The sequence below is a fragment of the Zea mays genome, chromosome 9 (genome assembly GCF_902167145.1).
Source record: "Zea mays cultivar B73 chromosome 9, Zm-B73-REFERENCE-NAM-5.0, whole genome shotgun sequence".
Lineage (NCBI taxonomy): Eukaryota > Viridiplantae > Streptophyta > Magnoliopsida > Poales > Poaceae > Zea > Zea mays.
The window spans coordinates 49,048,001-49,192,179 of record NC_050104.1 but is presented as its reverse complement, the minus strand read 5'-3'; the positions used below and the strand labels follow the sequence as shown (position 1 = coordinate 49,192,179).

The 144,179-nt window shown below is 46.4% G+C and overlaps 2 protein-coding genes and 1 pseudogene across 5 annotated transcripts; 1 reads left to right on the top strand and 2 right to left on the bottom strand.

The window, feature by feature from the left end:
- Positions 1–94,426: 94,426 nt before the first annotated feature.
- Positions 94,427–133,832, bottom strand: LOC101027252 (pyrophosphate--fructose 6-phosphate 1-phosphotransferase subunit alpha). 2 transcript variants are annotated; one of them, XM_020544100.2, is made up of 18 exons: positions 133,617–133,832; positions 131,034–131,206; positions 105,011–105,123; positions 104,145–104,333; positions 103,987–104,054; positions 103,805–103,888; positions 103,471–103,524; positions 102,922–103,002; positions 102,740–102,833; positions 102,572–102,645; positions 102,383–102,493; positions 102,256–102,300; positions 102,106–102,162; positions 95,661–95,765; positions 95,334–95,450; positions 95,135–95,238; positions 94,831–94,996; positions 94,427–94,722 (listed from the first exon to the last, which is right to left on the bottom strand). In XM_020544100.2, exons 1-18 carry the CDS (start codon positions 133,719–133,721, stop codon positions 94,594–94,596), a joined length of 1,869 nt encoding a protein of 622 aa, XP_020399689.1. In that variant the 5' UTR covers positions 133,722–133,832; the 3' UTR covers positions 94,427–94,593. The 2 variants fall into 2 exon arrangements, with proteins under 2 accessions (XP_020399689.1, XP_020399690.1); XM_020544101.2 differs by lacking the exon at positions 95,661–95,765.
- LOC103638350 (homeotic protein knotted-1-like) lies at positions 111,278–112,121 on the bottom strand (annotated as a pseudogene).
- Positions 124,784–128,692, top strand: LOC103638352 (golgin candidate 2). 3 transcript variants are annotated; one of them, XM_035962538.1, is made up of 8 exons: positions 124,784–124,887; positions 125,320–126,696; positions 126,801–126,879; positions 127,371–127,474; positions 127,551–127,610; positions 128,085–128,142; positions 128,356–128,411; positions 128,561–128,692. In XM_035962538.1, exons 4-8 carry the CDS (start codon positions 127,385–127,387, stop codon positions 128,675–128,677), a joined length of 381 nt encoding a protein of 126 aa, XP_035818431.1. In that variant the 5' UTR covers positions 124,784–124,887; positions 125,320–126,696; positions 126,801–126,879; positions 127,371–127,384; the 3' UTR covers positions 128,678–128,692. The 3 variants fall into 3 exon arrangements, with proteins under 3 accessions (XP_035818431.1, XP_008659505.3, XP_008659506.3); XM_008661283.3 differs by lacking the exons at positions 124,784–124,887; positions 125,320–126,696; positions 126,801–126,879 and having other exon boundaries at positions 127,350–127,474; XM_008661284.3 differs by lacking the exons at positions 124,784–124,887; positions 125,320–126,696; positions 126,801–126,879 and having other exon boundaries at positions 127,350–127,474; positions 128,565–128,683.
- Positions 133,833–144,179: the final 10,347 nt, after the last annotated feature.

The following is a 144,179-nucleotide window of genomic DNA, read 5'->3' as shown; positions in this document are numbered from 1 at the left end:
GGCGCGGGCCACGCGTCGCCCGCGGATTGCGCGACTGACCGTTGCGCTAGCGACCGTTGGCTCACGGACAGTCCGGTGCACCACCGGACAGTCCGGCGAATTATAGCCGTACGTCGCCAAAGTTTTCCCGAGAGTGGCCAGTTCGCCGGAGACCAGCCTAGCGCACCGGACAGTCCGGTGTGCCAGACTGTGCTGAGTCTTGGCTGCACACAGGAACTCTCTTCCAATCTTTTTCTTTTCCTGTTTCTAGCACTTAGGTAACTTCATTAGTATCCAAAACAAATGTACAAAGTCTAGAAACATACCTTCTTTGTTGATTTGTACTTCATTCATCATTTGGCATATAATAACCCACTTAATATGTGTTGGACACTTAATCACCAAAATATACTAGAAATGGCCCAAGGGTACATTTCCCTTTCAATCTCCCCCTTTTTGGTGATTTATGCCAACACATCAAAAAGCAACAAATAGAAGTGCAACATCAATGCAATTGAGAACAAAAATAGTCTTTGAGAAGATTTGACATATTTGGATCGTTCTTTGCCACCACTTGGTTTGTTTTTTGCAAATCAAGTTCATTTTCCTATCTCTAAGTCAAACACACTTGTTTGGGCACAAAAAGAGATAATTCAGGAGTAAAAATGATTAAGAGCCAAAAACTCCCCCCTTTTCGCATAATCAAACATTCTCCCCATAAGACACCAAATTTTGATAGTAAGAGTATTTTGACAAATCAAGAGTTCTACTCTACTCTTTTTTAAAATTTCACAAGTGGTAGCTGATCCATTTGTTTTGGCCTTATTTTCTCCCCCTTTGACATTAAGCACCAAAACGGGATCATTCTGGCCCTTTAACCCCATTGCCTCACCAAAAATGTCAATTAAGAGCAAAAAGGCAATAGGAGCTTAAGAATGAACTTGGAGGTTTGTACACTAATACCGGAGTGCAGTGGAAGTCTTTGCATGGTCTAAGTTCACCTTTCCCTTTCAATTCACCTTTGAGATTACATCAAGTAAACTCAAGCACAAATGTTAGTCTCAAAGGGTCAAGTTGTAGCACTTCTCCCCCAAAATATGTGCATCATTCACATATGGACTTGTGAGGTCCGGGGATCCTTTGCACAACTTGAGCACCATTAATAAACAATAAATCTCATAAATGCATAAAGTGACTTGATCAAAGGCATAAAACACATGTATGCTATAAATCAATCCAAGTTACGCGAATCTAAGACATTTAGCTCACTATGCAGCCTACAAAAGGTTTTCTCATCTAAAGGCTTGGTAAAGATATTGGCTAGCTGGTTCTCAGTGCTAATATAGAACACTTCGATATCTCCCTTTTGCTGGTGGTCTTTCAAAAAGTGATGCCGGATGTCTATGTGCTTAGTGCGGCTGTGTTCAACAGGATTATCCGCCATGCGGATTGCACTCTCATTGTCACATAGGAGTGGGACTTTGCTCAGATTGTAGCCAAAGTCTCGGAGGGTTTGCCTCATCCAAAGTAGTTGCACGCAACACTGTGTCTTCCGACAACGTACTCGGCCTTAGCGGTGGATAGGGCAACGGAGGTTTGTTTCTTAGAACTCCAAGACACCAGGGACCTTCCTAGGAATTGGCACGTCCCTGATGTACTCTTCCTATCAACCTTGCATCCAGCATAATCGGAGTCTGAGTATCCAATCAAGTCAAAGGTAGACCCCTTTGGATACCAGATCCCGAAGCAAGGCGTAGCAACTAAATACCTAAGAATTCGCTTAACAGCCACAAGGTGACACTCACTTGGATCGGATTGAAATCTAGCACACATGCAAACGCTTAGCATAATATCCGGTCTACTAGCACATAAATAAAGCAATGAACCTATCATGGACCGGTATGCCTTTTGATCAACGGACTTACCTCCTTTGTTGAGGTCGACGTGTCCGTCGGTTCCCATCGGCGTCTTTGCGGGCTTGGCGTCCTTCATCCCAAACCGCTTGAGAAGGTCTTGCGTGTACTTCATTTGTGAGATGAAGGTGCCATCCTTGAGTTGCTTCACTTGGAACCCAAGGAAGTAGTTCAACTCGCCCATCATCGACATCTCAAATTTCTGTGTCATCACCCTGCTAAACTCCTCACAAGACTTTTGGTTAGTAGAACCAAATATTATGTCATCGACATAAATTTGGCACACAAATAGGTCACCATCACAAGTCTTAGTGAAAAGAGTTGGATCGACTTTCCCAACCTTGAAAGCATTAGCAATTAGAAAATCTCTAAGGCATTCATACCATGCTCTTGGGGCTTGCTTAAGTCCATAGAGCGCCTTAGAGAGCTTACACACATGGTCGGGGTACCGTTCATCCTCAAAGCCAGGGGGTTGCTCCACATACACCTCCTCCTTGATTGGCCCATTGAGGAAATCGCTCTTCACATCCATTTGGAACAACCTAAAAGAGTGGTGAGCGGCATAGGCTAACAAAATGCGAATAGACTCTAGCCTAGTCACAGGAGCAAAAGTCTCCTCAAAATCCAAACCTCCGACTTGAGCATAACCTTTTGCCACAAGTCGAGCCTTGTTCCTTGTCACCACCCTGTGCTCGTCTTGCTTGTTGCGGAACACCCACTTGGTTCCCACAACGTTTTGCTTGGGACGTGGCACCAGGCTCCAAACTTCATTCCTCTTGAAGTTGTTGAGCTCTTCCTGCATGGCCAACACCCAGTCCGGATCTTGCAAGGCCTCTTCTACCCTAAAAGGCTCAATAGAAGAGACAAACGAGTAATGCTCACAAAAGTTAGCTAGTCTTGAGCGAGTAGTTACTCCCTTGATTATATCCCCCAAAATTTGGTCGACGGGATGATTCCTTTGAATCGTCGCTCGGACTTGAGTTGGAGGGGCCCGTGGTGCTTCTTCCTCCATAACTTGATCTTCTTGTGCTCCCCCTTGATCACACTCCTCCTCTTGAAGAACCTGCTCATCATCTTGAGTTGGGGGTGCACCATTGTTGAGGAGGAAGGTTGATCCTGCACTTGGTGTTCCTGTGGTCGCACATCTCCAATCGCCATGGTGCGAATTGCGTCCGTTGGAACATCATCTTCATCTACATCATCAAGATCAACTTGCTCTCTTGGAGAGCCATTAGTCTCATCAAATACAACGTCGCTAGAGACTTCAACCAAACCCGATGATTTGTTGAAGACTCTATACGCCTTTGTATTTGAGTCATAACCTAGTAAAAACCCTTCTACAGCTTTGGGAGCAAATTTGGAATTTCTACCTTTCTTCACCAAAATGTAACATTTGCTCCCAAATACACGAAAGTATGAGACGTTGGGTTTGTTACCAGTCAGAAGTTCATACGAGGTCTTCTTGAGGAGGCGATGAAGGCAGAGTCGGTTTATGGCGTGGCAAGATGTGTTCACAGCTTCTGACCAAAACCGCTTGGGCGTCTTGAATTCTCCAAGCATTGTCCTCGCCATGTCTATGAGCGTCCTGTTCTTCCTCTCTACCACACCATTTTGCTGTGGTGTGTAGGGAGCAGAGAACTCGTGCTTGATTCCTTCCTCCTCAAGGTACTCCTCCACTTGTAAGTTCTTGAACTCGGACCCGTTGTCGCTTCTTATCTTTTTCACCTTGAGCTCAAATTCATTTTGAGCTCTCCTTAGAAAGCGCTTTAGGGTCCCTTGGGTTTCTGATTTATCCTGCAAAAAGAATACCCAAGTGAAGCGGGAAAAATCATCAACAATAACAAGACCATACTTACTTCCCCTGATGCTGAGGTAGGCGACGGGTCCGAAGAGGTCCATATGAAGTAGCTCCAGAGGTCTTGATGTGGTCATCACATTCTTGCTGTGATGAGTACTTCCCACCTGTTTACCTGCTTGACAAGCTGCACAAGGTCTATCTTTTTCGAAACATACATTTGTTAGTCCTAACACATGCTCTCCCTTTAGAAGTTTGTGGAGGTTCTTCATCCCAACATGTGCTAGACGGCGATGCCACAGCCAGCCCATACTAGTCTTAGCGATTAAGAATGCATCTAGATTAGCCTCCTCTTTCGAAAAATCAACTAAGTAGAGTTTGCCATCTAGTACACCCTTAAACGCTAATGAACCATCACTCCTTCTAAAGACAGATACATCAACATTTGTAAACAAACAATTGTAGCCCATGTGGCACAATTGACTAACAGACAAGAGATTATAGCCTAGCGACTCTACTAAAAATACATTAGAAATAGAGTGCTCATTTGTGATGGCAATCTTGCCCAAGCCTTTGACCTTGCCTTGGTTCCCATCTCCAAAGATAATCGTGTCTTGGGAGTCCTTGTTCTTTACGTAGGAGGTGAACATCTTCTTCTCCCCCGTCATGTGGTTTGTGCATCCGCTGTCGATAATCCAGCTTGAGCCCCCAGATGCATAAACCTGCAAGACAATTTTGGCTTGGGTTTTAGGTACCCAACTCTTGTTGGGTCCTACAAGGTTAGTCACAATATCCTTAGGGACCCAAATGCAAGTCTTGTCACCCTTGCATTTGGCCCCCAACTTCCTAGCAACCACTTTCTTATTTTTACATGAAAGTACAAAATCAGTGTTGCAGGCATGAAAACAGTAGCAGATTCATTATGCATTTTCCTAGACACATGATGAATAACATTTCCCTTCCTAGGCCTACTTCTACCATGCACAAAAGTAGAACTTGTAGCAATCATAGCATGTGAATCATAAGCATCATAACTCCTATTATAATGAGCATTCCTAGAAAATTTTCTATCATAAATGTACGCATGATTCCTTTGAATGCTACTAGCCATAGGGGCCTTCCCTTTCTCCTTGTTAAGAATGGGAGCCCTTTGGCTTGTTAAGTTCTTGGCTTCCTTCCGAAAGCCAAGCCCATCCTTAATTGAGGGGTGTCTACCAACCGTGTAGGCATCCCTTGCAAATTTTAACTTATCAAAGTCAATTTTGCAAGTCTTAAGTTGAGCATTAAGACTTGCCACTTCATCATTCAATTTTGTAATAGCAATGAGATGTTCATTACAAGCATTAATATCAAAGTCCTTACATCTACTACAAATTACAACATGTTCTACACATGAACTAGATTTATTAGCTACTTCTAGCTTAGTATTTAAATCATCATTCAAAATCTTTAAACTAGAGATTGATTCATGGCACACAGATAATTCAGAGGATAACAATTCATTTCTTTTAGTTTCTAAAATAAGAGACTTTTGTGCACTAACAAGTTTATCATGCTCTTCATATAATATATCCTCTTGCTTTTCTAAAAGTCTATCCTTTTCGTTTAAAGCATCAATTAACTCAATAATTTTATCTACTTTTTATCTATCTAAACCCTTAAATAATTCAGTATAGTCTACTTCATCATCACTAGATTCATCATCGCTTGAAGTAGTATACTTAGGGGTTTCACGAACGCTTACCTTTCTCTCCTTTGCCATGAGGCAGGTGTGACGTTCGTTGGGGAAGAGAGAGGACCTGTTGAAAGCTGAGGCAGTGAGTCCTTCGTCGTCGGAATCGGAAGACAAGCAGTTCGAGTCCCACTCCTTTCCGATGTGTGCCTCGCCCTTTGCCTTCCTATAGCTCTTTTTCTTCTCTTTCTTCCCGCCCTTTCCTTGTTCCTGGTCACTAGAGTTATTGGGACAATTTGCTATAAAATGACCAGTCTTACTGCATTTGAAGCAGGAGCGCTTTCCCTTTGCTTTGTTCTTGTTAGGGTACTCCTTGCGTCCTTTCAATGCGGTCTTGAAGCGCTTTATGATTAGGGCCATCTCATCCTTGTTTAGCCCGACCGCCTCAACTTGTGCCACCTTGCTAGGTAGCGCCTCCCTGCTGCTTGTTGCTTTAAGAGCAACGATTTGAGGCTCGTAGACGGGTAGAGGGCCATTGAGAGCATCATCAACGTATCACGCTTCCTTCACCATCATCCACCCTCTTACAAACTTCCCAAGAATCTCCTCGGGAGTCATCTTTGTGTACCTAGGATTCTCACGGATTAAGTTCACAAGATGAGGGTCAATGACAGTAAAAGACCTGAGCATAAGTCGAACGACGTCGTGGTCTGTCCATCTCGTGCTTCCATAGCTCCTGATCTTGTTGACCAGGGTCTTGAGCCTGTTGTACGTTTGTGTTGGCTCCTCTCCCCTGATCATGGCAAACCTTCCTAGCTCGCCTTCCACCAACTCCATTTTGGTGATCATGGTGGTGTCGTTCCCCTCATGCGAGATCTTGAGGGTGTCCCATATTTGCTTGGCGTTGTCCAAGCCGCTCACCTTGTTATATTTATCCCTGCACAATGATGCTAACAAAACAGTGGTAGCTTGTGCATTTTTATGAATTTGTTCGTTAATGAATATAGGGGTATCCGTATTATCAAATTGCATTCCATTCTCAACTATCTCCCAAATACTAGGATGGAGAGAAAAAAGGTGACTACGCATTTTGTGACTCCAAAAAGCGTAGTCCTCTCCATCAAAGTGTGGACGTTTACCGAGAGGAATAGAAAGCAAATGGGCATTGGAATTATATGGGATACGAAAATAATCAAATGAAAAATTTGAGTTAACCGATTTCTTTTTCTCGTCGTAGTCGTCGTCTCTTGGGGAAGAAAAAGACTCGTCGCTGTCGTAGTAGACGATCTTCTTGATGCGCCTCTTCTTCTTCCTATCCTTCTTCTTATGACTTGAGCCAGAGTCAGTGGGCTTGTCGTCCCTCGGCTCGTTGAGGAAGGACTCCTTCTCCTTATCGTTGACCACCATCTCCTTTCCCTTAGGATCCATCTCTTTGGGCGATTAGTCCCTTTCGTAAAGAGAACGACTCTGATACCAATTGAGAGCACCTAGAGGGGGGGTGAATAGGTGATCCTATAAAATTCAACAACTAATAGCCACAAAACTTGGTTAAGTGTTAGAATGATAAAACCAAGGTGTTGTTTGGTTTATATGTTTGTAATGTAATCGATAACAAATAACGTTAAATCATGTTTGTTTAAGTCCAACCGTAATCGGATACCACACTATAAATTGATACCAACCCATTCAAACTTGTTACCGCTGGTAATCGAATGCAAACCATTACCATTACCATTTACGTTACATTTTGGGAACCAAACGGCACCCAAGTGGCTATAGAGAGAGCTCTTGCGAATCACAATAATCACACAGAAAAGCAATCACAAGAGACACGCGAGTTATCCCGTGGTTCGGCCAAGTATAATACTTGCCTACTTCCACGTTGTGGCATCCCAATGGACGAGGGTTGCACTCAACCCCTTTCAAGTGATCCAATGATCAACTTGAATACCACGGTGTTCTTCTTTCTTATACTTTCTCCCGTTTGCGAGGAATCTCCACAACTTGGAGCCTCTCACCCTTACAATTGATGATCACAAAGAAGCACAGAAGTAAGGGAGGGAAGAGCAACGCACACAAGACTCAACACGAGAGCACAATCACGCACACAAGTCACAACTTGAGCTCTAAGTTCAACACACGGAGTTCTCAACTCAAGAGGAGCTCAAATTGCTAGCACAGAGAATCAAATGCGTGGGAGTGGAGTCTGGATGCTTAGGAATGATCAAGGAATGCTTGGGTGCCTCCTCCATGCGCCTAGGGGTCCCTTTTATAGCCCCAAGGCAGCTAGGAGCCGTTGGAGGCATTCCTGGAAGGCTAATCTTGCCTTCTATCGGGTGGCGCACCGTACAGTCCGGTGTGCCACCGGACAGCCACTGTTCATGTCTGGTGCGTGATTTCCTTCCATTCCTGGCGCAGCCGACCGTTGCAGCTTCGGGCTGGTTGGCGCACCGGACACTGTTCGGTGCACACCGGACAGTCCGGTGCCCCCAGCCGACCGTTGGCGCGGGCCACGCGTCGCCCGCGGATTGCGCAGCCGACCGTTGCGCTGGCGACCGTTGGCTCACCGGACAGTCTGGTGCACCATCGTACAGTCCGGTGAACTATAGCTGTATACCGCCATAGTTTTCCCGAGAGTGGCCAGTTCGCCGGAGACCAGCCTGGCGCACCGGACACTGTCCGGTGCACCACCGGACAGTCCGGTGTGCTAGACTGTGCTGAGTCTTGGCTACACACAGGAACTCTCTTACAATCTTTTTCTTTTCCTGTTTCTAGCACTTAGGTTACTTCATTAGTATCCAAAACAAATGTACTAAGTCTAGAAACATACCTTCTTTGTTGATTTGTACTTCATTCATCATTTGGCATATAATAACCCACTTAATATGTGTTGGACACTTAATCACCAAAATATACTAGAAATGGCCCAAGGGCACATTTCCCTTTCACGAGCGCGCAAGGCGCATAGGTATTTTAACTGTTTCAAAGCTTTAGTGTTTTTTCTGGCTTCAGATTAACAGCTTATTACTTTTACTGTAGATGAACTTTCTCCACCACCTGAGCCCTATGATCCCGAAGTTGATCCAGCAATGAAAGCGACACTAGAAACTATAAGAATTGTTGAAGAAGTTGTTGATGAAGCCGTCAACAAACTTCTAAATGAAGCTGCCGAGAAAATTTTGAAGGAAGACTAGACTTTTGTGTAGCTAACAAATTCAACATTTGTGTGATGTAATATACGTAGAAGTTAAACATTGTATATCTATGTGTATTTTAATGTAATATATTTCTTTGCGATGCATGAAATTTGCGTACATACCATTTTTGAGCCTTCGGCGAAAAACACCTTCCTTTCTTTTCATGCTTCGTAAAAAAAGATCCCTTCTATAACTAAGTTGTTGTATGATATTGTTGTCGACAAAAATTTTCCTGATAAGATTGCAATTGCCGAAGGTTTGTTTCGTGCTCCGGCACATTTTCATTCATCATGTAACTGTTGAAGGTTTGCTTCGTGCTCGATTCTTGCTGTTGATGCGACATGATGTATGATGTAATGCTATGCGGGATGATGCGATGATATGATGCAGCATGATGTTTATGCCAAAGACACATATCCACACGGAAACACACTCAGACTCTGCATCCCCTTAGGAACGACTTTGGAACTTCTTCACCTTCTATTTTAGTGGCATTTAAGCTCTGCATTCCCTTAGGGACGACTTTGGAGCTTCTTCACCTTCTATTTCGGTGGTATTTTGGCTCTGCATTCCCTTAGGAATGACTTTTGAGCTTTGGAACTTACTCTACGCCCCCTTAGGAACGACTTTTGTAGCTTCAGAACTTACTCTGCGCTCCCTTAGGAACGAATTTTTTAGCTTTGGAACTTACTCCGCGCTCTCTTAGGAACGACTTTTGTAGCTTCGGAGTCTTGTTAAGAGGAAACATTCCACTCGATGATATGAGTACAATATTATTACATGAAACCAGAATTCAATCCTTCGTGAATTGTTTTTCGTACAAGAAAAATAAAACGGCAGGAAAGATAAAGATGCACTAGAGGTAGGATATTCTTTAGTAGATGTGCTTGGATTCAGGCACAGTGTTATTGACTGTGCGAGCTTCGGACTCCTCCCGAAAATCGCGCTGCTCTTGAGCGTGCTAGTGCCCTTCTGGCTGCTGGCTTTGGGCTAGAGTAGGTGCTAGCGGTGGTGGTGGTGGAAGCTGAGCCCAGGAAGCTTGAGAGTGGCTTGCCGAAGCGACAGAGGACGTAGGCTGTTGATTACCTACGTACACTAGAACATAAGGAGAATAGCATGAAGCAGTGTGTAGGACTTGCTTCGGCTGATTCTGCCGTGCTTCAACTTCGGCAATCTCCTTCTGCTTCTGAATCATGACTTGGCACGTTCTTGTGGTGTGGCCTTTGTCTTCACCACAGAACAAGCAAAAAAGTCTCCTAGGCTGATCTCCGTATCTTCCTCCGCAGCTTCTGCCCCCTCTACCTCTTGGAGCTGGTGGCCTGAAGGAGCTTTGTTGTGGCCCTGATGATTCGGAGCTGTGTTGTTGCCTTTGGGGTTGACTTCCTCTATCATCACTTGGGTTGGCATTATGGATTGACCTGACGTGCTTGGGGTGAATTTTTCCTCCGAAGCCCCTAGCCATCTCAGAAAACTTATATGCTTCCTCCCTTCTTGGCGGAAATCATTATCGGCCCGGATATACTCATCCATCTTCTGAAGGAGCTTCTCCAGGGTTTGTGGGGGCTTCCTGGCAAAATATTAGGTTGTAGGCCCTGGCCGAAGCCCCTTGATCGTGGCCTCAATGACAATTTCATTGGGCACTGTAGGCGCTTGTGCTCTTAGATGCAGGAACCTTCGGACATACGCCTGAAGGTACTCCTCATGGTCTTGTGTGCATTGAAACAAAGCCTGAGCAGTGACTGGCTTCGTCTAAAAGCCTTGGAAGCTAGTGACTAGCATATCCTTGAGCTTCTGCCATGATGTGATTGTCCCTGGCCGGAGAGAATAGTACCAAGTTTGTGCTACGCTTTTGACTGCCATGACGAAGGATTTCGCCATGACTGTAGTATTGCCCCCATATGAAGATATGGTTGCTTCGTAGCTCATCAGGAACTACTTCGGGTCTGAGTGCCTGAAAGTCGCCTAGAGGGGGGGTGAATAGGGAGAATCTGAAATTTATAAACTTAAGCACAACTACAAGCCGGGTTAGCGTTAGAAATATGAGAGAGAGGGCGAAAAACAAATCTCAAGCAAATAAAGAGTGAGACACAAGGATTTGTTTTACCGAGGTTCGGTTCTTGCAAACCTACTCCCCGTTGAGGTGGTCACAAAGACCGGGTCTCTTTCAACCCTTTCCCTCTCTCAAACTGTCACTTAGACCGAGTGAGCTTCTCTTCTCAATCAAACAGGACACAAAGTCCCCGCAAGGACCACCACACAATTGGTGTCTCTTGCCTCAGTTACAATTGAGTTGATCACAAGAAAGAATGAGAAAAAGAAGCAATCCAAGCGCAAGAGCTCAAATGAACACAAGTCACTCTCTCACTAGTCACTATTTGTTTGAGAATGATCTTTGGACTTGGGAGAGGATTTGATCTCTTTGGTGTGTCTTGTATTGAATGCTATAGCTCTTGTAAGGTGTAGGAAGTCTGAAAACTTGGATGCAATGAATGGTGGGTGGTTGGGGATATTTATAGCCCCAACCACCAAACTAGCCGTTTGGTGAAGGCTGCTGTCGCATGGCGCACCAGACAGTCCGGTGCGCCTGCCACGTCACCCAGCCGTTGGATTCTGACCGTTGGAGATTCTGTCTTCTGGGCCACCGGACAGTCCGGTGGTGCACCGGACAGGTCCTGTAGACTGTCCGGTGCGCCTTCTAGCGCGTGCCTGACTTCTGCGCTCACTGTAGCGCATTTAATGCGGTTGCAGGCGACCGTTGGCGCTGAAGTAGCCGTTGCTCCGCTGGCACATCGGACAGCCCGGTGCGCCACCGGACAGTCCGGTGAATATAGCGGAGTGGCTCCTAGAATTCCCGAAGGTGAGCAGTTCAGAGTTGGAGTCCCTGGTGCACTAGACACTGTCCGGTGGCGCACCGGACAGTCCGGTGCACCAGACCAGGGGACACTTCGGCTGACTTTGCTCTCTTATATTTGAATCCTTTTTCGGTCTTTTTATTGGTTTGTTGTGAACCTTTGGCACCCGTAGAACTCATAATCTAGAGCAAACTAGTTAGTCCAATTATTTGTGTTGGGCAATTCAACCAACAAAATTAATTATGAAAAAGGTGTAAGTCTATTTCCCTTTCAATCTCCCCCTTTTTGGTGATTGATGCCAACACAAAGCAAAGCAAATATAGAAGTGCATAATTGAACTAGTTTGCATAATGTAAGTGCAAAGGTTACTTAGAATTGAACCAATAAATTCTCATAAGATATGCATGGATTGATTTCTTCATTTTTAACATTTTGGACCACGCTTGCACCACATGTTTTGTTTTGCAAATTATTTTGTAAATTCGTTTCAAAGTCCTTTTGCAAATAGTCAAAGGTAAATGAATAAGATTTTGAGAAGCATTTTCGAGTTTTGAAATTTTCTCCCCCTATTTCAAATGCTTTTCCTTTGACTAAACAAAACTCCCCCTCAATAAAATCCTCCTCTTAGTGTTCAAGAGGGTTTTAGATATTAGTTTTGAAAGGGTTGTACCAATTTTGAAATTCTATCAAAAATAAGATACCAAATTGAAAAATCTTTTCTTAACTCAAAATTTTTGAAATTGGTGGTGGTGCGGTCCTTTTGCTTTGGGCTAATACTTTCTCCCCTTTTGGCATGAATCGCCAAAAACAGATACTTGAGTGAAATATAAGCCCTTAGTTATTTTCTCTCCCTATGGTAAATAACATATGAGTGAAGATTATACCAAAGTTAGAGAGCGGCGCGGAGCGACGGTGAAGGATGAGTAATTTGATGGAGTGGAGTGGAAGCCTTTGTCTTCACCGAAGACTCCAATTCCCTTTCAATCTATGGCTTAGTTTGAAATACACTTGAAAACACATTAGTCATAGCACATGAAAGAGATATGATCAAAGGTATATTTATGAGCTATGTGTGCAAAACATCAAAAGAAATTCCTAGAATCAAGAATATTTAGCTCGTGCCTAAGTTTGGTAAATGTTTGTTCATCTAGTGGCTTGGTAAAGATATCGACTAATTGTTATTTGGTGTTAATATATGCAATCTCGATATCCCCCTTTTGTTGGTGATCCCTTAAGAAATGATACCGAATGGCTATGTGTTTAGTGCGACTATGTTCAACGGGATTATCCGCCATGCGGATTGCACTCTCATTATCACATAGAAGAGGAACTTTGGTTAATTTGTAACCATAGTCCCTAAGGGTTTGCCTCATCCAAAGCAATTGCGCGCAACAATGGCCTATGGCAATATACTCGGCTTCGGCGGTAGAAAGAGCTACGAAATTTTGCTTCTTTGAAGCCCAAGACACCAGAGACCTTCCCAAGAACTGGCAAGTCCCCGATGTGCTCTTTCTATTAATTTTACACCCCGCCCAATCGGCATCTGAATACCCAATTAAATCAAATGTGGATCCCCTAGGGTACCAAAGGCCAAACTTAGGAGTATAAACTAAATATCTCAAGATTCGTTTTACAACCCTAAGGTGTGCTTCCTTAGGATCGGCTTGGAATCTTGCACACATGCATACGGAAAGCATAATATCCGGTCGAGATGCACATAAATAGAGTAAAGAACCTATCATCGACCGGTATACCTTTTGATCTACGGATTTACCTCCCGTGTCGAGGTCGAGATGCCCATTGGTTCTCATGGGTGTCTTGATGGGCTTGGCATCCTTCATCCCAAACTTGTTGAGTATATCTTGAATGTACTTTGTTTGGCTAATGAAGGTGCCCTCTTGGAGTTGCTTTACTTGAAATCCCAAGAAGTACTTCAACTCCCCCATCATAGACATCTCGATTTTTTGTGTCATGATCCTACTAAATTCCTCACATGTAGATTCGTTAGTAGATCCAAATATAATACCACAACAACAACAACAACAAAGCCTTTTTGTCCCAAGCACGTTGGGGTAGGCTAGAGATGAAACCCCATATGAAAACCTCAGAGCTCAACCCCCAAAGAAAAAAGGGGAAACAAAGGCAAAGGAGAACCGAAAAACGACGAAACAGGGAAACACATAAAAGAGATAAAACCCACAAGAACCAGCAAGATCTAAATGGGCACAAGAAAAGGTCAAACGATTAACGAGGAAAAGCGAAACTATAAATCAAGGTTCTGGCACGTGAATTGCACACTTCCACCCCTTCCTATCCACGGCGAGCTCTTTATCAATATTCCACTCCTTCAGGTCCCTCTTCACAGCCGCTGTCCACGTCAAGGTTGGTCGACCTCTACCTCTCTTCACATTCTCGGGACGTCTAATTATTCCGATATGCACTGGTGCCTCTTCAGATCTTCGTTGGATATGTCCAAACCATCTCAAATGATGTTGCATAAGCTTCTCCTCAATTGGCGCCACTCCTACTCTCTCTCGTATATCATCATTCCGGACTCGGTCTCTCCTTGTGTGGCCACATATCCAGCGCAACATACGCATCTCTGCCACACATAGTTGTTGGACATGTCGTCTTTTAGTGGGCCAACATTCTGCTCCATACAACATAGCCGGCCGAATTGCTGTCCTGTAGAATTTGCCTTTTAGTTTGTGTGGCACCCGGGGGTCGCATAAGACACCCGCCGCTTGCCGCCACTTCAACCATCCAGCTTTAATTCTATGACTGACATCCTCATCGATGTCTCCATCCTTCTGAAGCATTGATCCTAAGTAACGAAAAGTGTCTTTTTTGGGTACCACTTGCCCATCAAGACTAACATCGCCATCTTCATACCCCATGGCACTGAAATCACACTTCATATATTCCGTTTTAGACCTACTAAGCCTAAAACCTTTTGCTTCCAGCGTCTGCCTCAACAATTCCAACTTTTGCGAAACACCACTCCTACTCTCCTCAATAAGTACCACATCATCGGCAAAAAGCATACACCACGGTATATCTCCTTGTATGTCCCTTGTGACCTCATCTATCACCAAAGCGAAAAGATAAGGGCTCAAAGCCGACCCTTGATGTAGTCCTATGTTAATTGGAAAGTCATCGGTGTCCCCATCACTTGTTCGGACACTTGTCACAACATTAGTGTACATATCTTTAATAAGATTAATGTACTTTGTTGCTACTTTGTGTTTTTCCATGGCCCACCACATTACACTCCTAGGTACTTTGTCATAAGCCTTCTCCAAGTCTATAAAGACCATATGCAGGTCTTTCTTTTGTTCTCTGAATCTCTCCATAAGTTGTCTTAGTAAGAAAATGGCCTCCATAGTTGATCTCCCGGGCATGAAACCAAACTGATTTTGGGTCACGCTCGTCATCTTTTGCAGGCGGTGTTCAATGACTCTCTCCCATAGCTTCATTGTATGGCTCATGAGCTTAATTCCACGGTAATTAGTACAACTTTGAACATCTCCTTTGTTCTTGAAGATTGGTACTAATGTACTCCGCCGCCACTCGTCGGGCATTCTGTTTGTCCGAAAGATGGTGTTGAAAAGCTTAGTCAGCCATACTATCGCTATGTCTCCAAGGCATCTCCATACCTCGATAGGGACACCATCAGGGCCCATCGCCTTTCCTACCTTCATCCTTTTTAGCGCCTCCTTAACTTCATGTTCTTGTATCCTTCGTACAAAACCCCTGTTGTTGTCATCGAATGATTCGTCCAATTCTATTGTAGAACTCTCATTCCCTCCATTGAACAATTTGTTGAAGTACTCCTTCCATCTGTTCTTGATCTCTTCATTCTTCACTAATAGTTGGTTTGCTTCATCCTTGATGCATTTGACTTGGTTGACATCCCTTGTCTTCCTTTCACGAATCTTGGACATCCTATAGATATCCTTTTCTCCCTGCTTTGTGTCCAACCGTTGATAAAGGTTGTCAAAGGCTTGACCCCGGGCTCTACTAACCGCTCGCTTTGCAGACTTCTTCGCTATCCTATACTTCTCTATGTTTTCCGCACACTTGTCATGATGTAAGCGTTTGTAGCAATCTTTCTTCTCCTTGATAGCCTTTTGGACATCTTCATTCCACCACCAAGTGTCTTTAACTTCCCTTTTGTTTCCTTGACTCAACCCAAACTCTTCTGAAGCTATCTTTCGGATGCACACCGCCATCTTCCTCCACATGATATTTATGTCTCCCTCTTCTGCCCAAGGGCCCTCCTCGATAACTCTCTCCTTGAAAGTTTGGGCCACATCCCCTTTAAGCTTCCACCACTTTGTTCTAGTGACCTTGTTATGCTTATTCCGTTGTAAACGAATCTTAAAACGGAAGTCAGCTACGACAAGCTTATGTTGGGTTACCACACACTCTCCAGGTATAACCTTGCAATCTAAGCAGGCATGTCTATCCTCTTTTCTCAAGAGGACGAAATCAATCTGGCTAGTGTGTTGGCCACTACTGAAGGTCACCAGGTGGGATGTCCTCTTCCTAAAGAAAGTGTTTGCTATAAACATGTCATAGGCTAGGGCAAAGTTCAGGATTTCCTCTCCTTCTTGATTCCTAGTCCCAAAGCCGAAGCCTCCATGCACACCCTCAAAACTGGTGCTAGATGTACCCACATGGCCATTGAGATCTCCTCCTATGAAGAGCTTCTCGCCAACTGGCACACTACTAACCATGTCCTCCAGGCCTTCCCAGAATTCCATCTTTGAGTTCTCATTAAGGCCTACTTGAGGAGCATACGCGCTGATAACATTGAGAACCAAGTCCCCAATGACCAGCTTGACTAGGATGATTCTATCTCCTACCCTCTTAACATCTACTACCCCATCTTTAAGGCTCTTGTCGATCAAGACGCCTACTCCATTCTTGTTTGTTGCAGTCCCCGTGTACCACAACTTGAAGCCTGTACCTTCCACTTCCTTTGCCTTCTGTCCTTTCCACTTGGTCTCTTGAACGCATAAAATATTTACTCGTCTCCTCACCACAACGTCAACTATTTCTCGTAACTTACCTGTTAAGGAACCTACGTTCCAACTACCTACACGGACCCTAGTTGGCTCGACTAGCTTCCTTACCCTTCGCACCCACCGAGGAAGATGCAAAGACCCTTGCTCATTTTCCACTACACCCGGGCGCCGATGTAGCGCGCCACTAAGGATGCGACGACCCGATCCTTGCTCACTTATCACCGGCTCCAGATCAAGAGACGGCGCGTCACTTAAGGGGTGACGGCCCGGCCCTTGCTCATTTAACACCATACCCGGGTTCCGATATGGCGCGTCGCTAAGAGGGTTACGCCCCAACGATTTTCTTTGTGGTTTCATCTCCATAAGATTTGGCTGGTTTTTACGTTGGTTTGCCGGACCTAACACAACCCTCCTCCTTTACCGAGCTTGGGACCGGCTATGTTGAAACGACTCAAGGAAGTCTTCCAATCAACATAGGCGGAGTTAGATCCAAATATAATACCATCAACATAAATTTGGCATACAAATAAATCATTTGCAAGTGTTTTAGTAAATAGAGTAGGATCGGCCTTTCCGACTTTGAAGCCTTTAGTGATAAGAAAGTCTCTTAGGCATTCATACCATGCTCTTGGGGCTTGCTTGAGCCCATAAAGCGCCTTAGAGAGTCTATAAACATGATTAGGGTACTCACTATCTTCAAAGCCGGGAGGTTGCTCAACATAGACCTCCTCCTTGATTGGTCCATTGAGGAAGGCACTTTTCACGTCCATTTGATAAAGCTTAAAGCCATGGTAAGTAGCATAGGCAAGTAATATACGAATTGATTCTAGCCTAGCTATGGGTGCATAGATTTCACCGAAATCCAAACCTTTGACTTGTGAATATCCCTTGGCCACAAGTCGGGCTTTGTTCCTTGTCACCACACCATGCTCATCTTGCTTGTTGCGGAAAACCCACTTGGTTCCTACAACATTTTGGTTAGGACGTGGAACTAAATGCCATACCTCATTCCTAGTGAAGTTGTTGAGCTCCTCTTGCATCGCCACCACCCAATCCGAATCTTGAAGTGCTTCCTCTACCCTGTGTGGCTCAATAGAGGAAACAAAAGAGTAATGTTCACAAAAATGAGCAACACGAGATCTAGTAGTTACCCCCTTTTGAATATCGCCGAGGATGGTGTTCACGGGGTGATCTCGTAGGATTGCTTGGTGGACTCTTGGGTGTGGCGGTCGTGGAACTTGTTCATCTTCCTCATTTTGATCATGGGCATCTCCCCCTTGATCATTGCTCTCCTCTTGAGGTGGCTCATCTTCTTGATCTTCTCCTTCATCATTTTGAGCCTCATCCTCATCTTGAGTTGGTGGAGATGCTTGCATGGAGGAAGATGGTTGATCTTGTGCTTGTGGAGGCTCTTCGGATTCCTTAGGACACACATCCCCAATGGACATGTTCCTTAGCGCGACGCACGGAGCCTCTTCATCATCTAGCTCATCAAGATCAACTTGCTCTACTTGAGAGCCATTAGTCTCATCAAACACAATGTCACAAGAAACTTCAACTAGTCCAGAGGACTTGTTAAAGACTTTATATGCCCTTGTGTTTGAATCATATCCTAGTAAAAAGCCTTCTACAGCCTTAGGAGCAAATTTAGATTTTCTACCTCTCTTAACAAGAATAAAGCATTTGCTACCAAAGACTCTAAAATATGAAACATTGGGCTTTTTACCGGTTAGGAGTTCGTATGATGTCTTCTTGAGGATTCGGTGTAGATATAATCGGTTGATGGCGTAGCAGGCGGTGTTAACCGCCTCAGCCCAAAACCGATCCGAAGTCTTGTATTCATCAAGGATGGTCCTTGCCATGTCCAATAGAGTTCGATTCTTCCTCTCCACTACACCATTTTGTTGTGGCGTGTAGGGAGAAGAGAACTCATGCTTGATGCCCTCCTCCTCAAGGAAGCCTTCAATTTGAGAGTTCTTGAACTCCGTCTCGTTGTCGCTTCTTATCTTCTTGATCCTCAAGGCGAACTTATTTTGAGCCCGTCTCAAGAATCCTTTCAAAGTTTCTTGGGTGTGAGATTTTTCCTGCAAAAAAAATACCCAAGTGAAGCGAGAATAATCATCCACAATAACTAGACAGTACTTACTCCCGTCGATGCTTATGTAAGCTATCGGGCCGAATAGGTCCATGTGTAGGAGCTCGAGTGGCCTGTCAGTCGTCATGATGTTCTTGTGTGGATGATGAACACCAACTTGCTTCCCTGCCTGACATGCGCTACAAACCCTGTCTTTCTCAAAATGAACATTTGTTAGTCCCAAAATGTGTTCTCCCTTTAGAAGCTTGTGAAGATTCTTCATTCCAACATGTGCTAGTCGGCGATGCCAGAGCCAGCCCATGTTAGTCTTAGCAATTAAGCAAGTGTCGAGTTCAGCTCTATCAAAATCTACTAAGTATAGCTGACCCTCTAACACTCCCTTAAATGCTACTGAATCATCACTTCTTCTAAAGACAGTAACACCTATATTCGTAAAAAGACAGTTATAACCCATTTTACATAATTTTGAAACTGAAAGCAAGTTGTAATCTAAAGAATCTACAAGAAAGACATTGGAAATAGAGTGGTCAGGTGATATAGCAATTTTACCCAAGCCTTTGACCAACCCTTGATTTCCATCCCCGAATGTGAAAGCTCGTTAGGGATCTTGGTTTTTCTCGTAGGAGGAGAACACCTTCTTCTCCCCTGTCATATGGTTTGTGCACCCGCTGTCGATGATCCAACTTGAGCCCCCGGATGCATAAACCTACAAAACAAATTTAGTTCTTGATTTTAGGTACCCAAACGGTTTTGGGTCCTTTGACATTAGATACAAGAACTTTGGGTACCCAAACACAAGTCTTTGATCCCTTGTGTTTGTGAAAGGGAAATGTGCCCTTGGGCCATTTCTAAATATTTTGGTGATTGAGTGCCAACACAAGTGCTTTTGTGTTAATCTATGCAAAGTGGTGGACAAAGTGCAAATCATGTCAAAAGGTATGTTTCTAGACTTAGTACATTGTTTTATGGACTAATGTATTGTGTCTAAGTGCTGGAAATAGGAAAAATCGAGTTGGAGAAGAGATGGCTAAGTTCAGCCGAGGTCAGCGCAGTCTGGGTGCACCGGACTGTCCGGTGGTGCACCGGACAGTGTCCGGTGCGCCAGGCTGACTCTGGCGAACTTGCTGCTTTCGGGAGTTCGACGGCGGTGTACGGCTATAATTCACCAGACTGTTCGGTGTGCACCGGACTGTCCGGTGAGCCAACGGTCGACCGGGCCAACGGTCGGCCGTGCGATCTGCGTGGGACACATGGCCGAGCCAACGGCTAGAAGGAGGCACCGGACTGTCCGGTGTGCATCGGACACTGTCCGGTGCGCCAATGGCTCTCAAACCCCAACGGTCGGCTTCGCCAAATAAGGAAGGATATCCGCACCGGACAGTGTCCGGTGGTGCACCGGACTGTCCGGTGCGCCAGGCGACAGAAGGCAAGATCAGCCTTCCTAGAATGTTCTCAACGGCTCCTAGCTGCCTTGGGGCTATAAAAGGGACCCCTAGGCGCATGAAGGAGAACACCAAGTATACTCAAAGCATTCCTAAGCACCAAGACTTCGATTCCACGCATTTGGTTCTTCGTGATAGCATCTAGAGCTCTTGTTGAGTTGTGAACTCGTCGGGTTGTGTTGCGAGCTCTTGTTGCGACTTGTGTGCGTGTTGACATTCTGACTTCGTGTCTTGTGTGCGTTGCTCATCCCTCCCTTACTCCGTGCTTCTTTGTGAAATTCAAGTGTAAGGACGAGAGGCTCCAAATTGTGGAGATTCCTCGCGAACGGGATTAAGAAAAGCAAAGCAAAACACAGTGGTATTCAAGTGGGTCTTTGGACCGCTTGAGAGGGGTTGATTGCAACCCTCGTCCGTTGGGACGCCACAACGTGGAGTAGGCAAGCATTGGTCTTGGCCGAACCACGGGATAACCATCGTGCCATCTCTCTGATTGATCTCTTGTGGTTATTGTGTTTTGTTGAGACTCCTCTCTAGCCACTTGGCATTATTGTGCTAACGCCTAATCAAGTTTTTGTGGATTAAGTTTTCAAGTTTAACAGGATCACCTATTCACCCCCCTCTAGGTGCTCTCAATTGGTATCAGAGCCGTTCTCTTCACGAAGGGACTAATCGCCCGAAGAGATGGATCCTAAGGGGAAGGGAATCGTGATCAACGATAAGGAGAAGGAGTCCTTCGTCAACGAGCCAAAGGATGACAAGCCTACCGACTCGGGCTCGGGCCACAGACGCAAAGATGGAAAGAAGAAGAAGACGAGACGCATCAAGGAGATCGTCTACTACGACGACAGCGATGAGTCCACTTCTTCCCAAAAGGACAACGACGACAACGACTACGACAAACGAAAGACGGTTAACTCAAACTTTTCTTTCGATTATTCGCGTATCCCGCATAGCTCAAATGCACATTTGCTTTCCATCCCTCTTGGCAAACCTCCACACTTTGATGGGGAGGACTACGGATTTTGGAGTCACAAAATGCGTAGTCACTTGTTCTCTCTCCATCCAAGCATATGGGAGATTGTTGAGAATGGAATGAAATTTGATAGCTCGGATAGTCCTATATTTATTAATGAATAGATTCATAAAAATGCACAAGCTACTACTGTGTTGTTAGCCTCTTTGTGCAGGGACGAGTACCATAAGGTAAGCGGCTTGGACAATGCCAAGCAGATCTGGGACACCCTCAAGATCTCTCATGAGGGGAACGACGTCACCTTACTCACCAAGATGGATTTGGTGGAGGGCGAGCTAGGAAGATTTGCGATGATAAGGGGCGAGGAGCCAACCCAAACATACAATCGGCTCAAGACCCTCATCAACAAAATAAGGAGCTACGGAAGCACGCGATGGACGGACCACAACGTCGTCCGCCTAATGCTAAGGTCCTTTACTGTACTTGATCCACATTTGGTGAACAATATTCGTGAAAATCCTAGGTACACCAAGATGTCGCCCGAAGAAGTCCTTGGGAAGTTCGTAAGCGGGCAAATGATGATCAAGGAGGCGAGATACGTGGACGACGTGTTGAACGGTCCAATTCATGAGCCTCAACCCATTGCTCTCAAGGCAACGAGGAGCAAGGAGGCGCTACCTAGCAAGGTGGCACAAGTTGAGGCGGCCGAACTCAATGATGAAGAGATGGCCCTCATCATCAAACGCTTCAAGACGGCGCTAAAGGGTCGCAAGGGACATCCTAGCAAGACCAAGACAAAGGGGAAGCGTTCATGCTTCAAATGTGGTAAGATTGGTCATTTTATTGCTAACTGTCCCGATAATGATAGTGATCAGGAACAAGGGAGCAAGAGGGAGAAGAAGAAGGCATACAAGAAGGCTAAGGGCGAGGCACACCTTGGCAAGGAGTGGGACTCGGATTGTTCGTCATCCGACTCCGAAAATGAAGGACTCGCCGCCACCGCCTTCAACAAGTCATCCCTCTTCCCCAACGAGCGTCACACATGCCTCATGGCGAAGGAGAAGAAGGTATGTACTCGAGACAGTACTACTTATAATTCTTCTAGTGATGATGAGTCGAGTGATGAAGAAATAGATTACTCTAGTTTGTTCAAGGGATTGGATAGAGCTAAAATAGATAAGATTAATGAATTGATTGATGCCTTGAATGAAAAGGATAGACTTTTAGAGAAACAAGAGGACCTTTTATATGAAGAGCATGATAAATTTGTTAATGCACAAAATTCACTTGCTCTAGAAGTTAAAAGAAATGAAATTCTTTCTAGTGAAGTGTCTACATGTCATGACTCTATCTCTAGCTTAAAGAGAATTAACAATGATTTAAATGCTAAACTAGAAGTAGCAAATAAATCTAACTCTTGTGTAGAACATGTTATGATTTGCACTAGGTGTAAAGATTTTGACATTGATGCTTATAGTGAACACCTAGTTTGCATTTCTAAATTAAATGATGAAGTGGCTAGTCTCAATGCCCAACTTAAGACTAGCAAGAGTGAATTTGACAAGCTAAAATTTGCAAGGGATGCCTACACGATTGGTAGACACCCCTCAATTAAGGATGGTCTTGGCTTCAAGAGGGAAGTCAAGAACTTAACAAGCCATAAGGCTACCATCTCCACCAAGGAGAAAGGGAAGGCCCCTATGGCTAGTAGTGTGCAAAAGAACCATGCTTTTATGTACCATGATAGGAGACAGTCTAGAAATGCCTATAGGAGTTATAATGCTTATGATGCTTTTGATTCTCATGCCATGTTTGCTTCTAGTTCTTCCCATATGCATGGTAGAGATATGTCTAGAAAGAATATTGTTCATGCTCCTAGGAAAGTAATGAATGAACCTTCTACAATTTATTATGCTTGCAATGCTTCCTTTGCTATTTGTAGAAAGGATAAGAAGGTAATTGCTAGGAAGTTAGGGGCCAAATGTAAGGGAGACAAAACTTGCATTTGGGTCCCTAAGACCATTATCACTAACCTTGTAGGACCCAACAAGAGTTGGGTACCTAAGACCCAAGCCTAAATTTGCCTTACAGGTTTATGCATCTGGAGGTTCAAGCTGGATTATCGACAGTGGATGCACAAACCATATGACGGGGGAGAAGAAGATGTTCACCTCCTACGTCAAAAACAAGATTTCCCAAGATTCAATAATATTCGGTGATGGGAACCAAGGCAAGGTAAAAGGGTTAGGTAAAATTGCTATTTCATCTGAGCACTCTATATCTAACGTGTTTTTAGTTGAGTCTCTTGGATATAATTTGTTACCTGTTAGTCAATTATGCAATATGGGATATAATTGTCTATTCACAAATGTAGATGTGTCTGTCTTTAGAAGATGTGATGGTTCACTAGCTTTTAAGGGTGTACTAGACGGCAAACTTTATTTAGTTGATTTTGCAAAAGAAGAGGCTGGTCTAGATGCATGCTTAATTGCTAAGACTTGCATGGGCTGGCTGTGGCATCGCCGCTTGGCACATGTGGGGATGAAGAACCTTCACAAGCTTCTAAAGGGAGAACACATGATAGGTCTAACTAACGTGCATTTCGAAAAAGATAGACCTTGTGCAGCTTGTCAAGCAGGGAAACAGGTGGGAGGTTCTCATCACACCAAAAATGTGATGACCACATCAAGACCCTTGGAGATGCTTCATATGGACCTCTTCGGACCCGTCGCCTATCTAAGTATAGGAGGAAGTAAGTATGGTCTTGTTATAGTTGATGATTTTTCCCGCTTCACTTGGGTATTCTTTTTGCAGGATAAATCTGAAACCCAAGGGACCCTCAAGCGCTTCCTAAGGAGAGCTCAAAACGAGTTTGAGCTCAAGGTGAAAAAGATTAGGAGCGACAACGGGTCCGAATTCAAGAACCTTCAAGTGGAGGAGTACCTTGAGGAGGAAGGGATCAAGCACGAGTTCTCCGCTCCCTACACACCACAGCAAAATGGTGTGGTAGAGAGGAAGAACAGGACGCTTATAGACAAGACGAGCACGGGGTGGTGACAAGGAACAAGGCACGACTTGTGGCAAAAGGTTATGCCCAAGTCGCAGGTTTGGACTTTGAGGAGACTTTTGCTCCTGTGGCTAGGCTAGAATCTATTCGTATATTGCTAGCATATGCCGCTCACCATTCTTTCAGGTTGTACCAAATGGATGTGAAGAGCGCTTTCCTCAACGGGCCGATCAAGGAGGAGGTGTATGTGGAGCAACCCCCTGGCTTCGAGGATGAACGGTACCCCAACCACGTGTGTAAGCTCTCTAAGGCGCTCTATGGACTTAAGCAAGCCCCAAGAGCATGGTATGAATGCCTTAGAGACTTTTTAATTGCTAATGCTTTCAAGGTTGGGAAAGCCGATCCAACTCTTTTCACTAAGACTTGCGATGGTGATCTCTTTGTGTGCCAAATTTATGTCGATGACATAATATTTGGTTCTACTAACCAAAAGTCTTGTGAAGAGTTTAGCAGGGTGATGACGCAGAAATTCGAGATGTCAATGATGGGCGAGTTGAACTACTTCCTTGGGTTCCAAGTGAAGCAACTCAAGGATGGCACCTTCATCTCTCAAACAAAGTACACGCAAGACTTGCAAAAGCGGTTTGGGATGAAGGACGCCAAGCCCGCAAAGACACCGATGGGAACCAACGGACACACCGACCTCAACAAAGGAGGTAAGTCTGTTGATCAAAAAGCATACCGGTCAATGATAGGATCTTTGCTTTATTTATGTGCTAGTAGACCGGATATTATGCTTAGCGTATGCATGTGTGCTAGATTTCAATCCGATCCAAGGGAGTGTCACTTAGTGGCCGTGAAGCGAATTCTTAGATATTTAGTCGCTATGCCTTTCTTCGGGATCTGGTATCCAAAGGTGTCTAACTTTGACTTGATTGGATACTCAGATTCCGACTATGCTGGATGTAAGGTCGATAGGAAGAGTACATCGGGGACGTGCCAATTCTTAGGAAGGTCCCTGGTGTCATGGAATTCTAAGAAACAAACTTCCGTTGCCCTATCCACTGCTGAGGTCGAGTACGTTGCCGCAGGAAAGTGTTGCGCGCAACTACTTTGGATGAGGCAAACCCTCCGTGACTTTGGCTACAATCTGAGCAAAGTCCCACTCCTATGTGATAATGAGAGTGCTATCCGAATAGCGGAAAATCCTGTTGAGCACAGCCGCACAAAGCACATTGACATCCAGCATCACTTTTTGAGAGACCACCAGCAAAAGGGAGATATCGAAGTGTTTCATGTTAGCACCGAGAACCAGCTAGCCGATATCTTTACCAAGCCTTTAGATGAGAAGACCTTTTGCAGGCTGCGTAGTGAGCTAAATGTTCTAGATTCGCGGAACTTGGATTGATTTATAGCATACATGTGTTTATGCCTTTGATCATGTTCCTTATGCATCTTGTTGCTTACTTGTGGTGCTCAAGTTGTACAAACACTCCCCAGATCTCACATGTCCTTTTTGCAAGTGATGCACATATTTAGGGGGAGCTGTGCTACAACTTGACCCTTTGAGACTAACCGTGTGCTTGAGTTTGCTTGTTTTAGTCTCAAAGGTGGTTTGAAAGGGAAAAGGTGGACTTGGACCATGAAAGACTTCCACTGCACTCCGATGAGAGGGTAACTTATTCCAAGTTCATCTCACGTACTCTTATTGCCTTTGTATTCTTATTGAAGATTTTGGTGAGTCAATGGGGTTCTCGGGCCAAGATTGATTCTGTTTTGGTGCTTGATGCCAAAGGGGGAGAAAATGAGGCCAAAGCAATAAATGGATCAGCTACCACTTGAGAAATTTTGAAAATAGTAGTGTAGAGCTTTTGGTTTGTCAAAACTCTTTTATTGTCTCTTTTGTCAAAAGTTGGCCTCTTGTGGGGAAAATGGTTGATTATGGGAAATAGGGGGAGTTTTTGATACTGTGATCAATTTCCATTGGAACAACTCTCGTTATGTCTTAACAAGTGTGTTTGACTTAGAGATAGGAATTTGAGTTTGATTTGCAAAAACAAACCAAGTGGTGGCAAAGAGTGATCCATATATGCCAAATATGAATCAAAACTATATTGAGTTTTCATTTGCATTGATATTGCACTTGTTCTAGTTGCTTTATGTTGTGTTGGCATAAATCACCAAAAAGGGGGACATTGAAAGGGAAATGTGCCCTTGGGCCATTTCTAAATATTTTGGTGATTGAGTGCCAACACAAGTGCTTTTGTGTTAATCTATGCAAAGTGGTGGACAAAGTGCAAATCATGTCAAAAGGTATGTTTCTAGACTTAGTACATTGTTTTATGGACTAATGTATTGTGTCTAAGTGCTGGAAACAGGAAAAATCGAGTTGGAGAAGAGATGGCTAAGTTCAGCCGAGGTCAGCGCAGTTTGGGTGCACCGGACTGTCCGGTGGTGCACCGGACTGTCCGGTGGTGCACCGGACAGTGTCCGGTGTGCCAGGCTGACTCTGGCGAACTTGCTGCTCTCGGGAGTTCGATGGCGGTGTACGGCTATAATTCACCGGACTGTCCGGTGAGCCAACGGTCGACCGGGCCAACGGTCGGCCGCGCAATCTGCGCGGGACACGTGGCCGAGCCAACGGCTAGAAGGAGGCACCGGACACTGTCCGGTGCGCCAACGGCTCTCAAACCCCAACGGTCGGCTTCGCCAAATAAGGAAGGATATCCGCACCGGACAGTGTCCGGTGGTGCACCGGACTGTCCGGTGCGCCAGGCGACAGAAGGCAAGATCAGCCTTCCTGGAATGTTCTCAACGGCTCCTAGCTGCCTTGGGGCTATAAAAGGGACCCCTAGGCGCATGAAGGAGAACACCAAGTATACTCAAAGCATTCCTAAGCACCAAGACTTCGATTCCACACATTTGGTTCTTCGTGATAGCATCTAGAGCTCTTGTTGAGTTGTGAACTCGTCGGGTTGTGTCGCGAGCTCTTGTTGCGACTTGTGTGCGTGTTGACATTCTGACTTCGTGTCTTGTGTGCGTTGCTCATCCCTCCCTTACTCCGTGCTTCTTTGTGAAATTCAAGTGTAAGGACGAGAGGCTCCAAATTGTGGAGATTCCTCGCGAACAGGATTAAGAAAAGCAAAGCAAAACACAGATTCAAGTGGGTCTTTGGACCGCTTGAGAGGGGTTGATTGCAACCCTCGTCCGTTGGGACGCCACAATGTGGAATAGGCAAGCGTTGGTCTTGGCCGAACCACGGGATAACCATCGTGCCATCTCTCTGATTGATCTCTTGTGGTTATTGTGTTTTGTTGAGACTGCTCTCTAGCCACTTGGCATTATTGTGCTAACGCCTAATCAAGTTTTTGTGGATTAAGTTTTCAAGTTTAACAGGATCACCTATTCACCCCCCCTCTAGGTGCTCTCAGTTTGCCCCCAACATACTTGGCAACTACTTTGTCGGATTTGTTAGTCAAAACATAAGATGCATCAAAAGTTTTAAATGAAATACTAGATTTATTTGATGCAATAGGAGTTTTCTTCTTAGGCAATTTAGCACGGGTTAATTGCCTAGAACTAGATGTCTCACCCTTATACATAAAAGCATGATTAGGGCCAGAGTGAGACTTCCTAGAGTGAATTCTCTTAATTTTGTGCTCGGGATAACCGACAGGGTACAAAATGTAACCCTCGTTATCCTGAGGCATGGGAGCCTTGCCCTTAACAAAGTTAGACAATCTTTTAGGAGGGGCATTAAGTTTGACATTGTCTCCATTTTGGAAGCCAATGCCATCCTTGATGCCAGGGCGTCTTGCATTATAGAGCATGCTTCTAGCAAATTTAAATTTTTCATTTTCTAAGTCATGCTCATTAATTTTGGCATTAAGTTGAGCTATGTGATCATTTTGTTTCTTAATTAAGGCTAGGTGATCATGAATAGCATCAACATTAATGTCTCTACATCTAGTGCAAATAGAAACATGCTCAACGGTAGATGTAGAGGGTTTGCAAGATTTTAGTTCAACAATCTTAGCATGTAAAATGTCATTTTCACTTCTAAGATTGGAAATGGAAGTATTGCAAACATCTAAGTCTTTAGCCTTAGTAATCAATTTTTCATTTTCAATCCTAAGGCTAGCAAGAGAAGCATTCAATTTTTCAATCTTAGCAAGCAAGCTAGCATTATCATTTCTAAGATTGGAAATTGAATCATCACATACATTTGAATCAACCTTAGCAATTAATCTAGCATTCTCATTTCTAAGGTTGGCAATAACATCATGGCAAGTGCTTAGCTCACTAGATAGTTTTTCACATTTTTCTACTTCTAGAGCATAAGCATTTTTGACCTTAACATGCTTCTTGTTTTCCTTAATTAGGAAGTCCTCTTGGGTGTCCAAGAGTTCATCCTTCTCATGAATAGCACTAATTAGTTCATTCAATTTCTCCTTTTATTGCATGTTAAGATTGGTAAAAAGAGTAAGCAAGTTATCCTCCTCATCACTAGAATTATCTTCCTCACTAGAGGATGCATATTTAGTGGAGGATTTTGATTTTACCTTCTTCCTTTTGCCGTCCTTTGCCATGAGGCACTTGTGGCTGACATTGGGGAAGAGTAGGCCCTTGGTGACGGCGATGTTGGCGGCATCCTCGTCAGAGGAGGAGTCGGTGGAGCTCTCGTTGGAGTTCCACTCACGGCACACATGGGCATCGCCGCCCTTCTTCTTGTGGTACCTCTTCTTTTCTCTCCTCTTTCCCTTCTTGTCATCGCCCCTGTCACTGTCACTTGATAATAGACATTTGCCAATAAAGTGACCGGGCTTACCACACTTGTAGCACACTTTCTTGGAGCGGGACTTGTAGTCCTTCCCCCTCCTTTGTTTTAGGATTTGGCGGAAGCTCTTGATGATGAGCGCCATCTCCTCTTTCCCTTCTTGTCATCGCCCCTGTCACTGTCACTTGATAATAGACATTTTGCAATAAAGTGACCGGGCTTACCACACTTGTAGCACACTTTCTTGGAGCGGGACTTGTAGTCCTTCCCCCTCCTTTGTTTTAGGATTTGGCGGAAGCTCTTGATGATGAGCGCCATCTCCTCATTGTCGAGCTTGAAGGCGTCGATGGGGATCCTACTCGTTGTAGAGTCTTCTTTCTTCTCCTTCGTTGCTTTGAATGCAACGGGTTGCACATCGGGTGTGGAGGAGGCGCCTTGCTCGATGATTTTCTTGGAGCCTTTGATCATTAACTCAAAGCTCAAAAAATTTCCTATTACTTCCTCGGGAGACATTAGTGTGTATCTAGGATCACCACGAATTAATTGAACTTGCATAGGGTTAAGGAGAATGAGTGATCTAAGAATAACCTTGACCATTTCATGGTCATCCCATTTGGTGCTCCCGAGGTTGCGCACTTGGTTCACCAAGGTTTTGAGCTGGTTATACATAGCTTGTGGCTCCTCCCCTTGGTGAAGCATGAAGCGACCAAGCTCCCCCTCGATCGCCTCCCGCTTGGTGATCTTGGTCACCTCGTCTCCTTCGTGCGCGGTCTTGAGCACGTTCCATATTTCCTTTGCGCTCTTCAACCCTTGCACCTTATTATACTCCTCTCGACTTAGAGAGGCGAGGAGTATAGTAGTGGCTTAGGAGTTGAAGTGTCGGATTTGTTTGACCTCCTCCGAGTCATAATCCTTGTCTCCCTTCTTTGGTACCTGTGCTCCATACTCAACAATGTCCCATATGCTTTTGTGGAGTGAGGTTAGGTGATGCCTCATTTTATCACTCCACATAGAATAATCTTCACCTTCTAGCATAGGTGGTTTGCCAAATGGAACAGAAAGTAATGGAGTGTGTTTTGAAATGCGAGGATAGCGAAGGGGCATCTTACTATACTTCTTGCGCTCATGGCGCTTAGAAGTGACGGATGCCGATTCCGAGCCGGAGGTGGAGGGTGACGAAGAGTCGGACTCGTAGTAGACCACTTTCTTCATCTTCTTCTTCTTGTCACCCTTCCGTTGGGACTTGATGGAGGAAGAGGATTCCTCCTTGTGCTTGTGGGCGGACTCCCTTGAGTGCGTTCTCCCCGAGCTTGTGGACTTGTCGCCGGTCCCGAGCTCCCTCTTGGCGGATGCTCCCGACATCACTTCGAGCGGTTAGGCTCTAATGAAGCACCGGGCTCCGATACTAATTGAAAGTCGCCTACAGGGGGGGTGAATAGGGAGAATCTGAAATTTATAAACTTAAGCACAACTACAAGCCGGGTTAGCGTTAGAAATATGAGAGAGAGGGCGAAAAACAAATCCCAAGCAAATAAAGAGTGAGACACAAGGATTTGTTTTACCGAGGTTCAGTTCTTGCAAACCTACTCCCCGTTGAGGTGGTCACAAAGACCGGGTCTCTTTCAACCCTTTCCCTCTCTCAAACGGTCACTTAGGTCGAGTGAGCTTCTCTTATCAATCAAATGGGACACAAAGTCCCCGCAAGGACCACCACACAATTGGTGTCTCTTGCCTCGGTTACAATTGAGTTGATCACAAGAAAGAATGAGAAAAAGAAGCAATCCAAGCGCAAGAGCTCAAATGAATACAAGTCACTCTCTCACTAGTCACTATTTGTTTGGGAATGATCTTTGGACTTGGGAGAGGATTTGATATCTTTGGTGTGTCTTGTATTGAATGCTATAGCTCTTGTAAGGTGTAGGAAGTCTGAAAACTTGGATGCAATGAATGGTGGGTGGTTGGGGGTATTTATAGCCCCAACCACCAAACTAGCCATTTGGTGAAGGCTGCTGTCGCATGGCACACCGGACAGTCCGGTGCGCCACCGGACACTTTACGGTGCGCCTGCCACGTCACCCAGCCGTTGGATTCTGACCGTTGGAGCTTCTGTCTTCTGGGCCACCGGACAGTCCGGTGGTGCACCGGACAGGTCCTGTAGACTGTCCGGTGCGCCTTCTGGCGCGTGCCTGACTTCTGTGCGCACTGTAGCGCATTTAATGCGGTTGCAGGCGACCGTTGGCGCTGAAGTAGCCGTTGCTCCGCTGGCACACCGGACAGTCCGGTGCTACACCGGACAGTCCGGTGAATATAGCGGAGTGGCTCCCAGAATTCCTGAAGGTGAGCAGTTCGGAGTTGGAGTCCCTGGTGCACCGGACACTATCCGGTGATGCACCGGACACTGTCCGGTGGCATACCGGACAGTCCGGTGCGCCAGACCAGGCGACACTTCGACTGACTTTGCTCTCTTATATTTGAATCCTTTTTCGGTCTTTTTATTGGTTTGTTGTGAACCTTTGGCACCTGTTGTCGGCGTTTCGAGACCGGGGGGTCCCTGAGCCGACGAGTGAGTGTGCCGCGTGCCCCAGCCTAGATGGGTCGAGCGCGTGGGCGAGCGCGAAGGGGGGAGAGCGAGGTGGCCGGAGACGGGCGTGAGAGAGGTGGAAATCCTGCGGCCTTCGTGTTCGTCCCGCGCCCAGGTCGGGTGCGCTTGCAGTAGGGGGTTACAAGCGTCCACGCGGGTGAGGGAAGCGAGCGGCCCCAAGAGAGCGCCTGTCCCGTCCTCGTCCCGCGCGGCCAACCTTCTCTAAGAAGGCCCTGGTCCTTCCTTTTATAGTCGTAAGGAGAGGATCCAGGTGTACAATGGGGGTGTAGCAGAGTGCTACGTGTCTAGCGGAGGGAGAGCTAGCGCCCTAAGTACATGCCAATGTGGCAGCCGGAGAGATCTTGGCACCCTGCTGGTGTGATGTCGTGGCTGTCGGAGGAGCAACGGAGCTTGGCGGAGGGACAGCTGTCGGAGCGGTCGAGTCTTTGCTGACGTCCCCCTGCTTCCGTAAGGGAGCTGAGAGCCGCCGTCGTCACAGGGCACGCGGGGCGCCATCATTGCCTATCTGGCGGAGCTAGCCAGATGGGACACCGGTCTTGTTCTCTGCGGCCCAAGTCGGCTCGGGGTAGAGTGATGATGGCGCTCCCTGTTGACGTGGCGGGCCTGTGCCCTAGGTCGGGCGACGTGGGGGCTCCTCCGAAGCTGGGGTTGAGTCCGTCTTCCGTTGCCGAGGCCGAGCCCGAGCCCCTGGGCCGGGCGAGGCGGAGGTCGTTCGGTAGAGGCCAGGGCGGAGTCCGAGCCCTGGGGTCGGGCGAAGCGGAGTTCGTCGTCTTCCGGGTCTTAGCCCGAGTCCGAGCCCTGGGGTCGGGCGGAGCGGAGTTCGCCGTCTTCCGGGTCTTAGCCCGAGTCCGAGCCCTAGGTTCGGGCGGAGCGGAGTTCGCCGTCTTCCCGGGTCTTAACCCGAGTCCGAGCCCTGGGGTCGGGCGGAGCGGAGTTCGCCGTCTTCCGGGTCTTAGACCGAGTCCGAGCCCTGGGGTCGGGCGGAGCGGAGTTCGCCGTCTTCCGGGTCTTAGCCCGAGTCCGAGCCCTGGGGTCGGGCGGAGTGGAGTTCGCCGTCTTCCGGGTCTTAGCCCGAGTCCGAGCCCTGGGGTCGGGCGGAGCGGAGTTCGCCGTCTTCTGGGTCTTAGCCCGAGTCCGAGCCCTGGGGTCGGGCGGAGCGGAGTTCGCCGTCTTCCGGGTCTTAGCCCGAGTCCGAGCCCTGGGGTCGGGCGGAGCGGAGTTCGCCGTCTTCCGGGTCTTAGCCCGAGTCCGAGCCCTGGGTTCGGGCGGAGCGGAGTTCGCCGTCTTCCGGGTCTTAACCCGAGTCCGAGCCCCGGGGTCGGGCGGAGCGGAGTTCGCCGTCTTCTGGGTCTTAGCCCGAGTCCGAGCCCTGGGGTCGGGCGGAGCGGAGTTCGCCGTCTTTCGGGTCTTAGCCCGAGTCCGAGCCCTGGGGTCGGGCGGAGCGGAGTTCGCCGTCTTCCGGGTCTTAGCCCGAGTCCGAGCCCTGGGTCGGGCGGAGCGGAGTTCGCCGTCTTCCGGGTCTTAGCCCGAGTCCGAGCCCTGGGTCGGGCGGAGCGGAGTTTCCTATGGCGCCTTTGGCAGGGCCTGACTGCCTGTCAGTCTCACTCTGTCAAGTGGCACTGCAGTCGGAGTGGCGCAGGCGGCGCTGTCCTTCTGTCAGACCGGTCAGTGGTGCGGCGAAGTGACGGCGGTCACTTCGGCTCTGCCGGGGGGCGCGCGTCAGGATAAAGGTGTCAGGCCACCTTTGCGTTAAATGCTCCTGCGACTCGGTCGGTCGGTGCGGCGATTTAGTCAGGGTTGCTTCTTAGCGAAGGCAAGGTCTCGGGCGAGCCGGAGATGTGCCCGCCGTTAAAGGGGGGCCTCGGGCGAGATGGAAGTCTCTCGGGGTCGGCTGCCCTTGTCCGAGGCTAGGCTCGGGCGAGGCGTGATCAAGTCGCTCGTATGGACTCATCCCTGACTTAATCGCACCCATCAGGCCTCTGCAGCTTTATGCTGATGGGGGTTACCAGCTGAGAATTAGGCGTCTTGAGGGTACCCCTAATTATGGTCCCCGACAGTAGCCCCCGAGCCTCGAAGGGAGTGTTAGCACTCGCTTGGAGGCTTTCGTCGCACTTTTTTGCAAGGGGACCAGCCTTTCTCGGTTGCATTTTGTTCCGGTGGGTGCGCGTGAGCGCACCCGCCGGGTGTAGCCCCCGAGGCCTCGGAGGAGTGGTTTCACTCCTTCGAGGTCTTAATGCCTTGCGTAATGCTTCGGCTGGTCTGGTTGTTCCCTCATGCGAACTGGCCGTAGCCCGGGTGCACGGTCAGGGCCCAAGCTCTCGGGCTGGTATGTTGACGCTGTCAACGGTTCGGCCGGAGCCGGGTTTGCGAGAGCAGCCCCCGAGCCTCCGCACAGGGCGAGAGGGCGATCAGGGACAGACTCGGCTTTTTTACATACGCCCCTACGTCGCCTTTCTGCAAGGAGGAGGGGGGGAGAGCGCCATGTTACCCTCGATGGGCACCGAACATGGTGTCTCCGGTGAGCTGCAAGCTGGTAATCCGAGTGGACGTCCGTGCCCCGTTCGTTGGGGGTCGGCTAGGGGCCCAGAGGCACGCCCAAAAGTACCTGCGGGTGATCTGCCGGACCCGGTCCCCTGGCGACGGGGTCCGAGGGCTCGATGCCTCCCTCTGATGGGATTCCGTTACAGGATCGCTCCCGCTGGTGTCGGAAATGTCCTAGGGTACCTCGGGAGCGCAGCCCGAGCCTCGGTTATGTATCGAACGTACCCCTGGTCATCCCTCGCTCGGTGTCTGAGGCGACTGTGAACCCTTCGGGGGCCAGCCTTCGAACCCCTGATCAGTAATGGGAGCGGAGCCCGAGTAGCCTGAGGCGGCCGTGGAGCCCTTCGGGGGGCCGGCCTTCGAACCTCTGGCCAGTAGTGGGTGTAGGGCCCACGCGATCTGAGGCGGCTGTTGAACCCCTCGGAGGGCCAGCCTTCGAACCTCTGATCAGTAAGGGGGGCTCGGAGCCCTGTTCCTTCACAAGGAAGGATCCTTTTCGGGGTATCCCCCTTTCCCGGTCCCTGTTGCAAGAGATAGAGAAAGAGGAAAAAAGGAAAAGGATACGAAATCGAACGACGTGGCGTACCTCTTTGGGCGCGGTTATTACGGCGAAGGCGAAGTGTCGCCCGCTTCTCCTGCCAGGGGCGCCGCCTGTCCTGCCGCGGAGTTAATGCGACGGGGCGAGTGGTTGGCGGGGCAGCCGCTGCGCGTGCGCGAGCCGTTCGAGGGACGGATCACGGGCGCGCCGTCTTCACGCCGTGAGAGGAGGCTCTCTTGCTGCCCCTGGATGGGACGTGAGCCTGGCCGACGACGTGACCGCTGCTCCCGCCCGCCTGCCACCATCATTACTGCCGGCCCACTTTCGGCCGCATTGACCGTCGCGCCAGGCTGGCGCCGCTGGGTCGCCTCGAGTCGCAGCATTGGCTCCGCAACCGAAGAGGCGCGACGGTGGCGCAAGTGGCGGTGCAGTTGCCTGCATGCAGCATCCGGCGCGCCGGTTGCGCGACGCGTGGGCCTGGGCCTCCGTGCTGGCGCGCTGGGAGTCGGAGAAGCGTGTCCACTTGGCGCGGTTGCATGCCGCCTGCATGGCTGCCCACTCCTTCCGCCCGTTGGTCTGGGCAAAAGTGGGGGTTCGCTTGTAACCGCTGGGCGGTTGTGTGCGCCACGCGCGGCGCTTTGGCTTCTTCTGCTCTGAGCCGGTTTGCATGACATGCGGGACCCAGCCCCCGCACCGCAGGGGAGGGCCTTGGAGCGTGTTGGAGAAGACTCAGCCCGTGGCGTTTGGGGGCGCACGTAGGGAGAGTTGCCTTTAAAAGGAGGGCGACCCCTTTCGGAAGGCAACCATGTCTTCTTCCTCCCTTATGCGTCGCGTCTTTCCACCTTCCAAGCCCCCGGATGGGGGGTACCCGCCGTCTTTCCGCCTCATCATTGGAGGAACGCAACTCCGCGGGAGTTGGTACCTTTCAGCCATCGTTCGGCTTCAAGGATTTTCATCAGCCAACCCGGCTGCACCCCCACGCCGGCGGTCACCCAAGGTGGTGACCACCAGTTCCTGGGTGGGGAGGAGCAAGCCGGGCTGCGATCTTGGTCCCACCCTCAGCTTCAAGGATGTTCATCATCCTCGCTAGGGTGGGGACCGGGCTGAGCCGGCGCTCTACCTCCCGTGCGGGTCCGCGGGTCACCTTCTCCCGCGGCGTTCGAGGGAGAGGGCGCTCACTGGCCCTGCGGGCGGCCCAGACTTGGACAACGTGGGGCTGATCGACGGCGGGCGTCGTCACCTCCAGCGTGTCGGAGTCGTCGGCTTGGCTCCCGGTGGCCCCTCCTGCCGGAGGGTGGCTGCCGCGCCGTGTGCACGGGAGGACCACCCACGATGCCGAGCGCTGCTAGGGCGGCGTTCGTGTTCTGGGGTGGCCCTGCCTTTGCACCGGGATGGCGCCCTCGCGCAGAGGCCAGTGCCCCACTCGTCTGGGAGGATTTGAGTGGGGATCTGCCGGGGGGCTGATGGCCCCCGCCATCAGCGCCGAGGCGGAGGCGGCTCGAGAAGTCCCCGTCGCCGATGGGATCACTGCCACCCTCCGCGCTCCGGGCCTCCGGTCCTTCGTACTTGTCCTCGCCCCTCGAGCGTCGGCGTGGGCGAGGGCAAGATTGCAGCAGCACCCACCCTGAGGCCTGCGCTGCTGTGGCTCGGCCATCCGGAGCGGGGGTCGTTGTCGTCGTAGTCAGAGCGGGCGGCGGCGAGCCACTCGTCAGTCTTCTGTTGCTCCGCAGGCCCACCCCCATGGAGCGGGGCTGTTCGTACCTGCGGAGGGGGAACCGGAGTTCCGTTTGTAATGGCACTTTGAATGCCAGTGTTTTTGTTCATCGTGGCTGTCGAGGCCTGAACATGTATGTAATTTCGGCACGGAGCCGTGTTTTTTCCTCATTTTCGAGCACTAAGTCTCGCCTGTTGATTATCTGAACCGCTTCACCAAGCATGAGCCGCCCCGTGTCAAGGTGACGAGTGAGGTATCCGTATCCCGGAGGCGTAGGAGTCCCTCGGCTCGATCGGCCTTGTTGTCTGAGGCTCCTCTAGCTTAGTTAAAGGGACCCCTTGGCCGCTCTTCGATGAGCCGAGGCCAAGGGTAGCGATATCAGCACGAACAGAGGCGGAGTTGGCTCGAAAATGGGAACCTGGTTGGCCGGAGCCTAGCCGGGTTGTCCGCCAGCGGGACCGACGCCGGAATTGACCAGCCGAGACCTCGGGTCGGGCTGGCGCCCTTGGAAGATGGTTGGCCGAGGCCCCTGAGGCAACCGGCCGAGCCGCCTGCTCGGGCCGGATTCCCGGAGAAGTCCCTGGACCGCGTCGCCGTCCGAGGTTGGGTCGGATCTCGCTGAAGGTGTCGTCGATGCCGAGGGTGCTAGCCCCCTTCCAGCGTGAAGACCCGAGCCTGCAGGATCCGATCGCCTTGTAGCGTGTGCCTTCTGCGGCTGCTGAGGCCAGAAAACACACCCTCGCTGCGTTGTAAAGCTGCGTCTCCTTTCCTCTTATTTCGAGCATCTGGACTTTTTGTCGGTAACAGGGATGCTTGTGCGAGCGAGAGTTGCTTCTCGCGGAAGGTGATGAGTGAGGTATCCGTATCCCGGAGGCGTGGGAGTCCCTTGGCTCGGTCGGCCTTGCCGCTTACGCGTACTTTCACCCGTCCATGAGGCCCTATCCCTGACTCAGTCGAGAAGGCTCGAAGGATCCGCTTCGGCAGAAGAGCTTCCGAACGTAAAGACTTGTTCGGTCCGCGGGATCACTTTATCCGAACGCGAGTTACTTATCGCAGAAGGTGATGAGTGAGGTATCCGTATCCCGGAGGCGTAGGAGTCCCTCGGCTCGGTCAGCCTTGGCTGCTTACGTGTACTCCGTCGTTTCCAGGATCCGCTTTTCGAAGTAGTCAAAAAGCACGAAAGAAATTCCGCTAAAAAGAGATCTTTTTTCGAGGAAAATTTTGACGCAGAGGGGGTCTCCCCCCTTTTAGCCCCCGAGGGAGGGTCGGGCTTTGCCGAGGCGAGGCCGACCCTTCCTTGATGACTAAACTTTTGCGTGGGCGCGAGGTATATGAACAACTTGAAAACATCTTAAGGGTAGAAGCGACGTAGCTGTTTGATGTTCCAAGCGTTGCCGTAGATCTCGCCTTGATTGTTGGCCAGCTTGTATGTTGCGGGCTTCAGAACTTTGGCGATGACGAATGGCCCCTCCCAGGGGGGCGTGAGCTTGTGCCTCCCTCGGGCGTCTTGCCGCAACCGAAGCACCAGGTCGCCCACCTGGAGGTCTCGGGACCGGACCCCTCGGGCGTGGTAGTGTCGCAGGGACTGCTGGTACCGCGCCGAGTGTAGTAAGGCCTTGTCCCGAGCCTCTTCCAGCTGGTCCAGTGAGTCTTCTCGGCTAGCTTGGTTGCTCTGATCGTTGTAGGCCCTCGTCCTCGGGGAGCCGTATTCCAGGTCAGTGGGCAAGATGGCCTCGGCCCCGTAGACCAGGAAGAACGGCGTGAAACCCGTGGCTCGGCTTGGCGTTGTCCTCAGGCTCCAGATCACCGAGGGGAGTTCCTTCATCCATCGCTTGCCGAACTTGTTGAGGTCGTTGTAAATCCTAGGCTTGAGCCCTTGTAGAATCATGCCGTTGGCACGCTCTACTTGCCCATTCGACATGGGATGAGTCACGGCGGCCCAATCCACCCGGATGTGATGATCCTCGCAAAAATCTAAGAATTTTTTGCCGGTGAACTGGGTACCGTTGTCGGTGATGATGGAGTTTGGGACCCTGAAGCGATGGATGATGTTGGTGAAGAACGCCACCGCCTGCTCGGACCTGATGCTGTTCAGGGGTCGGACCTCGATCCACTTAGAGAATTTGTCGATGGCGACCCGCAGGTGCGTGTAGCCCTCGGGCGCCTTCTGCAAGGGACCGACGAGGTCCAGACCCCATACAGCAAAGGGCCAGGTGATGGGTATCGTCTGCAGAGCCTGAGCGGGTAGGTGGGTTTGCTTAGCATAGAATTGGCATCCTTCGCAGGTGCGGACAATTCTAGTGGCGTCAGCCACCGCCGTTGGCCAGTAGAAGCCTTGCCGGAAAGCATTCCCGACAAGGGCTCGAGGCGCTGCATGATGGCCGCAAGCCCCCGAGTGTATTTCTTGCAGGAGTTCCTGACCTTCGGCGATGGAGATGCATCGCTGGAGGATGCCCGAGGGGCTGCGGTGGTAGAGCTCCTCCTCATCGCCCAGCAAGACGAACGACTTGGCGCGTCGCGCTACCCGCCGAGCCTCGGCTTGGTCGAGGGGTAGCTCTCCTCGGCGGAGATATTGTAGGTACGGGGTCTGCCAATTTCGATCAGGCGTGGCCCCGCTCTGCTCCTCCTCGACGTCCAGTGCCTCGCCCTCGGGGGCCGAGGGTACCTCGGGCTGAACCGAGGACGCCTCGGGCTGAGCCGAGGGTGCCTCGGGCTGTGCCGAGGGTGCCTCGGGCTCGGGCGTGTCGTCGATCTTGACGGAGGGTTGATGAAGATCCCGGGAGAAGACGTCCGGGGGAACCGTCGTTCGCCCTGAGGCTATTTTAGCCAGCTCGTCCGCAGTCTCGTTGTAGCGCCGAGCGATGTGGTTAAGCTCGAGCCCGTAGAACTTGTCTTCCAGGCGCCGAACCTCATCGCAGTAGGCCTCCATCTTCGGGTCGCGGCAGTGGGAGTTCTTCATGACTTGGTCGATGACGAGCTGCGAGTCACCGCGGGCGTCGAGGCGTCTGACCCCTAGCTCGATGGCGATCCGCAACCCGTTAACCAGAGCTTCGTACTCAGCCACATTGTTGGACGCCGGGAAATGGAGGTGTAGCATGTAGCGTAGGTGCTTCCCGAGGGGCGAGATGAAGAGCAGGCCCGCGCCGGCTCCCGTCTTCATCAGCGACCCGTCGAAAAACATGGTCCAGAGCTCTGGTTGGATCGGAGCCGTCGGCAGCTGGGTGTCGACCCATTCAGCTACGAAGTCCGCCAACACCTGGGACTTGATGGCCTTCCGAGGGGCGAACGAGATCGTTTCGCCCATGATTTCCACCGCACTTTGCGATCCTGCCCGAGGCCTCTCGGCACTGGATGATCTCCCCCAGGGGGAAGGATGACACCACAGTTACCGGATGAGACTCGAAGTAATGTCGCAACTTCCGCCTCGTCAGGATCACTGCATATAGCAGTTTCTGAACTTGTGGGTAGCGGATCTTGGTCTCGGACAGTACCTCGCTGACGAAGTAGACTGGCCTCTGAACGGGCAATGCATGCCCTTCTTCTTGCCTCTCGACCACAATCGCGGCGCTAACCACCTGAGTGGTCGCGGCGACGTAGACCAAGAGGGCTTCTCCATCAGCTGGGGGCACCAAGATGGGCGCCTTTGTAAGGAGCGCCTTCAGGTTCCCGAGAGCTTCCTCGGCCTCAGGGGTCCAAGCGAAACACTCGGTCTTCCTTAAGAGGCGGTACAGAGGCAGACCTCTTTCGCCGAGGCGTGAAATGATGCGGCTCAGGGCCGCGAGACATCCCATGACCCTTTGTACGCCTTTTAAGTCCTTGATGGGCCCCATGCTGGTGATAGCTGCGATCTTCTCTGGGTTGGCTTCGATGCCTCGCTCGGAGACGATGAACCCCAGGAGCATGCCCCGGGGCACCCCGAAGACACACTTCTCAGGATTGAGCTTGACTCCTTTCGCCTTGAGACATCGGAATGTCACTTCAAGGTCGGAGAGGAGGTCGGAAGCCTTCCTTGTCTTGACTACGATGTCGTCGACGTAGGCCTCGACTGTGCGACCGATGTGTTCGCCGAACACATGGTTCATGCACCGCTGGTGCGTCGCGCCCGCATTCCTCAAACCGAACGGCATGGTGACATAGCAGTACATGCCGAAGGGCGTGATGAAAGAAGTCGCGAGCTGGTCGGACTCTTTCATCCGGATTTGGTGATACCCTGAGTAGGCATCGAGGAAGGACAGGGTTTCGCACCCAGCGGTGGAATCCACGATTTGATCGATGCGAGGTAGAGGGTAGGGAACCTTCGGACATGCTTTGTTGAGACCAGTGTAGTCTACACACATCCGCCATCTCCCCCCTTTCTTCCTCACAAGCACAGGGTTGGCAAGCCATTCGGGATGGAATACCTCTTTGATGAACCCTGTCGCCATTAGCTTGTGGATCTCCTCGCCTATCACTCTGCGCTTCTCCTCGTTGAATCGGCGCAGAGGCTGCCTGACGGGTCGGGCTCCGGCCCGAATATCCAGCAAGTGCTCGGCGACATCCCTCGGTATGCCGGGCATGTCCGAGGGACTCCACGCAAAGACGTCGGCGTTTGCGCGGAGAAAGTCGACGAGCACTGCTTCCTATTTGGGGTCGAGCCCGGAACCAATCCGGACCTGCTTGGAGGTGTCGCCACTGGGGTCGAGTGGGACGGCCTTAACCGTCTCCGCTGGCTCGAAGTTGCCGGCATGGCGCTTCACGTCTGGCACCTCTTTGGAGAGGTTCTCCAGGTCGGCGATGAGGGCCTCGGACTCGGCGAGGGCCTCGGCGTACTCCACGCACTCCACGTCGCATTCGAACGCGTGTTTGTACGTGGGGCCGACGGTGATGACCCCGTTGGGGCCCGGCATCTTGAGCTTCAGGTAGGTGTAGTTGGGGACGACCATGAACTTCGCGTAGCATGGCCTCCCCAGTACCACGTGGTAGGTTCCTCGGAACCCGACCACCTCGAACGTCAAGGTCTCCCTTCGGAAGTTGGAGGGCGTTCCGAAGCAGACGGGAAGGTCGAGTCGTCCGAGGGGCTGGACGCGCTTCCCAGGGATGATCCCGTGGAAGGGCGCAGCGCCTGCCCGGACGGAGGACAGATCGACGCGCAGGAGCCTGAGGGTCTCGGTGTAGATGATGTTGAGGCAGCTGCCCCCGTCCATCAGGACCTTGGTGAGCCTGACGTCGCCGATGACGGGGTCGACGACGAGCGGGTATTTCCCCAGGCTCGGCACGTGGTCGGGGTGGTCAGCTTGGTCGAAGGTGATGGGCTTGTCGGACCAGTCTAGGTAGACTAGCGCCGCCACCTTCACCGAGCAGACCTCCCGACGCTCTTGCTTGCGATGCCGAGCCGAGGCATTCGCCACATGCCCACCGTAGATCATAAAGCAGTCGCGGACCTTGGGGTACTCTCCTGCTTGGCGATCTTCCTTCTTGTCGTCGTCGCGGGCCCTGCCACCCTCCGCGGGTGGCCCGGCCCTGTGGAAGTGGCGCCGAAGCATGACGCACTCCTCGAGGGTGTGCTTGACGGGCCCCTGATGATAGGGGCACGGCTCCTTGAGCATCTTGTCGAAGAGGTTAGCACCTCCGGGGGGTTTTCGAGGGTTCTTGTACTCGGCGGCGGCGACAAGGTCCGCGTCGGCGGCGTCGCGTTTCGATTGCGACTTCTTCTTGCCTTTCTTCTTGGCGCCGCGCGGAGTAGACGCCTTGGGAGCCTATTCCGATGGGCGGCCCTGGGGCTGCTTGTCCTTTCAGAAGATAGCCTCGACCGCCTCCTGGCCAGAGGTGAACTTGGTGGCGATGTCCATCAGCTCGCTCGCCCTGGTGGGGGTCTTGCGACCCAACTTACTCACCAGGTCACGGCAGGCGGTGCCGGCAAGGAACGCGCCGATGACATCCGAGTCGGTGATGTTGGGCAGCTCGGTGCGCTGCTTCGAAAATCACCGGATGTAGTCCCGGAGAGACTCTCCCGGCTGTTGCCGGCAGCTCCAGAGGTCCCAGGAATTCCCGGGGCGCACGTACGTGCCCTGGAAATTGCCGGCGAAGGCTTGGACCAAATCATCCCAGTTGGAGATCTGCCCCGGAGGCAGGTGCTCCAACCAGGCGCGAGTAGTGTCGGAGAGGAACAGGGGGAGGTTGCGGATGATGAGGTTGTCGTCATCCGTTCCACCCAGTTGGCAGGCCAGGCGGTAGTCCGCGAGCCACAGTTCCGGCCTCGTTTCCCCCGAGTACTTTGTGATAGTAGTCGGGGGTCGGAACCAGGTCGGGAACGGCGCCCGTCGGATGGCCCGACTGAAGGCCTGCGGACCGGGTGGTTCGGGCGAGGGACTCCGATCCTCCCCGCTATCGTAGCGCCCCCCACGCCTGGGGTGGTAGCCTCGGCGCACCCTTTCGTCGAGATGGGCCCGACGGTCGCGACGGTGGTGCTCGTTGCCGAGGTGGCCCGGGGCCGCAGGCGCGGTGTTGCGCGTGCGCCCGGTGTAGACCGAGGCTTCCCGCATGAATCGGGAAGTCGCGGCATGAGGTTCCGAGGGGTACCCCTGCCTTCGGGAGGCAGAGCTCTTGGCCCGTCGGGCCGCAGCGCCTTCAGGAGATTCTTGAGCTCTCCCTGGATTCGCCGACCCTCGGTGGTTGATGGCTCCGGCATTGTGCGGAGGAGCATCGCTGCGGCTGCCAGGTTCTGACCGACCCCGCTGGATGCGGGCGGCGGCCTGACCCTGACGTCGTTGGCGACGCGGCGTTGGAAACCTTGGGGCAGGTGACGTATTTCTCCGGCCGGGGGTTGGCCCGCCCATACCTGCCCGACGTCCCGGCGGACCGGCTCAAGCGCTCCTGCTCCCTCGTCGAGCCTGGCCTGCGCCCCGCGGACTTGCTCGAGCTGTGGGTCGTGACCCCCCGCCGGAACGGGGACCACATCTAGCTCCCGCGGGATGTCAGCATGAGGCACCGACCTAGGAAGATCACCGTCCTCCGGCATGCCAAGATGGTTGCCTTCGGAGGGATCCCCCAGCTCGACGTGGAAACATTCGCGGCTTGGGCCGCAGTCCTCGTCGTCAAGGCTGCGGCTACCGTCGGAACAGTCGGAGAGGCAGTAGTCACATGCGGTCATGAAGTCCCGCATGGCACTGGGGTTGCCAAATCCGGAGAAATCCCAACAGATGCTGGGAGCGTCATCTTCCTCGGACCCAGAGGGCCCGTAGGTCGAGATGTCCGTCAATCGGTCCCAAGGCGACCGCACACGAAACCCCAGTGGGGTTGCACTCGCCTCAACGAGAGTGCCCGCCAAAGCGAGGTCGCCAGGCGGGTTGAGGCCGAGTCGAAATGACGTAGGATGGGAATTAGTCTGTACCTTTTGGTCGACGAGGAGCGACGTAGTCACATCGGGGACTGGTTGCACCGTCGTCTCAGGTACAAGGGCGACGTCCTGCAAGCCCTCCGCGAGCGCGCTGGCGTCGTCTTCTTGCTCGGGATCAGTGCGTCGCGGGGGGACGGCGCTTGCCTTCGTCTCGAACGTGAGGTCGACGCCCGGCGTGCCTTCCGTTGGGGCGCTGGGAACGTCGATTCGCTCGACGGCCGACGAAGCGCGGCCTCCCGCTTGGCCTTGGTTGCCCCGCCTCCTCCTCCGTTGGCGGGGGAGAGGACGGGGCGAGCTCGAATGTTGTTCTTCCACCACGCGGGGAAGATGTCGTCGATTCCGCCGCCGGCGGGCGGGTTGTCGGCCGCCATTGTCGTTGTCGCGCGGCGGTGGAAGGAGTATCATGTCGTAGCTGCCGTCGAAGGACATGAACTCAAGACTCCCGAAACGGAGCACCGTCCCGGGCCGGAGAGGTTGCTGGAGACTGCCCATCTGGAGCTTGACGGGAAGCTGTTCGTCAGCACGCAGCAGGCCCCTACCTGGCGCGCCAACTGTCGGCGTTTCGAGACCGGGGGGTCCCTGAGCCGACGAGTGAGTGTGTCGCGTGCCCCAGCCCAGATGGGTCGAGCGCGTGGGCGAGCGCGAAGGGGGGAGAGCGAGGTGGCTGTAGACGGGCGTGAGAGAGGTGGAAATCCCGCGGCCTTCGTGTTCGTCCCGCGCCTAGGTCGGGTGCGCTTGCAGTAGGGGGTTACAAGCGTCCACGCGGGTGAGGGAAGCGAGCGACCCCAAGAGAGCGCCTGTCCCGTCCTCGTCCCGCGCGGCCAACCTTCTCTAAGAAGGCCCTGGTCCTTCCTTTTATAGTCGTAAGGAGAGGATCCAGGTGTACAATGGGGGTGTAGCAGAGTGCTACGTGTCTAGCGGAGGTAGAGCTAGCGCCCTAAGTACATGCCAATGTGGCAGCCGGAGAGATCTTGGCACCCTGCTGGTGTGATGTCGTGGCTGTCGGAGGAGCAACGGAGCTTGGCGGAGGGACAGCTGTCGGAGCGGTCGAGTCTTTGCTGACGTCCCCCTGCTTCCGTAAGGGAGCTGAGAGCCACCGTCGTCACAGGGCACGCGGGGCGCCATCATTGCCTATCTGGCGGAGTTAGCCAGATGGGACACCGGTCTTGTTCTCTGCGGCCCGAGTCGGCTCGGGGTAGAGTGATGATGGCGCTCCCTGTTGACGTGGCGGGCCTGTGCCCTAGGTCGGGCGACGTGGGGGCTCCTCCGAAGCTGGGGTTGAGTCCGTCTTCCGTTGCCGAGGCCGAGCCCGAGCCCCTGGGCCGGGCGAGGCGGAGGTCGTTCGGCAGAGGCCAGGGCGGAGTCCGAGCCCTGGGGTCGGGCGAAGCGGAGTTCGTCGTCTTCCAGGTCTTAGCCCGAGTCCGAGCCCTGGGGTCGGGCGGAGCGGAGTTCGCCGTCTTCTGGGTCTTAGCCCGAGTCCGAGCCCTGGGGTCGGGCGGAGCGGAGTTCGCCGTCTTCCGGGTCTTAGCCCGAGTCCGAGCCCTGGGGTCGGGCGGAGCGGAGTTCGCCATCTTCCGGGTCTTAGCCCGAGTCCGAGCCCTGGGGTCGGGCGGAGCGGAGTTCGCCGTCTTCCGGGTCTTAGCCCGAGTCCGAGCCCTGGGGTCGGGCGGAGCGGAGTTCGCCGTCTTCCGGGTCTTAGCCCGAGTCCGAGCCCTGGGGTCGGGCGGAGCGGAGTTCGCCGTCTTCCGGGTCTTAGCCCGAGTCCGAGCCCTGGGGTCGGGCGGAGCGGAGTTCGCCGTCTTCCGGGTCTTAGCCCGAGTCCGAGCCCTGGGTCGGGCGGAGCGGAGTTCGCCGTCTTCCGGGTCTTAGCCCGAGTCCGAGCCCTGGGTCAGGCGGAGCGGAGTTTCCTATGGCGCCTTTGGCAGGGCCTGACTGCCTGTCAGTCTCACTCTGTCAAGTGGCACTGCAGTCGGAGTGGCGCAGGCGGCGCTGTCCTTCTGTCAGACCGGTCAGTGGTGCGGCGAAGTGACGGCGGTCACTTCGGCTCTGCCGGGGGGCGCGCGTCAGGATAAAGGTGTTAGGCCACCTTTGCGTTAAATGCTCCTGCGACTCGGTCGGTCGGTGCGGCGATTTAGTCAGGGTTGCTTCTTAGCGAAGGCAAGGCCTCGGGCGAGCCGGAGATGTGCCCGCCGTTAAAGGGGGGCCTCGGGCGAGATGGAAGTCTCTCGGGGTCGGCTGCCCTTGTCCGAGGCTAGGCTCGGGCGAGGCGTGATCAAGTCGCTCGTATGGACTCATCCCTGACTTAATCGCACCCATCAGGCCTCTGCAGCTTTATGCTGATGGAGGTTACCAGCTGAGAATTAGGCGTCTTGAGGGTACCCCTAATTATGGTCCCCGACACCTGTAGAACTCATTGTCGGGGACCATAATTAGGGGTACCCTCAAGACGCCTAATTCTCAGCTGGTAACCCCCATCAGCATAAAGCTGCAGAGGCCTGATGGGTGCTATTAAGTCAGGGATCAGTCCATACGAGCGACTTGATCACGCCTCGCCCGAGCCTAGCCTCGGACAAGGGCAGCCGACCCCGAGAGACTTCTGTCTCGCCCGAGGCCCCCCTTTAACGGCGGACACATCTCCGGCTCGCCCGAGGCCTTGCCTTCGCTAAGAAGCAACCCTGACTGAATCGCCGCACCAACCGACCGAGTCGCAGGAGCATTTAACGCAAAGGTGGCCTGACACCTTTATCCTGACACGCGCCCCCTGGCAGAGCCGAAGTGACCGTCGTCACTTCGCCGCTCCACTGACCGGTCTGACAGAAGGACAGCGCCGCCTGCGCCACTCCGACTGCAGTGCCACTTGACAGAGTGAGACTGACATGCAGTCAGGCCTTGCCGAAGGCGCCATAGGAAACTCCGCTCCGCCCGACCCAGGGCTCGGACTCGGGCTAAGACCCGGAAGACGGCGAACTCCGCTCCGCCCGACCCAGGGCTCGGACTCGGGCTAAGACCCGGAAGACGGCGAACTCCGCTCCGCCCGACCCAGGGCTCGGACTCGGGCTAAGACCCGGAAGACGACGAACTCCGCTCCGCCCGACCCCAGGGCTCGGACTCGGGCTAAGACCCGGAAGACGACGAACTCCGCTTCGCCCGACCCCAGGGCTCGGACTCCGCCCTGGCCTCTGCCGAACGACCTCCGCCTCGCCCGGCCCAGGGGCTCGGGCTCGGCCTCGGCAACGGAAGACGGACTCAACCCCAGCTTCGGAGGAGCCCCCACGTCGCCCGACCTAGGGCACAGGCCCGCCACGTCAACAGGGAGCGCCGTCATCACTCTACCCCGAGCCGACTCGGGCCGCAGAGAACAAGACCGGTGTCCCATCTGGCTAGCTCCGCCAGATAGGCAATGATGGCGCCCCGCGTGCCCTGTGACGACGGCGGCTCTCAGCTCCCTTACGGAAGCAGGGGGACGTCAGCAAAGACTCGACCGCTCCGACAGCTGTCCCTCTGCCAAGCTCCGTTGCTCCTCCGACAGCCACGACATCACACCAGCAGGGTGCCAAGATCTCTCCGGCTGCCACATTGGCATGTACTTAGGGCGCTAGCTCTCCCTCCGCTAGACACGTAGCACTCTGCTACACCCCCATTGTACACCTGGATCCTCTCCTTACGACTATAAAAGGAAGGACCAGGGCCTTCTTAGAGAAGGTTGGCCGCGCGGGACGAGGACGGGACATGCGCTCTCTTGGGGTCGCTCGCTTCCCTCACCCGCGTTGACGCTTGTAACCCCCTACTGCAAGCGCACCCGACCTGGGCGCGGGACGAACACGAAGGCCGTGGGATTTCCACCTCTCTCACGCCCGTCTCCGGCCACCTCGCTCTCCCCCCTTCGCGCTCGCCCACGCGCTCGACCCATCTGGGCTGGGGCACGCGGCACACTCACTCGTCGGCTCAGGGACCCCCCGGTCTCGAAACGCCGACACTCATAATCTAGAGCAAACTAGTTAGTCCAATTATTTGTGTTGGGCAATTCAACCACCAAAATTAATTATGAAAAAGGTGTAAGCCTATTTCACTTTCAGTGCCCATCATACATAGGAAGCTGAGGTGGCTTGTATGATGGGGGGCATGGGGTAGCCTGCAATTCTGCTGCCAAAGGAGAAGCATCATCGAAAGCAAAATTGCCATGATGAAAATCACCGTACCATTCATCATCGTTGTATGAATTCTCTTGACGAAGCTCTCTGTGCTGAGGCCTTCGGTCTTGGTCATCCTGGGTGAGGTGACGCATTTCACTACAACAGCTATAGTCATTTTCGGCGGCCAGAAGCCGCCGAAAATAAGCTATTTTCGGCGGCAAAAGGTTTATTTTCGGCGACTTCTGGCCGCCAAAAAAACTGGCCGAAAATAAGGCTTTATTTTCGGCGGCCAGGGCCTGGCCGCCGAAAATAGCTTATTTCCGGCGGCTGGCTCCTTGGCCGCCGAAAATACCGACAGAGAGTCAGCCGCCAGAAATTAAAAATGTCGAAAATAAAATACTTATTTTCGGCGGCCAGGGGGGCCGCCGAAAATTACTAATTTCAGAGCAAAAAAATTAAAAAAGCGAAAAATAACAGAATTTCATACAAAATTCATACAATAACAGAAATTCCATACAATAACAGAAAATTCATACTTGAGTTCACAACATAAAACTTGAGTCCATACAAATATAAAGTCCACAAATAGTCCATACAAACATAAAGTCCACAAATAGTTCATTACAACACAGTGCGGCACAAAGCTAACTTAATCACACATTGGGGTCGTTGGAGTTGTGTCCACTACCTCCAGAAGCCAATAACTGGTCGACGAAGTCGTGTAACGGGTTTGGATCCTAAAAAAAAGATGACATTAATAACGGCATTGGTTACATGTATAACGACTATTCAAACAAATTGTTTCTCAAACTAACCTCTCCTGCATAAGCTCCCTCCCCTGCATAAGCTCCTCATGGTGCTGGTATGACCGGTGGTGGCGTGTTGTGGCCCATGACCCCGGATCCCTACAAAATCAAGTTTAGTAAAGATTTGAAATTAGGTTGATACAAACGACAAGTCTTAACTAAATTGAATAACCTGAGGTGGAGGTGGAGGTGGCGGAGCATGTAATCCCCACTGAGGCATCGGCGGCTGAAATTGAGGGAAAACAAATGGTTGCTGTTGTGCCTGCTGTGGAAACCAAGACTGTTGCAAATATAATATATTAGTTATAGAACCAATATCGAGCGTGTTGAGAATAAATAAGACACTCACGTTCATTGCTTGTTGCGCCTGTGCGTTGTAAGCAGCCATGTACTCTGATTGCTGTTGGAGAAATGCCATTTGTTATTGCCGCATCTCTTCACGAAACTTTTCTTGCTGCTCCCTCATAGCTTCCTCCATGCTAGATACAGAGCGGCGACTACGGCTGCTACTACCACAGCCCGCCTGCGACGAAGAGCCGCCACGAGAACGCAACTCCGTCGAATCGATAACACCGGTAAACATAGAATATCTTGAAGAACAAGAAAATTAGCTATTCGGTCGTAGTTCCAATATTATTGAAAACAATTCACAAGTTCATACCGTCCATGCGCCTTGCCTCCAAGTGAATGCACAACCTCAGCGTCGATGGTAGGCGCTCCTCGCCAATCGTAGTCTTCTCCATACTTCTTAACCATCTCCTGCCCGTATGTCTCCTGCAATACAATATGAAGGTTCAGCACACATGTAATTTATAGCTATATGGCAAGAAAACATTAATCATAACAACAACTAACCATACGCTCAACGGCAGCTTGACTACACAGCTCATCGGAGATTTCACTGTTTTTCGCTCGATGCCCTCTCCTATAAACATCGATTGGGCTCGGGACAACTCCAGTTTGAGCCTCCTGCAAATATATGAGTTCAATCCTGTTTCATTTTTGAGTAAAACAGAATACTACATACTCACCATTCGCTTAGCCAACCGAATGTGTCCATCAGCCCCATAGGTATGGTTGACTACGACCTCATCATCGTCCTCGTCCTGCTGATGGCGCTGCCTATGTCGATTTCTGTTTGACTTCTCAATCCACTCGGGCGAAGCCCATATCTCACACAAAGCCTTGTAAGCCTGCGGCCGGTGTTCCATCCATGGAAGAGTTACCTGCATATAAAGCGTTAGCTCAAAATTACATTCACATCTGAATGAGCTGTTAAATTAGATTTTTACCTCCATGTACTGGTCTACAGTCAAGTAGACATCTGAATATTGTCGAAAGTTGTTGATAGAATGACCTCGGCGCTTCATGTACGCGTTCACAACCTGTAGACGAGCATTGGAAAATGCATCCCTGCACACCTTTTTCGCATTTTTCTCTAATACTCGGTCTGCATGCTCTTGAGCCTCAGGTTCCACACGATAGCGTCTCTGTCCAACATCGAAAATAAAATTAGTTCAAAAACAACTAATAAATGTTAGGTTGAAACAACTAATAAATGTTAGTTCGAAAAAATTACCCAAAAGTCGTACTTGACGGCGCCTTGAGCTGTTCCATATGTAGCATGTGGAGCTAGTGCGAAGTGCGACCAGCTAGTGCAAGGAACCACCACACCTTTCGGGTCGGTAACAATTCCTGGGTTATGTAGACGATAGAGGTTACCTAAGACTTGATTAACCTGTCTATGGTGACCTCGACCGTCAAATGGCGTGTCTTCCCATTGGCTGCATGACAAAAAACAAGAAAGTCATGGCATATATATAGTGTAAAATAAACAAATAAGTAAGAACAAAGTGGCCAAACGTGAGTACCTATCACCAACCGGGATGATCAGTACTCGAGCTTCAGATTGTGCAGGCGCTGACGGAGGTAGGACAAAGTGGCCCTTCCGAGTGCCCCTTCGTCGAACGACAGGAGCCTCGGTGGTATCGTCATCCGCCTCAGCATTTATGCCCTCATGGGCCTGCTCGTCCTCCTCGTCATCCTCCTCATGGGCCTGCTCATCCTCCTCCTCATGGTGTTGCACCTCCTCCTCGTCGTCCTCCTCTTCCTATGCACATGAAATAGAGACACGTAAAAATTTACATAAACATTTACATAAGATCAATTACATAAGTGACTGACAAATAAGATCAATTACATAAACATTTACATCGGTACTCCGTTGTAGAGCGATAGGTGTATCACGTACTTCTGGCCGAGCGTGTCTCAGCAACGCCTCCTGTCTGCTCTGGCTAGAAGAACTCCCTTGGAAAAGGGAACGTGCACCAGGGAGTATCCTGCTAGCCACATTAAGAAACCCCCTAGCAGTGCGCTTTGGTTTATTCCTACCACTCATCCTGTTCAATAGAAAAACATTACATGTATTAGCTCCATAAAATTAAGTGAACTAATAAAAAATCAAATAATACATCACATAATATGAAATTTTGCATCACACATCAAAATTCATCAGAATCACGATCAAGGAGTCTTCTTCGATCCAAAGCTCGCAATGTGGCTTTTTTGTTCCTTGGATTTCGTTTTCGTTTCGGTGCAACACACTCATCAGTAGTGACATCGTTACGGTCTCCGACTAGTGAGTTCAGTGCAACACCCTCATCGATAGTAAAAGTTGTTGGCAATTCTTCTTCTTGATAAACATCATCGGCCTGTTCGTCTTCGAATTGATAACTAGCAGTGCAAGGAGTATGTAAACGTTCCCTAGGGTTCACCTTATGAACTACCCACCATGCTTCAAACTTCGGATTTGGGTACGACATATAGTAGACCTGCTCGCACTGGTGTGCAAGGATAAAATTATCATGGCCTCGAAGTCGTTCCTTGTGCTTTACTTCAGTTATACCATATTGACTTTGTCTAATCCCATTAGTGCTGTCAAACCAATCACATAGAAAGAATACTAATTTCAAAGGTTTGTTCCCTGCAAAATTAAACTCTAGGATGTTTTGAATGATGCCATAATAATTAGTTTCTCTGCCGAGTGCATCGAGTGCCCTAGTCAGAACTCCAGTGTTACGTGTGGCTGCACGAGGACGAGACTTTTCAAATTGGTCTGAACGAAAACGAAAGCCATTCACATCGTATCGACCAAATGTTCTGCAAGTGACCATCCCATAAGATAGCTGTCTCAAGTCCTCGTGTATGTTAGGAGTCTTTGTGCACTGCAAATAATATACAGTTAAAATGACTACCTCGCGTAAAAGGCTAAATGACATGAAAGTAAGGAATATAGAGAGTTTACATGCTCGCGAAACCAGTCAACAAAATTAGGTCTTCCTTGCCTCCCATGTCGTTGCATAGTATCTAGTTGTTTGCTTGTAGGCTGATGGGAGTAAGTCCAATTTTCCTCGTCGAACTTACTGTCCGACAAATAAGTAATTAAATATGGCTCCTTTGATAAAGAAATTAAGGGGTAAAATAAAGACTTACATGAAATATGGCTCCATCTCTTCCATATTAGAGTACATGTATAGCAATGCGGACATTCTTTCATCCATGCTAAGGTGGTAGAACGTGCCCTTACTAGTACTTGTGCCTCTCCATTGGAAAATGTTGAGATCACTGACAGGAGGTTCCTCATCGACATTGTATCGCATGGTAGCAGCATAGACATTATGTTCCTCTGCGAAATACACACTCGTGAAGTATGAAACCTCCTTTAGCAAAAAAGCTTCAGCGATGCATCCTTCTACTCTAGCCTTATTTCGAACCATGCCTCGCAGGTTTTTGAGTGCACGTTCAATGTGATACATCCACCTATATTGTACAGGTCCACCAACCTTTGCCTCATATGGAATGTGAATAAGTAGATGCTCCATCGGATTGAAGAATCCAGGTGGGAATATTTTTTCTAGCTTGCATAACAACACTGGTATTTGTTTCTCCAACTTCTCCATCATATTTTTACTTATTTCTTTGGCACAGATCTGCCTGTAGAAATAACTTAGCTCAGCTATTGCTTGCCACATGGCGTCGGGCATATAACCACGAAACATGACAGGGATAATCCTCTCCATTAATATATGGAAGTCATGGCTCTTTAACCCAGTTAGTTTTCCCGTTTTCAAATTCACAGCTCTTTTCAAGCCCGCAGCATAACCATCGGGAAATTTAATTTTTTCATCCATCCCATTACCTCGATCTTGTCTTTAGAGGTAAGACAGAACAAGGCACGTGGCGGCTTACCGTTGTCATTGAGCACTTGGGTTGGTCGGTCACAAAGCATTGCTAGATCTCTTCGAGCTTTCAGATTGTCCTTTGTTTTGTCAAAATGCATGCAGGTGTGTATGAGGGCTTCAGCAACATTACTTTCTTGGTGCATGACATCAATGTTGTGCACAAGAATCAATGACGACATATAAGGGAGCTCCCAGAGACCACATATATGTGTCCAGTTGTGGTCCACTCCGAATCCTTCGTACTTGTCCCCCTTTTCATTTAGGACAAGGTTGTTCAGCTGAGCATATATTTCTGCCGTGTTAAGACGTTTAGGCGGACCTTTGGTGACCACAGTGTTCTTTATAAAATTTTTCTTATCGCTCCTAAAGGGGTGTTTCCTGGGCAACCAGCGTCAATGACAATCGAAGTAAGTGATCTTTCCACCATGAGCAAGACGGAAGCAATCTGTATCTGAACCGCAATATGGACATGTCAATCTACCATGTGTACTCCAACCGGTAAAAATAGCATACGCCATGAAGTCATGCACCGACCACAAATACGCAACTCGAAGTTTGAATATCTGTTTTGTAAAAACATCGTATGCTTCAACACCTTTCCAAAGCTCCTTCAACTCTTCAATCAAGGGTTTTAACATGACATTGAGGTTCTTTCCAGGATAGTCTGGGCCAGGAATGATTAAGCAAAGAAATATAAATTCATATTTCTTACAAAGAGAAGGTGGAAGGTAGTATGGAATAACAAAGACGGGCCAACATGAGTATGATGATGCCATTTGACCAAAAGGTGTAAAGCCATCGGTCGCGAGGCCGATTCGAACATTCCTCGGATCAGCTGCAAACTCGGGATCAAACGTGTCGAGAGCCTTCCATGCATCCCCATCTGAAGGGTGCATGATTAGGTCATCGTTATCATGGACACCTTCTTTGTGCCATCGCATGTGCATAGCGGTTTTTTTAGATAGAAACATCCGTTTCACTCGAGGAGTTAGTGGCAAGTAGCGGAGCTGCTTATGTGCAACATCTGTCATCACCTTCTCACCCTCATCATTAACAACTTCCACAAATCTAGATTGTCCACATTTCAGACATTTTTTCTCTTCCGCATGCTCCTTCATGAAAAGCATACAATTATTTTTGCACACATCAATCTTCTCATAATCCATACCGAGACCTTTGATAATTGTCTTTGATTGGTACATGTCTTTAGGCAACTTATTGGGCTTTGGGAGCACATCTCCTAATAACTTTAAAATCTCATTGTAACAATTGTTCGAGAAAAAGTACTTGGACTTAATGGCCATGAGCCGAGTCACAAAAGCGAGTATACTCACATCTGTGTGTTCATGCAACGGCTCTTCAGAGTCTTTTAGTAGTTTAAAAAATCTGGAAACCTCTGGTGTGGCAGGATCCTCGGAGCTTAGGTTGAATTCTGGACGTAGCGAATCTAGCATCTCATGCATCGCATCATCGCCAGCCCAATCATTATTCTCCTCCTCTTCTACATTCCGGTTGGGTACTACCTCACCATGATGTTTCCACACCTCATATCCGGGCATAAATCCAAACTGACAAAGATCTAGGCTAACTCTTTCCTTATTAAGAAATATACTGTTTTCGTGCCGCCTATAAGGGCATCTGACAGTGCCGGTTAAGGACAAGGCGAATACGTGGTCCACAAAATCTTTGGTCTTGGCTACCCACTCATCAGAATGACGTCCATTCCTACTCCAGCCATTGTACATCCATGCACGATCGTCAGCCATGCCTGAGACTGTTAAACCGAACCATATCGTGAAAACATTATTCAACTTTGTTAAGGGTTTCGGTCCTATATGTATAGGCAAGGATAGATTCTAAACCCACCGCAAGCTAGCAGGACCAAATAAATTTCGGCAGCATAACCTCGCTGCCACTAAACAACATATTACGTATATATAAAACACGGAATGATATACTACTAATCAAATCAAATCAAACTAACCACCACATACACTAATAATGGAACAATTAACAATATAATATTCTTGTAAAACTAACAATATAATATTAATATAAAAGTAATGCCACAAATTCAATATGCCACTAATACCTAAACCACATATACCACTAATATATTAATGAAATCAAATTAAACAGTAACACTAATCAAACACACAAATCAAATAAACATAATTATAAATATATACTAATCATACACAGAAATTAAACAAACATAATTACAAATATGTAATAATCACATACATAAATCAAACAAATATATATACAAATATGCACTAATTTCGGCGGCAATTAAATAAAGACCGCCGAAAATATGAAATAAAATACAAAAAATAACCTATGGATGGTGACGCGACGGTGGAGTGGTAGGATCCGGAGGAGTAGAGCTTCGCACCAGACGGTGGCGACGGCGAGCGGCGCTGGCGGCGTCGGACGGCCGGGACGACGAGCGGCGCTGGCGGCTGCCGCGCGGGCAAGGGCGAGCGCGGCTGGGGCTCGTCGGGGCAGCGGCAGCGCGCAGGGGAAGCCGGTCGGGGCGGCGGCCGCGGCAGCGCGCAGGAAACTGGGCGGCTGGCGGCGGGACGCGCCGGGGAGGCCGGCGGGGCGGCGGCCGGAGCAGCGCTCGCTGGCGGCGAGCAGGCGGGCTCGCAGGAAGGCCGGCGGCGGCTGGCGGCGCGGAAGACAGAGAGCGGCTGCGCGCGTGAGGAGAGAAAGAGAGAGAAGAGAGAAGCGACGGGCCGTTATTATAGCCGTATTTTCGGCGGCCAAGGCTCGAGCCGCCGAAAATAGCCTTATTTTCGGCGGCGACTGATACAGCCGCCGAAAATAAGGCTATTTTCGGCGGCTTCGCAATGCCGCCGGAAATACGGGCTTATTTTCGGCGGCCGGGTATAGGCCGCCGAAAATAACAATGGCCGCCGAAAGTGCCTATAGCTGTTGTTGTGTTTCTTCGGCGACCTCATCAATCTTCCTCTCGAGATCGGCGAGTCGAAGCATTTTCTCTCTCTTCTTTTGAACCTGTTGATGGATAGCTTCGAGGTCCCTGATTTCTTGGTCCAATTCCACCTCCTGAGGTGTTGGACTCGTAGCCTTCCTCTTCTGGTTCCTAGCTTCGCGTAGCGTCTCCTGATTAACGTCCAGTGGCTACAGTGCAGCTCCTGGCCCTGCTGTCTTCTTTGACGGCATGACGAAGGTCGATGCTTGCCGAAGGTGGTCGAATGAGTTCACCGGAGGTGGGTGCCAATGTTGGTCACTTGTTCTCAAATTCTATAAATCAAGAACAAGGCAACATGATTGTTAATGGTAGAAGACCTTCGTCCTTCGAAGCATTATCTCCCTTAGGATATAATGATCTTTTAGACGAAGGTCGTGAAGGACATACCTTCATTATTTCAGTGAGCAAGGATGTAAACAGAGACATATAAAACACAAAAAGAATATAAACAATCATTCTAAATTATTGGATTATTTATATTCTTATTTTATAAACATGGGTCAGCATCAATAATATTTATACCTTCGGCTCGACAGAAGGTAAAAGGGCGGGAGTGACGCAAGAATGATTACAAGTCAGCGTGAACAGTACGGTGTTACTGTTCATCTATTTATAGGCACAGGACGCAGCCTGGACAAAATTACATTCATGTCTCTGACATTTACTGTTGACCATAAGGCAAGCAGTCAAGACCAAGCAGTCTTTTCTCCTTTAAGTCGGTTTCGCCTTTCACCATCGTCATCATGCTAAGCCGAAGCTTCTACAGCCACAGCTTTGGATCTAGATTGTCCTTCCTTCAGACCACACCTTCATACCATGCACACCTTCATCTCAAAGCCGAAGCCTCCTGTAACAGTCTGATATACTAAAAAACATGTTAGTTATGTTTTTGAGGACCTTCGGAAGAGGAAGGCCCCCAACACTTCTATTTTTCTATTTTTGTCATAGGGATGTTTAGGGGCACTAGATGGCACCCACATTAGGGCATGTGTGCCTACTAAATTGGTGGACAAATTTAGAGGTCGCAAGTCATGCCCAACACAAAATGTACTAGCTGTTGTTGACTTTAATCTTTGGTTCACCTACGTCCTAGCTAGTTAGGAGGGATCTGCACATGACTCTCTTGTTTTACAAGATGCCCTTTCCCGTCCAAATGGTCTCAAAATACCAGAAGGTATTTGGAAAATGTCCAATGAACACTTGAACTCCCATGTTAACTTTGACATTAATTAACCCATTTACATGGTTGTAAGGAAATTTTACTTGGTGATGTTGGGTACGCTGCGAGGCCAAGAATACTACAACCATATCATGGTATTCACTATCACCTTCAAGAATTCCATGGCCCAAACGATCCAAAATCTCCTAAAGAACTCTTCAATCACTGACATTCCTCACCTAGGACAACAATTGAGCGAGCATTTGGCACACTCAAAAACTGTTTCAAGATTCTGAGTAACAAGCCATTCATACCACTAAAATCACAACCAAAAGTTGTAATTGCTTGCTAAACCCTTCATAATTGGATATTGGATAATGGACCTGGTGACTTTGTTCTAGATGAAGCCACTTGGTATTCTCACTTACCAAGAAGTAGGAACCATGTATCAGATTATGAGGCTCATGTCCGTGAGTGGGCTGCCAAGCATGATTTAATAGCCCAACACATGTGGAATGACAGAGCTGTTGTGGGTACTATCACAAGTATATGTAGCACATTGAGTAGTTAGTTGTACAGTTTCACATGTTGTAATGCCTTATATGTATTTATGGTTGTGTGAACTATTTGGTCATTTGTAATATGTATTTTGTGATTTCATGTTCTATTGAAATTCCTCTATTCTCTATGGTATTAGTCTCCTTTTACAGAATTTGGGTCTATTGTTCTGCTATGATCTCTATAATTTATGTCAACTAATTCTGGTTGTTTTGTTGTTGCTATATTCCATAAGTATTGACATTATGGGAAAGCTAAAGGATATTGTCAAGAGTGAGGAGGGAGTCCATCGTGATAAGTGTGCAAACTAGAATGATGAGGAGACTAAGTTCATGTTGGAATGGTACATTGCTGTGCAAAAGGACAAACCCAGCACATTTTGTTGGAAGCAGCCACACAACCTTCAATGTGCAGATGATTTGAATGCAAGGTTTGGAAATGGAGTTACTAGAAACCAAGTGTATAGGCATTTTAGGTCGCTCAAGGAGAAATGGGGTTGGATAAGTCATGCTCTAGCAAAGAGCGGATATGGTTTTGATGCAACAGCAAAGAAATTCAACATTGACCTATCAGAGAAAGATGTTACAAAGCTTGGTGTAAGTAACCATTTAATTTAATCGACTTCACATTATATACTTGTCAAATGTTTTATACTAGTGTTGGATGTCTCTCTTGTACTGGTATCACGTAATGAAGTCGTTTACACACAACGATTTGATGTAACTGTGTTTCCTTTTAACTCCTTGACAGACAGCAAAGTACAACTATTTGACAAGGCCTATAAAGTTCTACCATCTATTGGAGGAATTGTTTGCAAACTCTTCACAAGGTGAAGGTGACCTTGCTCATGATCAGCGCACTGTCAATGTACCAAGTGGTAGTAATGAAAATGAGGGTATGAAAGAAGTTGAGAACTATCAAATGACAACAGAAGATGGTGGTAATGAATCTAGCACCATTGCTCGAGATAGTTGAACTAACGAAGCAAGCATCTCTAGTAAGAAGCGCAAGCGTGTCCCATCGAAGAGTGCATGGAAGAAGGGAAGGGCAAGTCATGGCAGCATGAATGATGAGGTTTCAGCTAGTATTGTGCGGCTTTGCGATGCACTCGCTACTTCCAAACCTACTGAACCTTCATATAATATTGTGAAAAGTGAGGAGCCAGCAGATCCTAATGCTATGCTTTGGAGGCGCATAGAAGACCTCACAATTACAGCAAATGACAAGATTGATATTGCGTCCTATCTCTCTCATACCAGTTAAGAAACTTTTTGTTGCTACCTTAGAGCTGTAAGTGTTACAACTTTCCAAGCTTGGGTCATTGAGTTTATAGATTGCAAGTACGATGCTGCAATTGGTATGGGCTCTCTTTGATCATGTTGATGTGTGTGGGATTTTGAAGCAACACACTTCTGGGTGATATTTTGGTAACAATCATTTGATTGTCTAGAGCTACAGCTACAAGCATTGCATGGCAATGGCGCCACCTCACTGTATGGTTTAATGAGTGTGGCTGTTTTGGAGTCTCATGTGTGGTAGCAACATAGTTGGCACCTCAGTAATGGAGATTTAGGGGCCGTTTGGTTTGCTGCCTAACTTGTCACAATTTGCCACGCCTAAGGTTAGGCAAGTTTGACCAAGTTAGGTATGTGTTTGGTTTGAAGCCACAATTGTGGCAAGATTATTCTCCTGCTACGTAGGTCTCACTCGTCAATGATTGGTAAAAGTGTGGCAAGATTTTCTTAGGCGTGGCAAAATGTGGCGCAGAATTTGAGCTGCTAAGCTTAGGCACCTTAGACAAGTGTGGCATAAAATTGTGTGACAATTTTTGGGACCATATGTATAGAACCAAACAGTCTCTAGTGGACGTTTATTTAACTATGGCAGATGGTACCTACTACTAAGCAGTGTAGTTTATTTAAAGTGGACGTTTGTATGTAATGGATTCAAGACTTTTGAATATGCTAGTAATATTTTTATTGGAATGTCTGTATCAGAGTCAATTTTACTTGGCTGCGATGGCGTTTATGTGTTGCGCTCAGGGACGGAGCTAGAAAAAAATTTAGGAGGGGCTAAACTAAAACACTATATCGACATAACTTTATCATACTCCCTACAAATATAATAATTCATAGTACTTTTATATTAAAACATCGATGAACAGTAAAAATCATAAAATACAAAATGAGAAATATGGGATGAAATTTATCCATACCAAAAGTCGAAACACAGATAGGCATAAATAAATGGCTCTCATACATAATAGCACTCATTATTCATCCGAAGAAGCAACCTGCATAAATAGGACATAATAGATGAGTCAAATATTTATGGACCTCCAAATTATTAATTTAGAAGCGAAAAATATTAGTTTGAAAGAGAATAGAGCATACCACTATTTTTTGGGGCAATAACATACGACACTTTTTCATCTCTTGAAATCGCTTTTTAATCTTTTCGTTATCAATCTTTTTAAATATCTCCTTCTCATTATAGCATATCATCACATCATTGAGCCATTCATCACCCATTTTACTACGCAAATCTGTCTTTATAATGGCCATAACTGAAAATATTCTCTCAACTGAAGCCGTTGCCACTGGTAGTGTCAACGTTAGCTCAATAAGACGGTAAACCAATTTATAAGATGTGTGCATAGAAGCCTTGACCATAATTTCAGCAATTTTTCCAAGTTCAGTGCATCCAAGAAATTCTGGAGTTCTTCTAGCACGGTTGACAAACTGTCTAAGTTGATTTGGCAAAATAGTAAGATCACCAATATCAAAATCCTCAGCATAAATTTCAGCAAGCCTCACAAGTTTGTCGACATCAAAATTAGAGAATGAGTTCCTTGGGTTAAAAGCAGCCATACATACTAATAACTCTGAACTAATTTCATTGAACCGATGATTCAACTCAGTCAAGATGGCATCAATGGCAACAAGAAAAATCTCAACATGATAGTAATGCATGTTTGTTACCTTTTGCTTTCTTCGTCTAGATGTCCCTCTAACATTAATTTCTTTATCCATATCTGGCACTTCAATCTCATTCCTCTCACAGATTGGTTTCACTTTTTTTATTAATGGCTCCCATCCATTTTCTCTCATATCTTGCAAGCTCTCTTTCACATCCGTGATCAAATGCATTGCTTCAACTATATCTTGATCCTTCCTTTGCAAAGCATGTGACAAAATATCTGTCATACTCAATATTTCTATCATCAAATGCACGATGAACACAAAATCAAAGCTTTCCATTTTTCCAATTAAACCTAAAGCTCCACCATTACATGTTGGTTTAATAGAATCTTTCTTCACTATTTCAAGGACATCTATGATTGCCTCAAACATCACCAAAATGCAAAGCAAAGTTTTTAGATGTGAACCCCATCTAGTATCTCCAGGCCTTGCTAGGCTACTTTCTTGGTTTAAACCTCTTCTAGTCATAATCTCACCATTCTCAATCTTTTCTAGCAACACATCATGATGCTTTGCAAGTAAGGCATCCTTTCTCATACAAGATGCCCCCACAGTGTTGACTATTAAAGGAATATAGTTAAAGAAATCTGCAATGTCTGCACTAGAAGTCGAAATTGTGACAACTACTAGTTTCAATTGATGGGCAAAACAATGCACATAGAAAGCATAAGGATTTTCATCACGAATCATTTTCTGCACCCTATTAAACTCGCCTCTCATATTAGAAGAACCATCGTACCCTTGCCCACGAAGCATAGAGATAGATAAATTGTGACTTGAAAGCATACCGACCAAAGCTTCTTTCAATGCAATAGATGTACAACTCTGAACATGTTGAAGTCCAAGAAATCTCTCCACAACTTTTCCTTCATCATTCACAAACCTGCATGACACATTTGTTTATGTGTTAGTATAATTTTAGAAATAATGTGAAGAATCTAGGTAAAAATGCAATTATGGAGTACTGACCTTAGAATCATTGCCATTTGCTCCTTTATTGAAATATCTCGAGATTCATCTATAAGCACTGAGAATTTTCTACCTCGAATTTCATCCTTAATGACAGCTGTGACTTCCTTTGCACAAGCTTTTGTAAGATCCTTTTGTATAAAATGAGATAACATCTGACAATTTTTAGAACCTTTCTCATATGCATCCTTCACTATCTCAACCTTATGTTTATACCAATCAACCATCTCTCTAAATGTACCTTTGTTGAGGGAAGTAGAACTCTCATCATCTCCACGAAAAGGTTCCCCTTGTGATATAAGAAATCTTGCAACATCTAAAGAAGCTGTCAAACGAATCTCATATCTTTTTTCTTCCCCAAATTTTTCAGACTTTGCCGAATTAAAGAAGAGATAACAATATAAGCAATAAGCTGCATCCTTGGACTCACTATACTCTAGCCAATCAAATTCATCAAACCAAGACTTTTGAAATGATCTCCATTCCCCACTGTTGGGGACCTTCGGCATCCGAAGGTCCTCAAAAACAGGATTTAACAGTGTTTCTGGAGTATAGTGTGTGAACAGGTATCTTCGGATTCAAGTCAGCATCACAGTAGACCAGAGTAATACGAAGGTTGATGCAGGGCCAAAGGTGTGAGCAGGAAAGCTTCGGCGCGGTAGCAACAAGCGAAACCGACTTAAAGATGAAAAGGCTATTTAAACCTCGACAGATTACTATAGAATTATTATCAAGTGTGAAGGGCATGAATGTAATTTTGTATGGGTTGTGTCCCGTGCCTATAAATAGGAGAACAGTACCCCCGTACTGTTCAGGCTGACTAGGCATTCGCTTTTTGCGTCACGCTTGTACTGTCATCTCCTTCCAATTGAAGGTACACTTGTAATTCAATGATATTTCTGTTCGTGTCTGATAAATAATATATAATTATTCATGTTGTCTTTTATATTCTTTATATTCCATTCTTCGTCATTGTTTAATGAATTTATGAAGGTACGTCCTTCATAACCTTCGTCCGTAAACCATTATATCCTAAGGGAAATAATGTTTCGATTGACGAAGGACTTTAACGATTGACATTTTCTATGTTGCCTTGTTCTTAACTCATAGCACTTGAGAACAAGTCCCCAACATTGGCGCCCACCTCCGGTGAACTCACTTCCACTCTTTGAAGTTTTTTGGACACCTTCGGCGATCATAGATCTTCGTTATGGCGCCGAAGAAAGCTTCAGCGACTGGGGCTGCAGCTCTGCAACCACTGGACCACAATCAGGAGACAGTCTCCCTGCGGGAGGCCCGAAGCCAGAAAAGGAAGGCTGTCAGTCCGACACCACCAGAGGACGAGATAGATCAAGAAATCAGAGATATGGAGATGCTTCATCAACAAGTACAGAGGAAGAAAGAAAAGATGGCCAGGCTAGCTGAACTACAGAGGCAGATAGACGAAGCCTCTGAAGAAGTTCGTCATCTTGCTCAGGATGAGCAGCACCGAAGGCCTCAGCACCAAGACCTTCATCAGGAGGGTTTTCCCAACGAGGATGACTGGTATGACAATTTCCATCATGGGAATTTTGTTTTTGATGATGCTTCTCCTCTGTCCGCTGAGCTGCAGGCTACACCTTGGCCTCCGTCCTACAAGCCGCCTCAGCTTCCCGTATTCGATGGCCACTCAGACCCGAAGCAGTTTTTGATGAGCTACGAAGCAACAGTATCTTCGTATGGTGGCAATGCTTCAGTCATGGCCAAATCTTTCGTTATGGCTGTCAGAAGTGTTGCTCAAACCTGGTATTCCTCCCTTCGACCAGGAACGATCACTTCATGGCAGAAGCTGAAGGACTTGTTGTTAACTAGCTTTCAAGGATTTCAGACAAAGCCGGTCACTGCTCAGGCTCTGTTCCAGTGCACCCAGGATCACGAAGAATACCTTCAGGCGTATGTCCGAAGGTTCTTGCGTTTGAGGGCACAGGCACCAACGGTGCCCAATGAAATTGTCATCGAGGCCATGATCAAGGGGCTTCGGCCAGGACCGTCAGCTCAGTACTTCGCCAGGAAGCCTCCTCAAACTTTGGAGAAGCTGCTCCAGAAGATGGACGAGTACATTTGGGCCGATAATGATTTTCACCAAAGAAGGGAGGAGGCTTTCAGGTTTTCTGAAATGACCAGGGGCTTCGGAGGGAGGTTCTACCCGAGGCACGTGAGATCAATTCATAACTCTACACAAAATGATGATAGAGGAAGCCAACAGCAAAGGCCACAATGCTCCTCACAGGCTTCGGGGCAACAGCAAAGCTCTTTCCGACCACCAGCTCCAAGAGGCAGAGGCGCCAGGGGATTTGGAGGAAGATTTAGCGATCAACCGAGAAGAATCTTTTGCTTATTCTGCGGCGAGAACAAAGGCCATACTACCAGGATGTGCCATGTTACTATTCAAAAGCAAAAGGAAATAGCTGAAGCAGCAGCACAACAAGCTCAGCCGAAGCAGGTCATGCATACAGCTTCGTATCATTCGCCCTACATTCCAGAATATGTGGGCAATCATCCTCCAGTTTCTGTTGCTTCGGCAAGTCAGCCTCAAGCTTCTTGGCAACAGCCTCCGCCTCCACCTCCGTTGCAACAAGGCCAGCAGCCAGAAGGGAGCCAGTATGCTCCACACCAGAGGGACTTCAGAGAGCAGTCCGAAGCTCGTACAGTCAATAGCACTGTGCCAGAGTCAAAACACATCTATTGACAAATATCCTACCTTAATAGCAATCTTTTTCATTCAGTATTATTTTCTGTAATAAAGGACATTGTTTAGATTTCATGTAATTAGTTTCGTTGAATCCTACAAGGAAAATATATTTTCTTCACAGGCTTATATTGATTAAAGTTCAAAGACTTGTGATAACAAAGAGGACCTTCGAACTATCGAAATTCTTCGAAGCAACAAAAAGTCGTTCTAAGGAACGCAGAGTAAGTTTGCCGAAGTCACAAAAAAGTCGTTCCAAAGGGAGCGCAGTGTAAGTTTTCTGCTCCAAAGTCGTTCCAAAGGGAATGCAGAGCATACAGCGAAAAGTCAACGCTGATACCGCCTAAGTAAAAGGCGAAGCGCGAAAAGTCAACGCGAATACCGCTGAAAGTAAAAGGCGAAGAAGCTCCTAAGGGAGGCTTACAGCGAAAAATAAACGCTGATTCCGCTGAAGTAAAAGGCGAAGAAGCTCCTAAGGGAGGCTTATAAAAGATTGTGTTTTATTGCAGGGATGCGTATGTATCTTCGGAATAAACATCATCTCACATGACATAACATCATCGCATCATTTCGCATAGCATAAGCATCATACATCATTTTGCACATGGCACAAGAAGTGGACACATTATCAATCTACAGAAGAACGCTTTGAAAAAAGGGAGAAATCATAGTCACAAAAAGTTACATCATTGATCTTCGGAAGTATAGCTTCGGAAAATATTTTCACGAAGCCTGGATATTATTCGTCAGAATATTGGATATTGTTGTGACAGAGAAAAATTCTTCTTCACGAAGCATGAAAAGAAGGGAAGGTGTTTTTTCGTCAAAGACTCAAAAGCGGTACGTGTAAAGTTTCATGCATCGTAAAGAATTGACTAACAAAAATAGGTATATTACATTTGGGGTTACAAAATGTTACAGTATATTACATTTCAGAAGGTTTCACAAAAATACTTAATCTTCTCTCAAAACGACTTCTGCAGCCTCGTTCAGGAGCCGATTGACGACTTCGTCCATAATATCTTCAGCCATCTTTTTAATTTCGTCGTCTCCTTTCGGCTGAGGGCCCGAAGACGTTTTAGCAGGATCTGAAGTAAGACAGGATACGGCTACATTGCTATTACAAATCGCAAACAAATCTTAAAGCCTAAAGATTACAACACAATAAAAACTATTAGTTAATACCTAATTGACCTTCGGCCTCTGCGCTCTTTTCAGCAGCCTCGGCTACTTCTCTAGCATCGTGAATGCCCTTTTCGCTTCTTCGAATAATTTCTCCGGCCATTTCTCGGCCACCATTATCCCAAATATCGGTAAAAAATTTTCCACCAATTATACTAGCTTCGGCCGAAGGATCTCTTGCATCTTCAAAAGATAAAGCAGCTTCGGACTGTGCTATAATTTTTACATGTTCACAACCCTTCTTCTCTAAGATGGTGGCAATCCCTCTGGCACCAGAGAAGGCACATATATCTCCTCGGCTATTTAAAATTTCTTCGAAGGCCTCAGCTTCGTGGTCGATCCATTCGATGGGACCTTCGGGATTGCCTCTCGTAAAGTTTTCTTCGCTTGAGAAGGCACCAACCCTGGCGAAGCTAGCTTTTAACTTCTTAACACACTCTATAGATTTGCTATAGCATCTTTTTCTGGACGAACGAAGCTCTTCAACAGTTATTTCTAGGTGATCGGCCCATTGGTCGCTGAGTTCTCGCTTTGTTTCTTCAAGTATGCGTTCTTCCTTGGCTCTGGCCAGTTGTTTCCGAAGATCTTCAATTTCCCGCTTCTGAGCTTCAGCTTGACCTTTAAAAGCAGCTTCGTCCTCCTTTATTTTATTTATCAATGAGTACAACATTTTATCTTTTTCGAGACCTTCGTTCCTCAGTTCAATAACTTCGGAACGAAGGTTGCTCAGGGCTATAGAACACCCTTCGTCTTCAGCATCTTTCTGTGCCCTGAGGGCATTGCTAAGTATCAGGCCCTGCAAAGAAAAATATGTTTGTGTCAATAGGTTTACACAAACAAAACATTTTGGACTCAACAAAAAATACAAGGATTTCATTTGTCGCACCTTTAAGCTATTGTAAGCTAGGCTGTCGGCCAGATCGTTCTTCGACAGCACCGAGAGCCCGTCTTCTAAAGTTGGGAATCCGAAGCTCCTGCTCATCTCCCGACAGACAGAGATTTCCTTGCTGTCGGGGAGACAATACAAGAAGTCTTCTTCTCCACTGCCATTGAATATTAGCGCCCCCTTTGGATATTTCAGTTTTTGGGCGTAGTGCTGGGCCTCTTGCTCTTCTTTTTCCGATAGTTTTTTCCCCGAAGCATGACGAACAATATAATCACGAACTTTGGGGGATGCTTCGGGGGCAATGACACCGGTTTCTTCAACAAAAGTTGGCTTTGTTATTCTTTCTGCCTCACTTTCCAAGGATTTTATCTTTGCAGGCTCTGAGGGCCCAGCTTCGGCTTCAGTCTCTGGCCCTGCAGCTTTAGAATCAGAAATTTCAGTTGTTGTTTCAGGAATGACAGCAGCCCTCTTCGGAGGTGTGCTTGAAGATTTGATCGTTTCCAGCACATCTAGCACATTAGCCATTCTCTTTCTTTTCGGAGTCATTGCTGGCACTTTTTGATTTTTTACTGTCTCAATGTTTGCTGCAGGACTCAAAACTTCTGATGGTTTGGATCCCTCAGTTATTTCTTTTACCTCTTCCATTTTTTCTGTGGACGGCGCTTCGGCCTTCTCTTTCGTTTCTGATAACAAAATCTTTGATTGTTCCAATTCTATCTTTGTTGGCACTTCGGCCGTTTCTGCGACTTCTGGCAGCAAGGTTGGCTCGGCTGGTTTTTCAGCTTCGGTGGCCGAAGAAGTTTCTCCGGTAAACTCAGGCACCGAAGCTGGTTCAATATAGCGCGGCCGATGTGTAAGGACCTTTATCTTCTTTCTTTTCGGTTCTGGCTCGCTAGGAGCAGTTGCAGCTTCTTCTTTTGCAGAGGTTGTGTTTTTTCTCTTCTGCCTTCGAATGGGATAGCAATAGTCAGGGTAGACAAACCCGATTGCATCAAATACCCGATTCAGCCTCTTCTTTTTTCGGTCTCCGAAGGCTGCTGACATTGCAGTATCTTCGGCCTTCGAATAGGCCCCAAGCAGTTCATCACTTAAATTTTCAATACTTTTTAACCAGTCATCATCTGGCTCAACGAATTTATCTCCAAATTTAAAAGTGTACTTCAACCTGATAAGTCCACCTTCGTCGGCCTCTTTTACAGTTTCTTGTGGCATTTCCCATTTCTCCACGAGCGGCCACACCCTGAAGGCAATATGCTCTTGCACTAAGTCTCTCGTTCCAATAAAAGAGCAGACTGCGCCGAAGGCCCTCTGGCATTCTTCGGCAGCTTCATTCATTTCAACCTTCGGCCTCCGAAGGCCGAAGCTTTGCCAGATAGGGCGCATAATTATACCTTTGATATCTTCTCGTATTGTCAGATCATTCTTCACATAAAACCATTCTGTCATCCAGTCGCCGGACCATCTCTTCCGAAAGGTTGGCACGGGGCAGCTTGACCCGGACCGAGAAACAAAACTGTAGCAGCCAAAATTATTGTGATACTGTTCCTTACCCCAAGGTTTTGTCTCATATGATAATTCGTGTATATTACAGAAGCTTTTTGCATCAGGCTTCAGACCTTGGCTTCTCACGGCCCACACGAAGATATTCAACTTTATAATTGCCTCGGGGGTAAGTTGATGAAGATAGATTTCGAATATTTTCAGCACCTCCACAACGAAGCTGCTCAAGGGAAATCGCAGTCCAGCTTTCAAAAAGCTTCGGTACACTACGACTTCATTCTCTTCGGGATGGGGGCAAGTTTTTTCCCCTTCGTCCGCCCTCACAATGGACAAATCCCGGAAATACCTTCCTCTCATATTGACAAGATGATTTTCTTTGATAGTTGATTTACCATAAACTGAATGGCTTGGTCGCCAGGGACGATCTTCGGAGTCTTCACCACCACTGTCCACATCATAGCTGTCACTGTCACCAGTATCCTCAGACAAGCCTTCCAGAATCTCCTTGGTGATTTTTTCTGTGTTGGTCTTTGACATCGCTATGAGAAACCCCAAATTTTTCTCTTCGTCGAGGCTCAGCTTCGTCTCAGCAGCAGTCTTCTTATTTTCGGACATCTTCGGAGATGTTAAAAAACTATTTTCAAAGCCGAAGCTTCAAAACTAAAAGCTTAGCAAATTGTAGTGCGCAAGAGCTAAAAATTGAGTGAGCGGGAGCAGTTGGCCAGAGAGCGTGTCAAATGCGTTTGCGGTATGGCCGTATTTATACGCCAAGAGCGTTGAAAATTGAAAGACCCCGCTTGTCAGTGAATGTTGCTATTCTAGCAAAGGGAAGGTGTTTTTCGGACCTTCGGCGTAAAGCCTTCGTCCATGTCGCAATCTAAATTTATTATTTTAAACAAATTAATATTGCGAGGGGCTACTGTTGGGGACCTTCGGCATCCGAAGGTCCTCAAAAACAGGATTTAACAGTGTTTCTGGAGTATAGTGTGTGAACAGGTATCTTCGAATTCAAGTCAGCATCACAGTAGACCAGAGTAATACGAAGGTTGATGCAGGGTCGAAGGTGTGAGCAGGAAAGCTTCGGCGCGGTAGCAACAAGCGAAACCGACTTAAAGATGAAAAGGCTATTTAAACCTCGACAGATTACTATAGAATTATTATCAAGTGTGAAGGGCATGAATGTAATTTTGTATGGGTTGTGTCTCGTGCCTATAAATAGGAGAACAGTACCCCCGTACTGTTCAGGCTGACTAGGCATTCGCTTTTTGCGTCACGCTTGTACTGTCATCTCCTTCCAATTGAAGGTACACTTGTAATTCAATGATATTTCTGTTCGTGTCTGATAAATAATATATAATTATTCATGTTGTCTTTTATATTCTTTATATTCCATTCTTCGTCATTGTTTAATGAATTTATGAAGGTACGTCCTTCATAACCTTCGTCCGTAAACCATTATATCCTAAGGGAAATAATGTTTCGATTGACGAAGGACTTTAACGATTGACATTTTCTATGTTGCCTTGTTCTTAACTCATAGCACTTGAGAACAAGTCCCCAACACCCACCAATCCATTTACGAGGAAATGAAAATTCACGAGATTGGGTTGGACCACTCAAAGCATATGCTCTCTTTAATTGGTCTCTAATTTCAGATTCATAAGAATCGATTGGTTTGCGATTTCCAGGGTCAGCAATTAGGATAGAATGATTAAACTCTGCTCTAGGTTTCTTTGGTTGACTTGTGCTCTCATTAGTATGTGGAGTTGAACCACTAGCTCTTGAATTTTCAAAGTAGTTATGCAAAGTCCTTTTCGACATACTGAAATCTAAAAAATTGCAATAATAAAATAGTTCATCCTTCGATCACAGTTCAATTGAATTTAGTGTTCCAATTGAAAAATATTTAGACTTTAAAGGACAAGAAATAACCTTGGAGGATGGAGCCGTGTAATGAAATTTGCTGGCTGCTGCAGGGAGCATGGAGCAGGCCAGCAAGGTGCCAAGGTGCCTAATCCCCACCGGCCACAACAATTTGCTGCCGTGCCTGATGTCTCCTGCCAGGGGCTAGACGCCTAGACCCCACCAGCCACTGCCCATCAGCCACCGCAGTTCGTAGGTGCTGCTAGCTGCCGTGCTGGGCTGCTGCTGGCCGGCAACGCTGCAGCGAAAGAGAGAAGGCAGGAACAGCCGAACAGCGGTAGAGAAACAAGGAACGGGCAAACGGGGCCATTGGGAACGACGGGAACACATCTTGATAGGGTTTTTTTATGGGCTTCTGTTTTTTAATGGGCTTTAGCTTTTTTAACTTCTCTATATTTTAGCCCCTCCTTTACTATAATATCAGGCTCATAATTGTTAAGGGGGTTTGGTGGGGCTCTCCTGGCCCGGGAGCATTAGGGGGGGCTTGAAATCCCCCGCCCCAGTGTCAGCAGTGTCAGCTCCGTCCCTGGTTGCGCTAGTAGCTGACATGGTAGAATTCAGCGTCGTAGATCTTGGCGTCGAACTCACAATTGCTGTTTAGGACCGCAGCATCTATGAGAACACTAGACCATCGCAGGCGGAAATGACTGGACGGTGGAAATTTTACTTTTTTTTTCTCGACTCACGTGCCTACGCACACAGCAAGAATGAACGCTGGTACATGAACTGATACCTTGAGTTGCGTGCGCATGCATGTCCCCTCTTCCCGTGTTTGTTCGCTTGAGCTTTTCAAGTTTTATCTGCAGAACTAGTAACTTGAGCTTTCAAGTTATGTTTACGTGAAGGTCATTAATGTGGAAAAATAAGTTAATCACTATACTGACTGACTGCTGCTGGGGCAGAGCGAAATCACTTATGCATGCAAGTGTTGTGATGTGTTTCTTCGAACACGACACTCAAAATTATTCAGTTGGCTGTCGTCATGTGGCCATCCTTATTGAGTTTGTCTTGTCTCGATTATTTTATGGCAACATTACACATAAACTAATTAACCGCTTTGCCCCAGCAGTAAATATAGTGATTAACTTAGGGGTGTTTGATTTGAGCAATCACTTCATCAAGATAGGTGATATATCAATAAATCTATTTCTCAAATTTAGTAGGATAATTATGTTCTTCGTATTAATACTAACGAACTAACTATGAGAAATAAGTTGGTGATAGATCAACTCATTATATTTCATAAAAAAAAGAATAATAAGATGATATACTATCTTATTTCTCAAACCAAACACTTTATTATTGTTCTGTATTAATAACCTTCACGTAAATATAACTTGAAATTTCAAGCGAACATGCATGTGATCTTGGTTACTAGTACTGCAGATGAAACTTGAAAAGTTCAAGCGAACAAACACGGGAATAGGGGACATCCATGCGCACGTAGTTCAAGGTATCGATTCCTATACCAGCGTCCATTCTTGATGTGTGCGCAGGCACGTGAGTCGAGGAATTAGAAAATTTCACGTCCGGTTTTTTCCGCCTGCGATTGTCTGCTGTTCCTGTGAGAATGTGAGATATGATTTTGTCCCAAACAGCACGTGGGAGCTCGGCGTTAAGATTCACGACACCAAGGTCTGCCATATTAGCCGCCAGCACAACATATACATATTGGTGTGGCCAAGATCTCGACGCTATAGGCTATAACGGCTCAGCGCTATGGCCTATGATGCCGATGAAAAGGTTTAAAATGGGAATACTTTCTTCGAGAGACCAAATGTGAACTTTTTTTTTAAAAAAAAGACTAAAATGTAAAAATCCGGTTCGTTTTGGCATGTAACAAAGTAGACAATTGTTGCCTGACCCAATATTGGCACTCATCTAAACACTCATTGAACTACCAAACCAAAGTTTGGCATTTTTTTCCACAAACCAAACGTCCAAATTTGAGCCTAATTTTGGCTTAGCCCAGCGTTGGCCGACAGCCTGATTTTGCCTAGGCTTCTTTTGTTCACATCCAAACACACCTAGGGCTGACAATGGGCTATAAATTTTGCACTATAAGATTTAAGGATCGAATCGGGTTAGGATCGGGCTCTATTTCTATTCATTTTTAAACTATAATTTATTTAGGGCCTTGACATTTTGTGAAGAACCATTTGGATCACGATCCATTACCACCCCTAAACACACCCTATACGGCGTGCAAGAATTTGGGCCGGCCAAATTTGGGTGGCCGATTCGTCCGCCCGGAATTTGGCCTAGAATTGGCGCAGTATTCTATTGCCAGGGCCAAATTTTTTGGACAGGACCAAAATTTGGTCTTCAACCAAACCAGAGCTAAATTGCTTTGGATTTAGAGTGGTTTGGGCCGCCGGAGCGTAACACCCTACTCCACTGTGTGATGTATTGCTTGAGAGCTTGTATGAACTTGTGAGTGTCTAAGTGAGTCTGCAAGGCTGAGCTTGTCTGATTCTGCCTTGTGTGTAACATCGCATGCCTCCCCTTTTATAGTTGAAGGGGGGCATGCACAAAAGTGCCGGGCCCCGACATGTGGGCCTAGGGACATAAAGAATATAGAGCTTGGAGCCACCAATGTTTGCTGCTAGGGTAATCTTCTTGTGCTCTGACGCCCGAGATCTCCGTATCCTCGGCGTGCAGGGGAAGCTTCTTGTAGAAGGGGTGATGGGTACTGTGCGCCGCTCGGCACGGGCGCACTGTTTGCCAATAGACTGGTCAGGCGCGCCATCTGCTGGGTGACCCTAACGTCGTCTGCCGGCGGATTGGACAGGACACATTAAATGCCGAGAGGGCGCGTCGCCTGTCAGCATCGTGGTAGGCGGCACATCCTCTCTGCAATAAATGCAAAGAGTGCACAGCCGCATGGGCCTTGCGTTAGGCCCGACCCGTTGGCTTGCGTTACGGGCCACAAGGCACGCGGCCGCAACGGGTTTCTGTCTGAGCGGGGAGCGTAGGGCAAGACCTGGGCACGTGTCGGCACCGGACCCTTGCTTGTGCCGGGGTCCTTTCTGTCCCGGGACCCTGCCAAGGTTCGGACCTCACTCAGGGGGACCTGGCATGTCTCCACGGGAGCTCCGGGCTCGTGCTTACAGGGGTCCGGTGTTCCTTGCGGAGGTCCGGACCCAATGGTGCTTCCTTGGACGTATCATCCTTCCTCGCCACATGGTGCCCTTAGGCCTGCCCATGTGGTGGGGTCGGGTGCCGCTCTCCGTGTGACCAGGAGGTGTCGTACGGGTGCAGCGCCTTCATACAGTAGGAGAGGGTACCCCTGATTCAGGGTACCGACATTTCTTATGTTTCATATGCTTCTACTTACATTAATATATATTGTGATGATGAGGGTACATCCTTCATAACCTTCGTCCGAAGATCATTATATCCTAAGGGAAATAATGCCTCGAAGGACGAAGGACATTAACCATTAATGTTTTGTGTTGCCTTGTTCTTAACTCATAGCATTTGATAACAAGTCCCCAACATTGGCGCCCACCTCCGGTGAACTCAATCGACCACCTTCGGCAAGTCATGAACTTTGTCATGCCGCCGAAGAAAACTTCTTCAGGGCTAGGGGCTGCATTGTAGCCACTGGATGTCAACCAGGACACACTGCGTGAAGCTCAAACTCAAAAGAGGAAGGCTATAAGTCCAACACCCCAGGAGGAGGAGTTGGATCAGGAGATAAGGGATCTCGAAGATATCCATCAATAGGTCGAAAGGAAGAGAGAGAAAATGCTTTGTCTTTTCGATCTACAGAAGAAGATCGATGAAGCTGCTGAAGAAATACATCATCTTACTCAAGATGACCAGGACCGAAGACCTCCACAAAGAGAGCTTCGGCAGGACAATTCCTACAATGATGATGATTGGTATGACGATTTCCATCATAGAAATTTTGCTTTTGATGATGCTTCTCCTCTATCAGCAGAACTGCAGGCTACCCCATGGCCCCCATCATACAAGCCACCTCAGCTCCCCATGTATGATGGGCACTTAGATCCGAAGCAGTTTCTAATGAGCTACGAAGCAACTATATCTTCGTATGGAGGCAATACCGCAGTCATGGCGAAGTCCTTCGTCATGGCAGTCCGAAGTGTGGCCCAGACATGGTACTCTTCTCTCCGGCTAGGGACAACACGTCATGGCAGAAGCTTAAGCACATGCTGGTCACCAGTTTTCAAGGGTATCAGACAAAGCCAGTCACTGCTCAAGCCTTGTTCCAGTGCACTCAAGACCATGAGGAGTACCTTCAGGCATATGTCCGAAGGTTCTTGCGCCTGAGAGCACAAGCGCCTACGGTGCCCAATGAAATTGTCATTGAGGCCATGATCAAAGGTCTTCGACCAGGGCCTACGGCTCAATACTTCGCCAGAAAACCCCCCCAGACTCTGGAGAAGCTGCTTCAGAAAATGGATGAGTACACTCGGGCTGACAATGACTTCCGCCAAAGAAGGGAGGAAGCTTACAGATTTTCTGAGATGACTAGGGGCTTCGGAGGAAGAATTTAGCCTAGGCATGTCAGATCAATTCATAGCTCCAGTCAGAACGATGACAAAGGAGGCCAGTTTCAGAGGCCACATCACAACTCACAGTCTTCAGGACAGCAGCAAAGCTCCTTCAGGCCACCAGGTCCAAGGGGCCGAGGCGGCAGGGGCTTCGAAGGAAGATATGGGGATCAGTCCAGGAAAATCTATTGCTTATTCTGTGGTGAAGACAAGGGCCACACTACAAGAACGTGTCAGATCATCATTCAGAAGCAAAAAGAGATTGCCGAAGCAGAAGCCCGACAGAATCAACTGAAGCAGGTCTTACATACTGCTTCGTGCCACTCTCCCTACATACCAGAATATGTGGGCAATCAACTTGTATCTTCTGTTGCTTCAGGAAGCCATTCACAAGCTTCCTGGCCTCAGCTCCAACCGCCACCACCATTGCAACCTACTTATACCCGAAGCCAGCAGCCAGAAGGGTGCCAACACCCACAACAGCAACGTGATTTCAGGGAGGAGTATGGAGCTCGTACGGTCAACAACACTGTACCAAAATCAAAGCACATATACTGAGCAATATCCTACTTCTGAAATACTTTCACTTTTTACGCCATTTTGCTTTTTGTATGAGGAACAAGCAATGAAAACTTAGTTTTAATTTCTTGTAATGATTCTGCCTGTACTAGAATGAAATATATCTTCTTCACAGATTTACGAAGCTCAAAAGTCGTTCCTAAGGGAATGCAGAGCCAAAATAAACGAAGCTACAAAAGTCGTTCCTAAGGGAGCGTTTTTGCTCAAAAGTCGTTCCTAAGGGAATGTAGAGCCAACATTGACGAAGCTACAAAAGTCGTTCCTAAGGGAGCGCAGTGTAAGTTTTCTGCTCAAAAGTCATTCCAAAGGGAATGCAGAGCCAAATACCGCCGAAATATAAGGCGAAGAAGTTCAAAAGTCGTTCCTAAGGGGATGCAGAACTTATACCGCCGAAATAGAAGGCGAAGAAGTTCAAAAGTCGTTCCTAAGGGGATGCAGAACTTATACCACCGAAATAGAAGGTGAAGAAGCTCAAAAGTCGTTCCTAAGGGGATGCAGAGCTTAGACTCAAAAGACGTTCCTAAGAGGATGTAGAGTTTTGTGTATTCCAGTGTGGGCACGTGGGTGTGTGTCTTCGGCATCCTCATCATTTTGCATCATATCATCACATCATTTTGCATAACATTACATCATACATCATACTGCATTAACGACACAAGAATCGAATACGAAGCCAACCTTCGGCAAATGCTTCATCAAACTGAAAATGTGCTAAGGCACGAAGTAAGCTTCGAGAAATACAGTTTTATCAGACTTGCCATAAGAAGGGATCTCTTTCTGTACGAAGCATGAAAAGAAGGGAAGGTGTTTTTTCGCCGAAGGCTCAAAAACGGTATGTGTAAATTTCATGCAGCGCAAAGAAACAAGTTACAATAATTTACATATTCGATTCAATGTTACATACATCAAATGTTACATAGTTTTGTTACAATAGAAGCTTAATGTTCATTCCATTGTCCCATACATCAAGCATTTCAAAATATTATTACAATAAAACCTATTCTTCTCTAAGGACTTTTTCCGCAACTTCATTCAAAAGTTTATCGACGACTTCGTCAATAATGGAGTTTGCCATGTTTATAATATCCAGTGCCTCCTTCATTTCTGGATCAGCTAGGGGATCGTACGGTTCTGGTGGTGGGGATAGTTCAGCTTAAGTAGGTAAATTGATTAGTTTGAAGCCACAAAACAAGTACCGAAGTTAAAAAACCAAAAAATAATACCTATACGCCTTTCGCGTTTTGTAGCCTCTTCAGCTCGCTTTGCTTCTGCTCGGGCGTCGCGGGTGTCTTTCTCATTCTTTTTATAATCTCGTGGGCCAGCTCTCGGCCACCGTTCACCCAGACATCGTTATAAAACTTCCCGCCCATTAAAGTTGCTTCAGCTGAAGGATCCTTCGTATCGTCTATGGAGAAGGCAGCTTCGACCTGGGCTATAGCCTTAACGTGATCACATCCGGCCTTCTCCAGAATAGCTGAGATTCCCCGCGCACCGGAAAACACGCAAATATCCCCGCGATCACTCAAAATTTCCTCGAAGGCTTCGGCTTCTCCACTTATCCATTCAACAACGCCCTCGGGGTCGCCTCGTATGAAGTTTTCTTCAGCAGAGTAGGCGCCCACTTTGGCGAAGCTAGTTTTTAATTTCTTCACGCAATCCAAGGATTTCTCAAAGCACCTTTCCTTGGATTCGCGAAGTTCTTCAACATTTTTCTCTAGCTTATTTTTCTAGTATTCACTGATCTTTTGATTAGCCTGTGCGAGCGCGCAGTTCTCCTTAGCTTCGGCCAGTTGTCTCTGAAGGTCTTCAATTTCGGTTTTCTAGGCTTCGACCTGAGCTTTGTAATTAGCTTCGTATTCCTTTACTTTGTTCACCAATGAAATCAAAATTTTGTCTTTCTCTAGACCTTCGTTTCTCAGTTCAATCACCTCAGAGCGAAGGTTGTTAAGAGCCATTGTACAGCCTTCGTCTTCGGCGCTCTTTTGAGCCCTCAAGGCATTACTAAGAATTAAACCCTGCAAAGAAGAAGAAAGAGTTGAGCATGGCAATAAAATACTTCATTTTCTAGCTTCAAAGTTAACCTCTATACCTTTATACTGTTGTACGTGAGGCTATCAGCAAGATCATCCTTCGATAAGACCGAAAGGCCTTCTTCAAGCTTAGAAAATCCCATACTATTAGCTATCTCCTGGCAAACGGATATTTTTTTGTTATCCGGGAGACAGTAAAGGAAATCATCTTCGTTAGTACCATTGAACACTAAGGCCCCCTTTGTATATTTCAGTCTTTGGGCATAGTGTTTGGCCTCTAAGATCTCTTCTTCAGATAATTTTTTCTCCGAAGCATGTCGAACAATGTAATCAATATCTTCAATTAAGGCTTCGGGGACAGGAGATTTTGCTTTTTCTACCATGTCTTGCTCTGTCGTCTTGTCGGTATCTGAAATTTGCTGATCCACCTTATCTTCAGACACGACGGCCTTCGTCTCAGTGGGCGCTGAAGGCCCAGCTTCGGCTTCAACTTGGTTTTTGGCAGCTTCGGCAGCTTTCTTGGTAGGAGCAGGAGCTAAGGATTTTTGTACCTTTGGCCCATCCTCCTCTTGGGAGTTGCGGCAGCAGTTTTTTGTACCTTTGGCAATTCTGCTCCTGCTGATGGGCTCAGAATTTCTGGCAGTTTTAATACCTTTTCCACTATCGGCTCTTCGGCCGCACCATCTTTGCCTTCGGTAGGTCCGACTGTAGGCACCTTCGGCACTACAATTGGCTCTTCGGCGCTCTGCGCAATCGGAGCAGCTTGTTTAATTTCGGCAGTTAAAGAGGTTCCTTCGCCAAATTTAGGCACCACGGCCGGTTCAATGTATCGCGGCCGATGGGTCAGGACCTTCATCTTCTTGCCCTTCGGCACAACAGTGGTGGCCAAAGCGATAACTTTTATTTTCTTCCCTTGTCTTCGGAGTGGGTCTTGATAATTAGGGTATACGAAGCCGATGGCATCAAATACTCTGTTTAATCTTTTCTTCCCCCGGCCCCCGAAGGCTGCGGACAAGGCACCATCTTTGGCTTTGCTATATGCTCCAAGTAGCTCGTCGCTGATAGCCTCAATACTTTTTAGCCAATCATCATTCGGCTCATCAAACCGGTCTCTGAATCTGAAGGTATACTTCAATCGGACCAACCCACCTTCAGTTGACTCGGCAGTAGTATCCTTCGGCATATCCCAATTTTCTACAAGTGGCCATATTTTGTACGCTATGTGCTCTTGAACTATATTCCTTGTGCCAATGAAGGCACAGATGTTGCTAAAAGCCTTTTGGCATGCTTCGTCATTCTGATCGATTGTCACCTTCGGCCTCCGAAAGCCAAAACGAGACCAGATGGGGCGTTGGATAATTTCCTTAATGTCCTCTCTTTCAATCAGATCATTCTTGACATAAAACCATTCTTCCATCCAGGCCCCATGCCATCTTTTTCGGAATGTAGGAACTGGATGGCTTGCATTGGATAGAGCAATGAATCCGTAACAACTGAAGTTGTTGTGATATTGCTCCTTGCCGGTAGCCTTAGTCTCGTACAAAAGTTCATGCATGTTGCAAAAACACCTTGCGCTTGGTTCCAATCCTTGGCTTCTCACAGCCTAAATAAACAAACCCATCCTGATTATAGCTTCAGGGGTAAGTTGATGAAGAAAGATCTGAAACGTCTTCAGTACTTCAACCAAGGATCTGCTCAACGGGAACCGAAGCCCTGCTTTCAAAAGGCTTCGGTAAATAACCACCTCATTTACTTCAGGAGTAGGAGCAGCGCTATCTCCTCCAACCCTCACAATAGTCATGTCGCGGAAGTATCTTCCTCTCATAGCATCAACATGACTTTGTTTGATAGTCGATTTTCCGAAGATGGTATGGCTTGGTCGCCACGGTCGATCTTCAGAATCTTCGTCTCCACTTTCTGCATCATACTCATCACTGTCGTTCGAGTCTTCAGACAGATCCGCCAGTATTTCTCTTGTAATTTTTTCTGTGTTCGTTTTTTGCCATGGATTTGAAAACCCAGCGATGAAAGGATCCACAACTTTTTTCTCTTCAAACAGCTTCGTGTCCTCAGTTATCTTTGTCTCCTCAGTCATCTTCTTCTCCTCAGACATGGCGAAAACACGTCTTTAAATCGAAGCTCAAAAAGCTTGAAAATCAGGCGAGAGCTAGTGAACAAGAGCTAAAAGTTTGAGAAAATAACACAAATGGCAGAAATAGTGTATCAAATGATGCTGGTGTGGGTTCCTATTTATATGCCTGGCGCTTTGCAACTTGGCAGGCCCCGTCTGTCATTGACTGTCGCTATTCTAGCGAAGGGAAGGTGTTTTTTCGGACCTTCAGCTTAAGGCCTTCGTTCACGTCGCAGTCTAAATCTGTTATAACTAATTAATACTGCGAGGGGCTACTGTTGGGGGCCTTTGTCTTCCGAAGGTCCTCAAAAACACGACTAACATGTTTCCCAAGTATAATATATGTACAGGAACCTTCGGACATGGGATAAAGTTGTACATGACATGAAGAGCACAGTTCAGGAGAAGGATGAACCAATGCCGAAGCTACTCGTGGAAAAGCTTTGGCTCAGCAGTGGAAAATGAAACCGACTTAAAGGGGAAAAGACTGTTTAGTCCTCGATAGATTATCCCTAGGTCAATAGTAAATGTTAAGGGCATGAATATAATTTCACACAGGCTGCGTTCTGTGCCTATAAATAGATGAACAGTGATATCGTACTGTTCACGCTGACTTATATTCACTCGTGTGTCACACTTGGACTTTTGCCTTCTGTTAAGCCGAAGGTATAAATGTAATTCAATATTGTTCATGTTTATTCATGATGATACAAAAAAGATATATAAATGATGTCATATGATTATTCATATTATTTCTTATGTTTCATATGCTTCTACTTACATTAATATGTACTGTGATGATGAGAGTACGTCCTTCATAACCTTCATCCGAAGATCATTATATTCTAAGAGAAATAATGTTTTGAAGGATGAAGGACATTAACCATTAATGTTTTGTGTTGTCTTGTTCTTAACTCATAGTATTTGAGAACAAGTCTCCAACAAAACATGTGTGAAGATGTCACATCGTCTACAAACCATTTGTCATGGAAAGCAACACAATAGTCCATCAAACAATAATCAACAATGTGTTAATGTCTCTAAAGTAACGTGTGAATTGCTCATATGAATAACATAAAAGAACTTTTACTCTTCAAGTTTGTAATACCCAATTTATAATAAAGTATTAAAAGGAGAAATTATTTCCTTTATATATATATGTGTTACCTCTATTTAGCATCACATGTGAACATCTTATTAAAAAAAATAGTTAATAAAGGACATACCACTAAATTGTGCATCATGCTGAGGTTTCATTTTGTGTGCATTTTGTGACAATATAAAAATAATGTAAAAAGTAATATGGTAATACCCAAATTGTAAATGATAAGAATAGAGTTGGTCTCCATATTTGTGCGACTCATACTATAATTAGCATATGTGAACACTCACACCTAAAAGTGAATAATAAACAAATGACACATGAATAAATTATGTATCATGCCAAAGTTTACTTGTTTGTGCATTTGAAAATAATAATAATGTTAATAGAAAATCATTAGTGACAAAAAATGGAATTTATACATGACATACAATTTGGAGATTTAATAAAAGAAGGAAAAATGCAAATAAGTATAAATTATGCCTACCTTACTTTTAAAAAAAAGCAAACGCACGACCCATAGTTTTCTTCTCTTTCGTTTATTCTCTAGCCGCAAGTGACATCACCTGAACTCCACATACTACGTCATCAAGCAAATCTCATGCACACATACGTATTTGATCTCACCCAGTCGTAAGGACGACAGTGGCTCGCCTAGAATCCAATAACAGTTGGGGCCACGCTTCAGTGCGCTCGCCACACTCGCGTCCTGTATTGAGTTGCTGGCAGGTGGGCCGCAGCTCAGGATCACTCACCACATTGGCTGGCACGTGGGCCCCTTGAGCCAGCTTTGTCTCCATCGCTAAGCTCGCGCGCAACAGCATCTGCGTATCGACTGGGTCCGCGGCTGCGTAACCAAATTCGTCGCCTTCTCCGGAGTTAGCGCTGGAAAATCGACGTGCACGCACGTCCGTCCGGGAACTCCGCTTTAACTATAAGTTAGGCCATGCAGCGAATGCATCCCAGCAGGTTAGGAGACGACAGAGAGTGAGATCGCGATGTCATCGGCGGGGAGCGTCGTGGCGGCTGAGAGAATCACCCAGGCCACCCGAAACTAATCCCAGCCCGCGCCATTGACAAGCTTAGTGTGGTGTTTGGGAAAAGATTGGGAGGCCAGGGGTGCTCGGAGGACGACTGGATACGGCCGGATCGAGCTGTTGCGACCAAATCCATGGAGGCCTCACCTTCCGCCGGGTTTTCCTCTCGCCTCTGTTGTCCGCAACAGATTCTCTCCCAAATCGCGCTATGGTCGGGATTTGCAACCTCCGCGGACTCTGCCTTCCTGGAGCATATAAACCCACCACCACCATCAACTCCGTCCGTGGGCGCCAAACTCGACCGCGCAACGCCATGGAGTCCAGCTCTAATTTCTCACCCCTCTCTGCTCTCAGACCCGATTGCCCCTCGCCATGGCTATAAATCCCAGCGGCGACATACCCCGAGAGTTCCCTATCCATCAAACCTCGAGCCATCGCCACCCATACACGTTTCACGTGCGTATCATTAGTGCTGGTGATTGCCGCTGTAGCGCCCTCGTACAGCCGCTAGCGACCAGCACCACAGATTGGACACGTGATCGCATAACAGAAGGTAAATAACCAATTGAATCACTTCCCCATGTCCTTTCAATCGTATTTACGCAAATTGGGGCGGAAACCAGGCAACGGGGGCACCGGTGCGTCGTGCCCCGGCGGGATTCCGCCGTGCAGACTGGGCGGCGCCGCCGCGCTCTGGCGTCGGGTGGGGAAGACGCCTCGTCACCGTCAGATAACTTGTGGGCGGTTGAGATTAGATCGACCCATACCCCTTCACTCGATTAAATCTGTGCCGTCGGTTGCAGGCTTTGCGGTCGAGATTGGGTTACGGCGTGGATGCCTCACGACCATCAGATCTTAATCTAGCGGCTGTCGTTGGATACTGAGTTAGGTTTTATAAAAAAAATCTAATCGCAACCGTCAGATAGAGATCCAACGGCCAGAAACCACTGATACCCCTTCGCGGGTACATTTTACTAAAGAAACCCTAGGGTATTTTATAATGAACCCGCCGTCCTACTTCCACTGTTCTCTGTGTCTTAGAGACTTTTACGCAAGACCCCCTGTGTTCCTGTTTAAATGAGGCCCAGTCCAGAGCATTATAAAACCAGAGAAAATAATTTATAAATGGATTTTTAATAGGAAAATAATTGCTAGAACTTTGTTAATTCCTAGAAAATTCATACTTGCTCCAAATTACTTCATTCCACTTTCTAAATTTTTGTAATTTAATTCTCTATCACTTAGAGCCTCTGTTTTGTCGTGAAAACAGTAAGAAATTTAATCCCACACTTAATCCTATTTAAAGCACATAAAACCTTAGGAAATTCGTATCTCCTCCGTTTAACTCCGATTTGATCCGTTCAAGTTGCGTTAGTCTCGTAGCTTCGCGTAGATTATTTTTACGCAGTGTATTCTTATGTTTGGTGTGATGTTAATTTTATCTATACCATGTTTGTTTGTATTGCTACGACTAGCGCGAGGACACGTGTCATCTGTAAAGCAAGTTGGTATCTGGAATCTCAAGTGCCAGGCAAGTTGTGCCCTTGATCACTTCTTTTACCCACTCATGTTCTAATTAATCATAATGATCTGCATAGGTTAATTTTGATGGGACCCAATAGGTCACCCTAGTTTGTTTATCCTGAATACCTTGTTTACCCCTGAATAACTTGGGTAGTTCTGCTACTGCTTTATATGGTTTTGGGTTAATATTTCATTATATCTATGTTCCAATTATGTTGTTATTTCATTTATGTTCATGACAAGATCATTAAATGTTAATTGGAACATAGAGCTTAACTTGAGAAACACGTGCCACCACAAGGGTTTATGGATGCCCTTGGCTGATTAATTAGGAAAGCTAGTGGAGGACTACCTTACCCGAAAGGGGCAAGGGCAGTAGGGGAGTGGTCAGTGTAGGGAGGCCCTCGGGAGGATTTTGCTGCGATGGCGGTCCTGCAAGGGATTCCTGCATTGGAGCTTCCTATAAACTGTAGCGGGTTTTCTGAAGCTAGTGGAACTTTGTAAAGGCCTCGTAGTGTTACCCTGTCTCGCCTCCTCGGTAGAGGTGTATGGGAAGTCGCGATCCCTTGGCAGATGGGTAACATGACTTGTGGGTAAAGGGTACCACCTCTGCAGAGTGTAAAACTGGTATACTAGCCGAGCTCACGGTCATGAGCAGCTCAGGACTCTCTGATGATTAAATTATGGAACTTAAACTCAATTTGTCATATGCATTGCATCGCAGGTGAGGTTGTTACTTTTGTTCTACTACTTAATTGGGTTGGTATTTACTTATACTTAGTAATTGCTAATAAAATTTTGACCAACTTTAAAAGCAATGCTCAGCTCTAACCATCCTCTTTGGTAAGCCTTACACTTCACGTGAGCTCCCACCTTTGGCGAGTTCATGCACATTATTCCCCACAACTTGTTGAGCGATGAACGTATGTGAGCTCACTCTTGCTGTCTCACACCCCCCCACAGGTCAAGAGCAGGTACCGCAGGATGAGGCGCTTGGAGGATGCTGCGATGAGTTCGTGAGAGATCTAGGTCGTCGTCTCCCAGTCAACTTTGGGTTGCTGGACCGTTGTCTCCTTATATGTAATTATTTATTTTGTATAGAACTCCTATTATATAGTAAAGTTGTGACATTCGATCCTGTGCCATGATTCATTATATGTGTGAGACTTGGTCCCAGCACACCTGGTGATTATGTTCGCGCCCGGGCTTTGGACCCCTAAAACCCGGGTGTGACAGAAGTGGTATCAGAGGGATGTTGACTGTAGGACGAAACCTAGATAGAACTGGACAACCATTATCTACTTACCTTACTCTGATTCTTTTCTAAACTTATCTTAATCTTTTCTCATCTATTTCCGCTTTACTCTGATTATTCTTACCTTTTCCTGCTAAAGACAAACTTGGATTTCACACTTTGAAATCCTGTGGTTAAAGTGACTTTTTGGAATAGGGGACCTACTCTTAGGAACAAAAATAAAACTATTTTTATAGATATCTATGAATTTGAATATTTTGTTCTTATGATACTTGTCTGATTTGGATATTTGATTGAGTGTGATGAGTTGTGGAGTAATGTCCACAATTACATCTGCACATACATGTAGAAAAAAATGCTTATAAAAATAACTAGATAAACTAGGTTATCCCTCATTAAAGTATCTAGCCTAACAATATCCATCTCATCTTAAAAGATTTTATCCTACACTCATAGATCCATCTTATGTGAAAAGATCCTAACTTATCCTAATTAAAATATATCTTATCTTAAAAGATTTTCTCTTATCTTAATAGATTCATCTCATCTTAAAAGATTCTATCCTGTCTACTTTGCTTATCTCGTACTAAGTGTAACAACTATGATCTATTCTAAAATAAGTAGATCTTAACTAGTCTAATCTAGTTATATCCAATTTGTCTATCCCCACCTAACATCAAACAAGATTTTGACCTACATCATGTAGTCTATCTCATCCATATCTATCTTAACCATATTCCTCAACCCCGATGATATACACTAACCTCGAATCAATGAGACCAAGACCAGAGAAGAGAAGATCAACCTCGCCAAGGAAGGATAAAAGTCAAACTAGATCTTTAGATGCGTCACCACCCAAGATGGGGTATTTCCTTGCCATAATATTTCTTACCTTAACCTACCCATCTTTTATCCTACATAATAAGTAGCTAGATACCTATGCTCTTCTAATCACTCACTATTGTCTCTAAAAAATATGAGACTCTCGATTTTGAACCTATTTACAAACCAATCCTTATGTTTCCCTTTTCTTACAAATCTCGGGGACGAGATTTCTGTTAAGGGGGTAGGATTTGTAATACCCAATTTATAATAAAGTATTAAAAGGAGAAATTATTTCCTTTATATATATGTGTTACCTCTATTTAGCATCACATGTGAACATCTTATTAAAAAAAATAGTTAATAAAGGACATACCACTAAATTGTGCATCATGCCGAGGTTTCATTTTGTGTGCATTTTGTGACAATATAAAAATAATGTAAAAAGTAATATGGTAATACCCAAATTGTAAATGATAAGAATAGAGTTGGTCTCCATATTTGTGCGACTCATACTATAATTAGCATATGTGAACACTCACACCTAAAAGTGAATAATAAACAAATGACACATGAATAAATTATGCATCATGCCAAAGTTTACTTGTTTGTGCATTTGAAAATAATAATAATGTTAATAGAAAATCATTAGTGACAAAAAATGGAATTTATACATGACATACAATTTGGAGATTTAAGAAAAGAAGGAAAAATGCAAATAAGTATAAATTATGCCTACCTTACTTTAAAAAAAGCAAACGCACGACCCATAGTTTTCTTCTCTTTCGTTTATTCTCTAGCCGCAAGTGACATCAGCTGAACTCCACATACTATGTCATCAAGCAAATATCATGCACACATACGTATTTGATCTCACCCAGTCGTAAGGACGACAGTGGCTCGCCTAGAATCCAATAACAGTTGGGGCCACGCTTCAGTGCGCTTGCCGCACTCGCGTCCTGTATTGAGTTGCTGGCAGGTGGGCCGCAGCTCAGGATCACTCACCACATTGGCTGGCACGTGGGCCCCTTGAGCTAGCTTTGTCTCCATCGCTAAGCTCGCGCGCAACAGCATCTGCGTATCGACTGGGTCCGCGGCTGCGTAACCAAATTCGCCGCCTTCTCCGGAGTTAGCGCTGGAAAATCGACGTGCACGCACGTCCGTCCGGGAACTCCGCTTTAACTATAAGTTAGGCCATGCACCGAATGCATCCCAGCAGGTTAGGAGACGACAGAGAGTGAGATTGCGATGTCATCGGCGGGGAGCGTCGTGGCGGCTGAGAGAATCACCCAGGCCACCCGAAACTAATCCCAGCCCGCGCCATTGACAAGCTTAGTGTGGTGTTTGGGAAAAGATTGGGAGGCCAGGGGTGCTCGGAGGACGACTGGATACGGCCGGATCGAGCTGTTGCGACCAAATCCATGGAGGCCTCACCTTCCGCCGGGTTTTCCTCTCGCCTCTGTTGTCCGCAACAGATTCTCTCCCAAATCGCGCTATGGTCGGGATTTGCAACCTCCGCGGACTCTGCCTTCCTGGAGCATATAAACCCACCGCCACCATCAACTCCGTCTGTGGACGCCAAACTCGACCGCGCAACGCCATGGAGTCCAGCTCTAATTTCTCGCCCCTCTCTGCTCTCAGACCCGATTGCCCCTCGCCATGGCTATAAATCCCAGCGGCGACATACCCCGAGAGTTCCCTATCCATCAAACCTCGAGCCATCGCCACCCATACACGTTTCGCGTGCGTATCATCAGTGCTGGTGATTGCCGCTCTAGCGCCCTCGTACAGCTGCTAGCGACCAGCACCGCAGATTGGACACGTGATCGCATAACAGAAGGTAAATAACCAATTGAATCACTTCCCCATGTCCTTTCAATCGTATTTACGCAAATTGGGGCGGAAACCAGGCAACGGGGGCACCGGTGCGTCGTGCCCCGGCGGGATTCCGCCGTGCAGACTGGGCGGCGCCGCCGCGCTCTGGCGTCGGGTGGGGAAGACGCCTCGTCACCGTCAGATAACTTGTGGGCGGTTGAGATTAGATCGACCCATACCCCTTCACTCGATTAAATCTGTGCCGTCGGTTGCAGGCTTTGCGGTCGAGATTGGGTTACGGCGTGGATGCCTCACGACCATCAGATCTTAATCTAGCGGCTGTCGTTGGATTCCGAGTTAGGTTTTATAAAAAAAATCTAATCGCAACCGTCAGATAGAGATCCAACGGCCAGAAACCACTGATACCCCTTCGCGGGTACATTTTACTAAAGAAACCCTAGGGTATTTTATAATGAACCCGCCGTCCTACTTCCACTGTTCTCTGTGTCTTAGAGACTTTTACGCAAGACCCCCTGTGTTCCTGTTTAAATGAGGCCCAGTCCAGAGCATTATAAAACCAGAGAAAATAATTTATAAATGGATTTTTAATAGGAAAATAATTGCTAGAACTTTGTTAATTCCTAGAAAATTCATACTTGCTCCAAATTACTTCATTCCACTTTCTAAATTTTTGTAATTTAATTCTCTATCACTTAGAGCCTCTGTTTTGTCGTGAAAACAGTAAGAAATTTAATCCCACACTTAATCCTATTTAAAGCACATAAAACCTTAGGAAATTCGTATCTCCTCCGTTTAACTCCGATTTGATCCGTTCAAGTTGCGTTAGTCTCGTAGCTTCGCGTAGATTATTTTTACGCAGTGTATTCTTATGTTTGGTGTGATGTTAATTTTATCTATACCATGTTTGTTTGTATTGCTACGACTAGCGCGAGGACACGTGTCATCTGTAAAGCAAGTTGGTATCTGGAATCTCAAGTGCCAGGCAAGTTGTGCCCTTGATCACTTCTTTTACCCACTCATGTTCTAATTAATCATAATGATCTGCATAGGTTAATTTTGATGGGACCCAATAGGTCACCCTAGTTTGTTTATCCTGAATACCTTGTTTACCCCTGAATAACTTGGGTAGTTCTGCTACTGCTTTATATGGTTTTGGGTTAATATTTCATTATATCTATGTTCCAATTATGTTGTTATTTCATTTATGTTCATGACAAGATCATTAAATGTTAATTGGAACATAGAGCTTAACTTGAGAAACACGTGCCACCACAAGGGTTTATGGACGCCCTTGGCTGATTAATTAGGAAAGCTAGTGGAGGACTACCTTACCCGAAAGGGGCAAGGGCAGTAGGGGAGTGGTCAGTGTAGGGAGGCCCTCGGGAGGATTTTGCTGCGATGGCGGTCCTGCAAGGGATTCCTGCATTGGAGCTTCCTATAAACTGTAGCGGGTTTTCTGAAGCTAGTGGAACTTTGTAAAGGCCTCGTAGTGTTACCCTGCCTCGCCTCCTCGGTAGAGGTGTATGGGAAGTCGCGATCCCTTGGCAGATGGGTAACATGACTTGTGGGTAAAGGGTACCACCTCTGCAGAGTGTAAAACTGGTATACTAGCCGAGCTCACGGTCATGAGCAGCTCAGGACTCTCTGATGATTAAATTATGGAACTTAAACTCAATTTGTCATATGCATTGCATCGCAGGTGAGGTTGTTACTTTTGTTCTACTACTTAATTGGGTTGGTATTTACTTATACTTAGTAATTGCTAATAAAATTTTGACCAACTTTAAAAGCAATGCTCAGCTCTAACCATCCTCTTTGGTAAGCCTTACACTTCACGTGAGCTCCCACCTTTGGCGAGTTCATGCACATTATTCCCCACAACTTGTTGAGCGATGAACGTATGTGAGCTCACTCTTGCTGTCTCACACCCCCCCCCACAGGTCAAGAGCAGGTACCGCAGGATGAGGCGCTTGGAGGATGCTGCGATGAGTTCGTGAGAGATCTAGGTCGTCGTCTCCCAGTCAACTTTGGGTTGCTGGACCATTGTCTCCTTATATGTAATTATTTATTTTGTATAGAACTCCTATTATATAGTAAAGTTGTGACATTCGATCCTGTGCCATGATTCATCATATGTGTGAGACTTGGTCCCAGCACACCTGGTGATTATGTTCGCGCCCGGGCTTTGGACCCCTAAAACCCGGGTGTGACAGAAGTGGTATCAGAGGGATGTTGACTGTAGGACGAAACCTAGATAGAACTGGACAACCATTATCTACTTACCTTACTCTGATTCTTTTCTAAACTTATCTTAATCTTTTCTCATCTATTTCCGCTTTACTCTGATTATTCTTACCTTTTCCTGCTAAAGACAAACTTGGATTTCACACTTTGAAATCCTGTGGTTAAAGTGACTTTTTGGAATAGGGGACCTACTCTTAGGAACAAAAATAAAACTATTTTTATAGATATCTATGAATTTGAATATTTTGTTCTTATGATACTTGTCTGATTTGGATATTTGATTGAGTGTGATGAGTTGTGGAGTAATGTCCACAATTACATCTGCACATACATGTAGAAAAAAATGCTTATAAAAATAACTAGATAAACTAGGTTATCCCTCATTAAAGTATCTAGCCTAACAATATCCATCTCATCTTAAAAGATTTTATCCTACACTCATAGATCCATCTTATGTGAAAAGATCCTAACTTATCCTAATTAAAATATATCTTATCTTAAAAGATTTTCTCTTATCTTAATAGATTCATCTCATCTTAAAAGATTCTATCCTGTCTACTTTGCTTATCTCGTACTAAGTGTAACAACTATGATCTATTCTAAAATAAGTAGATCTTAACTAGTCTAATCTAGTTATATCCAATTTGTCTATCCCCACCTAACATCAAACAAGATTTTGACCTACATCATGTAGTCTATCTCATCCATATCTATCTTAACCATATTCCTCAACCCCGATGATATACACTAACCTCGAATCAATGAGACCAAGACCAGAGAAGAGAAGATCAACCTCGCCAAGGAAGGATAAAAGTCAAACTAGATCTTTAGATGCGTCACCACCCAAGATGGGGTATTTCCTTGCCATAATATTTCTTACCTTAACCTACCCATCTTTTATCCTACATAATAAGTAGCTAGATACCTATGCTCTTCTAATCACTCACTATTGTCTCTAAAAAATATGAGACTCTCGATTTTGAACCTATTTACAAACCAATCCTTATGTTTCCCTTTTCTTACAAATCTCGGGGACGAGATTTCTGTTAAGGGGGTAGGATTTGTAATACCCAATTTATAATAAAGTATTAAAAGGAGAAATTATTTCCTTTATATATATGTGTTACCTCTATTTAGCATCACATGTGAACATCTTATTAAAAAAAATAGTTAATAAAGGACATACCACTAAATTGTGCATGATGCCGAGGTTTCATTTTGTGTGCATTTTGTGACAATATAAAAATAATGTAAAAAGTAATATGGTAATACCCAAATTGTAAATGTTAAGAATAGAGTTGGTCTCCATATTTGTGCGACTCATACTATAATTAGCATATGTGAACACTCACACCTAAAAGTGAATAATAAACAAATGACACATGAATAAATTATGCATCATGCCAAAGTTTACTTGTTTGTGCATTTGAAAATAATAATAATGTTAATAGAAAATCATTAGTGACAAAAAATGGAATTTATACATGACATACAATTTGGAGATTTAAGAAAAGAAGGAAAAATGCAAATAAGTATAAATTATGCCTACCTTACTTTAAAAAAAAGCAAACGCACGACCCATAGTTTTCTTCTCTTTCGTTTATTCTCTAGCCGCAAGTGACATCAGCTGAACTCCACATACTATGTCATCAAGCAAATCTCATGCACACATACGTATTTGATCTCACCCAGTCGTAAGGACGACAGTGGCTCGCCTAGAATCCAATAACAGTTGGGGCCACGCTTCAGTGCGCTTGCCGCACTCGCGTCCTGTATTGAGTTGCTGGCAGGTGGGCCGCAGCTCAGGATCACTCACCACATTGGCTGGCACGTGGGCCCCTTGAGCTAGCTTTGTCTCCATCGCTAAGCTCGCGCGCAACAGCATCTGCGTATCGACTGGGTCCGCGGCTGCGTAACCAAATTCGCCGCCTTCTCCGGAGTTAGCGCTGGAAAATCGACGTGCACGCACGTCCGTCCGGGAACTCCGCTTTAACTATAAGTTAGGCCATGCACCGAATGCATCCCAGCAGGTTAGGAGACGACAGAGAGTGAGATTGCGATGTCATCGGCGGGGAGCGTCGTGGTGGCTGAGAGAATCACCCAGGCCACCCGAAACTAATCCCAGCCCGCGCCATTGACAAGCTTAGTGTGGTGTTTGGGAAAAGATTGGGAGGCCAGGGGTGCTCGGAGGACGACTGGATACGGCCGGATCGAGCTGTTGCGACCAAATCCATGGAGGCCTCACCTTCCGCCGGGTTTTCCTCTCGCCTCTGTTGTCCGCAACAGATTCTCTCCCAAATCGCGCTATGGTCGGGATTTGCAACCTCCGCGGACTCTGCCTTCCTGGAGCATATAAACCCACCGCCACCATCAACTCCGTCTGTGGACGCCAAACTCGACCGCGCAACGCCATGGAGTCCAGCTCTAATTTCTCGCCCCTCTCTGCTCTCAGACCCGATTGCCCCTCGCCATGGCTATAAATCCCAGCGGCGACATATCCCGAGAGTTCCCTATCCATCAAACCTCGAGCCATCGCCACCCATACACGTTTCGCGTGCGTATCATCAGTGCTGGTGATTGCCGCTGTAGCGCCCTCGTACAGCCGCTAGCGACCAGCACCGCAGATTGGACACGTGATCGCATAACAGAAGGTAAATAACCAATTGAATCACTTCCCCATGTCCTTTCAATCGTATTTACGCAAATTGGGGCAGAAACCAGGCAACGGGGGCACCGGTGCGTCGTGCCCCGGCGGGATTCCGCCGTGCAGACTGGGCGGCGCCGCCGCGCTCTGGCGTCGGGTGGGGAAGACGCCTCGTCACCGTCAGATAACTTGTGGGCGGTTGAGATTAGATCGACCCATACCCCTTCACTCGATTAAATCTGTGCCGTCGGTTGCAGGCTTTGCGGTCGAGATTGGGTTACGGCGTGGATGCCTCACGACCATCAGATCTTAATCTAGCGGCTGTCGTTGGATTGCGAGTTCGGTTTTATAAAAAAAATCTAATCGCAACCGTCAGATAGAGATCCAACGGCCAGAAACCACTGATACCCCTTCGCGGGTACATTTTGCTAAAGAAACCCTAGGGTATTTTATAATGAACCCGCCGTCCTACTTCCACTGTTCTCTGTGTCTTAGAGACTTTTACGCAAGACCCCCTGTGTTCCTGTTTAAATGAGGCCCAGTCCAGAGCATTATAAAACCAGAGAAAATAATTTATAAATGGATTTTTAATAGGAAAATAATTGCTAGAACTTTGTTAATTCCTAGAAAATTCATACTTGCTCCAAATTACTTCATTCCACTTTCTAAATTTTTGTAATTTAATTCTCTATCACTTAGAGCCTCTGTTTTGTCGTGAAAACAGTAAGAAATTTAATCCCACACTTAATCCTATTTAAAGCACATAAAACCTTAGGAAATTCGTATCTCCTCCGTTTAACTCCGATTTGATCCGTTCAAGTTGTGTTAGTCTCGTAGCTTCGCGTAGATTATTTTTACGCAGTGTATTCTTATGTTTGGTGTGATGTTAATTTTATCTATACCATGTTTGTTTGTATTGCTACGACTAGCGCGAGGACACGTGTCATCTGAAAAGCAAGTTGGTATCTGGAATCTCAAGTGCCAGGCAAGTTGTGCCCTTGATCACTTCTTTTACCCACTCATGTTCTAATTAATCATAATGATCTGCATAGGTTAATTTTGATGGGACCCAATAGGTCACCCTAGTTTGTTTATCCTGAATACCTTGTTTACCCCTGAATCACTTGGGTAGTTCTGCTACTGCTTTATATGGTTTTGGGTTAATATTTCATTATATCTATGTTCCAATTATGTTGTTATTTCATTTATGTTCATGACAAGATCATTAAATGTTAATTGGAACATAGAGCTTAACTTGAGAAACACGTGCCACCACAAGGGTTTATGGACGCCCTTGGCTGATTAATTAGGAAAGCTAGTGGAGGACTACCTTACCCGAAAGGGGCAAGGGCAGTAGGGGAGTGGTCAGTGTAGGGAGGCCCTCGGGAGGATTTTGCTGCGATGGCGGTCCTGCAAGGGATTCCTGCATTGGAGCTTCCTATAAACTGTAGCGGGTTTTCTGAAGCTAGTGGAACTTTGTAAAGGCCTCGTAGTGTTACCCTGCCTCGCCTCCTCGGTAGAGGTGTATGGGAAGTCGCGATCCCTTGGCAGATGGGTAACATGACTTGTGGGTAAAGGGTACCACCTCTGCAGAGTGTAAAACTGGTATACTAGCCGAGCTCACGGTCATGAGCAGCTCAAGACTCTTTGATGATTAAATTATGGAACTTAAACTCAATTTGTCATATGCATTGCATCGCAGGTGAGGTTGTTACTTTTGTTCTACTACTTAATTGGGTTGGTATTTACTTATACTTAGTAATTGCTAATAAAATTTTGACCAACTTTAAAAGCAATGCTCAGCTCTAACCATCCTCTTTGGTAAGCCTTACACTTCACGTGAGCTCCCACCTTTGGCGAGTCATGCACATTATTCCCCACAACTTGTTGAGCGATGAACGTATGTGAGCTCACTCTTGCTGTCTCACACCCCCCCACAGGTCAAGAGCAGGTACCGTAGGATGAGGCGCTTGGAGGATGCTGCGACGAGTTCGTGAGAGATCTAGGTCGTCGTCTCCCAGTCAACTTTGGGTTGCTGGACCGTTGTCTCCTTATATGTAATTATTTATTTTGTATAGAACTCCTATTATATAGTAAAGTTGTGACATTCGATCCTGTGCCATGATTCATCATATGTGTGAGACTTGGTCCCAGCACACCTGGTGATTATGTTCGCGCCCGGGCTTTGGACCCCTAAAACCCGGGTGTGACAAAGTTTTGAAAATCTAATTCATATACTTGCACTGATACACTGCATTGTACCCACCACCAGAAGCCAACTCAGAGTAACAAATAGGAACCTATGAACATTGACATCCATGATTACAATGTGAGGCTTAGAGCTACAAGAATATTTCTTAAAGCTGGCGACAAGGTTATCAGAATGTTGTTTGTGCAAGCACGTGGTTGTGTATATTTTGTAGTATAACTTATTGTTTGAGACCTTTCTTAGGTTAAGATAATTGCGAGCTTAATATTGTATAACTATGATGAGATCAAACAAAAATTAGGACTAAATTTTGTAAAGGTATGGCAACGCTATCCGTTATCTTAGGTTCATTAAATATATAATGTCAAAAACACAAAGATTGAGAAGTCAATATATACAGGGGGTGTTTGTTTTATCTTAAAATCAATTTCTAGCCATCAGAATCCAATTCTGTCAGCCAAACACGTCACTTCTCAGTCTGCTTATGTAGAATCGCTTTTATGATCGCTCAAATTAACGTGAATGAAGAATCCGTCGAGTCGTCTTGATGGGAGAAATCCATCGCTTTCGCGTCACTTCTCAATCTGCTTATGTAGAATCGCTTTTATGAAAATCGCTCAAATTAACGTGAATGAAGAATCCATCGAGTCGTCTTGATGTGAGAAATCCATCGCTTTTTAGATCCGAAATTCTATGGATCCCTTCATCTTTCTCCACACGTAAGCCGCACAATATTTAGATTCTTATGACAGTTAGATTATCCACGGAGATCCAGATTCTCAGCAAATCTTTTCTGAAAAAACCTGTACCAAACAAGCCCATACCCTTACCATTTTTAGTGTTGTAATTGTAACCAGTTCAAATTATGCTCTTATTTTAACTCATCTCAATCAACTTTTCAACATGCCTAGCATCAAAGATGAGAAATACCAGCAAACGAAACAATTATTTAGCAAGGGTCCTATCATATTGTAGTTTGACATAGGTAGACGATACTAGAATGAGAACAAAAATTGTATGTTTCTTTCCCAAAAAAACACAAATATGTTCGGGACATGAGAGCGCAACAGCATATGACATCTTCAGCTTGGCCTTCAGATGGTCGCCTGTCCACTAAATGAAAGGGAAGACATGATGGTCAACATCTCCGTCACAGAAGCCATGGCGCTTACCGCTGCTTTAAGGACATCCTGCGAGCACCCGGGCTTCACAATGCTTTTCACCTTCATTGTGGACAAGCAAACACAAGAAGAAGCAAAGGAACAAATGTTCAACCAACGCACTGTATCACTTTTGTAATGGCGAAAATCATTAACAAAGTCAGTAAGTACCTTCTCCAAATACTCCTGCAACTTCTTGATTCTTCCCATGTAATCCTGATCTTCAACGCACAATGAAATAGGCTTTGTATCAGCACCTGACCCTTCGAACTGAAGTGGCCCAGGGTTTCGGTAGATGTCTTCCATCATGAAGCTAGAAGAATTTTGTCTCAACAACCTGGAAAACAAATAACATTTAGCTATTGAAGAACAACAAGAGAAATTGAGCATTCGGCATTCAACATTCTACTGATGTAGAAGGAAAGCCTGTAGAAAGAAGTGATGGCTAAATATAATGCTATATTTTCATACTTACTCATATGCTTTTCCTTTTAAGTCAACACTCGCCATGTGGACAGCAGGCTTACCGATTTGACTGGTGGCAGCACCACGTGACCATCTCTTCACAGTCATCATAGACTGGTAACCAGGAAATTTTTAGTCTTCTTTGACTTTAACTTGAACTAGGAAAAGCCGATTCATTTATAAAAGGGTTTTAATTATCAAAATCTTACTGTAATGGGAGCAGCACCACATTTCCATTTGTTTACTGGACTCTTAAGGTTGGTCACAGTGGCCATGTAGCCGTTCAAACCAGCCGCTACGATGTGATAACATACATGTCCAAGAACCTAAGACAAAGCAATTCAATGGAGATTTAGGGGGTGTTTGTTTGAGATTATAATCTATCCAGATTATATAATCTAACAACTTTTGAACTAAGAGTTAGTTCAAAAATTGTTGGATTATATAATCTAGGTGGATTATAATCCCAAACAAACACCCCCTTAATAGCATAGCAATTTTCTGAGAAAAACAGTGAAAGAGAAACTCAAACCTACGTAGCCATAATCGCAATCAAATTTAGAAGGCAGGGCACCCCTGGCCTGGTATCCAAAAAAGTGGCAGATAGCATTGAACTTCTTTCCATTATAAGTGCCTTCCTTCTGTAAGAGATGTTAGGATTTATGGGCTTGGCCCAATTAAGAATTTCTAATAATTCCAGGAAAATCTCAAAAGCCCATATAAGTGGATGACAAAGGGATAGGTGGAACCAATAGCACCATATTGCTAGCTCTTGTGGAGTAGAGCTAGCTTAAATATGGAAGCCACACTCACTCACCAAGTCATGGATGAGAGGAGAGAGTGTGGAGAGCCACACGCGCGCGCGCGCTCGCTCGCCTCGCCTCGCCTGGCCTGGCCTGGCCGGGCCGGGCCGGGGCGGGGCGGGGCGAAGGGCACGGGCGCACGACATGCGCGTGAATGGTCCGCCGAAATCCGGCCCCTCGCCTTGCGGGGGCGCGGCTACCTTTTGCCGTTTGATTTTTTGGTTTCTTGGCTGTTACGCTTATCCTAACCGATCGCTATAAAATCTCAACTGATTGCGAGATTTTCGTGGGCGGATAAGCACAGGGGGTCGCGGACTTGGCCCTATAAAAGGAGCCCGGCAGCCAGCCTCCAAATCATCCCAGATCCCAGTTCGCTTTCGCCTCTCTTCATAGCTGAGCCGCCTTTTAGTTCCCTTCGTCCCGACCGCAGAGGTGCATCTGCGATCAGGAGAGCAGGTCTCCGGAACCCTTCGTCTTCTAGATCCTGCACCGGGAGAGGGCGAATAAGGTTTTTGGGAAGCGTCTTCACGCGACTGCTCGTGATCTGCTGACCTCGTCGACCCTGCTGATTTCGCTACTTCGACATCGTCGACCCTGCTGATTCCGGCGCGTGCCATCGATCAGTAAGTCTAATCAGTACGCATCATCTGATTTGGCTTGTTATTTCAGTTCTTCTGATTTGGTCATGATTTATATTCGGAATTTAGAATGGAATTTGTCTAATTATTCAACAATCCAAAAACCTTATTGTAGACAATTTCCTAGTTTTTCTATGGCTGCTTTTGCCGATGCGCTCAAGCCAGAAAAGTTCAATGGTATGCACTTTAAGAGATGGCAAGTCAAGGCCACGCTCTGGCTTACTGCTATGAATGTCTTCCATGTTAGTAAAGGCAGACCTGAGGGTCCACTGACTCCTGAACAGGAGAAAGAGTACGACCATGCCAATACTATGTTCACGGGAGCCGTTCTTAGCGCCCTTGTTGACCGTCTGGTTGATGCGAATATGCAGTATACAGACGGGAAACAGTTGTGGGATGCACTTACTACTAAGTATGGTGCATCAGATGCTGGCAGTGACCTGTATATCATGGAGAGCTTTCATGATTATAAGATGGTTGATAATCGCTCTATTGTAGAGCAAGCTCATGAAATACATTGTATAGCCAAGGAGCTCGACCACCTTAAGATAGTCCTTCCTGACCGATTTGTGGCCGGGTGCATTATTGCAAAGTTGCCTTCTACATGGAGGAACTTCGCCACAGCTCTGAAAACATAAGAGACAGGAGATATCAGTCGAAAATCTGATAGCGTCTCTGGATGTTGAGGAGAAAGCTCGGGCTAAGGACACGGGATCTAAAGGAGGCGAGGGCCACTCCAGCGCCAACATGGTTCAGAAGAACCACAACAAGGGCAAAGGAAAGCCAAAATCTAACAAGCCCAACAAAACTACCAACTTCAAGAAGAAGAAGAACAAGGCTGAATTGACATGTTTCGCATGTGGCGAGGCGGGTCATTTTGCCAAGGATTGTCCTGATCGAGCGGATCGCCGTGGCAAAAAGGGCAATGTCAACACAGTGGTCGCTAGCAATGAGGAAGACAAAGGGTATGGTAATCTACCTTTCATCTTCTCAGTATTTCAATCACCTAGTTGGTGGCTTGATACTGGTGCTAATGTTCATGTGTGTTCTGACATTAACTTGTTCTCTTCTTATCAGGGCGCCCGGGATTCTTCCGTGCTAATGGGGAATGGGTCACATGCTTCTGTTCATGGCACTGGCACGGTGGATCTGAAGTTTACTTCGGGAAAGATCGTGCAGCTGAAGAACGTGCATCATGTCCCTTCTATACACAAGAATCTCGTTAGCGGAACCCTTCTATGTAGAGATGGGTTCAAGGTAGTTTTGGAGTCCAATAAATTAGTTGTGTCCAAGTCTGGACAATTTATTGGTAAAGGCTATGATTGCGGAGGCTTGTTCCGCTTTTCTTTGTTAGATTTTAATAATAAGTCTGTGAACCATATTTGTGCTAATGTTGATGATCTTGCGAGTATTTGGCATTCTCGTTTGTGTCATATTAATTTTGGCTCTATGTCTCGGCTTGCAACCATGAGTTTAATTCCGAATATCACCATAGTCAAAGGTTCTAAGTGCCATAGTTGTGTGCAGTCGAAGCAACCTCGAAAGCCTCATAAGGCTGCTGAGGAGAGACACCTGGCACCACTAGAACTCATACATTCTGATCTTTGTGAGATGAATGGTGTGTTGACAAAAGGTGGTAAGAGATACTTCATGACATTGATTGATGATGCGTCTAGATTTTGCTATGTATACTTGCTTAAAACTAAAGATGAGGCTTTAGACTACTTTAAAATCTATAAGGCTGAGGTTGAAAACCAACTAGAGAGAAAGATCAAACGTCTTAGATCAGATCGTGGTGGCGAGTTCTTTCCCAAAGTCTTTGATGATTTCTGTGCAGAACATGGCATTATTCATGAGAGGACTCCTCCCTATTCACCCGAGTCAAACGGGATTGCTGAAAGGAAAAACCGTACGTTGACTGACCTGGTGAATGCCATGTTAGACACTTGTGGTTTATCTAAGGCATGGTGGGGGGAGGCAGTCCTGACTTCATGTCATGTTCTGAATAGAATTCCTATGGGCAAAGAAGAGAAAACCCCTTATGAGAAGTGGGTTGGGAGAAAACCATCACTTTCATACTTGCGCACTTGGGGGTGCATGGCGAAAGTCAATGTACCAATTAATAAAAAGCGCAAGCTTGGTCCAAGGACAGTGGATTGTGTCTTTCTTGGATATGCTTCGTGTAGCATAGCTTATAGATTTTTAGTAGTTAAATCTGAAGTTCCTGATGTGTATGTTGATACTATTATGGAATCACGTGATGCTACTTTCTTTGAGCATATATTTCCAATGAAAGACATTCATAGCAATTCTAGATACTCTTCTGAGATAATTCCTGAACATAATACACCTATTGAGAGTTTTGAACAGCCACATGAAATTGTCCTAGAGGAGGATGACAATGATGCTCCTAAAAGGAGCAAGAGACAAAGGGTTGAAAAATCCTTTGGTAATGATTTCATTGTGTACCTTGTGGACGATACTCCTACTACCATTGCAGAAGCATTTGCATCTCCAGATGCAGATGATTGGAAAGAAGCAGTTCATAATGAGATGGACTCTATTCTTTCAAATGGTACGTGGGAAGTCACTGATCGACCCTATGGATGCAAACCCGTGGGTTGTAAGTGGGTGTTTAAAAAGAAGCTCAAGCCTGATGGTACAATTGAAAAGTACAAGGCTAGGCTTGTGGCTAAAGGCTATACTCAGAAAGAAGGAGAAGACTTCTTTGATACTTACTCACCTGTTGCTAGAATGACCACTATTCGAGTACTACTTTCTTTGGCTGCCTCGTATGGTCTCCTTGTTCATCAGATGGATGTAAAGACAGCTTTTCTTAATGGAGAGCTGGACGAGGAAATCTATATGGAACAGCCTGATGGATTTGTAGTAAAGGGTCAAGAAAGCAAGGTGTGCAAGTTATTGAAATCTTTGTATGGTCTGAAGCAAGCACCAAAACAGTGGCATGAGAAGTTTGACACTACTCTAACGTCTGCAGGCTTTGCCATTAATGAGGCAGACAGGTGTGTATATTATCGCTGTGGTGGGGGCGAAGGAGTTATATTGTGCTTATATGTTGATGATATATTGATATTTGGCACAAACATTGATGTGATCAATGAAGTCAAGTCTTTTCTATCAAAGAGTTTTGATATGAAAGATCTGGAAGAAGCTGATGTGATTCTAAACATCAAGCTGATTAAGGCAGATGGTGGGATTACTCTCTCGCAATCTCACTATGTTGAAAAGGTTTTGAAGCGATTTGGCTTCTCTGAGTGCAAACCTTCTCCAACACCTTATGATCCCAGTGTGACACTGCGAAAGAACAAGAGAATTGGTTTAGACCAATTGAGATACTCTCAGATTGTCGGTTCACTCATGTATCTTGCTGGTGCAACAAGGCCCGATATCTCGTTTGCTGTGAGCAAATTGAGTAGGTTCATGTCAAACCCCGGGACTGATCATTGGCATGCACTTGAGCGGGTTATGCGCTACCTGCAAGGTACAATGAGTTATGGAATTCACTATTCTGGTCAGCATGCAGTACTTGAAGGATATAGTGATTCGAACTGGATATCTGATGCAGACGAGCTTTATGCCACCAGTGGTTATGTCTTTACTATTGGTGGAGGTGCGGTATCATGGAGGTCATGCAAGCAGACCATTTTGACGAGGTCAACCATGGAAGCCGAGCTAGCTGCACTTGACACAGCAACCGTTGAGGCAGAATGGTTGCGTGAACTCTTGATGGACTTGCCGGTGGTTGAGAAACCAATACCAGCTATCCTTATGAACTGTGACAATCAGACAGTGATTGCTAAAGTGACGAGTTCTAAGGATAATGGAAAGTCATCAAGACATGTCAAAAGACGATTGAAGTATGTCAGAAAGTTGAGAAACTCCGGAGTTATAAGTGTGACTTATATTTCAACAGATAAAAATCTGGCAGATCCTTTTACCAAGGGACTACCACGTAATGTGATAGAAATCGCATCGAGAGAGATGGGTATGAGACCCGAATAAAGTTGCCATGGTGGAAACCCAGTCTATGTGATCGGAGATCCCGTGAATTAGGTCCTGGGAAGAACAAGCCATTGGTGAACTGAGGAGAGTAACTTTTGACCCTCTCTAAGTAAAGATGCAATACTCTCAAATGCTGTAAGGCAGGTTGGCTTTGTGCCTTAATGTGTTCTGTTGGCTTGTATTAGCGAAGATGTTGTCCTGCAGAACATTCTTTGAAAGAACACACCTATATGAGTTAGACTGTCTAACGTCGCAGTCTATGAGATTTGGGTGATCTCTAGTAAACTCATGAAGAGACCTTGGAGTACGACGTATATGCTCCACCCGAGAAGGGGACTACTGGTAGCCAAGTACTGGTCATGACTTCAAGTGAAACCCATTCACGCAAAACTTGCAATTCAAGGCATAGTCCATTGTCCAAGTTGTGGGTTGGTGTAACTTGGAGTTCTAGGCGGAAGTTCAACTTAACAGTCTCTGCTGAAAAACTAGTATATTAAACAGTAGTGAACAGTGGCGAAAACTGCAGATGGGCATTTGAGATCTGGTGGGGGATTGTTAGGATTTATGGGCTTGGCCCAATTAAGAATTTCTAATAATTCCAGGAAAATCTCAAAAGCCCATATAAGTGGATGACAAAGGGATAGGTGGAACCAATAGCACCATATTGCTAGCTCTTGTGGAGTAGAGCTAGCTTAAATATGGAAGCCACACTCACTCACCAAGTCATGGATGAGAGGAGAGAGTGTGGAGAGCCACACGCGCGCGCGCTCGCTCGCCTCGCCTCGCCTGGCCTGGCCTGGCCTGGCCGGGCCGGGGCGAAGGGCGCGGGCGCACGACATGCGCGTGAATGGTCCGCCGAAATCCGGCCCCTCGCCTTGCGGGGGCGCGGCTACCTTTTGCCGTTTGATTTTTTGGTTTCTTGGCTGTTACGCTTATCCTAACCGATCGCTATAAAATCTCAACTGATTGCGAGATTTTCGTGGGCGGATAAGCACAGGGGGTCGCGGACTTGGCCCTATAAAAGGAGCCCGGCAGCCAGCCTCCAAATCATCCCAGATCCCAGTTCGCTTTCGCCTCTCTTCATAGCTGAGCCGCCTTTTAGTTCCCTTCGTCCCGACCGCAGAGGTGCATCTGCGATCAGGAGAGCAGGTCTCCGGAACCCTTCGTCTTCTAGATCCTGCACCGGGAGAGGGCGAATAAGGTTTTTGGGAAGCGTCTTCACGCGACTGCTCGTGATCTGCTGACCTCGTCGACCCTGCTGATTTCGCTACTTCGACATCGTCGACCCTGCTGATTCCGGCGCGTGCCATCGATCAGTAAGTCTAATCAGTACGCATCATCTGATTTGGCTTGTTATTTCAGTTCTTCTGATTTGGTCATGATTTATATTCGGAATTTAGAATGGAATTTGTCTAATTATTCAACAAGAGAAGGGACAACAATGTGTAAGCAAATTTAGTGCTTATTTTATAAACGAAGTTGAGGAATAGTTGTGTGAAAGTCTGCAAATGGCTTACTAGGCGTTTGTCCATTTCGGTCTCAACCAATTGTGCTAGAAGCTTCTCAATTTCAATCTGCAAAGATAGACAGATGAAGTTTTTGTACAAAAGAATGGGCAATGAGCTGTTAGTGAACGTCATTAAAATTTGAATGGAATGCCACAGTACCTGGGACAGTTGAGCTGAATCGTCAGATCCAGGATGGAGAAGCAGCTGCGTCACGTAAACGACCATTATTGAAGCAACAATAACTTAGCTAAATTACAGGATGAAAATAAGTGCCAAAAAAATGTACCTGCTTTCTAATAAATGGAGGCAAAAATTCAAATAGTGCAGATGCCCAAGGTGAAAGATGAGAAGAGATGTTCTCAACAGAAACACCTTTATTATGCAGTCCATGAATTTCCTGAAAGTATTAGCTCACCTCAGAAATGATTTTAATGCACATAAAACAAGTACTTATCATTAAGATGGTGAAACAAACCTGGAGCAAAGCATACAGTTCAGGAATACTCTCAACAAGGCCCTCAGGAATAAGTACAACTCCATGATATTTGTCTGCCCAAGAAAATACCATCATCAGGAATAATTGCACCTAATAATGAGTTAATGACTACAGAGACTCTGTTACGGATCACTTAGTAGTTCCTACCTTTTTCAGCTCTTGCCTGCACAGCATCACATATCTGCTTTGTAATATCAAATATTGTAAGTTTTGACACAGAAACCTCCTCGCCTAGGATAACCTGAACATAGTTGAGTTGATATGAATCCAGATAATTTTGTATGTAAATCAACCGGGCATATACACAACGGGATAGCAGGATTCCTGACCATATTTGGATGTGACTGAAGAGCACATTCCAATGCTACATGAGATGCTTTCCGTCCCATCATCCGAATAAAGTAGTAATACTGAGAAAAAGAAACAAAATGAGATTTATGGTGGCTAAGAAATACAAATAATGGGCGCACATTTTATTTGTATCAGAAAATCACAAATTTTATGTAGGGATGTCAGTATGTGGTATATGAAAAAGTAGAAACAAAAAATAAATTGTGTACACTGATTCTAAGTTATGATATTTAAAGATCTGACAGAATGGTTTAAGTTCCATAAGCTAGTTTAGTTGATAGATCCCAGAAAGTGACTCCTCAATTAGAGTAAATGCTGCAGTGTTAGAACAACCATCCAGTGATGGCATCTTCCAATCACAGGTCAAATTGAAAAGGTTGGTTGTCCTATTTCTTCTCAAGAGCATAAATAAGTTTTTGTTTTGTAATAGAATATCTATATTGAAATATCGCACTCTTTTCTTCCCATAGAACCAATAAAGCGTTCCCAATAATCAAATGTATATTAGGATATCTGGTGCATCTTACCTTTTCAGCAGAAAGGGCATCTATGCATGCATTGCTTATTAACTGCGAGTTCACCTGATAGAAAGGTAGAAGTTATAGAACCATCACAACTCAAACTTACTACAATAAATACTCTAAGAGATTCAACACAGATGTAGCACTAAATTCTCTCTATGCTAAACTACAACAAAATTACTCATTATCTACCTTGGTAAGAACACTTGTGGAGTTGTGGTGTCCAAAGGTGACCAAGAAGTACTAGGGAATTACTAAGAAAATGTAATGAAAAATGATCTACAACATACATGCAAGATGAAGGATGCAACTCCATAGTTTGATTTATGAAATTCTTTACCTTGCATATGGTATCAAAACCAACTGTTGTTTCAACAAATTGGTTCTTGAGATCTCCATTTAGAGTTACAGGAACACCAACTACCTGCTCAATAGTATTGTTAGATTGTGTACATATGAAAAATACAGGCTTCTGTTCGAAATAATCAAGAACTAAAAAATCCAAAGCAAATATCATCCAACCTTTGTTGGACATTTCAACTGAGCAAATGTCTCAGCAAGCTGAGCAGCATCCGTGTTGGATGTGACACCTTCAATTAAAGAGCAAAGAAAGACGTTATGAGCTTGTATCTGATTTAAATCATAGATAAAACTCAGCAAACAAACATAAGAAACAATACCTCCAATTATAACAAGAGCGTCCAACTTCAATGCTTGACATGTACCTATTGTTGCCTTTACCTGCTCAGTTGTTCTGATCTGATCCCTTGTACGACCAAGCATGTCATAACCACCTTGATTTTTATAGGATGGAAGAGCTTCATCAGTGATTTCAATAGTTTTCTGTGCAAATAATCCATCGGTTCCTCCTGGATCAACATATAAACAGAAATAAGTCATAGATGGAGCACATAAAGGATCCATTCTATGTTCACCATCAACCGTGCATGCAAATTGTCAATTGCACCCAGTAAGACTAAATGCACATATCTATTTCTTATATACTTCCTTCGTACTAAAACAAGTGTTGTTCTCACTTTTTAGGAGTCAAACATTTTTTTACTTTGACCAAATATATAAAAATATTAATATTCATAGTATGTAATTAGATCATTTATTAAATCATTGAATCTATGATAAACATATTTGGAGACACCTATGTTACTAATATTTTTTAAAAATCTAGTCAAACTTAAAAAAGTTTGAATGACACAGATACCATAGCAACACTTATTTTGGAACATATGGAGCATATTGTAATAGCAGTGTATTAGGTATTATTAATACTCCTGAAAACCTACTACAGTCTACTGTGTGGCGAACTCGGAAAAGATTTTAAAGTTTTACATGTCATCAAATTGAGATTTTTTTATGATTTGGTTGATAAAAGTGTTGTGATACAATTATTAACTTCCAACAGTTAATGTATCATACAAAAGCAGAATACATCATCCTTATAACCAGATAACTTGCTCGAACAACAAAAGATGCAAGTGACAAAAGTTGCCAATCTATTATCTTGATTAAATTATATTTTTCTCCTTACCAAGAAAACCAATAATTTTGCTGTTGGAGTTGTGAGCCTTTACAACATCATAGAGGCCCCATATAACATTGTGCCCTCCGGGGGATTGCCTCCCACTGAAGACAACGCCAATCCTGCATCCCATGCACAAATTAAATGCATAGAAGAAAAAACATTACAAAGAGATACCTCAATCAACAAGATTACATGAATCTTGTAATAAATCAATGACTTGCAGCCACAAATAAAACACGTGTTGTGAACTCAGGCAACTTAAGCAGAAAGGATATAGATAAGCGTATCAATATCGAAAGGATATGGATACGTGGATATGGCAATTTCCTAGAAAACTCATGGGGACACAAGGTTGATATCTTCCTGCTCTCGGGATGCGACACCACTCTACCAAGAGTAGCGAAGAAAATAAGAGACAGAAAGAGAAGGCGTAGGTCTAGGACTTTTGCATTTGTGCATTTGAAAGCATCTAGGCCTCTAGTTAATTTTAGTGATTAATGCAACGTAAGAATATTGTGACTAACATGTGTTTTACAGAGTATGTGGTAAGTTCGGGCACAATGCATGGAATTGCGCTTCCAAAAGGTGAAAACAATCCCTTAGATGAAACTTGAAATGACGCCTGAAAAGGCAAATCAAAAGATGATGGTCTATCTATCCTAAGTATCGAAGGAGCTGTGGGACACTTACTATACAGTTAGGACTTTTATTTTAACTTTGGTTGTACTATAAAGAGGGGTTGTGGATGTGTAGTTTGACCAAGAGATGTCTAGTGTAGTGTCGGTGCATGTACTCACTCAAAACTAGTGCTAGGTGTCACTCAATAGCCCACAAAAGAATTGGAATCGAAATCGATTTAGAAAAACCTGAGTTAGAACAGGTTGTAGCTGCTCTGGAGCAAGGACTAAGGGGGAACGATATCCTTGCGCGAGTGCTCCAATGAGGACTAGTGGAGAGTGTCGACTCTCCGATACCTCGGGAAAAATTAGAGGAGTTTTCTAGCCCTTTCTCTAGTTTTCGCATTTACTTTTGAGCACACACCCCATGACGACTTATGGTTTGCTTAGAGTTTCCTAGATTTTGTGATCTATCTAAGTCGTTGGGTGAAGTTAGGCTCTCGTTTAGGGTTTAATCTTTTGCAAGAAAATTTAGAGAAGATCAATGCACCCACCTCTTGGGCATTATGATCCTTTCAATTGGTATTAAAGTCGTGTTGCTCCTAGTTTAGCTTTACCGCTAGAGTAATGATGTCCGATGGGGATGAACCTTGTCCCATATTTGATGGTGACGATTTTTCATATTGGAAAATTTGTATGGAAGCTTACTTAGAGGCCATAGATATTGGAGTCTATCGCGCCGCTACCCAAAGGTTCCCCCAACCTAGAGATCCCACAAATCTCTTCGGTGAAGTTAATTATGAGAAACGGAATGCGAAGGCCAAAAACACTCTTTTTAGGGGCCTTTGCAAGGATATCTTCAATAGAGTGAGAAATCATAAAAAATGCTCATGTTTTATGGTTGGACATTTGTGTATTACATGAAGGAACTAAGAGTGAGCATGAGGAGAGATATCATATTGCCATGAGAAAGATAAATTCTTTTGAAATGCTTCAAAATGAAAATGCAAATGATATGCACCCATGGCTCAAAATTCTTGTAGTCGAAGTAAACGGCTTGGGATTCACACAAATCTCTCTACCAGATGTTGTGAGAAAGATTCTCAGTGTGTTGCCCACCTAGAATTACAGCCACATTGTCACCGTGCTTCACCAAATGGATCTTTCTACTGCCACGCCATCTCAAATATTGGGAAAGATCAATGCTCATGAAATGTACATGCACTTCAATGACAAAGATGGCTCTTCTTCCAAGAAGAAAGATTTGGCTCTCAAAGCAAATCAAGAGAAGAAGGGCAAAACGAAAGTTCTAGTAGAAGAAGATATTTCAAGTGATGATGACCTTGGTGATGTCAATATTGCCTTGATGGTGAAGAAAACAACAAGATTGTTGAAGAAGCTAAATCGAGAAGGCATCACATTTGATTCAAGAAAGAAAAGTTTTTCCCCTAGTAGCAAGAGAAAACCAATCTCGGAAATGAATTGCTACAATTGTGGAGAGCTTGGCCATCTTTCTCATCAATGCACCAGGCCCAAGAAAAACAAATTCAAGGGCAAGAAAATGATGAAAGTGAAGATGAGAAGAAGGAAAAGAAAATTTTCAACAAAAAGGATGGCAAACAAAAGAGGTTCCACAAGGGAAGAGGTGGGAAAGTGTACATTGTTGGTGATTGGCTCACTGATATTAAATCTACAAGCGACTCTTCCTCAAGCGAAGAATATGATGAAAAGTTCGCCGCCATCGCCGTTGATTTCTCATCACCACCACCATCACCATCATCCCCTACACACCTATACCTTATGGCTAAAGGTGAACGGAAGGTACAAAATGATGATCCTAGTGATGTTGATTGTGGTAGTGATAGTGATTACGAGTATGCTTCCCCTACCTATGATGAGCTAGCCGAATTGCTTAAGGAATATACTCAAGTCATTAGAAAATCTAAGGCAAAATGTGACAAGCTTAAAGATGAAAATAAGTCCTTGATTGCTAAATATGACATAATTGTCAAAGCTAGTGATGAAATGAAGGAAGAAAATAAAACTATGTCATCCATTAGCAATGAGCTTAGGACCTCCCTTAAAGATGCAAAAGAAAAATATGAAAAGTTGAATGAAACAAGTAGGGAGCTATATGATAGGCTTGTCAAGATAAAAGAGGATTACACAAAAAATAAAGTTCATCATGATAATCTTCTTGTTGCCTATGAGCTTTTATCTATTGACACACATGAGGCTATTAACCCTGTTATTAAGCTTGATGTAGCAACCTCTTATGATGATTTAAGCATAGTTGATGAATCTAGCCATCATGAAGAGTTTCTTGAAAAAATTTTGAGGTCGTGTCTCTTGAAAATAAGAAATTAAAGAAATACTTGAGGGATGCAACCACCAAAGGAAACATTTTCATAGAAAGCAAAGATGTTGATAGTGAGTTGATTCATGACAATGAGAGGCTTAGAGAAAAATGACCTTGTGCAAAAGTCAAGGTAGAGAAAAATCACCTTGCCATAAGCTTGCAAAAATTCAATAAAGGCCAATATCTCCAAAATAAGCTTCTCATGAACACAATTATGAAAAATGACAAGAATAGTATTGGATATAAGTCTCTTGTGCAAAAGAAAGCAATGAATCAAAACAAGCCTAACCAAGATCCTAAGCCTATCAAGTGTTATGAGTGTTGAAAAGGACACTTTGCTCACAACTGCAACGCCATAGCACCAACTCCCTTGTCCAAGCACTCAAGACCTTTCACATTCAATGCTCACTACATACTTAGAAAAGTTACAAGTGGGAAGGTCAAAGTCACATTTCTAGGTCCACGTAACAAGAGTAGGCCTAAATATATTTGGGTTGCAAAGTCCTTGGTTGATAAAGTCATGACCCCCTGCAAGATAGGGTGCCTAAGATTCAAGCTTGATCCCCTTTGACATGTAGGTGAACTACAAGACCGATGCGAGACATTGGGTAATTGATTGTGGTTGCACTCAACATATGACTAGTAACCCATGAATGTTCACCTCACTTGATGAAGATGTGGATGATCAAGACAAGATTACATTTAGTGATAATTCAAAAGGCAAAGTCCAAGCGCTTGGCAAGGTGGCAATATCAAATGATTTTTCAATATCAAATGTTCTCTTGGTTGCTCCTTTAAGTTTCAACTTGCTATCAGTCGGTTCGCTGTGTGATCTTGGCCTTCAATGCTTATTCACTTCATCAGAAGTTGTTGTATCTAAAATGTATGATGAATCAGCCATATTCAAAGGATTTAGATATAGCAACTTATATTTGTGGATTTGTCTCAGAAGATGCAAATTTTAAGACTTGCCTCTTTACCAAAACATCACTTGGATTGTTAGGGCATCGGAGGCTTGCTCATGTTGGAATTAGTACACTCAAGAAGATTCTAAAGAAATATATGGTTAGAGGTTTGAAAGATGTTGTGTTTCAAAAGGATAGCTTTGTAGTGCATGTCAAGCTAGAAAACAAGTTTTAAATACTCATCTTACAAAGGCATTCATGTCAAGATCAAGGTCACTAGAATTGTGTCGGAGAGGAAATTCTCCGGCCGGGTGGCGGAATGCACCCGCCCTAAATCCTAAGATGAGGAGGGGCCTAAGCATTTTGCCTGTCTGCTAGATGATCAACGAACACGAGTGAACACAAGAACACACAAGGGTTTTAGAGTGGTTCAGGCCGCCGGAGCGTAATACCCTACTCCACTGTGTGTTGTATTGAATCTGTGAGCTTGAGAGCCTGAGTGTGTGAGAGTCCGAGTCTAAGTGAATGTGAGAGCATGTGCCTTGTAACGTTGTGTGTCTTCCCTTTTATAGCTCAAGGGAGGCACATACAAGGATACTGAGCCCCGACATATGGGCCTAGGGGCAAAATGGAAGGAAGAACCGATGCATGTAACGCCTGGGCGATCTCCGAGCGCCATAATGTCCGTAGTCCATATAGTATTGATATGTCGTGCTGCTTCCTCGGTAATGCGCGAGTCATGATGAGTGTAGTACATGTGGCAGTATGGATGTGCCGCCTACCAATGGAATATACAGGCACGCCGCCTGCGGGATAGTCTGGTCGCCGCCTACCAGCAGAGTGGACAGGGCTCATTAAATGCTGAGGCGGCACATCGCTTGCCAGTGGAATGGACATGGCTCATTAAATGCCGAGGCGACACATCACCTGCCAGTGGATTGGACAGGCGGCGTGCCTTATCCGCAATAAATGCAAAGGCCGCAAGGCCCAGAGGCCTTACGTCAGGCTCTCCCCGTTGGCTTACGTCACGTGCACTATGCCACGTGGCAGCATCGGGGCTCCGCCTGAGCGGGGAGCAGGAGCGTATACAGTATGGTCCGGACACGTGTCGGCTCCGGACCTCCGCTTGGCCTTGATTAAGGCTTGGGTATTCTTTGTCTCAGAATCCTGGGACCCTGCCGTGAGTGGCCCGGACCCCACACAGAGGGGTCCGGAACCCATTCTAGGGGTCCAGTTTGCACCCGTGGAAGTCCTGGACCTTACCCGGAGGTCCAGTCTGTACATACAGGGGTCCGGCACTTTCCCATGGGGGTCCGGACCCACTGTTGATACCTTGGAGTATATCGTCTTCTCTGGCCACGTGGCGGTCCCGGAGCCGTCCACGTGGTGGGGTCGGGCGCTGTTCACCACGCGACTAGAGATAGCCACGTGGGTACCGCGCCTTCATACTGTAGCAAGGGGTACCCCTATTTTAGGGTACTGATAGTGGCACCTGGGCCCACCTCAGGGGAGGATACGATCCTGCAGGTGGGGCCAAAGCTTAATTGGCAATTGGCGCGCCGCTTCCGTGCTTTTGGTGACGTGATCATCGCTAATCCACCTTCGGTCACGCCAACTGCCATGACTGACCCCATGGCTGACTGACCCGTGGCCCCCATGCCTGATGGTTTCGCTGAGCCACGCGTGAGGCGCCTCGATACCGCTGCATTGGTTTAAAAAATCATCTTCTCTGTCTTCTACGGCGGCCCCGAGGAGGCGCAGTACTGGCGCGAGCGACGATTTTCTCTTTCTGCACCCAGGAACCGACGCCCAAGGAGTATGACTTGTGGGCTTGGGCGCCCGTGTCATAGACCGGGTCGTTGTTTTCGGCGGAGATGAAGAGGCGCACTACCGCGGGCGGCGATCGCTCCTCGCGTGGCGGTTCGCCTTCTCCGCACTCGGAGACCAGCACACCAGTTGTATGACTTGTGGACCCGGGCCCCCGTGTCATAGGCTGGGTTGCTTTGGTGCGCGTCGGGCGAGATTTTCTACGGCGTCTCGGGGCGCGAGCGAGAGAGTCTGCCTTGAAAAGGGATTCACCCCGCGTGCAGCAGTTACGCTTTCGCATTCTCTCCCAATTGCTGCGCCCTTTTGCCTCTGAGCTCTCCGCGCCCCTTTACATTCGCGCTCTTCTGCTTTCCGCCGTCGTAGTCGCCATGGCCTCGCTAGTTCATCCCGAGCGTTTCCAGTCTGAGGGGGCACTCAACCTGGTGCGCAACCTGCTTGGATGGAGCGCGCTGGCGTTCGCCGAAAGGATCCACACCGGCGCCACTCCCCTCGGCGATCTCGCCGCCGGGGAGTTAGTGCTCTTCGTCTCCTACCTCTCCTGCGGGTTGGCGCTGCCGATCTCGCCTTTCTTCCTGCTGCTGTTGGAGGAGCTTGGGCTCCAGCTTCAGCACCTTACACCCCACTCCATCCTCCAGGCGTCCATCTTCGTCCACCTTTGCGAGATGTTTGTAGGGGTGGCCCTCTTCCGCTAGTGCTCAGATGAAAGGATGTTGCGCAGCGACCTTCCGGAGATGGAAAGCGAGTTGAGTTGCGACTCCACCCTTCGCATGAACTCTATCACCTCTCGCAGCAGCCTCGTCAGCTCCTCCCTGAACTTCACCAACATCTCTGTGGTACACCTCCATGAACTGGTCCAACTCTGGCTCCGTCGCAGCGGCTAGGCCGCCGAGCGCCGTGCGCTGCCGCGCCTCCACCTCCTGCGCTATCTCCGTCAGCCTTGCCGACACCTCCGGTGGTGCCCTCACCTTGTTGCACTCGAGGTAGGAAGTGAGGAGCGAGTAGTAGTGTGGGTGCGAGATGATCTTGGCCTTGATGGCCTCGACGTCGCCTCCGTAGGGAGACGATGACGAGGGTTCCAGGCGTCGCCTCCGTAGCGAGATGATCGAGTACATCCTGACATGCTTCCGGAGCCATGACCCGGCCATCTCCTTGGAGCCGGTGATCGCTGGTCCGGTGGCCGACTCTGAAGACGCCGCCCGGGAGGCCGTACAAGATGTCGTGGGACAGGTGGCCGAACGTTTCTAGCGGGATCCTGCTGATGATGAGTAGCTAGATCTACAAAGAGAAAGCAAGGGTCCCGCTGGGAAGCGGATTTGTAATATTTTTTGGTCTTTGTAAGATACTTTGGAGTACTATTTATCAAGCAGTATTAGCACTTATCTGTATGCTTTTTGTCCTTGCTGTGTGTGGCGTTACCAACTCCTCCCTAGTACTTGGCCCCCCTGGGATGTAGGCTCGACGTGTCGAGGCTGGATACCAGCATACCTAAGAAAGAGTTGGTGACCCGGCCCCTAGGAGGTAGTCTCGACTGGGACCTGGACCTGTACACATCTTCGGCTAGGAAGTGTTAGTAGCACACCCATAGGACCCATCGTCTGGTATCTGCCATCCTTTGATTCATGCAGTAGGACCTACAAGATTGAGTCTAGGAAGCCAAGCCTCATGTACGGAACTACAAGATCACAGCTCCAAATACTAGGGCACCCGTTGCAGAGTGGTGGAGGTGCAGGCTTAGGGTACGGGACCAGGCTAAGCGGCTACACAGCTCCAGACCACCCCAGGGAACAAGCACCCATTCTCTAGAATTGGACCCACAGGTTGCCGGACCCCCTGTATAAGGATAGGGGTCCCGAACTGCAAGCCAGGCTTACTCAATTCGGATGTCATCATACCAGCGAGAGTGGGAATTGTATGGGTGGGTTAGATAAAAAATAATATCTGGAAACTGCAGCAGAATATAACCATCACAGAAGCACATCTAGGGGGGTAAATCCTTTCTTTATAACTTTATATACATAGGTGTAGATCAACAGTCCGGGCTTATGAGGGCGGACCTCACTGGGCTAATGTACACATATGCACAACCCAGTTACGAAAAGAAGAAACCTTAACCCCTCAGACTTGCTCCTACGGATAGAACTTACAGAGATGATCTATGTTCCAGGGGTCGGGAAGAGGCACTTCTTCAGTCGTAGCAAGGCGGACACACCCGGGTTGGCATACTTCCATCACCTTGAAGGGTCCTCCCCAACTTGGGGAGAGTTTGTGGAGCCCTTCTCGGTTCAGTACTCGCCTTAGGACTAGGTCCCCGACCCAGAGCTCCCTACTATGCACGAACCGTTGATGGTAGCGCCTGAGCGCTTGGTTGTACCATGCATTTCGGATCGCCGCTTGCCATCTGCGCTCGTCGATGAAGTCAACGTCCTCACGCCATACCTGTTCCTGCATAGACTCATCAAACGAGTGGACCCGTGGGGAGCCCACAAGGATTTCTGAGGGAAGGCAGGCTTCGGCCCTGTAGACCAGGAAGAACTGGGTCTCCCCGGTAGCTCAGCTGGGTGTGGTCCGGTTCCCCCATAGCACGAATGGTAGGTCATTGGCCCAATTTGCACCATGCTTTTTCAAGCAGTCATAGGTGTGTGTCTTGAGTCCCCTAAGGATCTCTGCATTTGCCCTCTCAACTTGGCCGTTGCTCCTGGGATGAGCCACAGACGCAAAGCAGATTTGGGTGTTGATGCCCTCGCAATACTCCTAGAAGAGTCGACTTGTAAACTGGGTCCCGTTGTCCGTAATGATACGGCTTGGGACCCCAAATCTGCAGACGATCGACTTAAGCAAAGCAACAGCAGCACCCTGGGTGATGTTAACCACATGGGTGGCCTCAGGCCACTTCGTGAACTTGTCGATGGCGACGAAGAGGAATCGGTACCCACCGACAACCCTGGGGAATGGTCCCAAGATATCCACCCCCCATACAACGAATGGCCAGGAGGGTGGAATCATCTGTAGAGCCTGAGCTGGTGTGTGTATCTGCTTTGCATGGAATTGACACGCCTTGCAGGACTTTACCATCTCAGCTGCATCTTGGAGAACTGTTGGCTAGTAAAAGCCATGCCGGAAGGCCTTACCAACCAGTGTGCGGGATGCTGAATGACTTCTGCACCCTCCTCCATGGATCTCCGTGAGTAACTCAAGGCCCTCCTCCTGGGTGATGCACCGCATGAGAATGCCATTAGCGCCACGGCGGTAAAGATCCCCCTCTACTACCGTGTAGCGTTTAGCCAACCGCACTATGCGCTCTGCGAACACATGATCTTCAGGAAGGATACTTTCTTTCATGTAGTCCTGGATCTCGGAGATCCATGCATTGGGACCACTCTGAGATACTGGCTGTGGCGCTAAGGGGTTGGCAGGACCCCCTATAGCACACATAGTCTTCGGTGGGTTCTGTAGAGGGTACGCCACTAGGACCGCCAGCTTCGAGGTGCTAGTCTCACCCCCTTCGTCTAGTTCGGCAGGCTGGGTGGTGGGTCTCAGCAGCCGTCTTTCGAAGACTCCCTCGGGCACGGGTGCCCAAGTTGATGCCCTCACGGAGAGTTCATCTGCCGCCGAGTTGTCAGCCCGAGGAACATGTTGCAGTTCCAGGGCCGTGAAGTCTTTCTCCAGCTTCCTTACGTGGAGGAGGTAGGCTACGAGCTTGGGCTCGTTGCAGCTACATTCCCCGCAGACTTGCTTGATGATCAGCTGGGAGTCTCCCTTCACGAGGAGCTGGCGGATCCTCAGGGATAGGGCGACCGACAAGCCAAAGATCAATGCTTCATACTCTGCCATATTGTTGGTGGCCTTGAACTCAAGGTGCACCATATACTTCACTTGATCTCCGTTGGGGTCGATGAGGACCACCCCAGCCCTGCCAACTTGTTGACGGGTGGATCCGTCAAAGAAGAGCATCCAGTGGGGCCCGGTGAAGATCGGACCCCTGGGCTCCGCAGGAGTGGGGTCCTAATCAGGATCCGGACCCCCAGGAGCGCTCGGGGGAGGTGTTCACTCCATGATGAAGTCAGCCAGGACCTGGCTCTTGACAGCATGGCGAGGCTGGAAGTCCAGCTAAAACTTAGCGAGCTCTGCGGCCCACTTGGCGATGTTGCCTGTGGCGTTAGAGTTGTGGAGGATGGCCCTTAACGGAAAGGAGGTCACCACCACGACCCTATGTGCCTAGAAATAGTGGCGCAGCTTCCTGGACGCAACAAGCACAACATAAAGGAGTTTGTGCGTCTCAAGGTACCTGGCTTTTGCTTCATGGAGGACCTCGCTGACGTAGTAGACCAGCCTCTGAACGGTCCGGACCCCTGCCGAGCCCTCAGGTTCCTGGCCTTCCAGTGCCACTGGTCTTTTTGTGCCGTCCTTTCGACGACCAGCACCATGCTCACTGCTTCTGCAGCCGTCGCGATGTATAAATACAACGGCTCCCCAGGTTCTGGAGCTACCAGTATCGGTAGGGACACCAGGTGCTGCTTCAACTCTTGAAAGGCTTGTTTTGCCTCTTCGGTCCAAGAGAATGGGCCGGACTTCCGCAACAGCTTGAAGAAGGGCAGCGCCCTCTCAGCCAGCCTTGAAATGAAGCGGCTAAGGGCGGCTAACGACCTCGTAAGCTTCTGAATGTCCTTGATGCGGGCCGGAGGCCTCATCGCCTCAATCGCTTTGATCTTCTCCGGGTTTGCTTCAATGCCCCGGTGTGAAACCAGGAACCCAAGCAACTTCCCTGTGGAAACACCAAAGACGCACTTGTTCGGGTTCAGCTTTGTGCGTGTTGCTCGCAGCTTGTCCAAGACCAGGGCTAAGTCTTCCACTAGGGTCGACCCTCTCTTAGTCTTGACCACGATGTCATCGACGTATACCTCTACTCTATCCTTGATCAGGTCCCCGAAAATCTTACTCATCGCCTGCACAAATGTTGGCAAGGCATTCTTCAGATCGTAATGCATTACAACATAGCAGTAAAGCTCATCCACTGTTACAAAAGCGATATGCTTCCTATCTTCCCTAGACATCTAGATTTGATGGAAACCAGAGTAAGCATCTAAGAAGGACAAGAGGTCGCACCCGGAGGTAGAATCCACGATTTGATCTATACGTGGAAGTGGATACAGGTCTTTGGGACAAGCCTTATTAAGGCTAGTGTAGTCGATGCACATCTGAAGCTTCACATTCGCCTTGGGGACGATGACTGGGTTGGCCAGCCACACTGGGTGATGAACCTCTTCAATGAAGCCGACATCTAGCAGCTTCTGGACCTCCTTTCGAATGAAGTCCTACCGCTCAACGGACTGTCTCCAAGGCTTTGACTCACCGGTCTGGCGTTAGGGTTGATCTTCTGATGGTGCTCGATCACCTCCCTGGGGATCCCAGGCATCTGCGACGGCTCACATGCGAACACGTCGGCATTTGCCTGGAGGAAGGCGACGAGCGTGAGTTCCTATTTCTCCTCCAGGTCACCCGCAATGCGAGTGGTCTCGGGGAAGCAGAGCCGGATGGCCTTGACGGGGATGTCGTCCGCCCCGGATGGCCGCACCTTTGGTACCTTGGTAGGTGCCATGGTACCGGAGGTCGAGGGGTCCCTCCCTCCGTTGTCCGGGCGAGCAGCTTCTGCCGCCAAGGCGTGCAGCTTCTCCACAGCCGCAAGCGCAGCGGCGCGGTCTCCCCACACGGTAAGGACCCCGGCTGGAGACGGCATCTTGAGGACCAAATACCCATAATGGGCAATGGCCATGAACCTGTACAGGGCCAGCCTGCCAATGATGGCATTGAAGGGGAGTTTAACCTCCGCGACGTCGAACTGGACGTTCTCTGTGCAGAAGTTTTCCTCGGTCCCGAATGTTACCAGGAGTGTGATGCTTCCTAGGGGATACACCGGTTGTGGGCCCACTCTGGAGAATGGACGAGAGGGTCCCAGTCGGGACCCTAGGATCTGCAGCTGCTTGAATGCAGCATGGCTGATGATGTTGAGCCTAGCCCCACCATCAATCAGCACATGGTGCAGCCGCATGTTAGCGATGACAGGGGTGGTGATGAGCGGTAGTATACCGGCCTCTGCCATGTTGTCGGGGCAGTCGGATGCCCTGAAGGAGATGGTCGTGCTCCTCCACCGCTGATGTGGAGCAGCCTTCGGGACCCCCGGGACCACCGAATGGACCTCTCAGCGCAGGGACTTGACGTTCCTGCGGGAGGTGAGCTCCCAACTCCTGCCATACATGATGTACAGCTTCTTGCGGCGGTCGTTGTCGTCACCGGAGTCGGAGCCCCCAGTGAAAACATCCTTCAGGACCCCCTCAGGTGACTGATACCCAAGGTCCCGTTCCCCCACGGCCACATCACCGTCGTTGACCCTCTCCTTGCCAGGCCGACGACGAGGTGGGGAGCCATCCTTGGAAGACTGCTCATGTCGCTCGCTGACGCGCTTTACGAGCTTGATGATCTCGCGGCACTCCGCGGTGCTGTGGTGAATGTTGGGGTGCATAGGGCATGAGCCGCTGTTGCCTCCCTATGGTCGTGGGCGCTTGTTGCGCTCGCTCCGGCCCCCAGTCACAGCTGCGACGACCAGAGCAGCAGTCTGCGGCCTCTCGTGGTCGTGGTTCTTCTTCTTCTTCTTTTTGTCGTCCTGGATGACGGCACCTGAGCCAATCGTCTGGGCAGCCCCGGTCTGTGGTACCGAGTGCCATGCACGGCCCTCGGCAGCTCTGGCACACTTGTCAGCCAGAGCGAAGAGCGTGGTGACAGTTTCCACGTCATGCGTGGCCAACTTATCTAGCATCTTTTCATCACGTACCCCCTGGCGGAAAGCGGTGATGATGGAAGCATCGGTGATACGGGGTATAGTCCCTCGTACCTTAGTGAAGCGAGAGCTGAATGCCCGAAGAGTTTCCCCGGGTTCCTGCCTCACTGCATGGAGGTGAGCCTCCACGCCATGCTGCTGATAAGCGCTGGCGAAGTTCGCTATGAACCGCGCGTAGAGCTCTTCCCAGGAGTAGATCGATCCTGGGGTGAGGTTCATGAGTCAAGTCCGGGCTGGCCCAGACAAGGCTACATGGAAGTATGTTGCCATTACAGCAGTGTCTGCACCTACTGCCGTAATGGCGGTGACGTACACCTGCAATAATTCCAACGGGTTTGACGTACCGTCGTACTTCTCCGAAAGGTGTGGCCGGAACTTGGATGGCCAAGTCGCCACGTGGAGATGATCCTCCAGTGCGGCATAGCCCACGCCGGCCAATGGGACACTCGCTTGGATCCAGGCACCCGTTGGAGTTTGCGGTGCAACCGCAGCGAAGTCGTAGTCGAGGTTGTGACCCTCGACGTTCTGCCGGCGCTCACGCGCCCTCTCCAGAGAGACGTGGGCATCCTCACCCACACAACTACGGTTGAGTTCTGCCCGCAGGTCATCAGGCCTCTCTAGAGAGACTAGAGTGTCCTCTCCCGCACGCCTACGGTTGAGCTCCGCTCGCAGGTCCTCAGTTGGTGCGGCCCTCATCGAGGGTGAGCGGACTGACGCCGATGCCTTGTATTGACACTAGGATGACCGAGGCCTGGGCCTGCCTGAGCCAGAATGCACCATGCCGAGCAGACGGTCGACATCGTCACGCCACTGCTTCATGGCCCCCGGCGAGGCCGTGGAGCTAGGAGGGTGGCGCGGCAATTCCCTGGCTGCAGACAGCGCTCCAGGCGCAGCCCTTGACGCCATGGATGTCTGCGCAGGAGTGTGCTGCCACGTAGAGTGCACCACAGCAACACCAGGCGTCGGGCGATTGGTGGCCCGAGGTGTGGAAGACATAGCTTCTTCCTCCATCGGGAAATCCTCGGGAACAAAGTTGTGGTGCTCGACGATATGGACCATGGTGTCGAGCAGGAAAACAAGCAAAAACTAATGCCAAGCCCCCTACCTGGCGCGCCAAATGTCGGAGAGGAAATTCTCCGGCCGGGTGGCAGAACGCACCCGCCCTAAATCCTAAGATGAGGAGGGGCCTAAGCGTTTTGCCTGTCTGCTAGATGATCGACGAACACGAGTGAACACAAGAACACACAAGGGTTTTAGAGTGGTTTAGGCCACCGGAGCGTAATACCCTACTCCAATGTGTGTTGTATTGAATCTGTGAGCTTGAGAGCCTGAGTGTGTGGGACTCCGAGTCTAAGTGAATGTGAGAGCGTGTGCCTTGTAACGTTGTGTGCCTTCCCTTTTATAGCTCAAGGGAGGCACATACAAGGATACTGAGCCCCGACATGTGGGCCCAGGGGCAAAATGGAAGGAAGAACCGATGCTTGTAACGCCTGGGCGATCTTCGAGCGCCATAATGTCCGTAGTCCATATAGTATTGATATGTCGCGCTGCTTCCTCTATAACGCGCGAGTCATGATGAGTGTAGTACATGTGGCAGTATGGATGTGCCGCCTGCCAATGGAATAGACAGGCACGCCGCCTATGGGATGGTCTGGTCGCCGCCTGCCAGCGGAGTGGTCAGGGCTCATTAAATGCTGAGGCGGCACATCGCCTGCCAGTGGAATGGACAGGGCTCATTAAATGCCGAGGCGGCACATCACCTGCCAGTGGATTGGACTGGCGACGCGCCTTATCTATAATAAATGCAAAGGTCGCGCGGTCCAGAGGCCTTACATCAGGCTCTGCCCCGTTTGCTTACGTCAGGTGCACCATGCCACGTGACAGCATCGGGGCTCCGCCTGAGCGAGGAGCAGGAGCGTATACAGTGTGGTCCGAACACGTGTCGGCTCCGGACCACCTCCTGGCCTTGATTAAGGCCTAGGTATTCTTTGTCTCAGAATCCCGGGACCTTGCCGTGAGTGGCCCGGACCCCACGCAAAGCGAGGGGTCCAATTTGCACCCGTGGAGGTCCTGGACCTTACCCAGAGGTCCGGTCTGACATACAGGGGTTCGGCACTTTCCCATGGGGGTCCGGACCCACTGTTGATACCTTGGAGTATATCGTCTTCTCTGGCCACGTGGCGGTCCCGGAGCCGTCCACGTGGTGGGGTCGGGCGCTGTTCACCACGCAACTAGAGATAGCCGCATGGGTACCGTGCCTTCATAGTGTAGCAAGGGGTACCCCTTTTTTAGGGTACTGACAAATTGTTTCATATGGATTTATTTGGACCAACAACATATGCAAATGCTAGTGGCAACCTCTACTCCTTAGTAATTGTTGATGATTATTGTAGATACACTTGGGTGTTCTTTCTTCAAGAAAAGTTTGGGGTTGCATCAATATTCAAGAAGTTTGCCAAAAAAAGCACAAAATAAATTTGACCGCAATATCATGAAAATCAAAAGTGACAATGGGAAAGAGTTTGACAACACCAACATACATGAGTATTGTGATGAAGTTGGGATAAAACATGAAGTGTCTGCAACATATACACCTCAACAAAATGGAGTTGTAGAAATAAAGAATAGAATCTTTATCACGCTCGCAAGAACTATGATTGATGAGTATAAGACACCAGAGATGTTTTGGGCTGAAGCTATCAATACTGCATGCTATGCATGAAACAAGATGTTTCCTCACTGGTTGCTTGAGAAGACTTCTTATGAACTGCTCAATGGGAAAAAAAAGCCATATGTCTCCTTCTTTTAGGTGTTTGGGTGCAAATCCTACATCTATAAGAAACACCATCACCTAAGGAAGTTTCAAAGATGTGATATTGGTTTCTTTCTTGGCTATTCATCAAAATTCAAGCATATCAAGTATTCAACCATGACACTAGCTTGGTAGAAGAAACATATGATGTGGAGTTTGACGAGACTAACGGCTCCCAAGGAGCACTTGAGAATCTTGATGATGTAGGTGATGAACCACTCAATTCATTCATGAAACCCCTAGTGTAACTCTCAAATGAAAATTCTCACAATTTGACTATTTTCCTAAAAACTACATAGCCTATGGCAAAATATTTTGAAAAGTATGAGAGAATATGTGAGGGTGCATATACCTGTCCCAACAGGTGTTCTTTTGTGTGCTTATAAGTTGGGATTAGGTTTAGTGTGCAATCCGGAAAAGGATTTTCAAAATCATCTCTATCTGGGCACAATGGTGCCTCACCGGACAATCCAGTGTACACCGGACACTGCATTGTGCACTGTCTAGTGCTCGAGCTTGGTGTCTATTGTCATCGGCTCTATGTTAGCTATCTGGTGTGCATCGGAAAGTGTGTTGTTCACTATTTGGTGTGCCCATAATCGTGGTTTCAAAATCCTTTTCACACCCGAGCCCACACGTGTGCTGCTCTTTCTTTGCATCTTCGTGTGTGCTCTCCTTTCTCTAGACTTCTCAGCATCACCACCATTGTGTTCCCAGTGCCACAGTCTCTCCTCGCCGTGCTGCTCTCTAGATCGTCACCGGCGGTCTACCCTCAGCTTCCTCGCCCCCTGTTTTCCCTCATCTCTAGTGAGCTAGTCCTCTCTTCTTCATCTCATCCATCTGGTCTAGTGAGCTTCATCCCCTATGCATTCTATGAAATCTCGTGATTCTTGTGAATCTCTGTGAACCTTGTGTGGTTGTGGTGTGTTGATGAAGTCTCCTTACAGATGTCATCTCCCTTCAGTGGTTTCCAATTTAAAGAGCTTGTTTTTCCACCTCCACTCAGCCATGCCCCCAACTATTTGTGAAAATGCCCCAGCCAGTTCTCTAAGCTAGAACTGCACTTCGGCTCATTCTCTGGTTTCCCAAACCATCCATTAGCTTGTTCTACCCCAGATCCTCTCTAGCCAAAGCATGAAATACTCTATTCATGTTTGATATATGTATGAGTTTCTCTATTCACCTCATATGCCCCTCAAACATCTCTTAGAGAATTGTCTAACCCTTTGTGCTTCTATCCTATACCTAATCACACATTGCATATTGTTCAAAATCCATATGCAAATTCTCATAATCTCCAAATCTACCTAGAGCCAAAAACTCTTTTACCATGAGACATTGCCCATTCCTTCAAATTCCATGTACCATGCTTCATAAGCCCTATTATTCCCCCTTGTGTATCATGTTTCCCATTTACCTAAAGCATCCTTGTGAACCATATCCATGTCCATATTGTGATCTACACCATGCACCTTAATTTAAAATCCTTGCTCACTTTTAGTGTGTTGTGTATATGATTCATATTTTCATAATCTTTTATGACTGTGTGACTCATGTGCTCACCTCTTCTGTTATTTCAGTGTGACGGTGTGCCTGCTCGCGTTAGTCTTCCCCTGTATGTTTTTTCTTGAGAGACGTGCCCCAGGTAGCAAACCTTTCTTATCTCCACACTTATCTACTGCTTTGCTGCTCTTACTTATCTCCTCTTATTCTTGTGCAGCATATCAGTTGTTAGTGGGTAGTTCCAGTAGTCAGGGTTTGTGGTCAGTTCTAGAGCAGGGCCCAACAGTTAGTATGGTTAGGACAAAGAATGTCACTCTAGGAGGGGGAGGTGATCATCAGGACCCTCCATGCCCTATTAGACAGGATAAGGGAAAAGTAGTCTACCTAGAGCAGCAGGGTGGCAAGAAGAAGTGCAGGCTTGATAGAGCTAATCGAGTAGCAGGAGCAGCAACAGGAGCAGCTGAGAGAGCAGAGCAGGGAGGACAGATGCGGATTGGGTCAGATAAGATCGCCTACCATGTCAGACGATAATCGTCTCGGTTGCGCTCCACTCCTGCTAGACTTGTCTCCTCGGCACAACCCTCTGCTCCAGCCACCACTCCTACTCTAGCCTCTACCACTCCAGCTACCACTACCCTCACTACACCCATAGCCTCCACCAATCTTGCTCCCTCCGCTACTCCACCAGTTCCTCCACCCCGCTTCCGGGAGCGTGACGAGACCGATGTTCATCCTTTGATAGAGGATCCACGACTGTTTGGTCTTCATAGAGCCACTGTCGCTATAGTTCATCGATTCAGACACGTGCCAGTCGATGCGTGGTTCCCAGCGCAGTGTGACCTAGCAGCTCGTCCTCTGTTCAGTACATGGACTCAAGAGTCATTCTATCGAGCTTAGCTATCTGCTTAGATTGCCTTGAGAGCTCACCGGCATTTGGATAGGGCAACACTTCATGTGGCAGTCGGTGCAGAGGTTGAGAGTCACATCACTTACCTACCTGGTCTATCCACGCTCTTCGATTTTGGTGGTCGCTATGTTGAGGAGTGGGTCAAAGTATTCTATGCTACAGTCTGGATTGACCTCGATCACCAGTGGATGAGGTTTTGCTTTGAGAGAGAGATGTCACTTTGCATGTTGTTCAGCTCAGAGAGCTGTTTGGTTTTCCTGAGTCGACGATGAGGTTACACAATCTTTGTTATGGTTCTGCAGACCCACCTCGTCATCCTCACGATGAAGTTGCTCCTAGTACTTTGGAGAGAAATCTCTAGGCTTGGCCTTAATTATTTGTGCCTGGTATTGACCTTGATAAAGACATTGTTTGAAGTATCGAGAATCTTTTCTCTTTGGTGAAAAATATTGAACTGGACTTTGTTGGTTGGGTCATGGCAACGATGACGTTGTTTTGTGTCGTGTTCTTACAAAAAAACACTGCTTATGGATAGACACAACCTCGGTTCTAGCTTTGCATGGTTAGTGGATGACCCTTGAAGAGTATGGGCTTGTTTGGTTGAGATCCTGGTAAATCTGCCTAGGCCAAGCAGCTCCCTAGGCCATCGATTTTGACTGCCTGGCGGTTGGATGCATCTGCCTGGCCGGCACGTCTACGCCAAGTCACCACCCAAACACACCCTATGTTGTGAGTGTAGCTAGCTTTGAGATGAGTTTGTTTCTCTTGTTTTTTCTTTCCTTTTCCTCTTTTTATTTTGGTTGTATATACCTTAGTGCAGGCCCGGGTGCATGGGTGTGCGGGTGGTGCACCGGCACAAGGCTCCTACACTACAAGAAACTAATAAATGTTCGTGGGTTAATTTAAGAACGTGGGTAACGACGTTCTTAATTGAGTTAAGTTCATGGGTTTGTTGAAGAACGTGGGTACCCACGTTCTTAGTTTAAATTCGTGCGTACTAGCTAAAACCGTCGAACTTATCGTATTATGAACGTGGGTACCCACGTTTTTATATTAAGTTCGTGGGCCACGTGGACACCGTCGAACTTAACCCAAAAACCTAAATCCCCAGCCCGCCCATACGACTCTCTTCTTTCTCGCCCACTGCCGCACGCACTCCACCGCGCCGCCGCCAGCCACCGCGCTCGCTAATTCCATTCCATGTGGCTTCATCCGCACCGGCGCTCACGAAACCAAACCAGCAAAGCTCGGCACGTGATCCTCCGTGGCGTGCGCGCGCGCCACATCCCCGCGCCCTCTTGTCTTGTCTCCCACAACGGGTGTTGCCAAGGTCCAAGTCCAAGGCCGTCAGGACTTTGACGACGGGCAGGTCAGCCGGTCTCCTCCCATGGGTAAGCACTAAGCAGGCTATTGCTGGCTTTCAGTTCAGGCAGGCCACTGTTAGGTCCGAACCAAACACCGCAGCCGCATTGTGGCTCTCAGTGAGTCTTGCTCGCCCGAGAAGCTAGAACACGAGAAGCGACCGTGGAATTTCTGGAGAAGCCGCCGCTGCGTTCAGCAGAGCGGAGCTACAGTACGCGTGTTATAGTCCTGCTATACTTGCACTAGCATTTTATTTTAGTAGTAGTTGACAGTCGTGATGCTCCAACCACCAGATTTTGACATGGCCTACCGTCAACACAACTATGTTCAATTATCCGAGGGATGGAAAAATTCAGCTACGGTTTCCTCTAGGAAAGGTCGTAGAGCACCAGCGGGCACCTTCGCAGGCAGTCCGCAGACGATGCGGTGGTCACTAGTCTGTCCGTCCGGTCAGGCGGAAGCGGTGGCGCCTCCACTAATCATTTGGTTTGCCTGGCTTTTGCATTCTTCGCGGTTGTTGTACTGTGCAAAAAATACCATGCTGCTGAAATATGCATGATTTTTTCAAATACAATTTCACCTCCATTTACGGACTTCAGTAGTGATCAAAGCACGACACATTGTATCTCATGCTGCTAAGTTTTGAGATGACCATACATGTCTCTTATGATTGTGCAGGAATTAGAGAAATCGAAGCCTGTCATACTAACTGGTGACCTTAATTGTGCGCATCAGGAGATTGATATACATGACCCTGCTGTGAGCAACCATCTATTTGAATTTCTTTATGCTGTATCGTAAATTTTTAGTCTCTCACTTAATTGTATCCTTATTTGGCGGTTTGTTTTATGCTACAAACACCTTGATCCCAGTAATAGAGTAGAATGACAGAAGTTTAGCCGTGGTTTTGGACCCATGTTAGATCTAAGATTTCTGATCCAGTTTTATTAGAAAGCTTGAAGAGTGGAGAAAATTGTTGCCCAAAGTTGCAAGAAACCGATAAACCTTACATTGCATTGTCATGGTGTCGTTCTTTTAGCAACCTGTACTCCTTGTTGCTCATATCTATATGTATATGTCGGTGCCCTCCATCAGATTGGAATATGTGATAAACATTACCGGTTTTGCTTTAGCTACTTCACCTATCTTTTCTACATGGTCTTTAACCCATTTTTAATACCTGTTTTCCAGGGAAATCGTAGAAGTGCAGGCTTCACAAACGAGGAAAGAGAATCATTTGGGACCAATTTTTTGTCCAAAGGGTTTGTGCTGGCAGGTGCTCTAAATGCTCATAATAAACTAGAAAAAGAACATGATGGCTGCCGAAGTTTGCGTGGGCAATCAGGGGTTTCCTTCTCTCGAGTCCTAGCAGAAGTGTTGAAGAATTGATTGAGTATTCAGCACGGTGGAATTTTCAGATTTGCAGAACTTCGAAGTGAAATACTGACTGAAGTGCCTGAAAATACAAGGTTCTGTTTTCTCCACACAATTTTGATTCGTCCATCTGTACTCTTTTATTCTTAGAAAATAAGTTATTACATGAGTCAGATAGAAACTTCCTTTTTCATGGGAATTTTTCTTGGTGCACGGACAAAACTGCTGCTAGCACTAGCACTGCTGCTTTGCACTCTGAGATTGTCGATTTTATCAAGCCAGCTTTGGGGAAGCTTGAAGGTGAATATGTGACCAATGACCTTTATGACCTCAATGCTTGTATTTAGTACGTGACGAATTTGTGATTGCAACTGGAGTCATTGCTTGCTGCTATTTTTCTTTGGTTGTCACCAGAGCAGAGACCCAGTTTGGTGCATATACATTAGCTGAATATTGGCACTGTAACACTGTCACTTATTGGAGGATTATTTTTCGACGATGTTTGCAATGGATGCAAGAATCTTGCCCGTCATTTCATTTCATCATTTGTTCTTAGTTCTTACCATTGGAGAAACACAAATACATATATAGTGCCATAACTACTATGTAATTGACAAAAAAAATTCTTTCATCTGACACACACACCACATAAGATGACAGTTGTGGCTATTCCTAGATGTACAGTAAATTGCAGCACATATGTCCTTTTCTCAAGAGGTCATTGCTATATTTTAACACATTGGTTTTTGTGGCGTAGGATAAAATCATTGTTGGTTCAACATCATGAATGACACTTGGCATCGTTTGTTCTAAGTTTCATGTTGTGCATTGTTTTTAAGGTCCCATATCATGCCGCAAGCAGTGTAATATTAAGCATGTTGGTCACACCTTGTGTAAGTAATTCTTGTTAATGACGCTCTTAGTCTTTTATTTTTCTTGTCCATTGAGACATGTGAACAGATCTTTTTTCTATTGGCTATTCTTCAACAGATAAGAAGCATCATATCAAAGAAACTGGGGCCTTTTGAGCAGGTAAAAAACATGGATGAATCACAAGCAACTTCCTAATATATATGAATGCAAATGAAGTTTTGCATTATTTAACTTTTAATCAAGGGAATGGTCCAAGGGTGCATCACTGGAATAAGCTCGAGACCACAAGTGTCATATATCCTCTAATCTTTACTCTCTCAGGTATATGCATGCTTGGCATTGTCTTAATTTATTTAGCACTTCTAAACTAAGAATATGTTAAGCTCTTCGTATTTTGTTTTCTATCCTAATTTGTCTCCATTCAGCTTCATAGTATGGTGTCTATCAGAAGCTACGCCTTTCTACTTAAAAGGTTTCAGCCATGGCTGTGCTGAATTTGCAACGGTAGGTTCCAGTTGAATACGTTCATTGCTACAATGAAGCCATTTTGTTGTTTGATATCAACTTCTTGTAGCTGCTAGCATTCACAACGAGCATAATTATGAGGCCAACTGAAGTGCAGCCAGATAGGAAATAGATGAGCTATTGACCTCTATGTCAAATGAAGTAGTATCATATAATTTCCTTGCTGGGCCACATTATCAGTTGATCAACACTTCACAGCGGCTAGCGGGTAGTATTTTAGTAATAATTTTAGTAATCCGCTCAGAATCTGCCCAATCTCAGAATATGCCCATATTCTGTACTGCATTTGAGCTCAAAATCCCGCACATATTTCATTGGTTATGGAACTGTAAGTTCATCTGAAGTACTTATAAGGCAGATTCAAGTATTCATTTGCAAAACCATTTCTACACACAAGTATCCTGGTGAGATGGTTTCTAGAAAGTAGTGATTCCTTATCAGCTTCTTGTTCAACATGTTTCAAGCTTCAGAGTTGCAGACTAGTATGATTGAAACATTGGAAGCAGTGGAGATAGAGAAACAGAAACATCACAGCACTAGAATGGAAGCCCTTGCACGTTTGGCTAGACTTGAGGTATATGCCTGTCTACAAACGACCCCTACCCAATCTTCACAGGTCTTAGCAATGCTCTTAAAGAGGGTTTTCACAGGTTACAAACGGTGAGCTTGCAAAGTCACTTGCCAGGGAACAATGGAATCTGGAAGTTCAAGTATGTTTTCTCTCCCCCCATCGTATATTATGTTTTTGGGCTTAAGATAAGAAGCAATGGATAATCTACAGACTGCCCTGCTCTGAGTCGACAGCAGATGTAGAGGCAAACTATAGATGTGACTATGCATAGATAGTTGAAAGCATGGGTTTTTATTCTTCCCTTCAAGTTTAGAGAATGCTGACATTTTCAAGAGCCTACACCTTAACATGTGGTCCACAATGCTATGACTAGACAAAATTGATACATTCTGGCAATGGAATAATGGGTTAGTCTAGAGTGACCTTGCACTGCAGTTCTGTGCACAAATGTAATTAACTATTTTTTGTTGCTTTCGTATTGCTGGAGTCCGATATTTTACCATAACAACTGCTAGCTATGCGTTGAATGTGATTCATAATCCATAGGTGTTTCACAAATTATACAATGCTCTATTGTTAAACTGAAAACTGTTTATTCTTGATATTTGAATAGGTAGATCAAGTGGCGCAGCTTCGAGAGGAAGTTGAATTGAAGAAACTTGCTCAAGATAGTAAGTTGACCATGACCTTCTTTTTGGGGCTCTCTGGCTTAGAGTTTACTGTGTTTTTAAGCACTTTTAGTTCATTCTTAGGCCAACGCTATATTATGCTGACTTATTTTGTTTTCTTCTTGAACCTATTTAAGTATGACATGCCATTCTTTTTGGTTTCGACTAATAGCACTTTTTTTGGTATGTGACCTTTGTTACCATTCCATGAACAAGAATACAGAAGAAAGCTAACAAAGATACAAAAGACAAGTGCCCCTCCGGTTGATGAAGTAAGCAATCAACTTACATTTGCCAGTGGCTTTTCATTCCACTCAACTGATATAATATTTAATTGAGCCTTTTTTAGTAGAACTATTGACTCCTCGAAAACATGTCTCTTTACCTTATCTATTTGTAATATGTGTTAACTTTTGTCTAGATAGAATCTTTGAGAAGGTTCAAGCTGGAGGAAGAAATTATTGATGCAGAATACACTCTGACATGTGACAGAATTGTGAGCTTGAAGGACAAGGTAGGTTTTCCCGTGTATGACTGACCTCATGTATTGATTAATTCTTATTTACAAATGGTAGTATTGATTCAGGATTTTTTTATAACTATAAGCTCAATTGGATATTATTAGTCTGCCTTATTGATCTCCCATATATCATAGTGTCTTGGTCATTGTACTGTGGTATAACATTAAAGTGAGGCTAGTGCTGGCTACAATTTATATATCGACCAATGCAAGAATGAATATATATAGGTTGTAGATGATCTTCTTGGTTCAGCTGTTCTTGCACGCATAATTAATATCTTTGTGTACTTGTGATTTAATGCCAGTTGTATATTTATGAGAATTTTGGTTTATTTTGTAGGATTCCGGCTCTCATCAAGTGACTCCTCCCCCTCACGATAACTTTGCGGACAAATGTCTCAATTCTAGTGGTGGAGCTACGAACAACAATCCGATGTCCTGATCGAGAGCGATGGAGCTAATGTTTGAACTTGTGTATTTGAACTTGTGAACTACAAATGTGAACTATGGATGTGAACTTATGTGAATTTGTGAACTTATGTATTTGGACTTAATTATGTGACTTTGTGAACTTATGTATTTGAACTTGTGTGAATTTGTGATATGAACATATATCCACGTGTTTGAAATCTGTATTGTATGTGATATTCTGTGTTACATGTGATATTATGTGTGTCTAATTTTTCATTTATGTATTTTTTTATTTTTTTCTGGAAAGAGTTAAGAACGTGGGTACCCACGTTCTTAAGGTTAAGAACGTGGGTACCGTCGAACTTAATGGGCAGCCATTGCCGACCCACGCAGGACCCATAAGTTCGACGGCCACGTGGCCCCGTCGAACTTAAATGTAAGAACGTGGGTGCCGTCGAACTTATGGGAAAAAATTCGACGGCCCCCGTCGAACTTAAAAACCCACGTTCTTAACCTTAAGTTCGACGGTACCCACGTTCTTAATGTTAAGTTCGACGGTACCCACGTTCTTAACCTTAAGAACGTGGGGACCGTCGAACTTACTTCTTTAAGTTCGTCCAAAAATCGCCGTCGGCTATATTCGTCGGTAAACCCACGTTCTTATGGTAAGTTCGACGGCCTATTACATTAAGTTCGACGGTTTTTCACCCACGTTCTTTAACCAGTTTCTTGTAGTGCTATTTTTTATGGGCCCGAAAATATTTTCTAAGCAACTACTTAGGACCGTAACCACCAGCCACGTGAAAGCAAAACATGTCAATTTATCTCCGTTTCCAAGACAGTAACTCGTCATCTTGCCCACGTACATCATGCCGTCGTGTCATCTACATCATCATCAATCCAGCAAGCAGGGAAGTTAGCGACATGCCTAAATAGAGGGGAAGGGCTGCAAACATAGTTAGCCAGCCAGCCGTATAAGTTATTTACCAATTTTTTATTCTTGTATTCTGTTATCTTATCCTTTAATAATTATAATAGTTTAATAGTTATTTTCATCTTTTGTGTGCATATTTATTAATTTACTAGATGTCTAGTGTTTTAAGATCCAACTATCGTTATCATATCTTTAATCAATCAGTAGAGAAAATATGAATTTGGTTAAAAAAAGAAACAAAGAATAAATGATTTATTGTGTAGTTTCATATAGGGCCTCGATTTTTGTCGGCCCGGCCTTGCCTTAGTATGTAAAGACCAGGAGTAATCTTAGCACTCTTGTAGTCTTGTATCATCTTGACGTGATTGTTTAATATTAATAAAGCTTCTTTTATTGATAGAATAAATAAATAGTAATGTAAATTAAAACTGAGAGTATAAAACTTGAGTTTTACTGATAGATTGTGAACGTGAACTCAGGTAGCAAATTGTCCAGCTAAATACTATAGTGAGCCAAAAAAAATGGATTGCGTTTTACAGATAGCAGAGAAATTGGTAACTGGTTAAAGATGAACCGTGCAGTGTTAGCTAGTGTTTTGCAGTAAAGCGTTCGCTAAGGTACAACGCCGAGCATACAGCCATCTTTGTTTTTATATGAGATATACATTTTTTGAGTGAATACATGGTTTGCCAACAATTCATGAGCTAAGGCCGCCGTCAAGATTATATAATCCAACTTAAATAAATTAAGAGATAATTAAACAACATAGATTGTTAGATGGATTATGTAATCTAGATATCTAGATTATTATAACTCATAAGTAGGTAAATAGGTACTTATATAATCCATAAGTTGGATTATATAATTCTGGAACCAAACAAACAGCCTAAATTAGTGGATACATGCTCGAGCAAAAAAAAACAGATGGATGGTAAAATATGCACATATGGAATAATGAACTTAAGTTGAAAGGAAAAAAATGCACATAGATACTGATAAACAAAGGTCGGTCTTGGAAGATGGGTGTACCTGACAACAGGGTGCTCTGTTACGATGGTAGCGTCATGCACGTTGGCCGTCTTCGTGAGAAAGTGTACCAGCGGCTGGCCGTAGGTGTGGGGGAAGGCGTGGCTGATAACGTGAGCACCCGCGACGTCGGCCGCGATCGCAGCATCACCATATTCCACACTGACTGTGGGGCCCTGAATTGCATCCAGTCCAGAGCTCAGTCGGTCAAGTCGTCAACGACGCTGGCCTACCGTATGAGTTTTATCTATATCTAATATCTATAATCTATCTATAATTGATAACACTATATAATTCACTGCTTCAAATAAACCTAGAGCAATTGCATACAGAAACCAACATACTAAAAATAAACGGATGAAATCCTACTTAAACATCTACTTTCTTCTACTCACTCCTCACATCTAACGAGCGATGTTCTTTAGATGACCCTTCATCCCCGTGCTCCCACCGCACGTGCCCCTGCTCTGCTAATTCTCCGTATTGGCGGACCACTTTTCTTTCGTTCTTTCTTTATTTTCTCTTTCTTTCCTTATTTTCTCTTTCTTTCTTTCCTTTCTTTCTTTTATTTTCTTTATTTTCTTTCATCTCCACATTCAATCATGTACGCGATGCCTTCTATCTTTCCTTAACTTTTTGTGGTTTTTTCTTCTTTGATTTTTTTATCTTTTAAAATTTCTAATAATTTTCTGGTTTTATTTTGATATGTGGCTGCCACCTAACACGCCGCGTAGGAATATAAATGGTACGGATATTATCTTTACGTATTTAAATTTGATCTATGTAAAAGGGTTGAGATGCAATCCGTATCTGAGTTCTAGTATTCAATATCTGATTCGTATACGATTTATATATGTATCCATATACTCAAAGTTGGATATTTAAGATATCGATATCCATTCAAATCAATAATAACTCAATAATAAATGTATTCGATCTGAATCCGAAGAATAAAAATGAAAAGAAATATGCTACGAGTAATATTGGTCTATATTCAATCCGATTACAACCCTATATGTTGCGTATGCTGTGCACTGAGAGTGAAGATGGTGGAGGCCCGATCGGTTCGACTGAAGTGCTTGGTTTCCTTGACAAAAAATTAGTATGTGTCACATTAAACATTTAGATGTTAAATACAGATATTAAATATAATATATTTATCAAAACTAATCACAGAGACGAAGATTAAATGACGGGGAATATTCTGCCAAATTATTTTGCTTTTTTCTTACCTGTATGTTGGCATATGCAGCTATCCTATCGGCTATGAGACAAAATCACATGTAGTGTGACAGAAAAGGTACAGTTCATGCAAAGTTATAGGTGATAAGCTGTAAAGGTTCTTTACTGAACAGAAATTATTATTCTATTACTACTTTAGCTGATAAAAACATCAGCACAAATGGAAATACGTTGTCGTGACTTAGTTTTTTTTCTTCCCTCGTTATCCTGATCATTTTTGTTACGATTCTTAATGTATATTCACTTCACTATTTTTTAATTTATCGTATTATTAGCTTGGACACCTTAGTAGTTACTAGTAGTTAAGGATTGGTGAGATCTCGCTTTCCCGTTGGCTCGTGGCAGCCCCCGGCTATGTGGCGGAGAAGAACGGCACAGCAACCTCTGCTCTAGGGGAAACAGAGGTGAATTATTGCTCGTTTATGTGTCGCTTGTTGAGCCATGGAATTTCAGATCCATGCCTCCACCGGTGGAGAGCGGATCGCCGTCAGACCATTCATTACTGACGCAGCCCCCCTCCGCACCCGTCTGAAAGCGAGGGAAAATATTCGGAATAGATAAGCATCGCTGCAGCAAACAGATCTACCCTGTCTAGAGGAACACCAGTATAAAATCTGTGGCATGTGTTTGATTCGAGAAATAAAGCAGTGCATCATCTTTTGATTTGTTATTTTTTTATTTAGTTTGTGCAATAGAATGAGTTAATCTATTATCATCTTATTTCTTATTGTTAGTTAATACTAATATGAGTAACGATATCATCGCATCGAATTTGAGGAATTATATATTATCTAATTATATATTATATAATTAGACTTTGCTTAAATAAAATATTTGTTCAAACATGATTATATTTTTTATTTTTAAATTGATAATATATGTATATATTTATAATATCTCTTCTTTATTTATCACAAACAAACATGAGTTGCACGAGTCAATGAGATAAATGATTCATGCCAAGCGACCGACATCTCGTTTGTTTTAGATATTCTGCGTGGGGTGAGGAAATTTATTCACATGGCGACGCACAATAAAACTCACTCTCAAATGTAGTAGAGTATCTATATGGTTTTTATCCACGCATACACATGCATGTAAAATGTATATCACCACATTATTCTACTTACTCATCACTTTTTTATTTGATTTGTGGAATAGAATAAAATGATACGTCACCATCTCATTCATTTTTCATAAGCTAATAATCAGTACATATATGAGGAATGAGTTAATTTTACCAAAACTTATAGAATGTACTCATGATGTATCACTATGTAAAGCATGACTCCACAGATCAAAGAGGCCGTAGGTCCGTCACACGAGCAGAAGGATGCATGGTACCTGGAGGCACGGCGGGGTCTCCGGTCGGTAGAGCGCGCGCGCCTTCTGCAGCGGCGACAGCTCGCGCGGCGCGCCGTAGTCGGCGTCCATGGCCACGCTGCCCATCGCCGGCTCGATCGATTACTCCCAGCCTAAGCCTCTGTGCGCGGATCACTTGCGGCCGCGGCGTTTATATATCGGGCTGGGACTGGGACACGCAGAGAGGCCGCGCCCTGCGGCACGTCACGTCGTCACGCGCAACGGAGTACTAGTACTGTCCAGCGAGCCAGGCCAAAACCATGCGCGCCCCGTCCCCGTCCCTCGCTCGTACCGCAGCCATACGATAGTCACGGTAGCTGTTGTGGTTGTGCGTCCGCGAGAACGGTGTGCACCGAAATTTTCCAGTTACTGGGAAGATTTTAAAATATTATTTTTATTTACTTTCGGCGCAGCTGTCATCCGAACGAGATTGCTTTGTTTTTCAGTAATAACCAGCAAACGTGTCAGGACGTCGCGACCATATATATATATATATATATATATATATATATATATATATATATATATATATATATATATATATATATATACACTAAAGGAAGCTCGGGCCAGACAGTACAATCCGGTCGAGCCGGACCAGGTCCAGACGTCTATAAAAGAAAATCTGTAGTGCTAGGGATCAGTTTTTCATGCCCCATCTCGATTCATTAGCGACGGCGGTTGCCCGATAGCGCGCGCGGCGGTGGACCCTCGACCGGTGGCTGCGGTGGCCGCGGCTTCCCGACCTCAACATGCGGTGGCGGCGGTTCCCAGGCCGGTGGCCGCAACTTCATTACCTCGACGCGCGGTGGCGGAGGTTCCTCGATCCGGAGTAGTGGCAACGGTTCCCCGATCCAGAGGGCGAGCGACAGTGGGCCCTTGTGCGGGCAAGCAGCGGCATCCCCGAAGCCCCGAGGAGGCGGCACTTCCAAGGCCGGTGAGCAAGCGACGCCTGTCGACGTGCGAGCGACGACGACACATGAGACGCGATGTTCGAGCGAGCGACGTCACGGAATGCGCGAGATGCGCGCAGCGATGATCGCGCGCGACATCCTCTGATCCGGCGCAGTTTTCTTTTCGATTATTGTGTTTTATGCCTACCACATGTATTATTTACGCTAAAAACTATACGATTTTATGCTTGAACATAGAGTTCGTATATCAGTTTACTGCATGCACATTGGAAAGTGATTTATGTTGTTTGTAATTTGCGCGCATGCAATGGAAACTCCCACGATTTTGCCATAATTTTGAGATCTGTATAAAAATAGAAAGCGCATGCATGCGGCTGCCATGTTTTTCGGATCTGTCATAAAAATAGGATCGTAATAACAACCTACTAAAACTATCAACCTTTAATTGACTCGGTATTTACGCTTATAATTGAGGAATTTTATGCTCAAAACTTAAGGTTTTTACGCTCCACCCGGAGATGCGTTCACCAGTGAACAATATGCCAGATTTTTTACGCAGTGTAAGGAATTGCATAAATACCTACATCGTGTAGTAAAATTTGTTTCAGTATACATCATAAACTAGTTCTAATGCGTTTAGCTGCATGACTGTTGGAGGGATCCTATATTTATGAAGGAAATAAAACATTAAATGTGATTTTTTGTTTCTATGCATGCAATTCATTTCCTTTCATTGCATATTCTTTCCATCATAAATTCGTGTGCATGCAGCTGGTAGTATAATTTTACTCAGTATACCGAATTGCATAATTATCTACACAGTGTAGCATATTTAGTATCAGTATAAAATGGTCATTACGAGTTTTAGTTGCATGTCTGTTGCAGTGATCCTAAATTTATGGAGGAAATAAAGTATTTAAAATAGAAACCGCCACACATATCTTTCCAAAATTTACGCGCATGCAAGGGAACGTGTTTGACTCATGCATGCATTTTGCCATAATTTTTGGATCTGTATAAAAATAGAAACTGCATGCATGCGGCTGCCATATTTTTCGAATCTGCCATAAAAATAGGATCGTAATAACAACCTACCAGAGCTATCAATCTCTCACATTGGCCAGCTATTTACGCTTATAATTGAGAGATTTTATGATTAAAACTTAAGGTTTTTACGCTCCAACCTGGAGATGCGTCCACCAGTGAACATGCTAGATTTTTTTACGCAGTGTACCGAATTGCATAAGTACCTACACCGTGTAGTATAATTAGTATAAGTATAAATCATAAACTAGTTCTAATGTGTTTAGTTGCATGGTTGTTGGAGGGATACTATATTTATGAAGCAAATTAAACATTAAATATGATTTTTTGTTTCTATGCATGCAATTCATTTCCTTTCATTGCACATTATTTTCATCATAAATTCGTGTGCATGCAGCTGGTAACAGATTTTTATGCACTATACCGAATTGCATAATTATCTTCACAGTGTAGCATATTTAGTCTCAGTATATATCATAAAATGGTCCTTACGTGTCTAGCTGCATGGCTGTTACAGCGATCCTAAATTTATGGAGGAAATAAAGCATTTAAAAATAGAAACCGCCACACATTTTTTTCTAAATTTACGCGCATGCATTGGATCGTGTTTGACTCATACATGCATTCCTTTTTTTGCGCTAACAGACGTGGGGCAGGTGGCGCACCCGACAGACTGGTTGGGCGCGCTAGGTTGAACCAGTTTGTAGGGGTGGTCGACCTGGGCTTCCTTTAACTATTGGAAGCCCAGGGCTCCCGTTATACCTACCCGTGTATATATATATATATATATAAGTTTTTTGCATGATTACATAAATATATTTGTCACTCGAAAGTTTTGTTTAAAACTATACCGCCATCACTAAAAGCGTGATTCTAGTTGTGTGCTTAGGGTGTGTTTGATGCTTTCTAAACCAGATTCATTGCCAAAAATTCTAGAACCTTAACCAAACAAGTAGAACCGTAAAATAGATTTCTGAAAATTTATACAGTTATTTAGTTCAACTAGCATATAGCTTGTGCTAACGATATGATTCCGAGGAGGGGGAGAGGGATCGACAACGATGGTGGCAGCGCGAGGGGAGGGGTTGGCCGCAGTGCGAGTGAGGGGGAGGGGGTGGTGGGGATGCAGGAGGAGGGGGAAGGGGGAGGCTGTGGGCAGTGGGGTCGCAGGGGAGAAAGAGGGCGAGAAATGAATGATGATTCAAATAATATTGTCTATTTGATTTGAGTAAGGGAGGGAGTGTTATCCGGCGATCTAAATTGTTTGGTTTTCATGGTATGTTAAGCCTGTGTGCAATTTCTTTGGTGGATTTACTGGAGGTTATGAGTGCGGGGTTGATTTAGTTGGGTGGTTTTTTTGCAAAATTTAAATTGATGCATTATATAGTGGCATAGATTTAGAATCACATTCTACCCTAGTTTTTTCATATTTTTGTCATCCATGTTACCAAGTTATCATGCTCTTACAGAATAAGTTAATAGTTGTTTCAACTAAACTTATTTTAGCTTTTTTCTAAAAAAACATCAGCTCGAAGCAGCTTTCTCACAACTCATAGCTAGAATTAGATTTCTAGGAATCTATATCTAAAACAAATAGACCTTTAGTATAGACATCTTGTGAGGCAATAGAGTTGCTTGCGCACTTTGGTCGAGATCAAAATGTTGTACTCCAAGGATCGTAAACCGATCAATAGTCTTCGAGTTAGTGTGGAGAGTCTTGTGAGAGTTTGCTCTCACCCATTTCAGAAAGAAAGGACTCAAGCTCGATCTTAGTAACATTTCAGTGAGAAAAGGGTTAAAACAGATTGAGTTCTTTGTGAATCTTGTAGACTTGGTACTTCGTTGCCCTGTTGATGGGCTTCCAATGTTTCAATGTGTAGGAAACAACAGAGTCGTAGAGGTGATACTGTCGCCCTCCCCAAAGGGACCTTAAGTTTACCTAACATGGTGTCTACCTAACATCGTTTCTTCTAGGCATCCCCCCCCCCCCCCCGCCGGACGCCGAAGGACCCCTTTCGGTTTCTCCTTTGGCTGTAATAAGCTGGTTAGCTCCGATCCTAATGGACTTAGCATGGCGAAAAGCAAAGGTTCAGTCATTACCTCTAGAATTTCTATCACACCAATGGAAGATGTCGAAGGGGTTTCGACAATATGCTTCGGCGGCGCAGATTTTTCTTCCTTAGCGCGGTCTGATCCCACAGTTTTCCGTTTCTTGAGCACCGAAGGTTTCAGTTTCAACTTAGAAATTTCAGTTCCTCTAGAAATCCTTGGTCTTTTTGGTAGCTTCTTATTTTTATCCTCCTCAATGAACCTCATTGCTTGTCTCTTCATAATACTTACAACCCTCTTCTTTTTTGCTCCCTCGGCTTCTTCGTCGAGCCTGTCATAATCAGGGTATTCGAAGCCGAGGGCGTCCATCACTCGATTTAATCTTCGTTTCTCCCGGGTGCTGAAGGCAGCAATCATCAATTGGTCTTCTTTTTTAGTGTAGTTCCCGAGAATCGCATTGCACATTGGTTTGATCACTTCTAGTCATTCGGCGCAGGGGCTATCGAAGGTTTTATGGCATTTGAAGCGGTATGGTAGCCTTACAAGTTCAAGCTTATTTCCTTTGTCTTTTCTCATCGGCATTCCCCATCCGCCTGATGTTGGGAAGGTTTTATTCGCCAGATACTCTTACACTAAATCCTGAGTGATGATGTGCTTGGCCACAACTCTGAACTAGACCCTGGCTAGTTGGCATGGGGAGCCGAGCTGCATATTGCACAATGGTCTTGTCATGCCGATGCTCAGCTTTAACGGACTCATCACCATACTCATTAGTTTTCCCTTTTCTTCTCATCGACCTTTACATAGAACCATTTGTTGGTCCAGCCAGTAGGCCACTTGCTACGATACCCAATTACTGAAGCCTTCATGTCTTTTCTGTAGGCGCAATTGTAGCATCCAAAGTTCTTCTGAAGGCAATCTGCTCTTGCTTTGGTCTGGTAGTGGAGCTCATGCACTCTAAAGAACCCTTCGGCGTTAGCACTCATTACTTGACTCCGCAAAGCCCAAATGTATATACTGAGTCTAATTATAGCATTCAGAGTAAGTTGATGAAGATAAATTTCAAATTTCTTCAAAACTTCACCCATCATCTCGTACATAGGGAACCGAAGCCCTACTCGAAAGAAGCTTTTGAAAACTATAACTTCATCATCCTTTGGCTCCGAAATTACCTCATCCCCAGCGAATCTTACCAGTCCATCGTCATTCTTTCCAAAATACCCAAGCTTCTTCATTAAAACTAGGTCTTCTGCTTTCACGGTAGATTTTCCAAATTCAATGTGGCTGGGCTTGCTTGGACTCAAGATACCATCGTCTTCTTCATCATCACTACCAGCTTCGGCATCAACATTTTCCTCTTTGGCATTAGCACTATCTTTCTCTGGAAAAGATCCTTCTCCCTCCTAAACAACCAATCCAGAATTCCTCATAACCTCCAAGATCGGAGCTGTCTCAGTGGCTTCGGTCTCTCCACCCTCACCTGTTAGCCTAGCAGTAGACCTAATACTAGCCATTTGAGTTCTTAAGACGAAGCTAACTTTTGATTGTTTTAACTCTTGGTCGAAGACCAGTTAATGGATGCATACAGCACAGACAGCTTCAGCTTTAGTAAAAAAATTCAGCAGCACAACGGTGCAATTGCAAGGAACGTTGTAATAACTTCTTACCAACCAATCTCTTTATATAGTCCTGCAGGCCGTAACTATTTTATTCGTTTTTTAATAACAAGCTCATAGAATGTGTTTTTTCGGACCTTCGACATTCAGAAGCCTTCGTTTGTTTCATGGAACGAGCTCGTTATGTAAAAACGATCTAGCACCGCGAATGGGCTACTGTTGGGGGTCTGTCACACCCGGTTTTGGAAGGCAAACCGAATGCGAACCATGTACGTGCCAGGATCAGCAATTCACGTACACAGCAGTTACATAACATGGACATCATCACACAGTGCTCAAATAGTATTAAAAAGGGAAATAGTCGGTTACATCATATGTCTGAGACATCCACATAGTCTTTACAATAAATCAAAGTGCGGAAAATAAACGTAGATAAACGCGGCCTTCATAGGCAGCCGACTGGGGGTTGCTGCTAACCCACGCCTAGAACTCGTCCTAGTCTTGGAACTCCTGGAAGTCTCCTTCCATGGCTTCATCTTCTCCTGAGCAGTGGTTGCAATGTTGACAACCTGGGGATGGGGGGGTTGGTGTGTAGAGCAAGGGTGAGTACACATCAACATACTCAGCAAGTATCCTGTTTGGCTGTGGTGGACTAGCTTTATGTGGGGATAAGTCAAGCAGTTGCTTTTAGTTAGTCAGATTATTATTTACTAGTAGAAAGCCAGGTTTTAGCATTAACCCAAGTCATTAGCCCGATGTACCCTTTCCAAACGGAAAGAATACCACTTACCAGCACCATAGTCATAACCAAAACCATCAGTCTCATTGCCACCTGTAAACCAAAATGTCTCTGATCAAGTACCACTAATCACTGGAGCTCCCTTGGCCGCTCATAACCGCGAGCATGGCTGATATATCAGTTTTCAAACACTCTACAGAGGTTGTGCACTTTACCCACAAGCCGTGATTCCCTTTCTGCCCGGAGATCATGACTCTCCATCGATCACTACCAAGGTGACCCAGCAGGGCATCACTACGTAGCCTTTACAAAGACTCCCCGGGGCTGTAGCCGCCCGTTAGGTTTCCTAAATGCACCGCACTCCTCCCCAAGGGGCGAACCCAAACTTGGCAGAGCGAGCCGCATACACCGAGCCCCATTGACGGCACAACGACTAAGCGAACTATACCCCGGATCCTCTAATTATTCAGCTAAGGGCATCCCATTCCACCCTCATGGTTGCACTGTTTTCCCGGACGGTCATCCAAAGAACAGGTCCTTACGGAGAGGCACTCGAGAAACCGCTCGAGCCCCCTTAAAGGCCACAAGTATAACATCATAATAAGAGAGGGGAAAACAGCGTATCATAGATAATCTCATCATGTTCATTGATTATAGTTGAGAAATAGCATAAAGCTAAACAATAATAATCCAACCCAAATAAGTAAACAAGGATATGGATAACAAAGCTAGTACATCCTTAGGCATAAATGTGTAATGCGGGAGGTGAATTAAAGAATGAATAGGACAGAGATAGGTCAAGGGACACTTGCCTCCACCAACCGACTGCTGCTCAGGGGCTTCTCCTGCGAGTTCTTCGGGCTCTTCAACCGGATCGTTCTCTATGCGAGTGCAAACATACATACATCCATCCATTGAAATTAGGAAACCAACAGTACACCATACAAGAGAACAAGTAGATTAAGGGAGCGTTTGGTTGGACTTCTCCAACCTGCTTCTGCTGTGGAAAAGCAGAAGCTAAACCAAAGGGGTCCAATCTACAGTTGATTTTCCCATAGCAGCCTGCTTTTGCTAGTTCATTTTCTACAGCAGGTTAGGGGATGCTTTTGCTGCGTTGGGGGCAAACCAAGTTGGAGAAAATTACCCACTGCCACTGGTTATGAAGATAACGGTTCGTTCTTTTCCCAAACAACACACGACAACCACTCCCCACGAGCTCCCTGCTCGAGCTGTAAGGGTTGCAGCCGGCGGCGCACCTCCCCGGCGGCGCTCCTCCCCGGCGTGCATCAGAGCCCGGCGGCGCTCCTCCTCGGCGTGGATCCGAGCCCGGCGGCGCTCCTCCCCGGCGGTTCGTCCTCAGTTGTGAAGCATCCCCCGGCGGCTCGTCCTCTGGTGCCGCGTCTCCCCCGGCGGCGCTCTCCTCGGCGTGGATCCGAGCCCGACGGCCCTCCCTCGGCAACCCTCCCCGGTGTGGATCCAGGCCCGCGCGTCCCCGGGCAACCCTCCCCTGCGCCCCTTCCCCGGCAGTCTTCCCCACTCCCGGCGCCCCTGCTGCTCGTCCTCGTCTCTGGACAGTGAAGGTGACATGCTCCTCCACAAATCTTGAGCTTGAATGGTTGCTTGTGGTGATAATGTAGCTCAAATGGTTGCTTCTGTTGATAATCTATTGTGTTTTATTGTGTTTTTCTTGACTAAAGTATGGCTGAGAAGACAATTTGGGGTGATGACCTTGTGAAGCACTTGATTGATGTTTGTAAGGAAGAAATTTTAGCTAGGAATAGGCCTCAAGGTATTTTCACTAGAATTGGTTGGAAGAATGTGGAGGATAAATTTTTTGCTAGAACGAAAAAGAAATGCACGAAGACACAATTGAAGAATAAATTAGACAATATGAAGAAAGATTTTACACAATTTATGGAATTGAAGATTGCTGCCACTGGACTTGGGTGGAACGAGGCAAATCAAACTGTTGATTGCTCTAACACATGGTGGGATGAACACCTTGAGGTAATGTCTTTTTTTCAGCTGAATACATGATGACTTCATAATATGTTGCCCCTAACACGCTGCATATTTTTCAGAAATGCAATAATCCTGAGAGGGGTACGAAGTGCAACCATGTGAGGTTTCAGAAACATGGACCAAAACACCTTGATGATTTGCACTTCTTGTTTGACAAGGTGCATGTCACGGGTGCTACTGCAATGTGTCCAGGAGATGTTTCCTCATGTGATTCCTCTAGTGATGATGTGTTAGAGGTCACAGAGAAAACCGATGAAGCTTCCAACAAACCGAAACCGAAGAAGCGCAAACAAATGTCCGGAGCAGCTCAAGAGAAGGAAGAGAAGAGTCCATTTTATCAGATGTACAAGAACACTTGTATGAAGATTGAGAGTGCAGCTGAAAAAATAAGCACAAGTGTTGAGGCATCATCAGCTCCTCTCCAAGCCAACCTAGTGCCAACTATTGCAGAGGCTATGAAGATGGTGAAAGCATGTGGGATTCAAGAGAAAACTGCTATGATGCACACAACCACTTCATTGATTATGAAGGCTGAATTTAGAGAGATACTATTTGCTCTTGAAACAAATGAAGGAAGGTTTGATTTAATTGAAAGAGAGCACAAGAAGTCAACCACATGATCATCTTTTTCCTTGTATCCTTGTAAGATGGTGAAAGCATGTGAAATTTTTCTATGCTTGAGACTCATTTCCTATGTATGGTTGAATGCTTGAGACAATTTTCCTATGTATGGTTGTATGTTTGAGACTCATTTCCCTTGTATGGTTGAATGCTTGAGACAATTTTCCTATGTATGGTTGAATGCTTGAGACAATTTTCCTATGTATGGTTGTATGTTTGAGACTCATTTCCCTTGTATGGTTGAATGCTTGAAATAAATTTACTTTTCTTGTATGGTTGTGCCAATTGTCTCCTTTTTTGTGTAGATGGATGCAAGTGTGGGAGAATTAGGGAAAAAGGGACATCAATCACTTCTTTTATTGAATGAGCTATCTCAACATGCTGCCCTTCTTGGTAACATAGGTTCTCTCTACAATGAGCGGTACTTGCAGAAAGATGAATATAGATCAAAAGAAGATCCAGAAACTGGTTATGATTGGGTGATGAAGTGCTTTCGACGTCCAAGGAAGTTCTACAAGATGTTTCGGATGAGTTCGGAAGTTTTTATGGCACTTCATGATTTATTAGTGTCCACATATGGTTTGACATCATCTCGAAATGTGACATCCATTGAAGCATTGGCGATGTTCTTATGGATTGTTGGAGGGCCCCAATCATTTTCCCAAGCTGAAAATCGTTTCACAAGGTCAACATGGACTATTCACATGAAGTTCAAGGAAGTGTTGAAGTGTTTACTTAAGTTAGCAAAAAAGAATATCAAACCAAAAGATTCCACATTTAGAAATGAACATGAGAAGGTGAAAGAAGATCGTTTCTGGCCTCATTTCAAAGGTGCTATCGGTGCTATAGATGGAACACACGTTAAGGTTGTGGTCCCGACTGATGAGACAGTTAACTACACTAATCGTCATGGAGATACATCACAAAATGTACTTGCAATATGTGATTTTGACATGAGATTCACATTTGTGGTTGCTGGATGGGCGGGATCTGCACATGACACAAGGATCCTCAACCACGCCTTAGCAAACTTTGATTCGTTTCCTGTCCCTCCTAAAGGTAACTAGTACTTATTAATTCTTGCTATGTGCTAAAACCACAATGCTAATATATTGTTTATTTCCCAGATAAATACTATCTTGTCGACTCTGGTTATCCAAATCGAATTGGGTACCTTGCACCTTTTAAGGGGACGACATACCATATTCCAGAATTTCGTCATCGACGTGGGCGTCCACCCCAAGGGAAGCATGAGCTATTCAACTTCTTGCATTCCTCCCTCCGCAATGTGATTGAACGTGCATTTGGTGTCCTCAAGCAAAAATGGCGCATTTTGAAATCCATGCCGAGTTTCCCACTTCAGCGACAAGTTGAGATCATTATAGCTTGTTTTGCATTGCATAACTTCATTCATGATAGCCAATTGGAAGATAAGGAGTTTCGAAGATGTGATGCAGATGAGAACTACATGCTTAGAGGATCAAATATTGAGCATGCTCACGATGGTGATCAAGAGATAGAGGGAGAGAATGAAGTTACT

Excerpts from the sequence above, each read along its gene's own strand:
- LOC101027252 (XM_020544100.2), bottom strand. The coding sequence starts at position 133,721 with ATGGGCAGCGTGGCCATGGACGCCGACTACGGCGCGCCGCGCGAGCTG. Across the intron at positions 103,889-103,986 it reads AGTTGAAATGTCCAACAAAG|GTAGTTGGTGTTCCTGTAAC; the intron begins GTTGGATGATAT and ends ACTATTGAGCAG. Across the intron at positions 94,997-95,134 it reads TTAAAAGGAAAAGCATATGA|GTTGTTGAGACAAAATTCTT; the intron begins GTAAGTATGAAA and ends TTTGTTTTCCAG.
- LOC103638352 (XM_008661283.3), top strand. The coding sequence starts at position 127,355 with ATGTTTCAAGCTTCAGAGTTGCAGACTAGTATGATTGAAACATTGGAA. Across the intron at positions 128,143-128,355 it reads GAAGAAACTTGCTCAAGATA|AATACAGAAGAAAGCTAACA; the intron begins GTAAGTTGACCA and ends TCCATGAACAAG. Across the intron at positions 128,412-128,560 it reads GTGCCCCTCCGGTTGATGAA|ATAGAATCTTTGAGAAGGTT; the intron begins GTAAGCAATCAA and ends ACTTTTGTCTAG.